General features: G+C 46.7%; 2 protein-coding genes and 1 non-coding gene across 4 annotated transcripts; 2 read left to right on the forward strand and 1 right to left on the reverse strand.

Annotated features, from left to right (window-relative positions):
* The first annotated feature begins 22,434 nt into the window (after window positions 1-22,434).
* On the forward strand, window positions 22,435-99,372 carry LOC146177109 (sulfotransferase ssu-1-like). Of its 2 annotated transcripts, none has more exons than XM_084583099.1 (5): window positions 22,435-22,710; window positions 89,129-89,313; window positions 89,905-90,057; window positions 92,632-93,010; window positions 98,763-99,372. In XM_084583099.1, exons 1-5 carry the CDS (start codon window positions 22,435-22,437, stop codon window positions 98,991-98,993), a joined length of 1,224 nt encoding a protein of 407 aa, XP_084439225.1. In that variant the 3' UTR covers window positions 98,994-99,372. The 2 variants fall into 2 exon arrangements, with proteins under 2 accessions (XP_084439225.1, XP_084439226.1); XM_084583100.1 differs by lacking the exon at window positions 22,435-22,710 and adding an exon at window positions 86,579-86,710.
* Window positions 22,580-53,024, forward strand: LOC146177110 (sulfotransferase ssu-1-like). The gene is made up of 5 exons (XM_084583098.1): window positions 22,580-22,710; window positions 45,158-45,342; window positions 45,569-45,721; window positions 49,267-49,654; window positions 52,747-53,024. Exons 2-5 carry the CDS (start codon window positions 45,170-45,172, stop codon window positions 52,975-52,977), a joined length of 945 nt encoding a protein of 314 aa, XP_084439224.1. The 5' UTR covers window positions 22,580-22,710; window positions 45,158-45,169; the 3' UTR covers window positions 52,978-53,024.
* TRNAL-CAA (transfer RNA leucine (anticodon CAA)) lies at window positions 70,379-70,499 on the reverse strand. Its single transcript has 2 exons — window positions 70,462-70,499; window positions 70,379-70,424 (listed from the first exon to the last, which is right to left on the reverse strand). It is a non-coding gene; the product is annotated as a tRNA-Leu (tRNA).
* Window positions 99,373-144,179: the final 44,807 nt, after the last annotated feature.

Raw genomic sequence — 144,179 nt, forward strand, 5'->3', positions numbered from 1 at the left:
TCGCAAACAACTCTTTTCTTTCTAGGAATAAACTTCTTTCGACCAATTTTGTGAATCCATTGACTCTTGCACAAGCCGTCACGCTTGCCTTGAGGTATCAGGAATACCGCTTAACCATATTCAGGCCGCTTGCTGCGGTTGTACGCGCAATAGCACGGCATAGAACTTGCACGCTGCAATAAAAGCACAGCGCGCAATATTCGCTCGCCGAGCCTAGGAGGAAAATGGCGCGAAAGGAAAAGGAAAACGCCGGACGCGCGGTCGTTTCCAAGGGCAACGGCAGGGAGACCAATCGTCGCTCAGGAAATCAGGCGGAGAACCGGCCTTCAGGGATGGATGGATTGAAAAACTTTATTTTCGTCAGAGAGCATGTACGGATGAATCCGTGTTAGATGGCCATCAACCCATGGCTGACGGCGACCTGGGTGGCCCACTCCACGGCCCTGGTCTGGACGACCGGGTCTGAGCTGGCCAACACGGCCTCCCACTGCTCAAGGGAAGGATCACGCATAATATCCGCCGGTGGCGGTGCTATGCTACAGCTCCATAATATGTGGTCATAGGTTGCCAATTCCTGACACCATTTGCACTCCGGCTGAATGTCCGGGTAGATTTTGCTCAACACGTATGGGTTGAGGAAACATCTAGTTTGCAGTCGTCGCCAGACGCATTCCTGCGCCTTCACCAATTGCTTGTCTGGGGGTGGGTAAATCCTCCGCTCTAGTTTGAAATGATTAGTAATGTCATGAAAGGATACCAGCCCATCTCTCGTGGACCTTCCCGGAACGTCCGGCTCACCTACTCGGCTGACGAAACCTCGAGCATTAATGTGAGCCGTCTCGTTCCCAGGATTCCCAGAGTGTGCTGGTACCCATACAATTTCCGCCTCCGTAGTCCCTCGCCCCGTAGCCCGATTCAGCAATCGCGCCGCTGTGACAGATATTCTGCCCCTCGCCAAATTTCGGATGGCTGTTTTGGAATCGCTTAAGATCAAGTCAGCATTACTACTAGTAATAGCTAGTGCTATCGCCGCTTCCTCTGCAGTTTCTGGGGAGCGGGTTTTGACTGATCCGGAGGCGATCAAGCGTCCCCGCCCGTCCACCACCGCAATTGCAAATGCGTCCTTGTCCTTATACTCGGCGACATCTACATAGACTGCCCCGTTGTACTTCCCGTACTTAACATGTAAAGCTTTGGCCCTTGCCTTCCTGCGGTCCTCGTGATGCATTGGATGCATGTTCTTGGGCAAAGGTTTTATGTACAAGCCCTTGTGCATTTCCCGCCTAATCTGAATTTTAGTGTCACCAGGTGGAGCGTCAACTCCAATGCCGATCCTTTCCAATATGTCCCTTCCTGATTTTGTTTTTGAAAGCCTACCAAGCTGCATCACCAAGTGCGCCTCCCGTAGTTCTTCTAGGGTATTGTGCACCCCTAATCCCAGCAGCCTTTCGGTAGAGGCATTGTGAGGCAACCCAAGGGCCGCTTTATACGCCTGCCTAATCATAGCCTCCACCTTGCCTTTTTCCGTCGCGTCCAACTTCAAATAAGGCGTCGCATACACTATTCTACTGAGCACAAACGCCTGCACCAGCTTACACAAGTCCTTTTCCTTAACACCTCTCTTACGATTGGCGATTACATGATTAGCCTCACGGTAGCATTGACCGTATTTTTAAGCCTTTTCAAGGACTCGCTATTCTTCCTGTTAGTCTGCAGATACATACCCAGGATCCTGATCGTTTGGACCTCAGCGACCGGTACGCCCTCCACTTTGACCTCTAAAGGCGGTGGCGGCACAAGTGCCTCGCATATATCCCTCTTGGTTTGTCCCTCAGCACAAAAAGCTCGGACTTGGGCTGAGAGCACGAGAGTCCTGCTTCCCCTGCTAGCTCCTCAACAATATCCACCGCACGCTGTAGAGTTTCTTCAAAATGTGCGTCACTGCCTCTTGTTACCCAAAGAGTAATGTCATCCGCATAAAGTGTATGTTTAAGTCCCGATATCCCTTGCAGCCTGGGTGGTATCTTGATCAAGGCGAGATTAAATAGGAACGGCGATAATACCGACCCTTGCGGTGTCCCCCTGCCCCCCAATGGGAAGGGATCCGATTTTATTTCTCCGACTATAATCTCCGCAGTCCTACCCTCCAGAAACGATCTGATGTACCGGAAGGTTCTACCCCCCGGTCTTATGTCCGATAGGTTCCTCAATATTGCCTCATGGGTAACATTGTCAAAGGCCTTAGTTAGGTCGAGCCCCAAGATAGCCTTGGTGCCCGTGCCGTACCCAGGATCAACCACGTCTTTTTTGAGCTGTATCATGACGTCTTGCGTTGATAAATTAGCCCTGAAACCAATCATTGTTTCAGGTATCAACTCCTTGTCCTCTACATAACCCTGAAGCCTGTTCAGGACCACATGCTCCATCAATTTGGCTAAACACGACGTTAGCGAGATGGGACGCAGATTCTCAATGCAGAGCTTCTTCCCTGCTTTAGGAATAAATGTAATCCTAGCATGCTTCCACTCTGGCGGAATCTCCCCGGCCACCCAAAATTTATTCATCAAATTCGTGAGTGCCCCTACTGACTTGAAATCCAGGTTCCTCAGCATCTTATTAGTAACCCCGTCCGGACCCGCTGCTGACGTGGTACGAAGCTGACCCATTGCAAACTCCACCTCCGCCACCGTAAAGTCTGCATCTAATTCAAGGTTTTCCTCTCCCGAGTAATCCGGCAAGCAACCGCCCGCCTCTGCGTTTATGTAACGTCTTCGGAGTTCATGTATAAACTCCCCAGTCGTGCCTTGATACCGATGCACTAACCTAGCCATTTGCCCCTTCTGCGCAGATTTGGTTGCCGTCGGGTCTAAAAGGTGCCTCAACAACTGCCATGCTTTTTTGCATCCGAATTGCCCATTCATCCGGTCACAAATCTGCCCCCACTGTTTGCACTGCAACTGCAATGCGTACGTTTCGATTTCTCGTTCTAACTTGGCCATCTTTCTACGGAGCACACCATTATGCCTTTGTTTCCTCCACCTCCGAAGGAGACTCGCATGTGCTTCCCACATGTGTAACAATCTGGAGTCAGCCGTAGAGCCCTCCTCCTCCACTGGAACCTCTTTTGTGGTACTCATCACGGCCTGCTTGAGTGTCTCAACCCAGGCTCCTAAGTCCTCAATTTTCCCGGTCACTGTGTCATTCCTGACTTCCCGAAATCGGTCCCAGTCCGTCACTCGAGTTCCTTTCACCTTGTCTTTGTGCTTAGCAGCACTAAATATCGTGGAAAGGATATAGTGATCACTTCCCAGTGGCTGTCCCGTGTTTACCCACTTTGCATCCCTGATAACATTCACAAATGTGAGATCTGGAGAGGTGTCTATGCTCACGCTGTTGCCTATCCTCGTATGATCTAGCGGGTTGTTCAAGATCGTCCATCGCAGGTCCTGGGCAACCTGCCAAAGTTTATTTCCCTTCGGGCTGGCTCGGATGTAGCCCCACTCCGGATGAGGCGCATTGAAATCCCCCACCACGATGAGTTGAGACCTAGCCGCTAGCCGTTGCGTCTTTATCAGGAGGTCTGGCAAGCCCACCCCCTTATCTTTTGGAGAAGAGTATACATTAAGAGCAAAGAGACTCTTATCGCCTTTTCTTTTGGGTAAAATCTCCAGTAGGACGTAGTCCTCCCTGCTGCTATCTATGGTATGCTGAATCACTGTGGTGTTACGATGGACTAGCATGGCCGTAAAGACGCTCGATACGCCCCCTCGATCAATCTCTGGTGGTGTAAATGTCTTAAATCCCGGTAATTTAACCGAGCCGCTAGCCTCCTGCAAAGCTATAATGTCCGGCTTAATAATAATAATAATAATAATAATTGGTTCACAGGAAGGGAAAGACGCAGTAACTGTCACACTTGCTCTGTGGACACCCGAACCGCGCCGTAAGGGAAGGGAGGAGGGTGGGAATGAAAGTGGGAAGAGAGAAAGAGGAGCCGTAGTGGAGGGCTACGCAGTAATTTCGACCACCTGGGGATCTTTAACGTGCGCTGACATCGCACATAATGTCCGGCTTACTATCTAGATTTTGTATGTGCAACTGCAGGTTCCCCCGCTTGCGACGGAAGCCCCTGCAGTTCCACTGCCAAACCTCAATTTGCTGGCGAGGGGCCATGGTGAGGCACTAGGTTCACTAACATCGGCTCCTGGCCGACTACGGGAGGCAGTCTAGCCTCTAGCATAGCATTTAGGTGTTTAAACATACCCATTACTTGGGTCTGGAAACCCTTTAAGTCATTGGTGAAGGCTTCAAGACGCTCCTCAATCTTGCCTAATCTGGCTTCGATCTTGTCGACCCGACCTTCCAACCTATCCTGTCTTTCTTCCAGTTTTCCTACTCTCTCCGCAAGGGTAAGCATGTCCCTCCTAAGGCTAGTGACTTTAACTACTGGCTGCGGCGTGTCCACCGCCGAAGTTTCTGCTATTCTCTTTGCATGAGCTCCCTCATCTGCTGGCGGCGGCCTTTTGACCGTCCCCCGATTCTCCACTTCCATAGCTGTACAGTTATCGTCCACGCTAGAAGCGTTCGCCTGCGCCGCTTTCTGTGGGGCCTGGGCCAGCGGCGTCTGTACCCTTTCTACTCTGCCGGTTTTAAGCGCGCGTTCCATCTCTGCCATCCTAGCTTCCATCTTTTTGATAGTTTCGGCTTGCTGCAACACCTGCCTTTGTAGCTCCCTCTCTCGAGCAGTCTCATTTTGGGAGCCCGCGTTTGGCCAGCTCACCTTTTTCCTTGTGGCACTTGGACTTCTTCCATGACCGGAACCTTGCCCTCCTCCTTTGCCAGGCTCGGGTCCGGGCAGTGACGGGAAGGAAGTTGACCGGTCCTTTCTCTTGCTATCGCCTCTCGCACTACTAGATGACCGCTTCCTGGGCCTCGAACGCCGCTCTTCCTTGCCAGTTTGGCTCTTGTCCTCGTTGCTGTGCTGCGAACGCCGCTCTTCCTTGCCAGTTTGGCTCTTGCCCTCGCTGCTGTGCTGCAGACCCGTCGGCTGCTGACGGGCTAGACGAAACTTGCAGTTGCGGCTTCCCGTGCTGTGCGCCCCATGGCATACGATGCAGTCCGGCGTGCAGGTCAGCGACTGTCCGTCCGGTGGTGCAGGATGTTCCTTCCCGCAACGGCGACACAGATTAGTCTTCGGACGATAGAAAACGTCCGCCCGATGTCCCACTCGTCTGCAGTTATAGCAGGTCTCGACTAACTCTCTATACGGGATCACAGCGTACAGACAGTTCCAATAAATAACTTGCCGGGGAACGCGCTTTCCGCCGAAAGTGATCTGAATTGCCTTTGACTTGCCCAAAGGTCTGGCATCCAAAATGTCCATGTCTTCGTTCTTCTTCAAGAATCCTGTGCGAACTTCCGCCAATGGGCATCCGTTGTACGCATTGTAGATTACTCCGCGCACAGAGTTCTCCGGCGCCGCCACGTACGCCGAAACCTCAAGGTCACGACCGCCCAGCTTGAGCGTCTTTACATTCGCATATGCCCCACTACGATTCATACACGGCGTGCTCACCGTCATCGTGTTGTTTGTCTCATTGACCCGCACCAGGTCTTCTTCCACTGCAGTCGCGTTCGTCAGCTCCGCTGCCGCTCTCAAGGCACATCCGAGCTCCCTCGGCGTCACTATACTCAAGTCCCAATTCTTGGGCCGGCACACAACCTTGAAATCCTTGGCTGGCATCTTCAGAAACGGTCCCCGTTTCTTCCACACCGGCGCTTTCCCCCGCTTGACTTGGGCTGCTCCGTGCGTCTGGCGCCCGTCGCTGCCCGCCTGTTTCTCGGTAGGCCTACTCGGTAGGCAAGGGGCGAGGAGGAGGCGAAGAGTTAGCGCGGCGGCGGCAAAGTAACATTCATATTATCAAGGGGTTTTAGAAGGCAAATGCAGATGGCGCCAGAGAGAGTACCGAGGGACTTTATACCGAGCCATGTGCTGGTACGGTGCAACACCAGGGACAGCAGAAGTGGACCACGCGCCCACAGGGCCCGCTGAAAGCTGCGGGCCAAGATTCTGCAATGGCGCGTAAGGCGGCATGGTTGCGCCTTTATGCCAGAATAGCAGCAGCCAGATGTGACTGCTGACTGGTCTCGCCACGACTGCTCCGGGTGGATACGCTGTACAGAATATAGGCAGCTCCGTCACAGCAGGCAGCAGCAAGACGATGTGCAGAGGCCAGTAAGCCGGGGTGGCTCCGGTACACCTGCATAACTGCCGCAATGCTCTCTGCATGCCTTTAATGTGTCACGAGAGGCGGCACTGGCGTCTGCACGGGCCTCGTGGCTCCGTACAAAACTTTCTAGCAAAACGTGTTATGCGGCTGTAAAACGCAAAGTTGAAGTAAACAAAGCCCTTTCTTGACTTGAACGTGCTGCTGAGTTCGTGCGAGGATACCAAAAGAAAAAAAAAACAAGTGGGCAGCAATGCGCTCCCACTTTGCAACACCACGTTCCTGGCGGTCGTTTCTTCTGACGTGATGCAGGCAGCTACGAAAGGCGGCTAGAAAGCAACCCGGAAAATGGTTACGCGCACATAGCCGCAAGGAGAGAGTAAACTTTAATTGTTTAACGGAATAGCGTCGGTGGTTTCCTCAGTCCAGGATACCATTGGCCTGGGCTGTCTCCCGGGCCCTGGTGAGCAGGCTGCGCTGATCAGAGAGACCGGTGTGGGCCAGCTCTGCCTCCCACTCCGCTTGGCTGAGCGCTCGAGCTTTATATTTCCTTAATTGCTCTTTGCAGTTCCATATCATTGCTCTTTGCTCCCCTATTCTAAAACTCCCTATTCATGGGGAGAGGCGCAGCGGAACGTGCATGTATGGCACTCTTCTTACTGGCCGGTAACGAGCACCCAAATAACCCTTAAGCCTTTTTTTTCACACTGCGATTTTGAGCAGTGCGAAAGGCCGCCTCGTTAACTTGTTCGCAGATGCGACAAAGAGCGCCCGAAGAAGCACTCATGATTTGACTCGGGCATTGTTCGCAGAGCGGGCAAGCCAGAAGCTCCCCTTTAATCCGGCGCCGGGCCTTCAGCATGGTGGCTGGTTGATCTTTCCCTTTCCATGTCGTTGCTCGTAGTGGTAGACACGGGTGGCGCGGGGCAATCACTGTGGAAAGGGTTTAGCCAGCAGCAGCAGCGAGGATGGGGAGGCAGTGTGCGGAAGACAAATGGGAAGAGTCTCCCGACAGGAGAGGGTTAGACACCCTCACCGGAGAAAGAGTTTCGCTGTGCTTTGTTTGTTGTAATTTGTATTACTAGTGAGGCCCTGGGCTAGAGGCTAAGGCCGACCCTCGGGGCTGTGCCCATCTAGCATTTTTCCTTATTGGACAGTTGATGTGTGGGGCTGGCCTCTGAAAATGACCGCCCCTATTTCTTTGTTTTGTGAAGGTGTAAAATGAGACGTGATCCAAGAGAGTTGAGTCCAGTCTGAGCTGGGGCTCCATGCGTAGGCATGTAACGTGGCTGTTCTGCTTAGGCTCTAACTATAGTTAGGTCAAATAGTAAAGCAGCACAGAGTGTTCTTTTTGTAAATTCATTTCAACTTCCAGTTTTTTTCTGTATATGTGGTATGCTGTAAATATATGCTCTACCATCATCACCTTCAAGTACGCTTCCTGGTATTCTCTACGGCGAACTACTTGACATGAAGGTTTTAAAAGAACCTTCCGAAAAGGAACGAACAACATAAATTCTACTAGGAGGATGCTCTATCAGCAGTAATATTTTTGCTGGTCAAAAACTGCTTGAGCGGGTGCATTGTCCGTGTGGGCCATGTGAGCGGGTGCATTGTCCTGGTGCAACAGCCATCCATCACTTCACAACTGTGACCTTTTTTTTTTCTCCTAATTTTTTCACGGAGTCTTTTTACTGTGCGGTTACGCCAGTACTTTGTAGGTCATACCTTGCTATATTCTGAGTATTTAAAGGATCTATGCTGAGCCTGCCTGTTCGGAAGAGGCGCTAGCCTAGAGCTTCCCTTCTATGTCGTTTTCATTGCCAGTCAGAACTTTTGAGTCACCCTCTGCACAAAAGCAACAGGACTCGGGCAAATTTGCATAGCAAAGTTTTGCGAGTTCTGCGAGGCAACCCACAAAATCGCGGGCTCGTTAGGACAATATATCAAGAAAGCGCCCCTTTATTATAGCATTCTTTAATAGGAACATACTTTATTGGCTAATTGGAGTAAAATGGGTTAGGCCTTCGACTTGCACTGAATATAGTACGGCTGACGATGATGGTGATTGTGGTGATGATGATAGTATACGCAGGCGGGACGCCATCCAACATCACAAAATTACTGGCCCGCGAGCACCCAGGGGAGCCGGCGATTCCATGAGCTACCATGCTTCGAACGGATGGGCGTCTGTGAAAGCTTTTCTACTAGTGTAAAGATTATACGCACGGCCAATTCCGCCTGGCCAACTGCCTGGTGCAGTAGCAGCGATGTGAAGCAAGCGGAAAGCGGGAGCGGGAACGAGCGATGGGGTGCAATTATGCTGCTCAAGCGATGTATCATCTTCTTGGCTGTTTGACTCAGTCAGAAGCAAGCCCCCGAATTAAGTTTCACGCCCGAGTTCTGAAAGCGCTGGCTTTATATACTGTGTGTTTGTTGCTTTCATTGTCGCAAATTTGCACCTTTCCAAGTATACAACACTTGTTCTCGGTTCAAATTTCGACTATATTCTCGAGGAGGTTTCTTTTGATATTAGTTAATGTGCCGATATTTGATGCCCGCGACTATTACTTCTTATTTACAAATGCAGATAGTTATTGTGCATGCTAAGTTGCTTATTGCAGATATGTGTTCTTCAATGCAGATATCATCCGCACTATATGCAACGAAAATCAAGCACCAAAGTAAGAGGGAGTGCTTCGCACTAACCAGTGCAGCCGAGCAGACGACGCTTACCCAAGCGGGAGTAATTGCGGGCATGCCCTTGCACCCTCTTGCCTTGTCATCTTCTATGTCTTCTGGCGCAGCAGCGCCGAGAAGTCAACGGTTGCGTGACATTGTTAAAGAATCGACAGAGTGTACGCAGTGTACGTGTACCTAGATACTGCTAAGTACACGTACACTTACGTTCACGTACACGGCATACTTCTGGCCTCGCCGGTGCATGAGCTCAGATTGCCATCGCAGCAGAGAAAGAGCCGAGGAAAGAATATACAAGGAAAATCGCCGCATGACGTCTACTATGTGCTCAGGTTTCACTCCCTCTGGTGTGAGCGCGCCGTTTCTAATAGCTCTTCAACCTTGCAGAAAGCAGCGGAACGCCCCTTCGTGGGCAAGTTTCACTGGAATATTCGGTTCAGACATCTTTGGCAACCCACTTGCTGGCTTATGCGTTGTCTTGTGGTAATTTTTTTCGCGTACTGCGCATTCTTTTCGTGACTTTCTTCGAAAGCCGTGGAATAACTTGTAACGATGTTTTTGGTTCGCACCCTTTTGCCTTTCACGCAACCCTCAGCATGATGGAAACGGGCTTTTATAATGAGTTTTTCCTCAACGCTGTTTTATTATGAGAGGGCAGTGCATATTAAAAACACCCTGAAAGCCCCGCAAAGACACTTCTCACGTATTATCACGAAGCGATGAATTCCCTAATGCGCTTAATTATAAAGTGTTTCCTGTAGTTTGATCATGTGCGATTTTGATTACACCAAAGGTACACATACCTAATCGAATATGATTGCGCAGATAGTAGTTTTTTAAACGCGAATCGAATACGAATGGTTTTAGCTAGCAACACAAATGAATATGAATTGAATAGTGAATAAAGCGAATCGACTGCGAGTTGCATACTTGCATGAGTTTTCAATTCGACGTGTGTCATGCGACTCAGAACAGCGAAGCGGTGCCAGCGGTGCTGCGGGGCGGAACTTTTAAAGGAGCCGCGAAGCGCTTCGTAATATGATGTCGGTTATGCTTCAGGTCAATTCTTTATGTCACAGGGATACTAGCTCAAAAAGAATTACAAGAATCGGTGCACAGGAACGGGAGTTATTCAATGCAGAAATTTAAAAATAGAAGCAAACAAAAAACTGCCCTCAACTCAAATTTTGCGGGGTTTCCCATTCCCATTTCGCTCTCCCATTGACGTCATTGGGTGCGACCAATCAAAAGAGGCAAACCGATGACGTCGCGGAAGTTATCACTGCATGGTTGCCTGTTTGCTTTAACTCGTTCCTGCCAAGGATGGCAGCGTCGTTTCTATGGTTACAAGGAACACGTGGGCGTAAGTTGACAGCGTCGCTCCCATGGTGATAAACAGGTGGTCAGCGACGCTTCACCATCCGATATCAGCACTGCTAGCACCTTAGGAGTGCATAAGAAGTCACCGTAAACGGACTTGCCAGACTAATCGGAACTGATCTGCGCGTTATTCCGTGCGGGGATACGCCGAAAGGGGACGAACAGCAGCCGACCAGCGTCGTCGCGTCCACCGCGCGGTGTTGACGACGATCGCCCAGCAACGCTGCCAGACCACCACCAAGCTGACGATGCGCACTGGTAAATATGAACCGCAGCACTTTTTTTTGCATCCTTTCTTGGGACTGAAACGAATTCTTGTAGAATGCAGTGGCTCGATTAGATCGTTTCCGCCAAGTCGTTCTCGGTACGCAGGCACGCCTCGCGAACTTCGAAAAACAACATACGTGTATATTGACGAAATGTGCCTTGTCCATATCGCGATTAAAAACGTGGTGATAGAGCCACTGTGGTAACATTACGTTCAATTTTAACCCCGGAAGCGCGCGCGAGCGGAGAAAACACCACACTGATGACTTGAAACTGTTGCTGCGTCCAGGTGTACGGAGCCTCTGTGCTGCCGAGATGTTGAGCCATGTGGTTCCACATTAAGGACGTTTGAACCTTTCCAACATGTGTGCATGCTGTAAAAGCACAGTATTTCACTGGATTCACTAGTGCAGCTTACTCATTTATTATCATTGCATATGTGTAGAAAGCACTATCAGTAATGTAATGACTAATCTATAGCAGAACTTATTAGAATGTACAACCTTTTCTTTTATATTTTTTTATTCCCTGAGGCGAGAAAACATTTAAAAAAAACACTCTACATAGGGTATTTTGTCTTAAGGTATGGAGGTGATTTGTGGTGGTACTCTTTTTGCAGTATGCTAGACATTTGAGTCAAACCAATGTGGACTGGAGCTTTGTAAATCCAGAGATTGCTCTTTCACAGATGTCTCTCTTCTTTTCATTCTAGAAAATGTTATGTGGCCTACCACCAGTTTGCAAGATGGATTTGGGGGAGAGACTGAACTGGAGAACAAAGAGTGATCCCTTCAAGTGCGGTGACCATGATTAGGAAGATGTTTCCATCGGAACGCTACACAGGGTTAAATTTCCCAACTGTGAGGGGTAAAAAAAAAAATAAACCATTTTCAGTTTTTTCAAGCTTCATTTGTTTATACAGTGCACAGATTGCAGCACGGATTACAGCATGTGGTTAAGCCGAAAAGCAATTAGTATGCCAGGCAAAGACAGAAAAGAGCAACACAGATATACAACTTTTGAAACACTTTTTTTCAGGGCTCTTCATTTTTGGTCTTATACTTTCCAGAACCATGAGGCCAAACTACAACACCATATTGCAACACCGGGAAGAACCAAGAAAAGCAAATGCTTCCCCTGTGGTCATGTTAATGGCCATTTTTTAAATTCTCCATAGCAAAACAGTGCACAGGGTGACGGAACAGAGTCATGAAGACACTAACACAGAACTCGCTAGCAACTGAATAAATATATTGCTTGCCGGCAAGAAATACTGCAGCTGCTCCACAGAGAGACGTGCACTAACTGGCCAGGCTACTTTCAGTGATGCATTTTGGAAAGGCTCTTGTGCCAATGGCACTTCGGATACACATATAGGTGTCTGTTCCAAGGCTCAGCCACAACCACGACCTACTGTATAATGGGCGACCTGCGCATCCCGCCACTCTCTACGGGAGCGCGCGGCCGAAGAAATACCACGTGACCGCTGAGTAGGGACCGAAACAGCCGGTAGATGCCGCCAAAGCTCACCCCCAGAGCAGCGTTTCACGCGCTCCTGCTGTGCCTGCAAGCGAGCGGCGCAGAGTTCCGCGGGATGATTTGTGGAACCATTATTTCTCATGAGCGATAGCTGCGGCAAGATAAAGGCAGTGAAATGAGAGTGGCAGTATTGGGAGTAAGAGCCCCGGAAACATCTTCGAAGCAGCCGTCGTCGTGCTTTCGACGGACGCGGTTGCGTTTCTTCAGTTGGTGTGCGTAGTAGCCCAGTTGGAGCAGACTGCCAGTCTCCCTCCCGTGCACGTTCGTTCCTCCGTATTTGATATCTGCGCAGGCAGGCTGTATCCAGCGGAATTAAATATTTGCCGAATATGCGTGCTCGGCGTTTCCCCCTCCCGTTTCAATGCGCGTAATAATTAAGCTTGTGAACACAAACTGTAGTGAAAATTAACGGCGGCACAACACAATAGACAAGAAAACGAAAGAAAAAAAAAACAACGAGAAAACAATTGTAGCAAAAGCAGAGTCAAAAAGGCGAAGCAAACGCAGTCAGAAGCCTAAAAAACCCCAAACCGACAACAAAAGACGAACATAGCAAAAGCAGAGTCAAACAAAGAGGCAAAAGCAGCCAGAAACCTAAACCAACCACCAACAATTAAAAGACGAGTCGCAAAAGCAGAGTCAAACAAAAAAGAAGCAAAAGCATGCAGACAAAAACTTATACCAACAACAACGAAAAACCAAAAAAAAAGACGATCGATCGTAGCAAGTCAAACAAAAAAAGCAAAAGCAGTCAGAAACCTAAACCAACAAGAACACTCGTAGCTCAAGCAGAGTCAAACAAATGAAGCAAAGCAGTCAGAAAACCTAAAAAAAAACAATCGTAGCAAAAGCAATGTAGTCAAAAAGGGAAGCAAAGCAGTCAGAAACCTGAACACAACAACAAAGACGATCGTAGCAAAACCAGAGTCAAACAAAAGATGCAAAATCAATCAAACCTAAACAATAACAAGACGCTCGTAGCAAAGGCAGAGTCAAACGAACGAAGAAATGAATTAACAGCACACCTAACCACATAACGTCACGTTATATACTGACCGACTTTTAAGCCCTGAATTTTTTAGCGACCTAGCTTCTGTTGTTTGGTTAGGTGTCGTTTGACTCTGCCTTTGCTACGAGCGTCTTTTGCTATTGTTGTTTTAGGTTTGACCGATTTTGCGTCTTTTGTTTGATTCTGCTTTTGCTAAGATCATGTTTTGTTGTTGGTTTAGATTTCTGACTGCTTTTGCTTCTTTTGTTTGACTTTGCTTTTGCTACGTTCGTCTTTTGTTGTTGGTTTAGGTTTTTGTAGGTTTCTGACTGCTTTTGCTTCTACATGTTTTCTCGGGTATTTTTTTTTTTTTTGTTTTTCGTTTTTTTAGGGTCTGGACTGGTTTGCTTCTCATGTCTTGCTTTGCTGTTGCTACGAATGGTCCACACTGATTTTTCTAAGAGTTGGCCTGCCTTCCGTTTCGATTTTTTTTTTTTCCGTTTCGATTAGTTTATCTGCTTGGGTTAGAAATATCTTGTCTGGTATTCTGATGTTGCCGCCTGGCTTCCTCGTGTTGGGTTCTCAGCGGTTATTTGACGATAAGTGTCATGCTTGAGCTGCACGTATAAATATGCCACTTTTCCATTCGCAAAATTGTTGGTCCTCCTGCTTAAAATGCAGGCTACACACCGTGCTCCTGTTGCTTGGAATCCAGGGCTGTTTCCCTGACACTGAAAAGCAAGTAGGGCCATAACAGAAATGTACTTTGCGGACATCACTGAAGGCAACGGAAACTCTACTTTTACAGCATCAGCTGATGATCGCAACCCTTTCCTTCTAAAATGATCTCGCTATCACAACGGACGCCGTCGCCCGGAATGCTCGAATAAGGCTATCTTATAAGCATGTTTAAAAGTTGGTGCAGCTTCATAGCTTAAGTTTGGCTTGCCGCGAGATGTTCCTGAGCCACTGATTTCGTACCTCTGTAAGGTCCCTGTCGATGTTCGCCCGCTCGACTTGCAGTGCGGCACGCAACAGTACACCATAGTGCGCGTAATGATGCCGCAAACGCGTAGGCATCCGCCGCCACCCACAGGCACAAGGCACGTCAAAACTGCCCCCGGTTAAGTTATTTAGTGCCTACTTAAAATAAACTCGCCGGAACCGAGCTTTGCGGCCGCTCCAGCCCGTATATCGACGGCCCACACGTGTTCAATCTTCGCGCTCCGTAGCCGGTCGACGCGTCTCGTCGTGGGGGTGAGTTACAGCGCCACTCTCAACAGTGACGTTTTAGAGAACTAAAAAAAACAGCACAAGCAAAAGCAAACCTCCGGCGCTGGGGAGGCGGCGCACGCGCAGGTCGCCCATTATACAGTAGGTCGTGGCCACAACAATACCTATATTCTGATAGTGAGGCAAAAGTTCTGGCATTGCATAACTTTGACCTGCAGCTATGTTGACGCATGGAGTATTGCAGCAAGGTATGAAGGCAGTAAGGTATGAAGCAGATCATGTTGAGCTTCCAATGTCGAGAGCATACCAAAAAAGAAAAAGAGGTTCATATTATTGATGTGCAAGATTCGACACCTACTCCTTGCTGCCAAGTATACTAACCCGGATAGCACTTTTGGAGCCACATAGATGATAGGCAGCACTAAATTCAAGCAATGGTCACTGCAAATGCAGCAAGGTGCCAGTAACCACTTCACTTGGATGTTGGATGAATGCAGGGGCAGGTCTACAGCAGTTCAGTTCAGTTCAGGCGTTCAGTCGTGTCCGACTCTTCGTGACCCTATGGACCATGTCACGCCACGCTTTCCGGTCTCTCACTATCTTCTTAACATCACATAGCTTCATCTGCAATGCCTCGAGAATGCCATCTAACCATCGCGTTCGCTGCCTACCCCTTCTCCGGCGACCCTCAACCTTTCCCAACATCAAATCTTTCTCCAGCGACTCCTCTCTTCTCATCAGATGACCAAAGTAGCTGAGCTTTAACTTTAGAATTTGACCCTCCAATGAGCAGTCAGGGTTTATGGTCGACAATATCGACTGATTTGATCTTCTGGCAGTCCAAGGAACTCTTAAGAGTCTTCGCCAGCACCACAATTCAAACGCGTCAATTCTTCGGCGGTCAGCCTTTTTCACAGTCCAACTCTCGCATCCATACATGACAACTGGAAAGACCATAGCACGGGTTATACGGATCTTGGTTGGCAGACTAATGTCTCTGCTCTTTACTAGGCGGTCAAGGCTAACCATTGCTCTCTTTCCCAGAAGCAGGCGTCTCCTAATTTCATGGCTGCAGTCTCCTTCCGAGGTAATCTTGGCGCCCAAGAACAGAAAATCTGTCACAGCTTCCACTTCTTGTCCATTGATGCTCCAGGACTTGATAGGGCAAGACGCCATGATCTTCGTCTTTTTAATGTTCAGTTTAAGCCCAAACTTCTCACTCTCTTCTTGTACGCGCATCAGAAGTCTCTTGAGATCCAATTCACTTTCTGCCATTAAAGTGGTATCATCCGCATATCTAAGGTTGTTGATGCGTTTTCCAGCGATCTTCACTCCAGCTGAAGACTCGTCCAGACCGGCCTTCCTCATGATGCACTCTGCATATAGGTTAAATAGGCAGGGCGACAGTATGCAGCCTTGCCTCACCCCTTTCTCAATCGGAAACCAATCAGTAAGACCATGCCCAGTTCTGACTGTGGCCTCTTGCCCTTCATAAAGGTTCCTGAGGAGACAGATGAGGTGAATTGGAACTCCCATCTCTTGGAGAGCTTGCGACAATCTGCTGTGATCTACGCAGTCAAACGCTTTCGCATAATCAATAAAGCAGAAGTAAATGGGTTTCTGGAACTCTCTTGCTTTTTCCATGATCCAGCGAAGGTTGGCAATTTTGTCTCTAGTTCCTACAGCAGAGGCTGAAGGATAATAAGAAGTGTGGCTTCTATCACTGTCAACAATGTCTAGAAGGTTTCACAAATAGGAATCTGTGTTCTTGTCACCCTGAGAGACGGATAGAAATTTAAATCAACATGTGCTCTGAGGAGATGGGCACCAGTTTCAAAGCTACAGTTAAAATTTTCTGTGGAAACAAAGAAACAACAGAAAGAGCTTGTGAACAGAGTTGTATCCTCACAGCTGCTACTTTAATGACGTCCAACCAAAGACTGGTGACATTATCAAAAGACACATGCGGAATTTCCTGGAGTATGTATAGCAGTGAGACTTATATCAGAAAAACAGTTTACGTGGCAGTTTTTCTCGGACATATATCTAGACAGAGATCTTCCTTTTAGCAAGCCAGTTTCAGAGAGGGCCACAATCTGGACCACAGGTTTTGTTCAAGAATATTTTCAGTTCAGGTTTGTCCCAGCGCTGCTGCACTGCATTACAACTGGCACATTTCGCTGGTTTTGAGTTCTGCAAAGTTCAACAAGGTCATATACAACACAACAAGCATTGCTTTCTAAGTGCTAAACATTAACTACAAGAAAAGCACAGCTGTAGGGAGTTGGTGAAGGTTCCAGGTAATATCGCTGGACATATGAACACAGGGCTTCGAACAAAATATAAAGGAAGGAAGGACAGATCTTTATTTCTGAGCTCCGTAATTTGCACATCATAATCCCTCACGTCGAAAAAAGATGCTGACTGGGACACACTGGACTACAGCAGATTGTTTGCATGCCACTTATGACGTCTTGCAGACGCCTGGTCCCTCAAGAACACGAACATTTTTGCTACAGCCGTTTGAACTTGTTTGCACTTAGGGGACAGTGGAGACTGTATCAAATGCAGTTGGTCAAAAACATGGACACACTTTGCAGATGCAGAAAAACATCCATCTTCAGCACACAGGTCATGCACATGGTCGACACGGCACGGTTAGATTTGGGACTGGCAACAAGGAACTTTCAATGGTGTAGTGGCAGCCAGTAGGAGCAGCTATCGAAACCAGCTGGATGATCACCACAGCTGGCATAAAGTCCATTTTGCAAGTTTTGAAGTCATGGATGAAACCACACAACATGCAGCAATGATTCTTGGTACAAAACTTTGTCTAAGACATTTTGCATCTAAGGCAATGGGAAAGCATTTCAGCAAGCTCGATGGCTGCATGCTCTTTGAACCCGCAGTCAAATTTTCTGTAGCATATGCTGTTATGGCAAATGTCAGGAAAACACAGTAGAAGAGTGCATAAACACTTTGTAGCAGTCAGTGAGCAAGGTCATTCTTCATGTATCATGTCATAACACCTGAGGAATGGCAACGAAATTTTAAGGTCGAGCGCTGCGTACAACCTCTCGAATTATAATATAATATTGGTCAACTGTCGATCGCATGGCAAGCTTGTCGTTTCTTTTTTTTTTTTCAGAGCATGGCTTGCCGGAGCTCCGACCGCATTATCGAAAAAAAAAAGCAGGGGGGGGGGGGTTCAAAACGCGTTTCATCTGCTTTGTTGCGTCAAAAGACCTTGTGGCAAGGGACAGGGGAACGCGCTTGCTAGGGATGTACTCCCCCCCCCCCCCTTTTTTTTTTCGATATATGGTCGGAGCTCCACCAAGCCATGCTCTGAAAAACAAACAAACAAAAAAAATCGACAAGCTTGCGCAAACTCTTAGACAAGCCACGCGATCGACAGTTGACCAATATTATATAATTCGAGAGGTTGTACGCAGCGCCCGACCTTAAAATTTCGTTGCCATTCCTCCTCATAGCACCGCTCGAGCTCTCAAGTGTGCTTACGCGCTCACGCGGCCCGATCTGTTGACAGTCGAGAGAACAGTGAGCGGCTGCCAAGGTCGTTACTCGTAACGATGACTAACAGCAGTTAAAACATTGAATCCTTGATCGTGTATGAACTTCGACAGACTCGCTGACCAAAAACGTGGTCATTGGCACAACTTTCACTGCTCAGTCCGTCACGATACTTCCGTCTTCGACTGTTTTTCGCAGAGCGCCTGGCATCGTTGGCACCGCGTTGCTGCGTAGCCGCCGTTGCTTGTAGCCTACGGATGCATAAGCTACCGATGAACACTCGAAGGCGTCTGGAGTGAAGTGCGCTGAGCACACACGCCGATTCGGCTCTTTCTCAATGCCCAGAGCTTCTAACCACATTCTTTTTCGTTCATTATGGGAAGGAAATCTGTGGTACGACACTCCTTCAATGCCTTCGCTGCTCGAGCAGCTGCGCAGAATTTCTTCATGACAGCACGAAATATAACCAGGCTTCACCAGCGAAAACCGATCGGTCTAGGCAGGACAGCCTACTTGGATACGAAGGACCACCTACAACAAACATAAACAAACCACGAGGAATAAACAAACGGCAAACCATGAGGCAAACACAGGGCAAACAGGAGCTACATGAGCAGCTATTTCTACTAGAGGGGCGCAAAATTCTTGGATTCGGGAAAATAGACAAGAGCCTCTAGCGGTATTTTTTGTAACATTTTATTTGAAGTGCTTTAATCTAAAATAAATATGTCGGTTTTGTAAGTATATTAGAAAACGCAAGAACATTACAGAGCGTATCATTAATCATGAGTTCATTTAGCCGTGAATTTATTGTTCGTCCAATCATAAAATCGGACCCAATGTCGTCATATCCGCTGCCAAAAAATGGCCGGTGTGTGCCGGCACCATCAGTGGTCCGAACTCGATTTCAAGAACAAATTAAAATATTAAATACTGGATAATACACAAAACAACCACCGTTAATAGTGTCATTATAACTCAATCTACGTAACCAAGAGGCAAAACAATGTGCTTAAAGATCGTTTCGGGGCTCCTTTAACTCTTAGAAGTGCGGGTTGGTGGGCTAGTTATTTCTGCATGCTGATGAAGCAGCGCAAGTTACGAGACACAAGGATCGAAACAATGAAAGACGCACACGGCCACGGATTATCAACTGAATTTTTATATCGAAGTACACGGAATATATAGAGAAGGAAAAAAGAGGGCGGTGAATCGATAAGAGGATTGCTCTGTAACTGGTATTCAGAGCATATCCACGGCAATGAGTAAAACTTGTTTGTGAATGGGTTGAAGTAGAAAGGCGATATTGGGGCTGGGGCTGAAGGGGGTGTAGAAGGCTGTCACGCAAACAGCAGATAAAAACTAATAAAGGGTGAAATTAAATGTGTCACAAAGAGGTTAAAATCTAAAAAAATCGGAAATATTCAGAGATGTAGACGGCCTTGAAGAAAAGGGTATTAAACCGGTCAAATGTATAAAAGCCGGCCAATAGAGTCGAATCGTCAGGAGTTAGACGATAAAACACAATTATAAGAGCACTATATGTTCACAGCGAGTATAATGCTCCCGCACGATGTTTGCTCACGCACAGAAATCCTCGTGTTTCATGTGCTTACTGAGTCACCAGTTCAGTGCCCTGGTCCTTCGAGAAGGAATACATAGGTCAGATGGGAATGTGCATAGTGCATAAATATCGCGCTGAAATAACATAATTTTGCACTCTGCAGTAAACTGCCCAAGCACAGGGAAAAATGTGAAGCAAAAGTTGCTCTCCAATATTCGATGAAAATGTGATGATCGGTAAAGGACGAGAACGTACGTCTAGGGAGTTACTTGAAGCCATCCAGATCCGTGTGTCAATGACTACTGCGTTAGTACACCGCCCAACGATCTATACGAGAAAGAATTGAAATCCCTAAGCGCAGTAAGCCGGTGTTCTCAGCGCCTTGTGAGCTCATCCGCCTATTTGCCCGAATCGGCCGAACTTCCATCAAGAAACACAATGCCTGCAACGTTAAACACAGAAATCCTTATGTGGACTGCCAAAATGGGTGTATCAGCTTCCTCTGTCATGCGGTAAGATATATGCAGGGCAGACTGGCCGCTGCATCAATATTCGCTTAGCTGAACATGAAGGGTCGATTGGGGAACCAGATCAACGTCACTTGCTAAAACGTTGCCTGGCAGACAAATGCAAGCCGTCGCTAAAAGAAACGATGGTCCTGCGCAAGTGCAGCGATAAAAAAGCTCGAGAAATTGTGGAAGCCTATTACATGAATTAAATGGGTGCAACTGTATCAGTGATACGCCAAACTTTAGGTTAGTGAAAAGCGTTTTCCCGGAGGTACCTTACCATGACTTGCCCCTGCTTCCCCCCTCCCCCTCTCTTCCCCCCTCTGCTTGGGATTATTGTCATTTTGTTTTGCGATATATGCTGTGATACCGTTTTGTGCCTGTGCTGGCAAACTTTAAGCGTGCCGCCCTTTCTAATAAACATCGGTTGAAGTTTGCGCTCGTCCCGTCCTGTCTCCTCTTCTCTCGTGATCGTCTTTCGTTTTCCGTACATACCTTCCCATCGTCATGAACCAACTCGCCCAACAACGTATTCTCCTAAGCGCAGTCGGACGTTCGTTATAACCGGCCATTTGGGTCAATTGTTTTACTGCTCCTACCTTTTTGTGTTTCATCCTCTCACTCCTGACGTTTCGGCTCTGTTGGCCCGCTTTCAATTGTATGAGCGGTTTTAATGTTTTTCGCTTAAAAGCTTTTCACACTTTGCAGCTTTAAGTTTTTCTTTTTTTTGTAGCTTTTAGCTTTCTTTGGGCACGTTTAACTTCGTGTCATTCCACACTCTCTATCCCTCGCTGTCGCCTTTCACTGCCACCACTTTGCTCACTCACGTGACCATACTCTGATTACCGGGACTGAGCATCCCTCTTATCGATGTACTGCCCCATTTTTCCTCTGTTACATATACTGTGCACACTAAATAAAGATACAGCTGATAGTCAGCGGCCGTGTGTCTTTTATTGTTTCTATCCTTGTGTATCATGTCTTGCGCTGTCCCATCAGCATTGAAATCATAATTTATGCGTATAATTATGGAAATTAACAATGCCCATTTAAAGAGTTAGGTGGCAGTAAGGGTCAGTATATTAGCTTTGTGCCTGGCTTGTGCTACGTATTGTGAAATAATATTTTGGCGCTGTTGAAAACAGAGAATGCACCATAACCTTGTACTTAGCAGATGTGGCCTTGATGTTTCATGGCACAGCAGCTGCTTACGCCATCTTGTACCTAATGTTTATATTACAGGAGTAGGAGCTATATGCTACGGTCTCATAATCATCATCAGCCTGATTATACCCACTGCAGGGCGAAGGCCTCTCCCATATTTCTCCACTTAACCCTGTTCTGTGCTAGCTGCATCCACTTGACCCCTGCGAACTTCTTAATCTCATCCGCCCACCTAACTTTCTGCCGCCCCCTGCTACGCTTTCCTTCCCTTGAAATCCAGTTTGTTACCCTAAGCGACCATCGGTTATCCTCTCTTCGCACTACATGTCCTGCCCATGTCCATTTCTTCTTAATTTCTACTAGAATGTCGGTAACATGAGTTATTTCTCTGACCCACTCTGCACGCTTTCTATCTCTTAATGTTACCCCTACCATTTTTCGTTCCATAGCCCTCTGGGCTGTCCTCAACTTAAGTAGAACTCTCTTGGTTAGCCTCCACGTTTCAGCCCCATAGGTGAGTACAGGCAGGATGCAGCTGTTGTATACTTTCCTCTTGTGCGATACCGGTAAGCTGCTAGTCTCAACGATATGCTAAACCAGTTGGAGCTCTGATGGATCGGATAATTTCGGGGGCCCTTGTGAGCATTAATAAGCACCAATCCAGGAATAGACCGCATCGCGTTGTCGGGCCTTCAGAGTATGTAGTTTTGGAGACTGTCTTCGATGAAATGAGCGGTCGTTCTTCCTTTATTCGTAAAGCATTCCCATTCTTGCTAATACATTCGAATAGTTAGAAAATTTGGTACATTCAATAATAAATTGATTCCGGGAACGGAATAGGATCATATTCCGCCCGTTATTCGATTCCTAAATATGTATGCAATAACGTTGTGATAGGACTAAATCAGGGGCTAAAATTTAACGTGGTGCCATAAAAAATATTATACTGCGTTCTCGAATGTCATTGTCTGTCATGAAAGACAAATTTTTCCATAACTTCAAAACTCACCTCTCTCAAAGCATACGTACCCTTTCTTCCATTTGGCCGTGTACTAAGGTGCTTGCATATCCTAAACTTAGCTACTTTCGAGTCGTAAGCGTATTTCTAACGAATTGATGGCTGTGAAGAAAACTACCAGGGGATGCTCTGCGAACAATCTGAATCTTCCCGCCTGCTGCAGCCTTGCGCCATCTCTCGGCGAGGTCTTGAGACAAACATAAATCTTTGAATAACTCGGCCTGGATCGATGCCAGGAGAGCAGTTCGTCCTTCCAGGAAAGACTTAGCGTTTTAGGCCCTTTCATTATATCCCCCGCGATTGTCCACGTGCTTATGCTCCAAGCAGGGTGCTCCAGGCGAGGAGGTGGTGCCTTGCAGTATCGCTGCTCGCTTTCCGGTTTCCGGCGAAGGGCGCGGCCACCGTCGGCAGGGCCCCTGGCTGCGCTTCACAGCCCGACCCGCGCACCGCTGAGACGTTCATTGCGCTACACGCGCCGCTCGCCGCCTCCGTGTCAAGGGCGAGCTCTTCGCTTCGGCGTCTTTGTGTTCTTCGATCGCAAAAGGACAGGCCGTAGGCATAGAGGGCGCCAGGACTCTGCGACGAAACAGGTAAGTCAGTCTGCTTTCTTGACAGCTGCGTCGTCTGCTCCCGGCACGCGTCAAGTCAAGGCATTTTATGAACTGGTTATGAGCTTCGAGACGAAAATGATGAGCGTTGTATCAGCTATCAACGCTGCTGCGCATTTGCGGAAGCAGTGACTACCGCTTCGTGGAATCACATTCCAGTGCCCGTGAATCCTAACGAATCATGCAGCGTTACATACTGATGTGTTCTGCAAATGGAGCCAAAAGCAGCATTACTTCGTTTCGTTAGGCATCGCAGCGTTATCCAGGGTGCTTCTGTAACGGCCGGAGCTTCCATGCCAGCCAAACACGCACGACAGCTGTCGTATTATATGGGCGATACCTATATTAAGATTTCAATGCTAACGAGGGCGCATAACCTCGGACGAAGATGATGAAATACTAGCCATCGGAAATACCAGTGCCCTCTTTACACACTACGTTACTGACCTGGTAATAATGAATGAATCTGATTTTCACCAATATTCTTTTTTCGTCGAGTAGTTCCAGAGGTCTCATATATGGTTACGCTGATGTTCAACACTAGCTGCCTAAAACGTAGTCATCATAAGTAATTACTAAAACGTGAATACTCGTGGCGAAATTTCACCAACCTCTTTTAACTGTATTTGTCCCTGACGAACTGCCGCACACATTTGTAGCATTCAGCATAGCGACCGCCTAAATTTGCATGCATTTAAATACTTAGTATCTATGAAGCATTGTTTATTTTGCCCCAATTAATCAATTAATTTTTTGGGGTTATATAGAGAGGTATACTTGACATCCTTACAAGAAACGGCAAAGCTAACGTTAACTTGGCATTTGAGTACCCGTTTTATTTGTTTATTTATTTACTACAACCTCGAAAGCCCCACTGAAGGGGTATTTCATGGATATTAACATATTACAAGGTATTACACGGGTATTAACATATTTGAAGAAAGCAGCATTCGCTGAGGCAGCAGACTAAAAAGAAAGAAAAACATGTTTCGGCGCCGCTACGGCTGTCTTCTTCACTATGAAACGATTCCTCTCTCTGGGAATGGGCCATGTGTTACTTGGTGAATAACAACAACAAATGAAATGAGTCGTTGCTTAAGAAGTGAAAAATTGCGCACAGAGCGCATGTATATCTTTGGATAACTGCTCCGCGTTCTATTTATCTCTTCCCTTGTCACTTGGATGCGTAATGATTTCCTGAGAAGGTGATTAGATATCAGTTTTTCTTTTTCAAGAATTCGCGCGGAAAGCAATTAGGTCACCCGTGTTTGACGGTGCTCTGCGGAGCGTTCGATGTCACCTTTTTGTTCTTTACGTCACGCTGGTGTTCTTTCACACATCGTCCTGGAATCGCCAGTCTCGCATATATTGCAAGCGCCGCATTCTTTGCAGCGAATTTTGTAGCAGTTTTCTTAAAATATACTCAATTTTCCTCGCCGGGAGGGTTTCCGTCGAATCCTCAAGTAGGCATTTATGACGTTTACATGCAGCCGCCTTGATGCTCGAATCACCTACGCAGGACCACCGCCCTTTTTGTTTCCTATACTCATATAACCCAAATTTCAATTTTCGCTGCAATGTTCCACCCGGAATGCATTAGGGCTTGACAACATATAACTGTATATAGATTCTAAATTAATTACATTCTCTTTTTTGTTTTTGCTGAGTTTATGTGTAAGTGTTGAAAGGCGCTTGCACCATTGGTAGAGAGGAAAGTTAACTCCAAGGACTAGTAATTCAATTTCAAGGCGGATATTGACAAAATAAAGAAGTGGTCAGATCAAGGCAGCTCTACTATGCCAAAGAAACTCCGAAACGCGCTTATAATGTAGTCGTCCACAAATAATCGTCGAAGGCAGACAACATAAGCGGAAAACGCGCCTGTGCACAACTTATCGAAAGCTCTTTTATAGAACCCTCGGAAAGCGTAAATGATTTTTTTTTTTTTGACACTGACTCATTTTGCGCGAACGTAGTTTGATAACTTGCCGATTGTAAACGTCTTTTCTCTGACAGTCGGCATCCCTATTGACGGAAGTTAGTCGCATATTTTCATGCCATCTTAAAAGCATTATATAGCCTGTTATTATGTCGCCTGATGCAGATGACATCGTGTGGCAAGTTGCCCAAGTAGCACGCCGTCAATGAACCGCCATCAGCCCAATGTTGGGGGAAACCGACCCCAATATTGGGAACAATAATGGTGTTTCACTGGGGTGCTACCCGTGCCAAAATTTATTCCAATCTACTAGACTGGCTTTCCTACAATGGCCACTAATGTCAGACTAGGTTATTTATTGGCATGCAGCCTCACTCAACGGCTACCCAATATCTTCCATCCAAATACCCACTGGCTCCTATATAACGTACATCCACTCTCACTGGCTATCTAATACTTACTACCAAGCTTACTCATTGGCTTTTATTAACTGCTATCCAGCTAGCCTCATCGGTTGTCCAACATCGCCCACCCTGTCCACTGGCTTTGCATAATTGGCATCCAGGCAATCCCATTATTGCTTAATGTTTTTTTTTGGTGACTATTTTTGATTTGATGGGTGTTACGGCGCACAGACAGCTAAGGCCATCATGCGCCAAACACAGGGTTGAGTTTGTTTTGTGCAGGTATTTTACATGCAGCTAATAATATATGTACAGGATCCTGAAAGTATACATGCATTCACACAAAAAAGCCAGAATTGTTCGTTTCATGGATATTTATTAAGTGCGCATGCGGTACATAGTGAAAAACAACTATAGGCAGAATTCTTTCAGACTTCCAGGACTTCACCTCTGGTTAGGTTCATTGACAAGGTGTCGGCAGATTCCAGGTTGTAGGAAGACACCGCATTAAAGGCAGCTTCAGGTGTCTGCCAAGCCAGCATCTCTAGCATGCGCCTTTTGCTGTCGGTTATAAGGACTGAAGCTTTCAGCAGCCCTTGCCCATGTATGCTCGAGGAGCCTGCATGTCACCATCTTCTTTTCGTACAAACATCTGCAAGCGAAAACAAAAAAGAGACAATATTATGGATAATTGTTTTTTTTTTTGTACAGCTTGGGCAAACCGCTCGTGAACAGTAAAATTTGCCACTGCTACAAAATTAGTTTGTCAAAGTCACAGTGCGGAAATCGAAATTCATGAAAAATGCATATTTTCTGTTTGGTGCAGTAGAGTTAAAGAAAAAGCTTTTGTTACACAAAAGCACATAAATAGCAGGTACGCACATTCTGTTAATCTTAATTATCAGGTGCCAATGACTGACAAGAGGATTAATTTCTACTTAATACGCCGCACTATATAAAAAATGGATATCTTACTGGTCGTCCAGCACAGGCTTGCATGAAGCATCAACCGAAGCAGAACAAGAGGAAATTGGCACGTAAAGGCCCGTCCTAGTAATCCTGAATCTTTCCTCCTGCAGGGAAGTGTAGCAACCTCAGAGGTAAATAAAACAACAAAAGCTCCCAAAAACCTACTCCATTACGAACATATATCTTAAAATAAAGGGTCAGTGGTACTCACATTGAGCTGCAGACTGTTCCGCGAGACAGGACGAGTCATGTCATCGTTCTACTGTTTATTCTCAGAGTGCGAGCGGAGCTGCAGCAGACAACCCGCGAGGCGCGCACCTGCGCTGCTAGAGAGAAGGAAGAGCGAAGAGAGATAGCGCCCAGGCGCCAGTCGTGAGAATGCGGCAGCGCTCTCCGCATGGTTTCATATGACACCGCAAGTTGGAATTCCGCCGGGGTTCAATGGACGCTGCTCAGGCGTGGGAACGAGAAAGGCGTACATTGCCAAGGCGAGGACTGGCGCCGCTGCGTCGCAAATAGCCGCCTGTCTAACACTGCTAGAAAGAACGTACCGTCTTTGCCAAAGGCAACCATGCAGCCCGATTTGCTCCTTAGTCCTGTAGTTAAGCTTTTTACAGATATGCCGAATTATTAATCACCTGCGCGGAAAAAAAGCCCATCACTCTTATCTGTGAAGACAATTTTTTGCCTTTTGAATTATATCAAGGGCTCCAAACACAGGTGAGAAGGAACCCTGCAACCTGGTTACTTTTGGCAAAGACGGTATGCTTTTTCTAAACTGTTAGAGCGAGCGAACGAACGTAATTTATACATTGAAATACCCTCGGTCTGGATGCGTTGTGTTTTGATATTCCTAAAAAGCATGAAGAATCTTCCCAGAATACTTCATAGGAACAAGCATTTAAACACGTGATGTTAAGTCGATTTTGCAGAAGTATTCGAAGGCAGGTCATGAGAGTTATACATGTGCTTATGCCGCTTTCCGACAAAAATAATTTCCTTGAAGAGCAGCATGACCAGGTAACAATAATTTTATGACAATTATTTCGGTGGTGAGCACGCATTCATGTTTTTTGTTTCTGTAAAACAAAAGAATTCATTGACACTTATTTCCAGTCTCCAATTGTGAGGTTGCTATGCTTCAAGCTTCTTCAATATTTTCTCTTTTAAGTGTTTACCTGAAAATGTCAAGTCCGAACTAGTTAACAGCTGCCACAGCATGTACACAACTTGTAGTAAAAAGTTGGGCAGCGTGCAATGCTATTCAGTTTTAATAGATTTCATTCCAGAACATCTGAGAAAGCTAGATTTTTTTCTCTGCCAGGCGAAGGTAGAGAACGTTTAGAAAATAATGCTTTTATTTTTTATGTGGGAGATCTACCTTTTGACTATGAGCTATGCTGCATCAACAGCCTAAAAGGTTTTTTTCATCACTCATCTCTTGCTGAAGCACTCAAAGCAGAGCACGCCGGCATATAGGAATCAAGTGCAAGTTTATGGCTGATGTTAATTATAACACAAAATATGCTGCAGCTAACCCGTGTTCTGTGCTTACAAGAATACCTACGGCGGAATACAGTCGGTGCTGGAGCCTTGTTGAGGAGTCAGCTAGCGTACATGACGAAACGGTGCAGCATTTGCCTTCAGTAGCACAATCTCTTCGACCTCTGTTTTCCAGAATTTGATATTTTCTTTCACCACGCAAATGAATTAATGCATAGATAAGGCATTTATGTGTCTATTTCCAGTTATGGATAGAAGTTTTCAGGATGCGAATGTAAAACCTCGTCGCAACAAATTAAGCCGGGCTGACATCCTATGTTATATATGGTTTTGAAGGTGCTACGTCTTACTGTCCTACTGCAGATTGCAGAAGTGTGCATGCTTGTACACTGAGCCGTATTAAAATTCTATACATAGGCAGTGACCGTTGTCAGCCTAAAAAAAAATATGCGTCTGTTTTGTTGCTATTTTATCGAGGAGCATGACGAAGTATTCTTAAAATTTTGACGTATGAGTGGCCTCACGCATCGCGCTGAAGACGTTAGAAGGAATGGTAGGGCCTGTAACTGCTGCGCGTTCCACCTCTGTACACTAAACTTCTTCACAGTTGAGAACAGCGCAATGGTCGGGAATTTCTAAGCGCTTAATAGACTGCATAAGCCACGCGTCCGACTTTACGGCAACATTGCACGAAGCATGCCCTGCTCTCTTCCGTAGTGCCATCCAATCATTCTTTACAGAAATTCAAACTGACGACCGTTTCCTTCAGCGTCTTGCAAGCTACTCCGAGCATGGTTGGCCGCGTTGGTGTCTTCAACGGCGCCAGTGAAGCGGGAGGGACGCTTTGGTGGGGCGACGAGCCGCTGGTCGACTGGCCGGGAGTGGCAGGGAGCAGCCGTGCCATTTCCCAAAAAGCACTGCGGCGCGTACGTACACACACACACACACACACACACACACACACACACACACACACACACACACACACACACACACACACACACACACACACACACACACACACACACACACACACACACACACACACACACACACACGCACACGCACACGCACACGCACGCACACACGCACACACACAAGCGCGCACAAATACACACACCCGCGAGTGGCCGCTCGGCCGGCGATCAGGGGAACAAAACAGCCGTCTCCTGACACGTCCCTCTGATCTGGTTTTTGTTCGTTTTTGTCCCCGACACATTCGTTTCGGGGCTTTCTAAATCATCATCATCATCATCATCAGCCTGATTATACCCACTGCAGGGCGAAGGCCTCTCCCATATTTCTCCACTTAACCCGGTTCTGTGCTAGCTGCATCCACTTGACCCTTGCGAACTTCTTAATCTCATCCTCCCACCTAACTTTCTGCCGCCCCCTGCTACGCTTTCCTTCCCTTGGAATCCAGTTTGTTACCCTCAGCGACCATCGGTTATCCTCTCTTCGCACTACATGTCCTGCCCATGTCCATTTCTTCTTCTTAATTTCCACTAGAATGTCGGTAACTTGAGTTATTTCTCTGACCCACTCCTGGTAGTTCCAGGTGAGCCGCTCACAGGCATGCCCGAGCTCTTCTATACCGGGCGTCTCCCCCTGATGACCATAAAGGGTGCCGTGACCTGATAGGTTTAGCAGTGTATGCTGACAATCTCGCGCCATACAGAACAGCCAGAAAGGAGTACCCAACACCACACAAATCCCTCAGTAAGTTAGAAGAGAACATCCTTAGGAGACTACAAACCAACACATACCCAACACCAGCTAAATTACACCTGTGGTACCCTACACTATACTCTCCGCAGTGCTCACACTGTGGAGAGGTAGCTAACCTCTACCATATGGTGTGGGCATGCCAATTTAATCCCTTAGTTGACCCCATTCCCAACCCCTCGGAGGAGCAGAGGGAGGCTATTCTGCTCAGCGATGATCCTGACCGTCAGCACTGGCTGGTGGGGAGGGCCAGTGCAGCAGCAGCAGCCAATGGACTACCGGACTAGGCGGCCCACCCACATGTTCTGAGAATACTGAATAAATAAAGATGTTTTCAATCAATCAATCTGACCCACTCTACACGCTTTCTATCTCTTAATGTTACCCCTACCATTTTTCGTTCCATAGCCCTCTGGGTTGTCCTCAACTTAAGTAGAACTCTCTTGGTTAGCCTCCACGTTTCAGCCCCATAGGTGAGTACAGGCAAGATGCAACTGTTGTATACTTTCCTCTTGAGCGATACCGGTAAGCTGCTAGTCATAATCTGCGAGTGCTTGCCAAATGCGCTCCATCCCATTCTTATTCTTCTTGTTATTTCCTTTTCATGGTCTGGGTCTGCGGTTACTACCTGTCCTAAGTAGACATATTCGCCCACTACTTCCAGTAATTCGCTACCTAATGTACACTGCTCTTCCTTCCCGAGGCTGTTTAACATTACCTTAGCCTTCTGCATACTGATTTTCAAGCCTACCTTTCTACGTTTTCTGTCTAGATCATCAATCATTATTTGCAGTTCATCCCCCGAGTTGCTTAGCAAGGCAATGTCATCAGCAAATCGCAGATTACTGAGGTATTCTCCATCTACCCTTATCCCTAACTGCTCCCATTCCAAGTCTCTGAATACTTCCTCTAAACAAGCTGTGAATAGTACTGGGGAGATTGTGTCTCCTTGCCTAACACCTTTATTTATGGGGCTTTCTAAATATTTTGGCTAAATAATCTCTGCCTTTATCTCATGGCATGGGTTTGTCAAGAATATGAAGCCTTGCGCCGGCAGCGAGTAAGCCACCGGAGCAATGGGGGAGGACCCTATACCAACCGTGCCCTTACCGCCTAAGCCATTTTTCTTGAATACATGTTCTCTACTACTGTTACTATATCGTTGACGATGTATAAAACATATTTGAAAGCCATCGCGAAGGACACGTTATTGCTCGGGACATTAAAAATATATCAGAATATACAGGTTGAGAATTGATCGTTAATATTTCAAGCCAATTCCGGCCAACACCTGTCATGTTATGTGCAATGTTTTTCCAGCCATCAAAACTCAGTGGACAATATCGACCACTATAACCCAATCATATTTATTGGCGTAAAGTCCCCAAAACTGGCGGGGCCACATCGAGTACTGTATGCATAAATGTATTCAATGTAGATAAGCCAACTATACTAACAGGATCATGTCAATAAATGCACACAATGATGCGTGCAATGTTGGCGAGCCATCGCAGCTGCCCATAAATATCGACCTCTATAACCTGTGCTGGGTACAATATTAGGAAACCATCTCAACTAATAGTAGATTATTGTCCATCGTATGGCAGTAAATATTTCGAGTTGACAGGCTATCAATGAGGGCAAGTGAATATTGATTACCCTATGTAGAGATGTATTGTCTTTTGGCAAGCCATTACACTTCGTAAGGCAACATCGACCACTGTAATTTAAGATATACAATGCTGGGAAGCCAAGGCGACTGGCGGGACCAATGTATGCCAAGATACATTCGATGCAGACAAGCAATCAATACTGTCATTGCAATATTCACCAATGTATGCCATGATAGGTGCAATGCTGGACAGTCGCCACAGCTCATTGGGGAATATTGCCCCCTAGAACCAACAAGTATACTTTCTTGGGAAGGCATTAAGAGCGGTGGGAGAACATTAACCAATATTTGCCAAGATATATTACCTGTCGACAAGCCATCTATATTGGCAGGACAATATTTATGATTGTATGCCATCGTCGATAATTTTATCTGCAGGTATACACTATCTAGGGAAGCTGTCATGATTGGCAGGGGGGTATTGACCAATGTATGCCAAGATATATTCGACGATAACCAGCCGCCAATACTGGCTGGACAATATTTACCAAAGAATGCGATGATATGTTCAATACAGGCCAGTGGCTACCGCTTGTTGGGCAATATCGGCCACTGGAATTGATGCTTACAATGTTGGCAAGCCACTGAGACTGGTAGGATGAAATTGACCAATGAATGCCAAGATATATTCAATGTCAACAAGCAATATATACTGGCAGGAAAATATTTACCAATTCATGCCACGATTCGCGAATTATGGGCATGATATTGCCAATGGCTGGGTAATATTGGCCATCCTATATTATTTTGTATACAATGTCGGCAAGCAATTTTATACGCATGGTCATCATTGCCCGTTGATAGCCCATGAATGCCATCATAGGGAACATGTAAATCAGTGGTCCAAGAGTTGTGAATGTTATCGCATGGCTGTACCATTATTGGTAGCGCATTGGCAACGCCGGGACACTGGTGGACCAGACGCCGCCAATCAATTTCAAATATCGGGCCGGTCGCATGTGTTACCTGGGTAGTAGGGGCACAGGTATGACTGCTTGCAGTTTCGTTTCGTATTATATTGGTGTAAGTCATAACCTGGAGCTGGAAGGAAACTTGCCAGGAAGAGACGATAGAAATGTGAATGGCGATTCTGTTTGTATGCTTGTTTTGAAATGCCTTTACGTGCCGAATATTACACTTAGTTTATAATATACAGGTTGTCATAGTGTTGTTTTTCTTGTGAATTTAAATATCCACCAGACCTCGTGTATATTGTTTTCATTGAAGCAAGTGACCAAATTAGCGAGAGTAGGCCTTGTCGCCTTATTCGAAATATGCTCAAGCATTATTACTTGCTCTAAACTAATGGGTATTTAGAAACTTCACAAACGCCGATTGGACTGGAAAGCCCATCAAGAGCCTAACCACACCCACTCTTTAACAAAATCTTTTCCCATTACCCTGTATTGTGCCAGCCGCGGTAGCTTTTCACAGCAGACTTTCTGATTTCATCCGCGCACTTCATAGTCCAACGCCCCTGCTATGCCGCTGTCATCTATCCGAATCCACTCCGTTACATTAAAGGGCCTGCACAAGAATGCTGAATTGGGCGAGTTGGTGCATTTGCATTTTAGGAAACGTAGCGCAAAGAAGACAAGGACAAAATGAGGGAACAGTTGTGAGTAAGCGCTCGTGTGTTTATCCCTCATTTTGTCCTTGTCTTCTTTGCGCTACGTTTCCTAAAAACATTAAAGGGCCACTACATACCCGGCCGTCGCATACATAACTTGCGATGACCATGTTTCCGGCATTTACTCCCGCATCGAGCTCTGCACTCATCCTGTATAAGAACGTAACACTTTCCATTTTTCTTTTCATATCTTATTGCGCTGTAAGCTGCTTACTTTCAAACCTTTATGTTTATGTTTGTTCCTGATAGGCCAGTACCGGTGAAATACTGCTGTTTTAAAATCTCCTTTAGATGTGGTTGCCCCGCTGTGGCGGTGCAATGTTTAAGATGCCTGACTGTGCCGGAGTACGTAGATTTGAACCCGACCGGCGAGAGCTGCGTTTAGATGGTAGCGAAACGGAGAAGCGTCCGTGTGCTGTGCTATGTTAGTTGTTGATGTTGTGGCTGTAGGAAGAAGGAAAAGAAAATACACGGGCCAGCTACTGGCTCTGTAGCTGAGTCACTTCCGCTGCCTCGTGCGGACAGAAGAGAAAATAGAGAAGAAAGAAAAAGAAGGAGAGAAAGACGCGCGCCGCAACAGCCGTCATCCACCACCTAAGCGGTGGAGGGTGCGATGACGGCCTACAACAGATAAAAATTTGGTGGCTGGCTAGCCCCCGCCGCAAGCGGCGTTGACCTACCGTCCCAGCCCCGTAGGGCCAGGAACAGCTGCCCTTCACCACCTCATGTTAAAGATCCCCAGGTGGTTTAAATTACTCAAATAGCCCTTCACTACGACTTTCTTTTCTCTGCTCCTCTTTCACTCCCGCCTTGCTCCCTTTCCTTACAGTGCGGTTCAGGTGTCCACAAGAGCAAGTGCGACAAATGCTGCGCCTTGCCTTTTCTGTAAACAAACTTTTTTTTTTTTTGCTTACCTGTGGATCCGCGGTGGCTATCTGTGCTAATTAGACGCATTCGTTACCACTTGCAATGCTTCCCAGCCTATCGCGAGTCTTGCTCGCTTCCCACTGTATTAAACATAACATCAGAATTCTTCGTATTACTTTCCCCTCAACTGTGTGCTTACCTACACACGTCCTCGCTCTGTGAGCCCCGCCGGGGGGGTGCAGTGGTAAGACGCCCGACTACTGTGCCGTAGTACCCGGGTTCGAACCCGACCTCGGCGGCTGCTTTTCGATGGAGGCGAAACGAAGAGGCGTCCGTGTGCTGTGCGATGTCAGCGCACGTTAAAGATCCCCAGGTGATCGAAATTACTCCGTAGCCCTCCACTAGCGCTCCTTTTTCTCTCTTTTCACTTTCACTCCCACCTTCCTCCTTTCCCTTACGGCGCGGTTGCGGTGTCCACAGAAAACAAGTGACTTCCTACAAATAAATCGTTTTTTTTTCTCGCTCTGTGATTCTATTCGTCCTTCCCAGTACTTTGCAGTGCAGTATGATAAACATTCGCAGGTTTCTTCATTGCTCACCATTATAATTCTTCGCATTCAAAATCACTGGAAGTCTTCTGTAAACGCGTAACGAATATTACTGGGAAGATCATGTTCCTTTTATTGACGGCGTTCCCCGTCGCCATTTTTCACTTTTAAACAGTCACAGTGCAACCATCGCGATTATTCTTCAGTACGTTTGCCTGTGTGTCTTCGATACCCTGACTACGCAATTTCTGCATGCCTGATGAGGCTTCAAATCAGTGTAATGCTTAATAACAATCTAGTAATATTCTGTGTGGGTGTGTCGGTTACATTTTGCTAAAACCTGACTTGTGGCGTGACTAAAATCGAATGTCGAGTGCATTCTTAAATCTGCCTCTTATTGCGGTTCGGTGAAGTGCGATGTTGATGGCAAGAGGGTTGGTTTGTTATTATTATAAGCGTAGAAGTCCCGGATCCCCAAGCTCTAATGGAATAAAATATCACCTTTTGCACAGATTCCAGTACTCCCGAGGTCATGATGCACAGCGTATGCGTATGTGGCAGGCGTTCTAACACAAACGCCTGCCGTGCTTCAAGATATGCAGTTACTTGATCTTCAGCAGCCGATTTGCCGTTCCACACTGGTAGCTTCTTCGTTCGCTTGCTGAATATTTCGGCTAACCTACAGGTCTGTATTTAATTATTCGGCTACTTTGACTAAAATCTATATCATTAATGACATTGCCCATGTTGTCTCTCTTGGGGTGCCCATTTGATTTTTGTCAGGTGCATGCTCCATTTCTTTTACAGCGGTTATGATACATGTGACACTTAAAATAATGAAGTGAGATTACGCACTCTGGGATGTAGAAAAGAAAGAGTAAACGATGAAATGCGCACACGTTATCACTGCTCGCACCGCTTAACGCAGGTAGAACAGGTGGGAGAGGAGGAGAAGCACAGCCAAGGATACGAGTGAGTAGGGAGAGTAGAGCACGAGCTAAGTGAGATAAAACGAAGAGATGCTCGCGAGGCCTAGTTTGATTGTGGAGGGCGCAGCGAGACAGCGCCGAAAGGGCGAGCACTGTGGGAGTTACAAATGAGGCGGCGAGGTGGGCCACTGGTAAAGGTTCATAGCGTATTGCCGAGTTTAACACATAACTATCACAGTGAAAATGCTGCAAATATTCGGCTCCGAATTGGCAAGGCTCTCAAGATGGTCGTCGTTAATATACGATTTTCATATTTGCGGTGGCAAGCACAGCTGCAATGTCTGCGAAAAATTTGCTGTGGTTTAGGTCAGGTTAAACCTGGTAGAGCAGCGAGAGCTAGATACCCCAGGCTACGCTTAGGTTTCGCTTTAAAGTAAGACGCGTGGTTTACGTAACGGCCTGAACATTATTGTTTGAGTAGAAATTAGTCCTAGTAATGACAGGCAAGTGTACGTCCGTGTTATACATGGCTCCGGCCGACTTTTATCTCTTATACGCCTTACTGGCCCCGACCGGCGGCAGCCACCTCATGTTTCTGCACGTAATCACATCGAAGCCACAGAACTGCTGTCGCGTTCGTTCTGGCCGAATTTCTCTGAGGCACCTATCCACCTGCCTAAGCAGGTCGGCGGACAGCATGCTGACTTCGTCTATGTTCTCACATCGCACGCCTCGAAAGAAAGTGCGAAACGTGTTCAAGTCCCAAGCCGACAAATCCCTTCTCGTCCGGCCCACTAGTCATAACGATCTTGAAGGCCGAATGCCTTGCAAATCGTGGCACACGCTATGTAGGGCGCACACCAGCAGTGTGCTCTGACGTCACTCCGCGCATGGGCACAACGAACGAGGCCGGCGGAGCGACGAGGCGCGCACACTAGCTGCGGGCTATAACGTCACTCCGCGCATGCGCACAGCTGACAGAGCTGCCAAGACTTATCACGCAGACATGCTTACCTCGCGAAGCGGCTGGCGTAGTGTTGCTTTCGCTACGAAAATGCAAAAAGCGTTCGGGCTTGAGGAAGGCCCCACAGGAGCGGACGAAGGAGCAGGCGGAGCGAATACATATAATAGTGCCTGGATTGCAATTTCAGCTTTTTCGCTCGCTGTTCGAGCAACGGCAGACTTAGCCCGAGCAAATATGCATAAAAATACTCTTAATTCGACCCTAAGGGGACCTTTCGTGTAACCAGTCTGAGAAAACAGACGCACTTTTTCTGCTGTGGCCGTTAGCCACACGCCACTATATTGCTCGTACCTCTCTGCGCTCAGTATTATCATCACCCGTTTCAACTGCTTTTTGGATGTTTCTAAAGGTGCCCCGCATAACAGACCCAGCTGCGACGTGTCATACTGCAAACGTATAGCCAATATCAAGTAAACTGCAGCACCGGCGCTGTCCAATATTGCTGTTGATCGGTCCTAGTATGCATGCAAAATCTATTTTTAGATAGATGCAAACCGCAAACGATGTATAGAAGGGGAGCTTAGAAACGCAATTCACAGGGCTACTCAATAAGAAGGCAATGGTCGAGAGTTTTCCGCCTTATCGATTTAACAGGAAGACCATTATGAATCTGCGTAACCATGCGTATTCATGCATGCTGCACTACCGACTATTCTTAAAAACTTCTATACTACGTCGTTCGTAAACACCCGTTGTGTCTCCAGACCAGTCCGCTACATTTTCCCTTCTGCTCTGCGCAGCTAAAAAAAAAAATCACAGCCATTACCAAAGGGCCGCCTGCAAGGTAAACATATAGCGAACCCTAATCTCGAGATAACTGATTGTGTACGCATTCATTTGTTATCAGTAAGAGAACACTGGAACTCTGTTCTTCTGGTTACAAAGAGATCCTGCAGTCACGGTTTACTGGTGGTATTTTAACGTACAGGTGACAAGCCCGGTAGTCACAAATGAATAAACTGGCGTCGCACTTTAATGAAGCTCTTTGTTGGGCTGACTTGCGCCCGCAAAATAGGTAAGCGAATCGACGGCGGCGATATCAGCAAGCGTACATACTCGTCGTTCATGGAACAAAGAATGCCCGTCGCATCCGTCAAAGCTGAATTCAAAGGGAGCGAAGAAACATCTAGACAAAACAGCAAACGGTAGTCAGCACAACTCAGAACATCGCGGAAACACACGCGAGCGGCCGGAATCTCCAAGACACACCTCGACGCATCCTGCGCGACAAATAATCTGACATTCGTGACAATAAGCATAAACAAACAAATAATACAGGACTGATCCGCATGCCAGAATCAGAGCGATAAGGCTGCATGCCGGCAGCTGTCGAAAAAAAAAATAACAAATACAGATTTGAATGGTTTGCGGCAGTATTAACTTTTCTATAACTGATTAGTAGTACTACCGCTGACACCACGTCACCTTATTTTCAAGGAAATTCCTTCAGAAAAGCATCTCGCCTGCATATTCGTGGAAATAGAATCGTTTTTTTTAAAGGAGAAAGGGATGGAACAAAAAAGAAAAAACAATGACGCCTAATTTTTGCCTTCTACAGTGCAAACAGAAAGGGAGAATTCGCGTCGAACCTGTGAGCTCCCAAAACAGTTACTAATTTCCGGAAAGACGGCTGTCGCAGATAAACCGTAAAGCGCAAAAACCTTTTTGGCTGGGAGATGTTGTTCTCGTGAGGTCAGCGGTGTTGTAAAACTACTATGGAGGGCCTATCACTGATAAGGCCTTCATACCACGGCTTGGAAGCTGTTCCGAAATAAATCCTCGTCTCGGTCTTCCTTTCATGCTTACTGTCCTTCAAACATGCCTTCGCCTTCTGTGGGGGTATATTAACTTGCTCGTGTGACACCGGACGAGCCTCGTATAGGGATTTGAACTGTTTGCATACCGACTCTGAGCACTAAGCGCTACCCGCAATCTCACAGAGACCAGAGCAAGGTGCAAGTAATGGCGCGACGAAACCTATAACCGTGTTTTATGTCTTGAATACGAAGGGGCCGACCACATACAGAGTCCATTTTGTGTGAAAAAAAAAAAAAAACGACGCTGTTTCACATCACGTGAGAATTCCAAGACATCAGTTCACTGCTTCCCGTCCAAAACAACGAGGCGGTATGGGGAGCAGTCCTGTTCGGCTCGACTGAATTGATACTCAGCGCAAGTTGGTGTCTCGGGAGGAGCAGGCAGCAAGCAGAACTGAGGGGCCTGGTATAGACAACCTTCAGTGACAAGGCGGCGCTACTGGGGAGCAATGTTCAGGGCCGCCTACGCCGGCGTCGAGTAAGTTGAGACGGCCGGCTCTGCCGGCTTGCGTTGTGCGGCAGGAAGCATGTTGGCAATCACTTTCTGCGGTTTTAAGGCAATCGAATGCCTCGAGGACTACTTCCGACCACCGACACGGGCGCATTTCACTTATTTCTCCGTCACAAAGCCGGTATCCATTTCTCTTATCATTTTTTTAGGGTTTCCCCGAAAAGTGGTAAGCTGGGCCCCATTCACGATTGCGCCAATCTTTCACGCATCATTACCTGCCTCTATGAGTAAATCGCGTGCTCAATGGGATAGAAAAAAGAAAACGCGAACGCGATAGGAACATAGCGGCCGCACGATACGCAGCGGCTGCTTCTGGAGCACCTCATTGCTAGCTCTCCTTGGCAGCTAGGTGGCGCAACATGGCGCAGCAAACTAAAGCCCCTTCAGCAAACTACGGTGCCTCGATGTAGCGAGGCACCCTACAGCAAACTCACTGCTAGGCGGCATTGCACCATGGCGCTGCGGTCGCCAGTGAACTCAGTGAACAGCACCGTCTTCCAGCGGCACCACTTAAGTGATCAGGTAGGCCGACTATACGAGCTGCTTTTTTCATGTCCATATTAAACAAAAAAAAAAAGGGGGGGGGGGGTTAGATTTATTTTATCCCTGAGGCTATACTGGTGGCTACGGCGGGCACCAGTTAAGAGGCAGAATGTTCCATTCGATCACTATTTAACTGAACACGTTAACTCATTGATTATTTTAGGAAGTATGTTGAATTGGAATAACTGGAGCTCAATATCCAAACAGTATAGTCAGTATAGTGCTCTTGAGGGCGCACGCAGGAGCGTGCAAACATACCCGACCGCGGAAAGAAATCGCACACAGAATAGATATCGTTTCCCTTTTTTTATTTACTATTTGCACGTTATATAGAGAATCATAAGAAGTGACCGAGTATTCACACACGGCCCCTTTACATGGTCAGAAGTTTACAGCAGTTTTCTCCGCTAACATTGCAGTCTTGCATGCCTGCTGTATCTATGCAAAAGAACCCAGTTTGCCGGCAAATCGTGGGGCACTGGTTGTGGCAGCATTTTCACAGTTTATATGAAATTAAATAATCTATACACATATTCATTCCGCGCATTTTATGCCAGTAAAACAATGCAGGAAAATACAGTTAATGTCTGTGTTCTAGTTACCTGGCGGTTCTTATCTGACACAAGTAATCACATGCTGCCATACTCATCGTGAAAGCGAAAAAAAAGCACGGATATAGTAAAAGGCACCCAGTCGAAAAAAAAAAAAAACTACACAAAATTTTTTGTTGTTACGACAGAATTTTTTTGCTGTTTTTGACAGAAAACTTGTTGTGACAACAAAACTTTTTATAGTAACATCAGAGCTTTCTGTAGTTACAACAGAAAAGTGCGACAGAACTACAGACAACAGAAAAGTACAACAGAACTACAGGAAAATCTGACGTTTACGGCAGAACTACAGAATATTCTGTCGTGTTTTTGACATGGTTCTGTAGATTTTTTCGACTGGGCAGGCACACAACACTCGTTTGTCTGTATTTTGCTGCTTTCCGTATGTTTTTGTGCGCTTTAACGATCAACGGGGCTAACCAACTCGCCGTAACGCAGCCACGTGCTATACGTAACAGAAATACACGATTAAATATTTACACTACCCTTTCCAGAAGAACCGGCGTCTTCGAAGCGCACGTACTCCTTTCCACAGCGCATGAAGGTTGCAAGTTCAACGACGCAAGCCACTGCGGCTATTGCCATCTGTAATCAGCCAGCACAATCAGTACAAGAGATGGGTCCATGGAACTGGAGATGCACGCAGACAAGTCTGTCGTATCACGAAGGGGCGGAGAGCCAGCAGGAATGGGATGATGCACAGCGTACAAAAGCAGCGAAAAACAATCGCGCCTGTGTTCTATAAGCCAACACGCAAATAATTCACAGAGCTAGGCTAGGCATTCGACCGACGCATATGTGTGTACAAGCGCGAGTCGGAACGACTACAACGGTTCGCGTAAGAGTGGAGCTATTTAACTATGGTGCAGTTATGCAGCGGAGCCGTCGGGGCGAGGGAAAATTTAAACGAGAGAGAGAAATCCTCCTCCTATCTTTTGCTCTTTCACTTTCACCCCTGTCTGTGAAAAGGTGCGGAGAATTAGACGGGATGAAAGTGGCACTGACTTTGGAAAGAAACTTTTTTTCCAAATCAAATACTTTAGAAAGAAGCAAAGAAAGCTGCTGACTTTTCAAAGCAATGAAATTTTTTTTCTTAGAAAGAGAAACTATAGACGAGCGTGTTGGACGGTCAACAAATGTCAGCCTCATAGTGGAATTTACAAGTTAACATAGCGTCATGCGAGCTCTTCAAACGTATATCGCTCTGCCTCCGCACTTTTAGGCCGGATTGCGAACGAAATGACTACTCGCACGCGGTGCTGATAAGGCGGTTATCAGCAAGCTGCAATCAAAGCGACATAGATGAATGGATCTTAAAATGCGTGCTGCAATTTTTTAAGAAGCTTCTATTTCTCGGACTAAAAACAGTTGTGGTACACTCGTTTGGAGCGGAGGGCCCGGAGTCGTGGCAGACGATTCGTTACGATATGGAGCACAGAATTGCTAATCAAGACCCAGCTTGTGTGAGGGATTACCATCTACTTTTGCCTGTCGAAATCGTAATGAGGGCGACATTCGGAGAGCCGTGGCGGCAGAACCAGTGGTCGCAGAGGGAAACCACTTCGTCGTGTTGAATAAAGTTAACGGAAAACTATGGGCAAGTTGATTTTTGTATTCATATGAAAACAGCTAGAAAAAGGCAGAGATGGATTCGTGTTGTTGTGCTTGTTCCGCCTTCGTCTTTATCGCGCTGTTTTATTATGGATAAGAAAGTGAAGTAACGCGTGCAAAGATTACGTCATCACAGGCACGACGATGGAGACGGAGGCGGGACTTTCCGATTCTATCCAAGCGAGAGACTAAACATTCTTCAGTCGAACAGCGAAATGGCGGTGCACTATTTTTTCACTCTGCTAGGCAGTGGCTGTGGAGAGCCGGTCCTAAAATTGGTTCGTGCGAAGGGAAAGGCGCCGCATTTGTCACACCTGGGTATTCATCACACAACTTGGCAGCATCTAAGTATACGTAGAGACTCCAGCCCGTGCAGAAATAAACGTTTTATTTCTCTGTCGCTTGAAGGTTGACTGTAAAGTAATTTGAATTTTGTTTCCCCAGGGAGCCACTAGCAGGGACATCTCTAACTTCGTCATCTAGGTGTCCTCCATGTCAGTCGTGACGCCTAAATAAAACATTGAGAGCACTGCAGAACCCGCATTGTAGTGTTGGTATTGTGGCTGTAGGAAGAAGGAAAAGAAAATGCACGGGCCTGTTACTGGCTCTGTAGCTGAGGCACTTCCTCTGTCTGATTTACCTGGGGATCTGTAACCTGCGATGTCAGCGCACGTTAAAGATCCCCAGGTGGTCGAAATTACTCCGTAGCCCTCCACTACGGCTCCTCTTTCTCTCTTTCCACTTTCACTCCCACCTTCCTCCCTTCCCTTACGGCGCGGTTGCGGTGTCCACAGAAATCAAGTGAGACAGTTACCTCGCCTTTCCCTTCCTATAAATAAATCAGTTTAAAAATCAGTTCCTCTGTCTGATTGATTGATTTATAGGAAGAGAAAGGCGAGGTAACTGTCTCACTTGTTTTCTGTGGACACCGCAACCGCGCCGTAAGGGAAGGGAGGAAGGTGGGAGTGAAAGTGGAAAGAGAGAAAGAGGAGCCGTAGTGGAGGGCTACAGAGTAATTTCGACCACCTGGGGATCTTTAACGTGCGCTGACATCGCACAGCACACGGACGCCTCTTCGTTTCGCCTCCATCGAAACGCAGCCGCCGAGGTCGGGTTCGAACCCGGGAACTCCGGCACAGTAGTCGGGCGTCTTACCACTGCACCACCCCGGCGGGGCTCCTCTGTCGCGTGCGGACAGAAGAGAGAAAGTAGAGAAGGAAGGAAAAAGAAGGGGAGAGAAAGACGCGCGCCGCAATAGCTGTCGTCCACCACCTAAGCGGTGGCGGGTGCAATGACGGCCTACAACAGATAAAAATTCGGTGGCTGGCTATTCCCCGCCGCAAGCGGCGTTATGCGAAAGCCTGAGCGTCGCTTCCGCTGCTGATACTCTGGACGCGTAATGTTTATATTCTTTACTTTTATTAATGCAACGCTTCACGTAACCAGGAACTGTGACCAGAAAACAACCTTCGCGTCTTTAAATTATCCAGAGATCCAAAGTAATGAAATCAGTCAATGATAATTATTCCTAATATATGTGATTTAGTCATAGTCGTAGTTGCCCATAGTCGTGGTTAGTCATAGTCATAGACACAGTCAGGGCTGCAGAGTATAGACGTCATAACAGCTCAATGTAGACGGCGCCGCTGCATGCCCAGACGCAGCCACAGAAAGAAATTTAACCATGAAGATGACACATGTGCAGCGTGTAATAAACACATGGAAGCAATTTAACATATTGTGCTCCAATGTAATGGTACACCTCCGGATGTCGATGCAGGCGCACTCACTCTCCCTTGGGGCCTTACGGGGTTCAGATACGCCAATTGTCGGATCTGCAGTGGCAAGTAAGCAAAAAGCGGTTAGAAGATTGGTGGCTGAGCGGGTCGAAATAAAAAAAAAGCAAATGAAATGATGAAATAGTTCACGGATGTATGCTATATTAAAATATTAGATAAAAAATCCGCGCATGGTGAAAGTAGCCCCTCCCCCCCGACTTTCTTTTCGGTTTCAAAGAGGATGCTTGAATCCGTAGTTCCATCCATCCATCCATCCATCCATCCACCATCCGTCCGTCCGTCCGTCCGTCCATCCATCCATCCATCCATCCATCCATCCATCCATCCATCCATCCATCCATCCATCCATCCATCCATCCATCCATCCATCCATCCATCCATCCATCCATCCATCCATCCATCCATCCATCCATCCATCCATCCATCCATCCATCCATCCATCCATCCATCCGTCCGTCCGTCCGTCCGTCCATCCATCCATCCATCCATCCATCCATCCATCCATCCATCCATCCATCCATCCATCCATCCATCCGTCCGTCCGTCCGTCCGTCCGTCCGTCCGTCCGTCCAACCAAACAACCAGCCACCCGTGTGACCAACCACATGTCTGAATATGCCATGCGTTGCCATAATAACAGTGGCGACGCCAGCGCGTCGCCGCCTCCCTCCGTCGGTGAGTTGTTTCCTGGAAGCCGACCAGAGCGGATGTGGAAGAGAAGTGTGGGCAAAGGCGCACGAGCAGACCAGCAGCAGGAGAGAAATGCTCTCGCACTTCTGCGCGCAGGAAGGCTTAAATGTCTCTGGAGGATTTAATTGTTTTTCGTTTCGTTTTTAATAAATAGTATATATTTGTTTTATTCTTCCTTTATTTCCCTCAGCACCCTCCAGCCTTTTTGCGCCAGACAAGATTTATGGTTACGTTCACAGAAGGTCAGCGAACAGTAGTGGATAGCGCGCGCTCCTGAGACGTGGAAGGGACGGTGCTTTGAGCCCTGGCATGAACCTGATTTTTTTTTCGTATTGCACTGATCTCAGGAAATTTCGTTTCTTTCTTTCGTTTCTTTCGTTTCGTGTTTCTTAGTCATATCGTGGTGGCGTATCGTGGTGACACGTCCTGTCCACATGTCCTGTAGAGGTTACACATAAGAACGACTTGCGCCTTGCTTCCAGCAGCCAGTGGTGAAATCATCCTGTAACGAAACGAGCAGAAACAGACATGTCGCATGCATACTTGTACATACGTGCAGTCCGAAAATGAAAATGAACTGTTACATGTAACGCTTCAGGTAAAGAGAAGTTGGCAGATCTGGATTAAATATGGAATCAGCTCTGCGTTGAAAAACAATTATCCCTCGGCTGAGAGGGAGCTTTTGTAATGGTCACCTTATGGAGTGACTTATGCATAGGCTCCGTAAAAATAAGTGAAGGCTGAAAGAGAATAAAAGGTTGCTTGTTTAATTACATTCAGTGGCTGTGCGTTTTCACTCCCGCTCCACCAGCGCTTTATCCCTTTAACTTCCGAATTATTTCAGTTAAGCGTTTCCCAGCTTATTAGGCATTACATCTTAAGCTGAGTTTTCTTATTACAGGTTGTTCGTTTCCTAGAGAATAACATTTGTTCTAAACATGGATTCTTGTGTTCACGAGTGTTCTACTAACAAGCCCTATTGATGGAAACGAAGAATTCAACGGGTGCGTTTGTCCTGTTCCACGCATTTATTTGGAAAGTGATTTATTTGGAACCACCTTTCGTGATCACAAGTTTCAGGAATTTGCCATAATTTGGAAATGTTACATTCGAACCCTCTTTGCAGACTCGAGTTTAGCGTATTACCTCAGTGTTTTGTTCAGAACGTTTACTAACTTTTATGTTCAACAACGTAACACCGGTTCGTTTTTACAAATATGCAGAAACAACGGTTCTGATTTGAATTGTCAAAGAAAGATTTTTTTTTTTACTTTCATCATATAAGTGAGGTGACTATAAGCAACAAGACTTAGGCTGGACGTGTCCGTAAGCAGGAAAGATGCCCGGCGGCCTTTTAATGTGACAGAAAGAATGTCAAGATAACGGAAGCGCAGTCGACGACGCGAAATCAGGGAGTGTACATTCAATTTCCAAAATTGCCGTAATATACTGGCTATTGATAATTCAGTACACTACTAAAGATTGATTGATTTTTCATCTGCAAAACGTCTGTTCAGTATTGGGCATAGGCGAATGATGTTGCATGTGATTACAGAACAATCTACACAACATGTGAAGATTTAATTACAAAACAATTGTTAAAGTGAAGCCCATTATTAATGTATTCTGCGCCACAGGTGAGAACTATCATGGCCCGGCCATTGACCCGCGAGATCGTGGGCTTGCAGTGGAGTCACTACTTCCCCGAAGACCGCGTCCATTCGGCGCTCGCCTACGAGGCGCGTCCAGACGACGTGTTTATTGTGAGCTACCCCAAGTGCGGCACTACTTGGTTGCAAAACCTCGTCTACAACATCTACAGGTGAGTATGCATTGTGGCAACACACTTCGGTAAATAAAAGGGGGCACTGCGCACAAAGATATACAGACAAGAAGGGAACACCACAAGCGTCCGTGTCTCTCTGTGCGGACCACCCTCTTTTATTTACCATAATTTAGTGATTAGCTCAACAATCCACATTAGAGTTACTAATGTACAACGCTGAAATGCTTTCTTCATGTGGGTTTTGTCTCCCCTACCTTTTCAGCGGCGGCGTGCCACCTCAGGATCGCGATCAGTTCTGGGACCGCATGCCGTTCCTCGAGATGCGCGGTGCAGAGCGCTCGATGCGGAGGACCAGGCCTGGCGCTATCAAGACGCACCTGCCTTTCTCCATGCAGCCGTACAACTCAGAGGCCAGGTATACGCGACAGTCTGGCACCTACGCTCATCAGGCTGCAAGAGCTCACGTGACTTGCCAAGAGTGCAAACAAAAGGAGACGTAACGCCGACGCAGAAGCACCTTTGATGCTCTTTTGTACACCAAGCCCGCTTTGGCGGCAATGGGCTTGCCTTCCATTGCGCTCTGAGAATAAGGCATCACTGTCAGCCGACGTCGTCGAAATAGTGAAAAGTAAAGACGAAGACAAAATATTGATTGATGACCTATACAGGAAAGTAGAAAGGTAGACTTAAAAATCAACATGCAGAAGGCTATCTGACGTAAACTGCAGTCTCGGGAAGGAACTGCAGTTTACGTCAGATAGCAAAGCACTGGAAGCAGTAGTCGAATATGCCTACTTAGGACAGGTAGTAAACGCAGATCCGGAACATGAAACGGAAATAAGAAGATTGGGATGGAGCGCATTTCTCAAACACTCGCAGATTACGACTAGCAGCTTACCGGTATCGCTCAAGAGGAAAGTGTACAACAGTTGCATCTTACCTGTACTCACCTTGGGGATGAAACGTGGAGGCTAACCAAGAGGGCTCTACTTAAGCTGAGGACAACGCGGAGGGCTGTGGAACTAAAAATGGTAGGGGTAACATTAAGAGATAGGAAGCGTGCAGAGTGGATCAGAGAATTAACTCAAGTTACTGACATTCTAGTGGAAATCAAGAAGAAGAAATGGACGTGGTCAGGACATATGCAGCGCAAAGAGAGGATAACCGATGGTCGCTGAGGGTAACAAACTGGATTCCAATGAAAGGAAAGCGTAGCAGGGGGTGGCAGGAAGTTAGGTGGGCGGATCAGGTTAAGAAGTTCGCAGGGGTAAATTGGAGGTAGCTAGCACAGAATCGGGTTAATTGGAGAAATATGGGAGAGGCCTTAGCCCTGCAGTGGGTATAGTCAGGCTGAGATGATGATGATGATGAAATACGAGGCGCATTGTAAAAAAGGAGGCATTGACAATGCATGGCAGGACGTGTGTGTGCACAGTTAGGGTCGCAGGCCTCTGAACGTGGGGTGCGGCCATCGAGTGGCTCACACCCCAATACACTAAAGCTATGTTTTTCCTGTAGGTCGTAAATACCTTCCCAGGCGCCTTTCAAATAAGTTCGTTTTAACCGAGCTTGCTAGACTGCAGCAACAGCGCAGTCTAGCAGTGGCGAAAAGTTATATAAATCGGACGCTGTTGTTGTTGTGGCGATAGGAAGAAGGAAAAGAAAACGCACGGCCCTGCTACTGAGCCACCTCCGCTTCCTCGTGCAGACAGAAGAGAAAATAGAGAAGAAAGAAAAGGAAGAGGGAAAGAAAGACGCGCGCCGCAACAACAGCCGTCGTCCACTACCGAAGCTGTGGCGGGTGCAATGACGGCCTACAACAGATAAAAATTCGGCGACAGGTTAGCCCCCGCCACAGTAAAGCAGCGGTGACCTACCAGTTCCAGCCCCGTTGGGCTAGGATCAGCCACCTTCTCCACCTGTTCTGTCGGACGCTGTTGAGTAGCCAAGCATGCAGTCGAAACTCGCGACAACGCAACATAATTTGCCTACACTAAACATTTAAAGGAGGTCTGGGCTTCAACGCGTCAAAATAAAACACTGCGGCGCGAATGCGATGCGACACGTACAAAGAGTTGCGAGTGGTAGAGGAAACATTTCTTTGAACGAGGCAGCAGCTCACGCAAAAACGTCTGACCCATTTCAGGAGGCACCGCTTCAGTCTTCGTCTTGGTAAGACTTCGCTCCTCCATTGATGTAGTACATGCTGGCCCGTGCCACTCGCCAACCGCGCAACCACCCACAGCAGCTGGGCTCCTGCCGGTATCCGACCACCAACCCTGGTCTGCCCTTCGCTTTCTCCGCCCTTATCAAGACTCTCTACACCGTTGAAGAGACGTCATGCGTCGCGATCAACTTTGCACGTGTGCAGTTACGCTCCCCCGCGCGCAGCAAGACTGAGGGAAAGAAGCGCGCGTAGTTTAAAAAGGCATATTTAAAGGGGAAAGGGAAGGAAGCGAATAGAGCGAGGGGCAGGTGAGACGCTAGCCGGTAAAAGAACGACGTCCGCTTGCATTCAGTATCATCTTTAGAGTACTGTACACAAAAAAGTGGGTTGCAGGTGCTACGCGAGAAAATGACAAAATATTTTTCATTCATTCGCAGTGCTGGTAACGGCGGACGTCTAAACTAGGTAACAGGCAATAATGGGGTTTTATGGCGCGAAAGCAACTATGGCTATATTGCGCAACAGGCAATAATGTTTGAAAAGCAAGCGGAATTTATTTTAAATATTCAGCCCTGTAGACGAACTAAATTCGCCTAATGAAAGCTGCGCATTGTTCAGAGCAAGTACTGTGGTGAGGGGTGTTCCGTAAGTGCCAATAGTTCGAGCGGTGTAAGACGTTGAAATACGCTGGCGAACGATTTTGGCTAGAAAGGCGCAAATAAAGGGACAGTTTATGAGATCTCCAAAGTTAAAAGGAATATACTAGGGCCCCCAAAATAAAACGGAGCACGGACCTGTGGAAAAAATGCTCTTCTTCGTCTAGGCTGCTAATGAGGCGAACACCAAGGGTGTGAAGCTGAACACTTGGGTGACCCTTACGAAAACAAGCTATATACACACGCATACGCTTGCAGGGCGCGCCGTGAAATAAAATTTTGTTCGTTCTTGTGCTCAGTCTTATTTTGCGGGCACTAGTACATAATTTTATTTATTTAATTTAAGGGCACGTTATACGATATACAAATTTGCATATTTCGCACGTATGGAGTGTACATGGATACGTGATCAATGCGCGACATCAGTCAGTGATTTTTGTCATGGAAGTGCATTCCTCCAGGTAGCACGCAATATTTATACCTCATGTCAAGGCCCTCATAAATGCCGCTTCCTACTCACAGCAGTGGTTGAGTCATTGAGTGCCTTGAACGAAGTGCTGAGGCAGGATATCCTAAGAATCCGAGACGCTAGTTCCACTTCGGGTGAAAATAAATTTAAAACAAAAATGCTCGTATTGTATTGTTCATTGGCAAGTATGTTTAATAACCCCGCGTGATCATTATATGGAGCCGTCCATTAGGGCTTCTCTCGTATCCAACATGCAGCTTTGTGCGTGCTTCAATTGTATGTGGCTTATTAAGCTGCATTTCGGGGCTCTTCCTGCCGGTTTAATGATAAGCCACTGGAAAGGGAAGACAGAATTAGGCATATATACGAGCGCTAGACCTCATAGTCTACATGTCTTGTTGCTCAGCCTCATTCTCAACTAATGAGAGGTCAGTAATCTAATCGGTATCTTTATTCTTTTGCTACCTTCTGTTCGTGGACTGCGCACGCTTGTCAGCTTTCTCGCCGTCCGCGCAGCCCGACTACTGTTTGCATGGCGGCGTGTTATAAGACCCAGTGAGCGGTGCTGGCATGTGTCTTATCATTGCTGTATTGTAAGAGAACTGGGAGCTATCTTCGTTTGCGACAGGCCCAAGTGACAAAGTGTGTAAGCAGGTTGTCTGCTGCAGGTACCTGTACATCACGCGGAACCCATTCGACTGCTGCGTCTCCTACTACTACCACACCAAGCACCTGCCCGGCTACTGCTTCAGCCACGGAACCTTCGATGAATTCTTCGAGCTGTTCGTGACGGGAGACTTGGAGTTCGGGGACTACTTCGACCACTTGCTGTCGTGGTATCCGCACCGGGCCGACCCCAACGTGTTGTTCCTCACCTACGAGGAGCTGAAGAGAGACACAGCGACCGCGGTGGCCAAGATCGCCACGTTCCTGGGCAGCGAGTACAAAGAGAGGCTAAGCCGGGAACCAGAGCTTATCGGCCGCATCCTGGAGGCGGCAGCCCTCCACAACATGAAGAAGATCTTCAACTCATGCGACTTCACTGCCAAAGACGAGGTATCATACCCAGTTCGGCGTAATTACCTATACTTTGATGCCCGGCTACTTGCCCGAGTACCCTGGTTTGATCCCGACCGCAGGCGGCTGTGTTTCGATGGAGGCGATACGGAGTGACGTCCGTGTGCTGTGCGTTGTCAGTTTATGTTTAAGGTCCCCAGGTGGTTGAAATTTCCGGAGTCCTCCACTACGGCCCTCTCATAGCCTGAGTCGCTTTGGGACGTGGAGCCCTGAAGACCAAACAAAACCTATAATGATAAGGCGAGAACAAGACAGATAGACAAATAGGAGCCGCCGTTTACTATATGAGCACATCAGTCAATTCGTTAATAATAATAACAATAGTATTAACAATACTAATCGGTATTAATCTTAAAAAAAGTCTTGAGAGCATAGTATAACATATGTAACGTAGTATTTTTGTTTCATCTGCTGCTGTAGCGAAGTTCGTTTGCCGTCAGTATCGGGCCACCACGTTCATGGGACGATCCATGCAAACATATGCTTTGGGTATACGTTTTCAAAATACTCTTGCATCCTAGTTATCTGCAGTGGGCTGTGAATAGCTTTGTATTGAAGAATTGCGGTTCATTTTCGCAAGGTGTAGTCGTTAGATGCATTCTGATATCTTAGAGCTCGCGGCTTCTGATATTTTAACGCGATTGCATTATAAGAACCCTTGAAATGCTATTTGGGGTAAAATTCTAACGCAAGTAATTCATAGAGCTGGTCTTTGTTAGTATTCAAATAAGATTTGAACGCTTCACACGGAGCCCATTATTTGCCAATAATTTGTATAAAGTGGTCTAGGCGACCGCTCATGGCGGATTGACGCGACACATCGCCGCGTACAAGCCTCCCCACTGACGTTGCTCGGCGCGCCCGCTCATCGGACGCTCCTAACTTGAGCGAGGGGCTTCAAGCGGGATGAGGTGTATTGGGGCGGCACCACGACTTGTTTTCTTCTTTTTTTCTTGCGCGCCGGTGTGAGCTGAGATGAGAGGGGAGAGGAGAAGCATCATTTTCTATCGTCCTAATGAACGGTGCTAATGAAGCTAGCTGAAAAATGTTTGCGTTGCAGATAGCATTTAAAAGATACCTACTCCTAGTGTGCGTTTTATAATTCTAGTAAACAGCTGTTCATGGGCCTTTTAGGCTCCTTTTTAGCAAAAAAATGCGGGCATGCCTTTGCCAGTTGGTAGTGGGTAGGAGATTTATCTGGGCGTTGATTGGGTGGTGAACTGTGGGACGTCAAAATACCAGATAACGCGGTCGTGTTGGCAAGAGCACTACGGGGGTTGAAATGGAAACGGGGTCGTTTGGATCCCGAGCGAAGCGCGGAACTCCTAGTCCACGTAGGCACGTTCGTACGTGTTTGCTACAGCGGAGCTTTGTATCGGATGGTATCCTACCAATTGCGGTAACTTTAGAATATATCCTGAACAATTTGTGCAAGATAATGGAGGCAGAAATTAAGGGATTAGTGATAAGAAAACAGCAAATTCAGTGCATGTTACCACTCGAAAATCCGAAAGGGGAGCCGCAGAAAGGGTCATTAGAGAGTTTTAGCGTACCATGATCCGCGATCCGTCATTTGTTACTGCGCGCGGTCTGTGCGAACGCGCTGATTGGTCTCGATGCTGGAGTTGTGTGTGCCAACTGCCAGCATGTGGCGCCATTTAGCGCAGTCGAGGGGATCTGGAATTTCAAAAACGCCTGCCCCGAGTCAAAAGCAATCGGGACCTCTCACTTACTTGCTTACTATCGAGGCATGTGCAGTTGAACACGAGGTGGCGGATCACGGTAACGGATCGCGCTACGTTAAAGCTCTCAATCCTGTCGCTGCATACGTTAAAGCTCTCAATCCTGCCCCGAGTCAAAAGCAATCGGGACCTCTCACTTACTTGCTTACTATCGAGGCATGTGCAGTTGAACACGAGGTGGCGGATCACGGTAACAGATCGCGCTACGTTAAAGCTCTCAATCCTGTCGCTGCATACGTTAAAGCTCTCAATCCTGCCCCGAGTCAAAATCAATCGGGACCTCTCACTTACTTGCTTACTATCGAGGCATGTGCAGTTGAACACGAGGTGGCGGATCACGGTAACGGATCGCGCTACGTTAAAGCTCTCAATCCTGTCGCTGCATACTTTTAAAGCCGTAGCTTAAGTGCCCTCAAGACTTGTGTTTTACAATTGCGCTATTACACTATGTCAATGACAAAGACTGTTCTAGCGATCACCTCGCAGTCACGGCTGTAAATTCGTCCTGAAACGGAGCCTGTTTACACCGGCGATATGGTTTTCCACACATTAGTCTAAATGACTGACGACTACGCTGGACTATCGCTGCCGCTGTAGATGCATAAGAGCCTTCGCCTTTGCTGTAGGTTGTGCGGACTTGGAATTTATAAATCGTTTGCTGCACTGTTCGCCTGTTGCTCAAGCAGTATGCCGTTAATTTTTATCTGGAAATAGCATGGGGGCCGGTGCAGTACCACTTAGCAATTACAGCTGCCAAGAAGGTGCCACCTATAATTAAATGATACTATTTAGCTAGGGGCTGGCCATTTTCATGGCTGGGTGTCGCACTAGAACAATTCCTAGATGCGACTATCGCAAGTGGATACTGGATAATTGCTTTATGGGGAACTTTTGCGAATATTTAAGCGAGATCTGTGTACACTCCTTCTTTGTACTCCATCGCCTTCTTTATTTTACTGTGCTATAGGCAAACATCTAAAAATTATCACTGTCATTTTCCCACCACATAAGAGCGTGATTCTAAGTTATTGGTTCTTTTCTAAAGCTGGTTTTCATCCCGCTGCAGTGGCTCAGTGGTTACGGCGCTCGATTGCAAAGCCCAAAGACGCGGGTTGAGCTCTGATCGCGGAGGCTACTTTTGAATGGAGACAGAAAGCGAGGCACCTGTGTACTGTGCGATGCTAGTGCAAGTTAAGCAGCTGCAGGTTGTCAAACTTTCCAGAGCCCACCACTTTAAAGACAAATTTAACATTTAAGACTTTAAATCCTACAAAACAAATTGAACCAATTACGCTGTTCTTTTTTTCTCTCCCTTTGCGCATCTCGCAGAAAAATGCGTCAAACGCCAGTGCTGTCGTGCGAGAAACGATGAAGGACCTGAGTATAGAAGAGTTGGTCCAGGCTCCGATGACCGGCGAGTTCGTGCGAAAGGGTACCGTGGGCGACTGGAAAGCACACATGTCCCCAGTCCAGGTGCAGAGACTCCTCGAGCGTGCAAGAGTGAAGACCGCCGGTAGTGACGTCATGGACTTGTGGAAGGACGTCGACATACCACGGTGATCAATTCAACTGCCAGCGTAATAACAATAAAGAATTTTTTTTCCTTATATATTGCCCAACGTTTCGTTCGTTTCTGCTGCGTGACATTTGCGCCTGGGGCGGCTTTTCAACTCACAAAATCAAAGTAGAAAACAATGACCGTAGCCTTCTCGCAAATCTGCAAGAACTAAGTTGTCACCTGAATGCCAGCACTTAACTAGCCAACTCCCACGTCATGTCGCTAATATCAAAGTTATCTTAGCCCGTATTGCAAGCAAACCAAAAGAACCACGCTTCATGCGCATGAACGCAATTCGAATTCTTTGGATATCCAATACGACCAAAATGCTTCTTCGATGTTGAAGTTTTTAACCATTTATCTTGACTCGAGACTATTGATTACTGTTTCACTGTTTTAGATTTAACACTCGTTCGATTTCTCATTACGAGCTGCACATTTATAAAACGTTTACTGTGGTGGGAATTTCACACACACACCCCCAAAAAGCTTACAGTATACACGAGGCTCCATACAGTCTCTCTCCTAGTAACGTTCCCCGCACAATTTTCATACTAACATTCTTGGGCTAAAACCGCCCTAAACGTGAAGCATTCGTGACAGAAATGCATTTTTGTATCACCTATGTTTATCGAAACAATACCGTTAGCCTGTTATGCACGAATTGAGAAGCATTCTAAGAGAGTGACCTCAAGTGCCCTGCGTTTGTCCTTCGCCTTGGACCCCAGGTTCGGACTTTGAGACCAGATATGCAGAAGCCTAGCCAAGTCATGTTTTACTACATTTATTCGCCCAGGGCGGCTGCGAAGATGTCGCAAACCAGGACCTGAAGGATATGCCGGTTTTGGTGCTTCACGAAGGGAACGCTTCCATCAAAATCACGAAAGCACCGGTCGAAATGTTACCGTGCTGAATGGCAACAAGAGAGAGCAGCTTCACGCTGGCTGCTTCGCATGTATACGCGAGTAAGCGACGGGCACGGCCTAAACCACGGTGGCCTAAACTAGGCAGAGAACCACTACCATCGGTAAAACAATAACAATAGCAATAAACAGTGGCCAGCTTTATAAAAAAATACTAGTCGCTAATAAACTTCAGTGGCTCGACAATTTCGACAGGATATACCACAAGCTGCCTCATATATCGAATAAGTTACGGGAGCTCCCCGCTCCACAGACTAAGCTCCAACACGGATCTCCGGAGCAGTGTCGGCCGGCGCGCGTCCTTCAGGGTTGGGGTGGGAAACCAATCGAGCGAATAAAGAGGCTGGCCCCATCACGTCCGGACCAGTGCGCCCTGGGAAAATACAGTCTCTCGGGAATCACTCTCGTGGCACTACGCTCTGGCAAAGTCAAACGTTTCGAGCCCGCCATCAGCTAGCCATTTTGTCTACGTCCACCGCTGTATATCGGTTCTCCAAACACGCAACGTCCTCGCAACTGTAAATCGGTGAGAGAACTTTTTTGCCACAGAGTGGCTTTTATATGAGTAAAACCTTCGCCCCTTTTTAAGCATTGGTTTTCAGTAGTATTTTATTTATGATATTTTCAGTGAAAAATTTGGTCGTACTAATTACGTTTACAATGCTGTCTTCCGTTTTTATAGCCTTAATTTATTCACCATATTTGTGAATTGAAGAGATTTCCTCCGTAATATAATGAGAAGCTCAATAAAACGTTATGTTGAGCCAGTTGGTTTATAGCGAAAATGGATTAAATTTAGCGCGAAGCAACATTTAGCGCTCTTTGGTGTGTATGTTCTGTCCTTATCCCTTCCCAGTTGTTTCGGGTTTATAGTTGTCCATTTTCGTAATGAGTCGCCTTTTATCGTGGTGTTATTGCTACAGCGTTTGTAGTGTTCGGATATTAGTGGCATTAGAACAGCGCGCAATAACATCTAGTTGTTTGCTACATGAGGCGCTCTCATGAATTTATCCTTCAGTCCCACATCGGCACACGTGCTTCGCGGACTGACCGGGCTAAGGTTTAACTGTCTTTGCGAACCTCACTAAAGGAAAGACGGGTAACAGTAAATAGAATCCCGTGCTTCTGTCCACCACAAACGTGAACTTGACGGGATGACATATGGTTTCCATAACAAGAAATGTCTCAAAAAACGGTGAAAGAAAAGGCACCTATACCTGCGCTCAGAGATTGGAAATATTTTTGAGCTTACAGCGCCAGCATGATATGAAGGGCACTACCCGACATCAGGAGAAAGCATACAAACTCCCCCCCCCCCCCCCCGTGCCGCTGATAAGTTTAAGAGGGAAGAAAAATATATGTCCTCAACGTTCATCTACCTTTTTCTGTTTATTTTCTCTTCTGTGCATTTAGGTGACGTTATGCTTATTGTCCTGCCACGTCTCTCATAAGATTCTCGCATTATCAGCTCAGAAATGTTTGTATAGTTAAGCGTCCGTGGCTGTTCTCTTCATTATCCCCAAAGTTTTTACCTATTTTTGTAAGTAATTACAGATATTTCGCAGCTTTATATACATAGACGGATACAACCAAATCTGTTTACTATTTCCAGTTGCGAAACACCATGTTGTGCGTGTGTACTAAGAAACAGCGGCCTGATTGGGCCACGATTGTGGCCTTAAGAATTGTCGCTAAGCCAGTGGCATGGCCGCTCAGGGGAAACGCACTAGGCGCCGCAATTTACCTGGGGCCCTGTTCTAGACAATTCGCCATTTTGTTCAAATTGTGACGTACTCGTCACGTGTGCAGTATGGCGGTGCCTGATAACATCATCATCATCACCCGGAATATACCCTCTGCAGGGCGAAGGCCTCTCCCAATTTACTACCACAGTCCTGCGCTAGCTGCATCCACTTAACCCCTGCGAACTTCTTTACCTCATCTTCTCCGGCCACCTAAATTTCAGTGTCCCTTGCTACGCTTTCCTTCCCTTCGAACCCACTTTGTTTCCCTAAGCGACCATCGGTTGCCCTCTCTACGCAATACAGGCCCTGCCCATGCCTATTTCTTATTGATTTCCACTAGAATGCCATTGACCTGAGTTATTTCTCTGACCCACTCTGCATGCTTCCTTCTCTTAACGTAACGTTACACTTACTATTCTTCGTTCCATACCTCTCTTCGTAGTCCTCAGCTTAAGTAGAACCTTTTATATTACCCTCCAAGCTTCAGCCCCATAGGTGAGTATAGGTAAGATGCAGCTGTTATTAATTTCCCTTTGAGCGATACCGGTAAGCTGGTAGTCGTAATCTGCGAATACGTTCCAAATGCGCCCCACTACCTACAAATATGAATGCGCATTTTGCAACGTATCAAACACCCTACAACACATGGTCTAGGGATGCAAGGGACCAAACGGTACTATAAGCACCATGGCCTTAACCGCAGAGCAGTGGGGGACTCAGCTGTCAAGCCCCAGCCTGGAGGATCAGCGTAGTCTGGTCAGCCTGACTCGGGAGATGGCTCGGGTCCATGGCTTCCTGGACTGAGGAGGCTGCCCACCTAGGGCTGAATATTTCACGCCTATTCCGAATAAATGTTTGTCTCTCTCTCTCCATCCAAATTGTATTCTCCTTGTTATTTCTCTTTCATGGTAAGGATCTACAATTACTACCTATATACGGATCTGCGGTTTATACTAATTATACATAATCGTCTACCACTTACAGTTTTTCGCTACCTATTGTAAACTGCTATTCCTTTCTAGGCTGCTCAACAATACCTTAGTCATCTGTATATTAATATTTAGTCCTACCTTTCAGCATTTTATGATTAGGCCATCAATCATACATTGCAATTCATCCCGTGAGTTGCATAGCAAGGCAATGTCATCAGCGAATCGCAGATTATGGAGGTATTCTCCATAAACCTTTATTCCTATCTGCTACCATTCCAAGTCCCTGGATATTTCCTCTAAGCAAGCTGTGAATAGTACTAGGAAGATCGTGTCTCCTTTCCAAACGCCTTTCCTTATAATGATTTTATTGGTTTCTCTATCCATAGCTATGTTTGCTGTGCAGACACTATAGATATATTCTAGTAATCTCACATATGGCTCATATACTCGATGAGTTCGAAATCCTTCCATGACTGCAGAGGTTTAGACTGAGGCAAATGCTTTTTCGCAGTCAATTAATAAGGGTTGGTTATGTTCGGACCATTTTTCTATCACCTGGTTGATAGTATGGCGGTGGTCGATAGTAGAGTATACTTTCAGAAAATCGGCTTGATCTTTGGTTGACTGAGGTTTAAGGTTGTCCTGATTCCATTATCGATTGCTTTAGTGAACGCCTTTTATGTAACGGAAAGAAAAAATTAGTCGATAAGGTTTCAAGTCTTTTGACTCACCTTTCTTGTGAATTTAGAAAATGTTTGCGTTCTTCATTGCTTACGCTATCATTGATGTCACCGGGCATTGTGTATACAGGGGGGTGAGTTTTTCTAGCGCACAATATAGTTACGCATTCTGAAGAAAAAGAAAAAGAATGGTAGAAAAAGGTGCTGTAGTCTGTTACCATGTATTGGCACCAAATATGAGAAAGGAAGATGCTCCAGGAACCGATCCACTGCGGTGAATTTTGCGACGTCAGTTAGTGTCTCGAGTTGTAGTGAAGGCGAGTGACACATGTTGCGGCGTTGCGGTCTCAGTTTATCATGAAACGCTTTAGGTCAGACATTCGGTAGCAGTTACGCGCGGAGACGCTGAATAAGTTTACGAGACGTGAGGAATTACACCTGTAGAGAAAAAAATGGCAAATTAGTATTCGGAGTAGCTTGATGTGGAATGACAGCGGAAAGTATCATTGCCCCTCATAAACGCCGGAAACCTTCCACACTCAATTATCAGGGACATTTGAATGTTGCAACTAAATCGTTTAATAACCTCGTCGTAAATAGGAGTCAACAAATTTGCAAAGTAGCTCCAGGACTGGTGAAGAGGCGCCCGCGCAGCCGGCATGGTCTATGTCCAGGGACAACGCTCGCAGTCTCATTTCATTTCATTTTTATTTTCTTAAAGACCCCCTTTTTGGGGGCATTACATAAGGGGTGAGGTTAACATAAGTGCTTAAACCATTTTCATGATGACACGTGCGATGTGACTTTGCCTAGTGAGGTGGATGGGCAGGTGATGGCTGCAATTTCGTGGGGAAGGTCGTTTCATTGCGGTTAGGAGGAAGAATGACTTTGAAAAAGTAGTTGTACGAGCACGTTGGCGTGAAACTTTAAACGGATGACCGTTGCGATGAGACGTGCGTGATGGAGGCGCGCAGATGTTGTTTCAGATCGGAAAAGTAAAATTTGTGATATAAGCACAGGCTAGAAATGTGACGGCGGACGGAGAGGCTTGGTAATTGTGATTGCTGTTTGAGAGATGAGACGCTGATATCGTATGAATAGGAGCGATGAATAAAACGGGCAGCTCTGTTTTGTACGGCTTCTAAAGATTCAATGAGATATGCCTGCGGGGGATTCCAAATTGCGAATCGGTACTCAGGTTTCGACCGGATTAATGATTTGTAGGCAAATAACTTTACATCTTGAGCAGCGTGGTGAAGGTGACGCTTAAGAAAGCCTAGTTTTTTATTCGCAGTTGAGATTAGATTTGTTACCAATACACTATAGCGCAGCAAAAGACGAGGACACAAGAGCGAGAGACGAACACCACGAGCGCTAACTTCCAACAAATTTTATTCTCCTGAAGCATCATATATACACGCCAGAAAAACATGAATCACATGTGCAAACAGTATCAATTCCTTAGAAAGACAAGCTCTTTATCTGAGAGGAGAATGGAAGGTGTGCTTACACACGCGCATCCTGAACTATTTATCTTTTCGGCTTCAATGATTTCGCGCGTTACTCTTTCTCTGCTTTTTCCTATTACAACACTTTTATCAAAGAAAGGCTTACAGGTTTTTGAGTTGCATTCGAGAATGTGGTCAACTAGCGATCCGCCTTGCCGGCCGTTTCTAACGTTGCGAGCGTGTTCCATTAGGCGCTCGTTCAGACATCTCCCCGTCTGGCCGATATAGTGTTTCCCGCATGACAAGGGAATTTTATATACAACACCTTCATCGCACGAGACGTACGGCTTCTGGTGCTTAATTGTGCATCCGCCTGCTTTTTTGGTGTTGGTTTCTTTCAGCTTGCACAACGTAGAAAGTTTCTTCGGCGCCGAGAACACTACGGTCGCATTCGCTCGTTGACCAATTCTTTTCAAATTGTGAGATATCTTGTGCAGATATGGTAAAACAACAAGGTTTTTCCGATCCAGAGGAACCGGATTTGGGTGGCATTGATTTTCTGGTTTCGTGTTCTTAAGAAGTTTTTCGGCAACAGAAACTTGAACATGGGCGGGATATCACATATGCTGGGCCTATCAGCCGCGTAGCGACAAGCCGATGCTGCCATATCACTCCGCTCATTCTAAACTTGTGAAAAGAGGTATTATCAATTTATGTTTTCAAAATGCTCTCCGGAAATCTTGTCCACACATGATGAGCGATAGTTTTCAAGAGCAGTCCAGGAGGCTGACTAATGCTGGATATCCCGCCCATGTTCAAGTTTCTGTTGCCGAAAAACTTCTTAAGAACACGAAACCAGAAAATCAATGCCACCCAAATCCGGTTCCTCTGGATCGGAAAAACCTTGTTGTTTTACCATATCTGCACAAGATATCTCACAATTTGAAAAGAATTGGTCAACGAGCGAATGCGACCGTAGTGTTCTCGGCGCCGAAGAAACTTTCTACGTTGTGCAAGCTGAAAGAAACCAACACCAAAAAAGCAGGCGGATGCACAATTAAGCACCAGAAGCCGTACGTCTCGTGCGATGAAGGTGTTGTATATAAAATTCCCTTGTCATGCGGGAAACACTATATCGGCCAGACGGGGAGATGTCTGAACGAGCGCCTAATGGAACACGCTCGCAACGTTAGAAACGGCCGGCAAGGCGGATCGCTAGTTGACCACATTCTCGAATGCAACTCAAAAACCTGTAAGCCTTTCTTTGATAAAAGTGTTGTAATAGGAAAAAGCAGAGAAAGAGTAACGCGCGAAATCATTGAAGCCGAAAAGATAAATAGTTCAGGATGCGCGTGTGTAAGCACACCTTCCATTCTCCTCTCAGATAAAGAGCTTGTCTTTCTAAGGAATTGATACTGTTTGCACATGTGATTCATGTTTTTCTGGCGTGTATATATGATGCTTCAGGAGAATAAAATTTGTTGGAAGTTAGCGCTCGTGGTGTTCGTCTCTCGCTCTTGTGTCCTCGTCTTTTGCTGCGCTATAGTGTATTGGAATCATTTACCAACAAGCCCAAAAAACCACGCTACTGAACTAGATTTGTTACATGCTCGCGCCATGACAGATCCATCCCTGCTGATAGTAATGCCTAGATGTGTATACGATGGAACAAGTTGGACCAGAAATTGTATATGTCGATAAATACGGGTTTCGACGGCGATGAAAAGACATGAGCTTGCATTTCGTCGGGTTAAGGGTCATCAACCAGATATTACACTAAGCTTGAATTCCGTTAAGGTTCTCCTGAAGGAATTCTTGGTCATTTGCATTAGTAACTGTGGAATAAATAACGCAATCGTCGGCGAATAGACGGACTCTACAGGATGGATTGTGTGGTAAATCATTAATGTAAACTAGGAATAAAAGGGGGCCAAGAACAGTTCCTTGTGGAACGACTGAAGTGACTGGTATACGGTTAGAGGAGCAGTTATTAACGATAACAGACTGTGAGCGATGTGTGAGGAATTCGTGTACCCATGAAATAACGTCTGGGTGTAAGTTAAGTCGGGAAAGCTTTATTAGTAGGCGTTTATGAGGAACTTTATCTAATGCTTTGGCGAAGTCTAAGAAGATGGCATCAGTCTGTATGTTAGCATCGAGATTAGAATGAAGATCATGAATGAATGTAGCAAGTTGCGTCTCGCATGAATGACCATTTCGAAATTATGTTGGGATGGAAAGGAAAAAATGTATGGAATCAAGGGGCTGCATTATTAGAGAGTATATTACGTGCTCCATGAGTTCACAAGGGATTCTAGTCTCAAAGAACAATTAGCGTTAACTACTGGCTATGCTGCCCAACGTTTTCGAACAGCCGCGTTATGACCAGCTACCGTCAGGTCTGCAAGAGTGCTTAAGATTCTAACATCTTGTGTCGCCTTGAATTGAGGAGAGCGCGGAAAGCAGCAGAAAGAGAGAGAGAGAGAGAATGTGTTTGTGTGTGTGTGTGTGTGTGTGTGTGTGTGAGTGAGTGAGTGAGTGAGTGAGTGAGTGAGTGAGTGAGTGAGCGCGTGTGCACACATGCGTATGTGTATGTGTGTAGAACGCACACTGGGGCCTCACCTCGGGCCCCGGTTAGTCGGTTAAGTTTTAATGCCCTGGTGCGCGAACGACTCCTGTGAAACACGAAACATGTCTGAAAGATGAGCGAGAGTGAGAGAGAGAAACACAGGAGAACCGAAAGCGGGAAGGGGAACTAGGAAAAAAGAAAGAGCGAAATATGATTTAGGAAATTGCGACAAGAAGCTAAAGGAGCGCCACGTGCGCGTATTCCTTACGGTCGAAACCGTAAAATGCAATGAATTAAAGGAAGATTATTTTCTCGCTTTAATTAAAAAGCAATCAATATAAAAGGCCATTACAGCATCATATTGTTACAGCGAATCGTCAAAATGTGTTCTGGAGTGCTGGATGACTTAATTTGTTCTGAAAAAAAAAGTAGGACAATGATGAGCCTCTATGTATAGCTGAGCAAAACGTTACATGAAACACATCCCATGTGGGAAGTAAACATGTGCCAACTACATGGCACCTACATCACTTTATTACAAAAATGCAGACAGTAATTTTGCTTGCTTTAATTGTGCATCATGGAAAGGCTCTTAATTTTATTCACATTGAAGTGAGTACATAGTGCAACCAAAACAAAACAGCTACTACACTGCATGGTTTTGGGGCGACATTTAACGCAGTCCTTGGTCATCTGTCATCACTTGCGCCGCGAAGTTCCGCGCACAGCCACCGTAGAATATGACTTCCCAGGTTGTCGCTCATTATACGTTCAGGCAGATAATTCGCAAGCATTGCGGTGTTCTCTGAACTGCCTCATCTCGCAGAGATTAACTGCTTGATTTAGCAGACTGCCATTGCTGCGCTCAGCGACACTGCGCGGATTGGGGGTTTTTCCATAAGAGCAAAGCGACTGCAACGGGAGGACAGCTATAGTGCCCTTGTACAGCAATACATTTGTGTCTTCATTGTTAATCCTCTAAAAGGCTGCAGCTGAAAACTAGCCTTATGACTTCGTTCCAGTGCCTCATGCAATTAAGACGAGGTTTCTCATGTTACTTTACCACCCAGGGTCAGTTAGTATCAATGAACGGTGAGCTAATAGGTGCCTGTAAGTCGCGTCCAATTCGCCACATTTTTTACACAATCGCCTTAATAGGTCGCAAACGTGGCATCCAACTTTTGTCATTTATAGCAATGCCGGCACATCCTTTACATCATGAAACGTCGTTTTGACATTACCGTATGAGTATAGCTTTGCCATCTTCGTCTAATTTGAGTCATTTCCTCCTTATTATCAGTTACCAGTTATGAGCGTCGACATCAAAGAACGCTGACTGTCGCGTTGTGCACGTAGCGCCCTATAAATCTGAAACCCACGCTGGAATAGCATATGGACCGAGGGCTATCGGTTCGGTTAATTAAATTGATACAAAGGTGCCTTCCGCACAACATGTAAGTAGATTGTCGACGTGGCTCTTTAAACGTTCTCTGTTTTTTATTGCGATAGCAATACTACGCCAGGTTTCGGCCCGTCGCGGAGTCCCGGGAAGGGCCACGTTTGACCTTGAACAGCCGTGAAGAAAACGAAGAAGACGAAGGGTAAGACGAAGAAGACGACGAACGTTCGGTCACCCGCAGGTAATGCTTTCGCTCCATATTCGGTTCAGCAGCACTGAACCCTTCTCATTTATATGTGGGCTGGTGGCTTACGCTCTCGCGTCCTACTCTTAAAGGATGTGCTTAAGTTTCCCCAATAGTGTAGCACCTTAAACTGATAGGGCATGATAGAGGAATAATATTGTAGGCAAAAGAAGCTTCCACACTTGCTATCGCAATTCAACTACGGTTAATCAGAGCTAAACTAAAAATACTTTTTTTCGTTTCCACGGTGCGGTGGCCGGAAGTGGAATACTCGCTCGGACATTCTGACACACATGATGCCTTGATTGACATACATCTTGTACACTATTATTTCCACGGAGGAAAAAAATCCGGTCAGAAGTGGGATACGAACCCACGCCCACGTGCGCGGACCAGAAGTGTCACTTAACCCGCTTTCAGGCAAGGTTGTACCACCTTGACTCTGGCGCCTTAGACCGCTCGGCCATTCTGACACATGTGATGCCTTGATTTGCATACATCTTGTACACTGTTATTTCCACGGAGGAAAAAAATCCGGTCAGAAGTGGGATACGAACCCACGCCCACGTACATGGACCAGAAGTGTCACTTAACCCGCTTTCAGGCAAGGTTGTACCACCTTGACTCTGGCGCCTTAGACCGCTCGGCCATTCTGACACATGTGATGCCTTGATTTGCATACATCTTGTACACTGTTATTTCCACGGAGGAAAAAAATCCGGTCAGAAGTGGGATACGAACCCACGCCCACGTACGTGGACCAGAAGTGTCACTTAACCCGCTTTCAGGCAAGGTTGTACCACCTTGACTCTGGCGCCTTAGACCGCTCGGCCATTCTGTCACATGTGATGCCTTGATTTGCATACATCTTGTACACTGTTATTTCCACGGAGGAAAAAAATCCGGTCAGAAGTGGGATACGAACCCACGCCCACGTACATGGACCAGAAGTGTCACTTAACCCGCTTTCAGGCAAGGTTGTACCACCTTGACTCTGGCGCCTTAGACCGCTCGGCCATTCTGACACATGTGATGCCTTGATTTGCATACATCTTGTACACTGTTATTTCCACGGAGGAAAAAAATCCGGTCAGAAGTGGGATACGAACCCACGCCCACGTACGTGGACCAGAAGTGTCACTTAACCCGCTTTCAGGCAAGGTTGTACCACCTTGACTCTGGCGCCTTAGACCGCTCGGCCATTCTGACACATGTGATGCCTTGATTTGCATACATCTTGTACACTGTTATTTCCACGGAGGAAAAAAATCCGGTCAGAAGTGGGATACGAACCCACGCCCACGTACGTGGACCAGAAGTGTCACTTAACCCGCTTTCAGGCAAGGTTGTACCACCTTGACTCTGGCGCCTTAGACCGCTCGGCCATTCTGACACATGTGATGCCTTGATTTGCATACATCTTGTACACTGTTATTTCCACGGAGGAAAAAAATCCGGTCAGAAGTGGGATACGAACCCACGCCCACGTACGTGGACCAGAAGTGTCACTTAACCCGCTTTCAGGCAAGGTTGTACCACCTTGACTCTGGCGCCTTAGACCGCTCGGCCATTCTGACACATGTGATTCCTTGATTTGCATACATCTTGTACACTGTTATTTCCACGGAGGAAAAAAATCCGGTCAGAAGTGGGATACGAACCCACGCCCACGTACGTGGACCAGAAGTGTCACTTAACCCGCTTTCAGGCAAGGTTGTACCACCTTGACTCTGGCGCCTTAGACCGCTCGGCCATTCTGACACATGTGATGCCTTGATTTGCATACATCTTGTACACTGTTATTTCCACGGAGGAAAAAAATCCGGTCAGAAGTGGGATACGAACCCACGCCCACGTACGTGGACCAGAAGACTCACCTAACCCGCTTCAGGCAAGGTTGTACTACCTTGAGTCTGGCGCCTTAGACCGCTCGGCCATTCTTTTTTTTCTTTATTGCCGTGAAACACAAACCAAAAATACACATGATAAAACACGTCAACTACACTTGAGCTAACGCGTACGCGGCTAAAATCTTTTCAAGTGCACCAACTCATCAAACAGAGAATGCCATTGTGGCGGATCCTGCTGCATCCTGAAAGTTTCGCGTATATACACAGCACTTTCAATAAAGTTTTCACGCGCAGATCGTGTATCTATATCTGGATGACGCACCTGCATTCGTGTTTTCCACAAACTATGGAGGCCAAGAAGCATAATTAAATCATAAGGTGCATCATCGTTATGCACTGGTAGGAATCTTATACCGTATGGAGTTAATGGAAGTTCCTTTTTAATTGTCCTTTGGAGGACGTCCCATAGAAAGACAGCATCCCAACACTGTAAGAAAACGTGTTCAATTGTTTCCGGTTTTTTGCACAACAGGCAATTTGTTGTCCATGGGACGAAGATACCTTTTTCATTCAGCCAGATTTTAACAGGGAGCGTATTGGAGTGAAGTTTGAAAAGGAACGTTTTAGCTGATGGCCTCACGGGCATCTTCTTAACTCTTTTCAAAACGTCCTGCCCTGGGCCTCCACAGTGTAATGCCCGGTAAAAAGGCACCGGCAGCATCACGTCAATGAGATCTTTATACAGTTTTTTTCTGGGAACATTGGAAAGATAATCAAAAGAAAACCGCACTTCTAGCAACTTGCACGAAAAAACAACCTCGCGCAGGTAGCCAGTCACAGTACCAGGCATGTTTTCACATGACGCAATCCATTCAGGGAGCAGCCTCTGCAATCGCACTTGCATCACAGTTCTTAGAAAGGTATCTTTTTGATCACGGAGGAACATAAACCGCGAGACCACCTGACGCAAGAACAGATGTGCAAGGCCAAGCCCGCCCCTTTCAACAGAAATAAACAAATTCGTCCGGGCGGTTTTTTCCCATGTGGATGCCCAAATAAAAACAGCAAACACGCGGTGCATTTTCTGAATTGAGGTTCGTGAGATACACAACACATTTATGAGGTACCACAGCCTCGAAATAAGAAAAACATTGCAAATAGAAGCGCGCGAAAACATTGACAGTTGCCTTCTTTGCCACGCATCCGCTTTTTCTTTCACTCTGGATGTTTCTTCCACCCAGTGCACGTTGGGATCTTGATAACATTCTAAAGGCACGCCTAGATATCGTGTTGGGAGAGCAGACCATCGCAGCTTACAGAAGAAATCAGGGCCGGCTTGCACGATAAAGTTGGAGCAAAGTCCAGACTTAAACGTTCCGGACTTAAACAAGCCGCACGTTTCGGTTCGGCTCGTGTTCACCAGAGTGACTTCCCTGAACGCCCTCAGCAACCACTTGGGGCATTTATCCTCGTAACACAATCGTAAGCCGCAAAAAGCAATGGCACGGATTTTACACAGTGCAATATTGACCGAATGTGTACATCTTACCGCCAGGACAGGGCCAGCGCATCCCTGTATCTTCCTAATTTCTCGACTTAGTTACCGAGCGTCCTTGTGTCTTAACTAAGACGGCCTAGAGTCGTAATCGCACAAGCGACTTATTCAAGTCAGGATTGAAGCCCAGTCTTGACTTCAGTCTTAAGCGGCCATGCTAGCGGCCTAATCCTTTAGACTCCAGTTAAGTCTGGACTTAGCTAAGACAGTCTTAAGATCGTTTCGTGCAAGCGGGCCCAGGTGTCACGTCCCAATCACCGTGCCAAAACCCAGAGCTTTTCTCCCAATTGATCTTGCATCCGGTTTGATCACAAAATGTTTGGACGACACCAGTGACTTCACAGATGCTCGTTCTAGTTGCACAAAAGACTGCAATGTCATCAGCGTATGCTAGCATTTTCACGTGTGCTGATTGCAGCTTGAACCCTAAAATGCGATCGCTATCAATGATAGCCAAGCAAAGTGGCTCTAAATACAGTGCAAAAAGCAGGGGTGAGAGCGGGCAGCCCTGCCTTACTTATGACCATACTGTGATGCTGTCAGTCAGTTCACCATTCACAATAATACGGGTCGTGCAGTTCGCATAAGCCATTTTAACACCCTCCACTATGACGTCACCAAGGTTAGAATGCTCCAAAATGGAAAAAAGAATTTGGTGAGAAACACGGTCAAAGGCTTTCGCCAAATCTAGTTGCATCATGGCTATCTGACCACAGAGTGCATCAACGCATTCTAATACGGTTCTTGCGACATGTATATTCGTGGCAATGGATCGACCCTTGATGCCGCAAGTTTGATGAGGCCCAACCAATGTTTTTATTACGCTTTGCAGTCTTTTTGCTAAAACCTTCATGTACACCTTATAGTCAACATTGGTGAGGCTTATCGGTCGATATGACCCCACCAACTGTCGTTTCTCCGGATCATCTGTCTTGGGTATTAGAACAATGTGCGATGTAGAGAAAGACAATGGAACAGTATTACGTTCATAAACTTCAGTGATTACACAGAGCATAAACTGAGCCGCATACTGCTGAAAAGTTTTAAAGAATGCGGCGCTTAGACCATCCGGCCCAGGGGCCTTCCCAGGTGTCAGGTCATCTATTGCAGATAGTATCTCCTGCAACGTTACCGGTGTTTCTAGGCGCGCTTTACTTTCGTCATCCAGTGCAGGCATCAGTCTTAGAAAATCTGTTCGAAAGCCGCCTACAGTCTCAAGCTTAGCGCTAAGCAGTTCTTCGAAGTGCTCTGTTACCGCACGCTGAATATCTTTAGCATCTTCAGTGATATGGCCGGCATATCTTATACTCCTTAATTCTTTCTGGCAGGCGTATCTTTTCTCGTCTGCTAGCGCTCGTTTTGTCGGTATTTCTCCAGCCCAAAGTTTTTCAGCCCTTGCACGTATAACAGCCGCTGTGTATCTTTCACTGTCGATTGTTTCCAACTCACTTTTTATCTCTCGTATTTTACTGGCGAAATGCCCTGGCACTGAACTTTCCATGCTCAAAAGAAACTGGAGTTGTTCATTCAGTTCTTTTTCTTTTTCTCTCACTTTATGCCGCACCTTACTGCTCTTTTCTATGGATTTCAATTCGATCCACTCTTTGAAGCTGTCCCATTCCGCTGCAAAACTTACTGGCCGCATAGCAAGACGATTTTCAAACTCGGTCTTAACTTCCATAAGGAACTCTTCATCAGCGAGAAGCTTGGCATTCAGTTTCCATAGGTGCCAGTTAAAGCGCGATATCTTTCCTTGACTACCAAACACTGCACTCACGAGACAACGATCACTGAAAGACACAGGCTTGACCTCATATTCAGTACATAGGGAAGCAAGATCAACCGAGGCATACACCCTGTCCTATCTAGCATGGCTATCTCGCTGAAAGTGCGTGAACTCTGGCTGGTTTCCAGTGGAGAACACACTGCCAACATCCTCAAGGCCATACTCATGCACAAGTGCATTCAACAGGTCGGAGCTTCTGTCTGTTCGAGGTTTACACTTTGCCGCTCGGTCCACAGCTGAGCACACACAGTTGTAGTCACCAAGTACAAGCAAGATTTTGTCAGTCTTCAGCCACAATTCAATAGACTCAAAAAACAATTCACGTTCGCATTCTGAATTGGGAGCATACACACACGCAACACGCCAGCATAAATTACAGTAGGTAAAATCAGTAACCAAAAGCCGACCTCTTGGACAGGCAAAAACGAACTCTACGCTTACTCCCAGCGTGTTACGTATCAATAAAAGGCATCCACCCGATACACCAACAGAATGGCATACACACACATAAGTTTGTTTGAAAAGAAGCCACCATACAGTCAGTGCTTTCTTGGCTCTCAATCTTTGACTCTTGCACAGCTGCTACATCTATATCATTATCCAAAAGGAGGCGACTGAGCTGGCATTGTCGCCTTCTCGCTCCCAGCCCTCTGATATGCAAAGTAGCTACGTGTAACGGCGAATTAAGCTTGAGAGTCATGTATTAGAACGGGACGCCCGTACCCGCATGGCGCCTACCTTCATCGTTGCGTGGCCTCCGCTTCTGACGAACAGTGGCGTATGTGTGCATGTAATGTGCTCCCAGCAGAACGTCGGGATGCATTCAAACGAAGTCCAAGCAACGTCTTTCATCTTTTTTTCTCACACACGCCCCGCTTGGTTGCAGAAGGTTCCTGACGCTGGTCGGTAGGCAGCCGACCCACAAATCGTTCAGGACACCACAAAAACTACGGAGGCGGTTTCCCCACCTGCCGCGTGTCGGCCGAGAAGTTGGGCTTCGGTCTCAAAGTTGATCTTCGAATGCCCGCAGTTTTTGGCGGCGGCTCATCACAAACACCGCCTGGCAGCTGAGTCTCCTCGAAGTTTTCCTCGTGTGAACGTTTCGCGGCAATTAAGGCCGCTTTCTCCGGCCCAACTTCCATGGCTTCAGTACAAGGAGGCTCAGTATTAAGATGCTCCTCAGCGTCAGAAAACTTCATTACGTCTTCTGACGCTTCCTTTGACGCGCTTTCATGGTCCTGGAATGGAACGTTCAATACATGCAGAGTTTCATTCTTTTCACTTGAAACCGTCACCTTATTCTTTGTTAAAACCGTCATGAAAGGCACGTCCTGTTTCGTTGACTGTCCTCTTATGTCAGCCGCCTCCTCCGCATCCACCTCATCCATTATTAACTCGGACGAGTCTTCGCTGGTCCCAGGTCCGGCAGTGCTTGCGTAGGTACGTGCACACTGGCTGTCTTCATGCCCGAACCGTCGATAGGTTCCGCAGCGAGGAATACGGCACTCTTTGAGGATGTGACCCGTACTCCGACAGCGTAGGCACAAGGGAGGTCTGCCTGGCACAACAACGAGCGCCAGCTCACCGCTAACGTTCAACTGATGTGGCAGGTCGTCCAGCTTCACGCCAGCTTTGAACTTCAGCGTTACGAGTCTAGTAGTGGAGCCCTTTTCTACCATACCTTTCACACGCCAGCGCTCCCGGGAAACGTCTGACACCTTTCCGTGCGGCGCAAATGCAGCACGAACATCTTCGTCTGGCACGTATTTTAGTAGCCAGTGAAGTTTGAGTCGCACGTCCTGGTTCGCCGGGTCAATCACCAAGCAGCGACCGTTTTTCACAGACAGCTCACCTACACTGACAGTCTTGTTGACGGCTTCAGTATCCTTGAAAGTGACGGCCCAGACGTGGCTCATCCGATACGCCCCCATTGCAATAAGATTGGGGATCAGCGAATGCTGTGCCAACTCGTCGCGGAAATCTTCCACCCGGTACGAGCGGGCCCTGGTATGGGCATGGAAAAAAAACGGTATTCAAAACAAACCGACCTGTTGGCAGTGCAGGCAAAACAACCTGGTAAGTATTTTCCTGTTCAGCAGTCCTGTTACCGCGGCCTGACATGGCCGCTGAAGCCGCTCCTGGGGAGGCCTGCATCCTGCGTGCTTTCACTGGCGTGGCCGGAAGCAGAAACCCGCTCGGCCATTCTGACACATGTGATGCCTTGATTTGCATACATCTTGTACACTGTTATTTCCACGGAGGAAAAAAGTCCTGTCAGAAGTGGGATTCGAACCCACGCCCACATGTGCGGACCAGAAGTCTCATTTAACCCTCTTTCGGGCAAGGTTATTCCACCTTGAGTCTGGCGCCTTAGACCGCTCGGCCATTCTGACACATGTGATGCCTTGATCTGCATACATCTTGTACAGTGTTATTTCCGTGGAGGAAAAAAATCGTGTAAGAAGTGGGATTCAAACCCAAGCCCACGTGTGTGGACCAGAAGTCTCACTTAAACCGACTTCAGGCAGGGTTGTACAACCTTGAGTCTGGCGCCTTAGACGGCTCGGCCATTCGGACACATGTGGTACCTTTATTTGCATACATCTTGTACAGTGTTATTTCCAGGGAGAAAAATAATCCTCTCAGAAGTGGAATTCGAGCCCACGCGCCCACGTGTGTGAACCAGAAGACTCGCTTCACTCGCTTTCGGGCAAGGTTGTTCCACTTTGAGTCTGGCGCCTAAGACCGCTCGGCCATTCTGACATTTTCTTTTCTTTATTTCCTGGTAACAATGATATTTACAGTGGGGCAAAGTTCAAGTATAATGCCACGAAGAGCTCTAGCCAAAGCAAGGGTTCACAAAGTTTCAAAAACGCTTTAGGTTAGCCAGCTCACTCAAAACTGGCATCCATTCAGGTTTCTCACTTCGGGTATTATAGATGGCGATCAGGTTGTTTATACTCTAGATTAAGTACTCCATCGCTGAGTGAGCATCTACGTCCGCGTGTCTCACAGCCATTCTCGTTTTCCATACACTTTGGAAGCCAAGCAACATAAATAAGTCATATGGCACACCCCCTTGGTTATGGACCGGCAGGAACCGTATACCGTAGGGTGTAATTGGCAAGTCCTGTCTTAAAGAGAATTAAAAAGATGCCAGCAGGGTCGTCAGCAAAAAGGTTTTTCTTCCTATTACACAGTGGTATTTTACCTGTTAAACCGCGGTTGAGGGAAAAAGGTGTATTTGTTCCGTGGTCGGTGGACTGCTTGATTTTCCATAAGCCAGAAACCATAGACCATATTTTTCTTGACTGCTGGGATGCAGTCTTTCTGTGGGATATCTTGCAGAGGACTTTATAAAATGACTCGGCCATTCTGACATATATGATGCCTTGATTTATATACACCTTGTAGACTGCTATATTTACGAAGAAAAGAATTTCCAACAGAAGTAGGATTCGAACCCACGCCCACGTGTCTGGACGAGAAGTCTCGTTTCATCAGCTTTCGGGTGAGGTTGTTCTACCTTGAGTTTGGCGCCTTTGACCGCCCGGCCATTCTGACACTATGATCGCGGATTTACGTACATCTTGTACATTGTTATTTGCACGGAGAAAAAATATACTGTCAGAACTGGGATTTGAACCCACGCCGACGTCTGTGGACCAGAAGTCTCATTTCACCCGTTTTCGGTAAAAGCTGTTGCATCTTGAGTTTGACTTAGGCCGCTCGGCCATTCTGATTTTTTTTCTTTAGTACCAGGTCACTTTTGAGCCAACATAACACGCTTACATATATTTAAAATATCTCAATCACGCTGCGATTGACGCCTGAGGTTAAAAACTACTCAACGCTCCTCCTGGTTCAGCATACTGAAACACACAGGTTGTTCATCTTGGAGATTTAACACAACACGAATATACACTACACTCAATAAAGTTTTCTTACCCAGAACGCACGTCAAGTCTGCGTGGTGGACAGCCCTACGATGTTTTCTCATTTAATGCAAGCTTAATAGCATAAACATATCACAAGGCTGGCCTAGTTCGCTTTCAACTGGAAGAAAACGGCTACCATGCGGCATGAAAGACAGGTCTTTTCTTATAGTTCGTTGCAAGATATCCGAATAAACAATTGCTTTCCAGCAATCTGTGAACCTGTGATATACAGATTCAGTTTTTCGACATATCAGACAAATGACCGTCCAGGGACATACATTTCTTTCTCCTTGAGCCATGGTTTCACAGGAAGCATGTCACTATGTAGTTTAACGATGGAACATTTACCTGAACATCGAACGGACATTCGCTTGGCACTTTTAAGAACATTGCTGCGCGCACAAGTAACGAATCTCCTGCGATAAAGCGGAAGCATAACGTCCCGAAGATCTTTGTGCAATTTTTTTTTGTCTACGTAACTCAGTTTTTCTAAAAACAACGGACTTCAAAGATGTTTAAAGCACCCGCAACATCATCTAAATAGCCCCGAACAGTTTTATTGTCATTGTTTTGCGTTGATTCGACAAAAAAGGCAACACATCACGCATCCTGACCTATAACATAGCACTTAAAAAGTTATCGCCCTGATCCCTCAAAGAAAATATTCTGAATACCACTTGTCTCTAGAAAAGATGCAGTAGTTCCAGACCTCCGCTCCTCATGGATAGAAACAAGTTTGTGCGACTGGTTCGCTCCCATTTTGACACCCAAATAAAGACCGCAAATACCTAGTGCAATTTCTGCGCACATACTCTCAACGTAAAGCACGTGAAGGACATACCACACTTTTACTACGAAGGACATATCGCAAACCGTCGCTCGTGCAAACTTCGACAGGTCTCTCCCGCCACACGTGACAGTTTTTTCACGCAATATTTCATTCTCTTCCTTCCAGTAGTTAGCCGGGTCTTCGTACTGGTCCATCGGCACTTCAAGGTATTTTATCGGAGAAATAGTCCATTACATGTTATGAAAAAAATGTGGCATTTCCTCCCAGCAACCATGCCAAAAACCACAGCACTTGGTCCAATTTATAAGATTACTGTAAACGTGCAGTACCTACTTGCAGTAATTCAACAGCCCGAGTGACAATCTCTTTATCATATGACAAAATTTTAATTTTACTAGACATTAAACAGAATCCCTGTATTCTTTAATCGCGTACCACCTTTAAGCAAAAGGGTTCCAGATAAATACCCAGCAGCACAGGTGACAAAGGACACCCCTGCCTCACATAATTGCTTACAGTTGATCAGTAACCTCTTTATTACAATAATGTTCGCGACACAGTCTTTGTAACACAGCTTAACACCCTCTACAATAACTGAGCTGAAACTGACATATTCTAGAACATTGAAAAGCACGCTGTGTACTACACGATTGAAAGCCTTTTTTAAAACCAGCTGCGTAATGGCTACATGCTCTTGCCTTTCGTCGCCACACTCCAAAATACTTCTCTTCACGTGAATGATGGTAGTAATATTACGGCCTTTAATTCAGCACATCTGGCGTGGACCAACAAGTGATATTATTACGGACCTAACTCCCCGGAAAACCCCTCGTGAAAATCTTAGACTACGTTAGTAAGACTAATTGTACTACAAAACGTACAGACCGAAGCTTTACAGGATCGTCGCTTTTAGGTACGAGCGCTATGTGGGCTCTGTGAAAAGAAGGTGGTGTAAGGCAACGCGAAGGTCGGACTTGGGGAATCAGGCTTTATTACAGACCTGAAGCCTTGGTCGCACACTGCAGCCAAACACACTCCGCGATGACGATGGGTATCTACAAGAGGGAGCAGGATGAAGATGAAGCAGCACGTTCAGCAGTGTGGAAGATGAAGCGCCACACAGTGCTCACACTATTTCGCCCGCGCAGTTCAAGCGGCCAACCTGGCCGCAATTAGTCCGCAGGATTGCGCCGAATAAAAGGTTTCATACGTGAAACGTGGACAACTTCAGTGCCACGGTAACGACAGTCCGGAGGAGGGTAAACAGGGGAGACGCGATAGTTGACCGGGGAGGTTTTTGCAACAACTGTGTAAGGACCAATGTAACGGTGCTGTAACTTGTCACAAAGGCCAGGAGTGCGTAATGGGGTCCAAAGTAACACCTCGTCGCCGGGACGGAACGAAACTTGGCGATGGGTTGCATCATAGCGGTACTTGCGGTCTTCCTGGCTAGCTTCCGTGTTGACGCGAGCAAGCCGGCGTGATTTGGCCACTCGGGAAAGGAACTGGTCAGGAAGAGAGGATGAGGAACTGGCATGTGTAGAAAGAAAAGAGGCGTCAAGAAAGGTAGCGGGAGAACGGCCGTAGACGAGGAAAAACGGGGTGTAACCTGTGGTCCGCTGTACAGCCGTATTGTAGGCGAACGTAACAAAAGGAAGTATTACGTCCCAGTTTCGGTGGTCCTGGTCGACATACATAGACAACATGTCAGAAAGCGTGCGGTGGAACCGCTCAGTCAACCCATTGGTCTGCGGGTGATAGCTGGAGGTCAATTTGTGATGTGTGGTTGAGGCCTCAATAACTTCGGCTACAATCTTCGACAGAAATGTCCGACCACGATCGCTGAGAAGCACTTGAGGGGCCCCATGGCGCAGTACGAGCGATTCCAAAAAGAAGGTCGCGACCTCATGTGCTGAGCCATTAGGCAGGGAAGCGGTCTCAGCGTAGCGTGTTAGGTGGTCGACGGCGGTGACGATCCAGCGATTACCTCGTGCGGACAATGGAAGTGGCCCGTATAAGTCTATGCCAACAACGGTAAAGGGAGTAGCAGGGCAAGGTAGCGGCTGTAGTAGGCCAGCAGGAGGAGAAGTGGGCCGTTTGCGGCGCTGACATGGCAGACAAGAGGCGACGTATTTTGCCACACTTGAGGCGAGGCCTGGCCAGAAGAAACGGGCTTTCACGCGGTGGTAAGTTTTATGAAAGCCTAAGTGACCGGCTGTAGCATCATCGTGGAAAGCCGCCAGGATACGGATGCGAAGCGCTTTCGGAATAACGGGGACCCAACGGGTGCCTTCGGAGCAATAAATATAACGGGAGAGCACGCCGTTGTCAAGTTTGAACTTTTGGAGTTGCCTGCGCATCCTAGCAGTAGGAGGGTGAGAAGCACCGGTGAGAAGGTCGATTAGGGAAATACAGTAGGGATCTGCTCGCTGGTTTGAAATAATGGCGTAGCGATCTGGAGCAGCGGCAAGAGTAGCACAGGTTAAGGTTGGGGCTCTGGACGACATTGGGACGTCGAGGGTGCACACAGGAAGGCTCGAGGAAGCACTAGGTGGTGAATCTGAGAGCGGGCAGCGGGAAAGAGCATCGGCATCTCGATGTTTGCGTCCCGATTTGAATACGACATCAAAGTGGTACTCCTGCAAACGCAGAATCCAACGGCCCAGGCGTCCAGTCAAATTTTTGAGGGTTGATAACCAGCACAGAGCGTGGTGATCGGTAACGATCGTGAAATGGCGGCCGTAAAGGTAGGGGCGGAATTTCTGAACTGCCCAAACGACGGCTAGGCACTCTTGCTCAGTGATGGTGTAGTTGCGTTCCGCTATTGTTAGAGTTCGACTGGCAAACGCAATTACCTTTTCCCGAGAAGCTGTATCACGTTGCAGAAGTACGGCGCCGATACCGAGGCTGCTGGCATCGGTGTGAAGAATGGTGGCAGCAGTGTCGTCGAAGTGAGCGAGAACAGGGTCCGAAGTGAGGGCATTCTTTAGGGTTTGGAAAGCTTTTTCGCATTCTTCGGACCAATTGAAAGTAGTACGGTCTGTAAGGAGGCGGTGGAGCGGTGCAGCAATGGTAGCGAAATTTGGAATGAAACGGCGAAAGTACGAAGACAGGCCAAGGAAACTGCGTAGTTCCTTAGTGCGCTGAGGGCGTGCAAAGTTCAAAACGGCAGCAAGCTTGTCAGGGTCGGGTCGAATGCCATCGCGGCTGACGAGGTGGCCCAGGATCTTGATTTCTTTCTTGGCGAAATTACACTTTTTTGTGTTCAGCTGGAGACCGGCGGATGCCAGGCACGTTAATACTTGATCAAGGCGGCATAAATGATCAGAAAAAGTCGCAGAGAAAATAACTATGTCGTCTAGGTAGCACAAGCATGTTTTCCACTTAAGTCCTCTAAGAACAGTGTCAATCATGCGCTCAAACGTAGCGGGGGCATTACAAAGTCCAAAAGGCATGACATTGAATTCGTAAAGCCCATCGGGAGTAGCGAATGCGGTTTTTTCTTTGTCGGCTTCGTGCATCGGTATCTGCCAGTAACCGGAACGCAAATCCAAAGTGGAGAAATATTCGGCGCCCTGAAGACAGTCGAGGGAGTCGTCAATTCGTGGCATAGGGTAAACATCTTTTCGAGTGACTTTGTTAAGTGTGCGGTAATCAACGCAAAAACGCACGGACCCATCCTTTTTTTTGACCAAGACGACCGGAGATGACCAGGGGCTAGCTGATGGCCGAATAATGTCTCGCCGAAGCATATCATTAACATTATCTTCTATGATTTTACGTTCTGATAAGGAAACACGGTAAGGGCGGCGGCTAACAATAGAAGTACCTTCTGTAATAATGCGGTGCTGTGCAGAAGACGTTCGGCCCAAGGTCGGAGAAGTGACATCAAAGGAGGCTTGGTGTTTTCGAAGTAATTCCTGCAAAGCTTGGCGGTGAGTCGCAGGAAGGTCAGGATTGATGGTGCCAAAGAGAACACAGAGAGAAGCATCGGAAGAAGCTGCTGGTGAGGAAGAGGGGGCGGTAAGGGTGGTGAGGGACACCGGGTGAATGTCCAGGACACATGGAAAACATGTCCCTTTAGTCAGCACAATGGGTTCTGGGGAAGTGTTCGAAGCAGCGACAAGCGCTGTGCCATGCTCAAACCGAACAAGACTTGGTGGTAGCGCGATTCCGCGGGTCAGATGGCGATCAGAAGGCACGATTAGCACATCTCCGTTATCAATGTCAGTAGAAGTAAGCGCGACAAGTTGTTCGCATCCAGGGGGCAACACTGAGTTAGTAGCGGCAAGCAGGCGATAACGGGGCTCGGGAGGTTCAGAAGACGGATCGCTCTCGTTCATGTAAATGACCCTGTCGCGACACGAAATGCTGGCTGATGCGGCAGACAGAAAATCCCAGCCTAAAATAATTGGGTGAGCGCACGGTGACATCACGGCAAATTGTACATGGTGGCGGACACCATCAACAAAAACTCGCACAGTACACTTTGCAGAAGGCCGAATTATTGCACCATTAGCTCCGCGGAGTTCAGGTCCATCATAAGGCGTTTTCACTTTTCGCAAGCGGGAGCACAAGTCAGTGTGTATCACAGAAACAGCGGCGCCCGTGTCAACCAAAGCCTCAACAGATAATCCTTCAATCCGCACTAAAATAATATTCCAGGGACGTTCCGGAGGATTTTTGGGATGGCCGAAGAGTGCAGTTTTCCCTCCTAAAACTGCAGTGGTCAGTTTTCCGACAGGCGGGGAATCGTCAGAGAAGCTTGACGGAGAGGCGAGGTGGAGCGGCGAAAAGGCGAAAGAGAACGGCGTCTTGAAGGCCTGTAACCAGCAGGCGGAGCGGGGCTTTCTGGCGGGGGTGATGAACGTCGGGGATAATCAGGGAATGAACGGTGGTTAGAGCCGGAAAAGCGAGGAGGGTAGTCTGCTTCAAATGATTCGTAGCCGCGGCGTTCATTCTGGAGCCTGCGACGACAGAAGCGGGAAATATGGCCTCGGTACCCGCAGTAATAACACACAGGGCGGGCTGGGCGCCAGTTGGGGTAGTATGTCGGCGCGGCGGCAGGTGGTGCCAATGCAGCGACATGAGCAGTGGTAGGCGCCGGTGGCGTAGGTGCTCCAACTGCGGGCGGCAAGGACGTGATCTGGGCGTACGTTGGCACCTGACAGATGGTAGGAGCGACCGATGTTGGCGGGGAATGGGTCATTGAGGCCAGCTCTTCTTTAACAAGGCTACGCAGGCCGGCACAAATTACCTTGAGCCGAGAGCTCTTCACGAATTAATTCGCGAATAAGCACACGGAGGTCAGCTTCGGCAGTGAAACCAAATGAAGTGGGATCAGGCTGCAGGCGTATTGACTGTAGTTCGTCAAGGCGTTGACAAGTCGATATGATGGCGTCAATTGTGGTTGGGTTCTGCACGGCCAGGGCGTTATAGGCGAGTGGACCAATACCTTTAAGGACGTGCCGAACCCGCTCGGCCTCTGGCATGGTGGCATTTATGCTCCGACAAAGTGCGAGAACGTCTTCGATATAAGAGGTATAGGTCTCATTGGACCGCTGAAGTCGGGCTTCTAGCTTCTTCTTGGCGGACTCCGTGCGAACAGTAGGAGCGCAGAAAATCTGGCGTAACTTTTGTTTAAAGGTAGCCCAATCCGGAATCGTCGACTCGTGATTTAGAAACCACGTTTTGGCCACATCCGTCAAATAAAAGGACACATTAATTAATTTAAGAGAACCGTCCCATCGGTTGAAAGCACTGACCCGGTCGTAGCTGTCGAGCCAGTCATCAGCGTCGTCGCCGCGGAGACCGGCGAACATCTGAGGGTCGCGCTGACGGCTACTGACAGTCCAAGTGGCAAGGGGAGCTGGAGTCGAGTTGGTAGCAGCCGGAATAGCGGAGTGGACCTCTTGTGTCATGACGATGGTGGTCGGGATCAAACGGCGACCAGAACGAAGCTCCAGGTGGATGCAGGTGACGAAGCAGCGGGGAAATCAAGGCGCACCTCCACCACGTGTAAGGCAACGCGAAGGTCGGACTTGGGGAATCAGGCTTTATTACAGACCTGAAGCCTTGGTCGCACACTGCAGCCAAACACACTCCGCGATGACGATGGGTATCTACAAGAGGGAGCAGGATGAAGATGAAGCAGCACGTTCAGCAGTGTGGAAGATGAAGCGCCACACAGTGCTCACAGTGGCATTATTTTTCATTTCGAATGCAAAATTTAACAATTTGTACATTGCTTCCGCTAGCTCCTGCTTAGTAACACTTATAAAAGACTGCTCCTAAGCCAATGGGTCCAGGCGTCTTTCCAGGGTGCATACCATCTGTGGCTATCTCGATTTCATCGAGAATTCTTGGTGCTCCCAGACGTTTTTTCACATAATCGTCTTCTAGGCATGAATTCAAGAAACTCGGTTACAAAACCTGCCTCTAGTTACTTTTCCCGGTCAAAAAGCATGCAGTAATAATCACGGAATGCTTGCTTTATAGTGGTATTAATTGTCACTACTGATTACATTCTTGTACTCGATTTCTTTTAGCTAATTGTTCCTTAAGGCATATTGTTTTTCATCACTAAAAGCGCGCTTTGTGGGCGTTTCGCCCATCCACAGCCGCTCTGAGTGTGCTCGCACCATGGTTCTTTTGTACCTTTCGTTATCGATAAACTCAAGCTCGCTTTTTATCTCTCGTATTTCCTTGGAAAAACTGCCGGCTCCTGTATTTTCGATGGCCAAGAAAAATACTAGTCTGCATAGTTATTTCCGTTTTCTTTTTTCACAATGATGCAACTCAGACGACCTTTCTATTGCCATCAATTTAATATCTTTCTTTAATTCTTCCCAAAATACCACAAATATTTTGTCTCTGAATCAAGTAATGTCTCAATTTTATCTTTTCTTTTCCAATGCACGTGCCATCACCCAGCTGATTAGCAATAATTTTCATAGCTGCCAATTTAAACCTGTCTTGTTTTCCTTATTTCCGAGTGTAAGCATTACTAGGCTGTGATCGCTAAACGACACGTATTTCAACGCATAGCATTGGAACAGCCAGAGCAAGGCCAATTGAACGTAAGCTCTATCTAATCTAGCTGGGCTATCTTGCTGAAAATGAGCATATGCTATGTCTCGTCCACTTGAAAATATATTCTCAATGTCCTCCAACTATCGGTTCTGGGCTATGGCGCTTAATAAATTGGCGATTTCATCGGGAATAGGTAACTTTTTATTCCTGTCTTCATGTAGGCATACGCAAATGAAATCGCCTAGCAGTATGACAGTTCGATTGCAATTCAAGAGACGATCTATCGTTTAAAGAAATCCTACGCTCTTTCTGGTTATTTGGGCCGTACACGCACAAAACACGCCCCCTTGAACCACAATAAGTTAAGTCCCAAGGAACAAAACGCCCCGCATTGCAGACAAATATAGCCTCTCCCATTATGCCCATACTTTTTCTAAGAAACAAAGTACACCCGCCAGAGGTACCGACAGAATGACACACGTAGGTGTATAGTAACGTGCTTTAAAAGGCTCACCCATGCGGTCCGCTTGCCGCTGAGTCTGTACCTTTTTGTCCTGAATAGCAATTATGTCCAGGTCATTGCGTTGAAAAAGCCGGCACACTTGATACTGACACCGTCTGGCTGCCATTCCCCGCACATTCAGCGTGCCTATTCGTAGGTGTAGTTTGTTATTTTCTGCCATTGTACCTAAGGAAATGAACCGCCTGCTTTAGCCACTTTACCTTTGCATGAAGCATCGGATAAGCGATATAGTTATTTCTGCAGTAATTGGCTCGTTGGCTCAGCTGCAGTGTAGAACAACACGCCATGTATACTACAAAACCCCCAACAATCCCCCACCTTTACCTCTGACAGATGTCACAGGAAGCTGGGACCTCGTTCTCACGGAGGCGCCGTGGGAGGCAGCCTCCGATCTGGCGGAATGTTAGGTCGGGGCCTGAAACTCACACGGCGAAAAGGCGCAGTCTTTGCAGGCAGCTCCTCTACTGTGGCTGCCACGTTACCTGCTGCGTTGTCGGAAACCCGCTCATGCGTACGCTTGGTAGTCGCAGCACTGATGCTCATGTGTGTCACTCCATTTCCTTCTTCGTTATTAATTTCTGCATATGAATCTGTACCTTCCTTGCGCACGTCTGCATTCCTCAAGCCATCACTGGCGGAGTGAGTTTATTCTTCTTGTGCTTGCAACATAGCGCCCAAGCTATCGGTATTGTCCTTGGTAAAAGGCTCAGCAAATGCGGGAGCTTTCACGGTTGGTTCATTGTTACCAGATCTGACAGCCTCCTCCAGATCTTCCTCATCCATCATGTGCTCTGCCATATCGTCGCCACTCACATGCCCGCTACATTTTTGTATGTCTTGGTACACTGGCCTTCCTCATGTCCGAACCGCCTACATACCGTATGTTGAGGCACGCGGCACTATCTTCGAATGGCCGCGTACGCTTACACCACAGGCAAAGCGGCGCCCTTCCTGGCACGACCACGAGGAATGTAATCCTAGCGACTCGCAGCTGGTGGGGCAGGCCCTCGATAGTGGTATCAGCTTTCAACAAAAGGGTGACTGTTCGCATCGAGGAACCCTTGTCCGCAATTCGTTGGACGCGCCAGTACTCCTTGAGCACATATGTCACATTAGCATATGGGGCAAGCGCAGCGTGCACATCCTCGTCTTGTACGTTACGCAAAAGCCAAGTTTGCTTTAACCGTACGTCGCGGTTCGTATGATGCGCCGCAAGGCACTTGCGTTCCTTAACGTTGATGTTGCTAAACGAGAGCATTTTCTTGGTTTCTTTGTGGCTGCTAAACGTCACCGCCCACAGATGATTCATCTAGAACGCCTCCAAAGCGAACTCTTCGGGGAGCAATTCCAGGTGAGCCTATGTGTCGCGATAATATTCTACACGAAAAGGCCTGGCTCTGATATCTCCATTAAGAACAACGGTGTTTAAAACACATGGTTCCGTGGACAGTTTAGTCAAAACAACTTAATACTATTGATTTTCCTGCACTGTAACCCGGCTTCCCCAACCTGGCTTGGCCGCTACCACCGCTCCAGAGGAGCTCATGTTCACACGTCCGTGCGCTGTGGTGGCCGTAAATGGAATCCAGACCGCTGGGCCATTGTGACACATGTAGAGCTTTGATGTCACATATATCTTGGGGACTGTATTTGTACGGAGAGAAAAAAGATTCTTTCAGAGGTGAGATTCGAACTCACGCTGACATGTGTGAACCAGACGTCTCGTTTCACCAGATGTCGGGCAAGATTGTTCCACCTTGAATCTAGCGCCTTAAACCGCTTCGACGTTTTCATCTTTTTTTATTGCTGTCGATTTTGACACTGGAAAAACACTTCATGTAATGATAAAACGTGTAGAAACGCTTTTACTTACATGACGACATTAAGTATATATTAATGCTGCTACTTAATGAGGTACTCTAATCCATGCTAGTTGGTAAGAGTCTACTTGATGCTCTGCCCTTGAACGGCCAGCTTTTGTAATGAAGTTCTCACGTACACATCGCACTTCAGTGTCTGCATTCTCGAAGTGCATCCTCGCGTCCTGCATACAGTGGAGGCCCAGGAACATAATAGCATCAAAAGTATTATAAGCTTAGTCCACATGTGAGAATTTTATGGCTTATTGATTGAAAGGAACTTCGTTGTTCAAAGCCTTGAGAAGGACTTTCCATCGCTGGGCTATTGTGAAGCATGCGCTGACTTGTTTTACAGCTATGTCGTTTACTTTCGGCGGGAGGAGAAAATCAACCACCGCTCTGGCAGCAGCAGTGGCTGCGGGGCCATTCTCCTGCGCTGCAGTTACAGGCCGCACGCTTGCAGCGAGGGTGGATCAAGTGGAAACGCACTTCACCCTCACTCTCGCGCGAGTGATTGCCATGCTCGATACATTTCTAGTGCAGCGTATGACGGCTTTGCTGGTGACCGTCGCTAAGAAGAATAGCACGCAGCAAAGCCCGTCGCTTTATGTATCGTACGACGAAATAAATACACGCATTAAGGTCGGCCCGAAAGCGACAGCGTGATGATCTCGCGCAGTTCAGAGGAGCGATATAGAACGAAATTACGTTCTTCATTACTTCTCACCGAAAATGCGCTGGTCAGATTTTCTCGGTATGGCAAACTGACAACCTTTGTTACGTTCCACCACCGTCTTGTGATTGCCGATGCGGCTGTGGTCACCGCCCCCTGAGGCCATCTCTGGCGAGCTTGGTCAGATGCGTCCCCATTGACTCATGTAGTGGTGTGTGCGTGTGTGCATGCGTGCTCAAATACTTGTAAAAGTGTGGCACACCAGGGATAAAGGGCCGCCCCCGGCTATCCCGAGGAGGTTTGTCGGCGCCGTCGTAGCTGGATCGGCGAGGTCTGCATGCAGAAAATCAGTAGTCGACCATTGCGCTCTTTTGAAACTCTTCTGGTAATTAGCAGATAAATGAAAGGGAAAATGAGGGTGCTCGTCATAATACATGAAGGAAAGAAGCGAACAGTCGTCGAGGCCACGGAAAGCATTGGGAAATTTACTTTGTCTTTTTTTATTTTACTTCGGTAATCACATAAATTACTGATGTAACCTGTTTAGGGGAAATATAATTAAATAGAAAGTAGAAGGAAAAACAACGTACCGATAATGGGAACCGAACCCACGACCTCCGAATATCGCGTCCGGTGCTCTTCCAACTGATCTACATCGGCCGCTGTCCCACCTGCTACTTTCTTGGGTATTAATGTTGCCTGTATACGAACCTTGAAATTGTTCACCAGCGCCACCCTCAACCATAGCAGTGGACGTGGAACGTCCTGTGTTACCACTAGCGTCACGTATAGAACGCGTATAGAGCATCATCTTCTGTACAATGTATCTGGATGCGTATCTTTGTTGTTTTTTTTAATGCGTGGATTTCCTGGGTTACACATAGCGTCTTTGTCACTTTCTTCAGTTGTTTTATGGCGGCTAAGGAGTCTGTATAGATGTGGGCTTCTGTTATGGAATCTATTTTATTTATGGCCTCCATAGCATCGCGGATTGCATGTAGTTCCATCACAAGCGGATCCAGGTATTCTGAAGTATATTCTTTATGTACCTTCAGTTCACTGTGTGTTGGAGTAGTAGCTGCTGTTCTACCGCGATTCTCTATAATTGATGCGTCCGTATATGCAATGCAGGTACAGCGAGGGCGAAAGCTGCGCTAGAACCTCGGAGGTGGTGGGTTGGGTTTCCACCATCGACATGTTTTTTTTTTTTTTTTACTTTTTCCTTCTACTGCTAGGGTCCGTGTTAGCACCTCTGCTATTTATTATTGCACTGATCCCATTGGCGTGGAAATTAGCTGAAATATCAGAAGTGCGGTTCATGATATACGCAGATGATGTCACGATTTGGTCTGTTCATAAACAACTTGAGAGACAGAATTGGTATCATCAAGAGGCTTTAAATACCATTGATGAGTACGTCCAATATGCAGGTCTGAAATTGTCACCTCAAAAGTCCAGTTACATTCATGTTGCAAGCAAGAATGGAAGAAACCAATTGGCAACCAAAGAGTCACGTACTCTAAAGAGTGGAAAATTGGAAAAGGTGGACGAGTTTAGAGTTCTTGGCCTTGAAATTCACAAATCCGGCAAAGGAACTCAATGACTTCATAAGGTGAAAAAAGTAGCTGCGACTTCCTTAAACTTGATAAAACGCATTTCGTCTAGGGGAGGAGGAGCTCGAGCGGACATGGCAAGACGTCTTGTACAATCGGTGTTACAGCCGAGGATACTATACCAGGCCCAATTCCAAAGACTCACGAGGAGGCAGTGGGCGAAATTGGAAACAATAAATAGAAACGCAAGGCGCACTATCACGGCCTTACCAAAACTTACCTCTATCCCTATTCTCCAAGCGTTTGCAGAGATAAATACGTTGAAAGAATTATTTGAACAACGAAAGGCAACAAGGGATATGAAGCGAAAGTACGTTATGCCCATAGCATCCTAGTACAACGAAGTGGCAGTTCAAACACCACCAATGGCTGACGCCCCTCCGTGGGAATTCACGACTATTACGACAAACAAGACCACTCGGCTTCGTCGCAAAGAAAAGCTGGCATCTCGACCTCTGGTTGATGCACTTCCATGTACCTGCATTGCATATACGGACGCATCAATTATAGAGAATCGCGGTAGAACAGCAGCTACTAGACCAACACACAGTGAACTGAAGGTACATAAAGAATATGCTTCAGAATACCCGGACCTGCTTGTGATGGAACTGCATGCAATCCGCGAATATTTCCTCAAATCCAGCGTCAGCTGTCTCCTTGAAAGCGCCTGCGACGGTTCAAGCATTCCTCTTTCGACATGAGGCCGCGCGACCCCTAGTAACGCTTGCACACTTTATCGTCATTTGACATGTTACGTGTACACTCAAACAGCACTGAAGTACTAGAAAAATAAACAGTGTCATCACGGTACAGAGCCTACCGAATCGCATTCATTTTACGGTAAAGCATTCTTCAGTATGTTTGCCATTCAGTATCTGTTCTTCATTTTAATAACTAGCAAACTGGCTGAATCCTCCCCCCCCCCCTCCCGGGTCTTACCTACATTCCAATTTTTAGGATAGTGCAAATATCTACTGAAATCTTTAAGTCAGTAACTTGCAAGATATTTCTAGCTATTGGTGATTGCTTATTGGTACGAACAAAAAGGTTGATTCCATCGTCTCTTAAGGAATGATTTATCAATTATATAGTATAACACAAAGCGCTTTCTTACTATGGCCCATCACACGCGGTAGATATATTCCCCCACAAAACTGTAGAAACTCTAGTTCTTGAAATTGTGTCATACCAGTCCAGCGAGAGGCATCGACTATCTTGAGCTGATAATTTGTTCTGGTGTTCAGCTTTTTATTTAAGTAACAAAAACCTTTAGCAGCGTAGTACTGTTTTTCACGAAGGAACTGTGTGTGAGTGTTACTGAACACATTAGGTTTATCGGACTGTAGCAGAAATATTGTACAAAATGCCTTTAACGTGTACGAATATTCATACCATGTAGAATATTTGGAGGGAATATTAGAAATAAGAGCTGTTTTCTCTAATCCGTATCCTTATAGCTCCCGTATCTTATACAAATACATATAAGGGATATTAATTAGTAGGCACAATTTTGTACAATGTGTCGTCAAGCTTTGACTGTTGTTGCTTCTTCCCTTTTAAAATAAAAACATTTATTCACAAAGCAAACTTTCTGCGAGGTAGATCTGCGCTTAAAAAAAAGAATTAAAATCAATCCAAATATAAAGATGTTCTATGTGTAAAACTTGTGATATGCTGAATAAATATTCAATGTTTAATCACATTCATTTGTAGATTTCTTGCTAGTCAAACCAAATGATTCAAGAACAGTACGACGTGCAAGCGCGGGAGTCTGCTTCTTCGTTATCATGAATGTCTGTTTTAAAGTATTTATCTTCTCTGACAACAATACTGCTGCAACTCTTCGCACAAATCCTTAGCGTTGAGTTAGTTAAATATTGGATAGATACAAGAAACAAACTATGTAACATTGCATGATTTTACGTAAAATCCTTTATAACAAAATGTATTTAGATGGACTGCTGTCTGGGGACTGGTCTATTTCCGCAAGTTGCTTCACGATCCAACCGCTAAGGTGCGCCGTAGTGATAAGACACACTTGCCAGAATGCGGCTGAAGGGTACTCGCAAGATAAGAAAGCAGCCCTGCCTCCCTTTTCCGCTTGATGCCCTACATACGAGACTTCGCCTTCGGCCAAGCCACACCGATGACCTCGTGTGACGCAGGACCAGCCACCGTAAGAGGACTGTGCTTTCTACTAATTGCCTACAGCAATGAACCCTTATTGGTGGGATATAAGTACGGTGGAATATAAGATCTCCATAAGGAGTAGGGGACTATGAAATTAGTTAAGTGCTCGGTGTCCGGACCTACATTTTACGCGAATGTTTATTGATCTGAAGAGAAAAGTTTTATTGCCAGAAATAGAAGCATGATTTAGGCTTTTAATGAATAACTGCTCTGCACAATTTACTACATTCGTTGAGGAGATGAAGTTTACATTTTTTGTTGCTGTTCTTGCGATCAGTGACAATGCTTAGCGTTAGTATGTACGAGGTTGAATTCTAGGCTGTATTGTGACGGCGTGCACGAGCCGTCACAGTGTCCAAAAATCCACGATTTAGCGATGTTAGGCCCTTGAAAAGTCTAATTTCATTATTCTTCACTCTGACCTGCTCTGTGTAACCGCTTCGTTCTCGTACCTTGAAAATATTTAATGCGCTTGATTCAAGGTAGAAGGAAACACTTTGCAGACTTTTTGCAAAATAAATGACAGCAGAAGATTACTCTCACAAGCTAGCTTCGGTATACTTGAGCGATCTCTGATTCCCATGCCGAAAAATCAATATTTCTCATGCCAGACGATGTTTTGGAGTAGAGTGTATCGACAGCATATCTGGAATAGGAACGAATAGGTCTGTTCGATAAGCTGTCTGTCAGTACAAATATCAAATTGTTAAGCAAACATAAATTGCGTGCGCGTAGCATGCGAAATAAGTATTTTATTTTGCTCTACGAATTATCTCGTATCAAGAAGCCTGAAGATCTAAAATGTCATTTGGAGGAAACTTTAGCTGGTCGGTGCTTGCTGATAACACTCCAATACGGCCATGCGTAACCTCGGTAACTGAGATTACAACCCATAGATGTCACCACGAAGACTAAACTTGTTTGCTTATGAAGTCATTGTGCTTTCAACGCTGATTAATTACAGCCTAATCTGGAGTCGCGCACTCGGCAGGGAATATTAAAATGCGAGGGGACACAAAATAATGCTCTTTATTTTATTGCGTATCTTTCACTCATATACTACAACCCAGTGAGTGAAAATCCTAAGAGCCAGAGATGACCAGCACCATGATGCAGAAAACGCGTTGTGACGAGTTTCAACTGACTTTTACATGCATTGGGTGGTGATTATAATTTGAATCTGGGGAGAAATAACTAGAGAAACCCTCTACTGCTACAACAAAGCAGTAAAAATGTATTTTGTATTAGAGCCGAATTTTGCAGATTCAATTTTTGTCCGAGCCCTAGATGAATAATGCATTACTAGAATATACCTCGGCGAGTTTTGATCCAAATGCTTTTGAAAACGTTTTCTTGAAAATGTTTGTTACAAGTTCGTATCATGTTTCAAATTCGTCCCACATATTTATTTTTAAGTCATTCCAATGAACTGTTCTTTGCCAATCTCTGCTGCCTCGGGCAATATATTGTTAAAAACACCCCCGGTAAATATTTTAACGTGATCGAAGCTGACCTTATGCGGTGATGTGTCTTATATTTGATATTTTCTCAGCTAAATTGCTTTTGTAAATTGCTTTTGAGTTGCTTGAGAAAAAAAGAAATGTGAGCTCATGTTTTTATGTATATACTGCGCTTTTTACCCTCAACGCTTTTTATTTTTATAATTGTCAGTACAATTTTTGCACTAGTACATATGTGAGAGTTTTTGTTGTTTCAAAGCGGTAAATCATGTCTAGGCGTACGATGGGAGTTTGTTTATTAATAATTAATATATCATGGGTGGAATTCCGATGACAAAAAGAATAAATATCTAAATATGCTAATAGCTGTGAAGGCTGTATTTGAAGGCATATTATTTATTTCAATTTGACTTTGAATTGAATTTGCTAGTCTCAAGCTCCGTCTTTTTTATTTCTTCAGAGGACCAATAAAACAGAGAAATGGGGCCACTAGGAGGAGCCCGTACTCCACAGTGAGCGTAACTTTTTTGATACCGAGTAAAAAGAGCTAAAAAGCCATGTCCAAAATACGACAAATTATATTGTTGTGCATCTGTCGTAACATCACTCTTTTTGTAGTTCTGTAGTACTTTCTTTAATTTCAGTAGTTTTTTAAGTTGTACTTTTTGGTATTCTATATTTCTGTAGCCCTCTTTTGTTGCGAGTAAAGCTAGGTAAAATTCTGATAACACTAACATATTATCTGTTGTCACGAGGGTACCTGGTCAAAGCAAGCACAGAAAACCTGCCGGGACAAGCTAAACAATTTTTCTATTTATTTTTTTTTGTTATTACTTATGGGTAAAGATAATTGGAATACAAGCATTACCTAAAGACTGAATTAAACACCCATCCATGCTTGAAGCACCTAAGGCCGTATCTTATCGCTTTCGTGTTCCACACAGGTGCGCAACGCCATGGCCCGGCCGCTGACCCGGAAGATAGCAGGCTTGAACTGGAGTCACTACTTCCCCGAGGAATGCGTTCGCTCGGCGCTTGCCTACGAGGCGCGTCCGGACGACGTGTTCATCGTCACCTACCCCAAGTGCGGCACTACCTGGGTTCAGTACCTCGTCTACAACATATACAGGCGAGTATGCGTAGCGCCATTGCAGGAAACGGGGAACACTAAGTCACCGACTAAAACATTACATAATTGAACTAAGCTTTACTCAAGAGCTTAAAGCGAAATCGTTTCCTTTTCCTTACCTTCTACCTCCTCTCTCTGTCTTATCTGTCTACATCTTCTCTTGTACCTCTATCTTGTGTGTGTGTGTGTGTGTGTGTGTGTGTGTGTGTGTGTGTGTGTGTGTGTGTGTGTGTGTGTGTGTGTGTGTGTGTTTGTGTGTGTGTTTGTTTGTGTGTGCGTGTTTGTGTGTGTGTGTGCGTGCGGTGCGTGCGTGCGTGTGCGTGTGTGTGCGTATGTACGTGTTATAATTTAATTTACTCTTTTCTATAGCGCGGTCGTCGGCAAAATAGACATCTCGAGACTCCCCTTCTCTACATGCGAGAATTAAGACATACAACTCGAAGGGAGAAATTATGTCAACGTTAGAAGCTATTGCGACGTCTCGCGGACACATCTCGCGGAATCGCGCGTACAAATCTCACGAACGCGAGATTTCACTATGAGGCTTTCGCTTTAAAAAAGTTTAAATTATCTCTCATTTTGTCCGTGCAGCGGTGGTGTGCCTCCGAGGGACTACGAGCAGTTTGCAGACAACACGCCTTTCCTGGAGATGCTTGGTTCAGCTCGCTGCATCGAGAGAACCAGGCCCGGCGCCATCAAGACGCACCTGCCTTTTACCATGCAGCCATACCATCCGCAGGCCAGGTATGCTACCTCCACCTGCAAGATTAAGTTTGGCCGTGTATGCTAGTGTTTTTAAAAAGACCAGAAAAAATCAGTGCTGCCGTTTTACTATGAGGTTATTTTTATGAAACTTCCGTCTATGTGGTCTTTGCAAGACCCCACCCTGTTTTATACCCCTATACACGGGTAGCTGGTCCACTGCTCCCCGTATTCATGTCGAGATACCTGACATGGATGGGAGGCAATGGGCTAGAGCCATCGCAGATCTTTGATTGGGGTAGCTCGCTATCCGCACTGCGAGATTAATGCCGATCACCTTCAGGAACGCGAAGCGTTTGGACGAAGGGGCTCATTCAGTTCGTTAAATTTATAATGTTACTCCGGAGAGCGTAAACAGTTTGAATTTTACCACCCTTTTGACAGAGTATAAATTTACGCCCGTAGTTGCTTTCTAGTTCTGCTTTGTCGCGTCACCATTCCGCTCAAGTATAGAGAAAAACTGAATGTCACTCCACAACGTCTTTGCATAAGGCAAGAGAGAGCGCACATCTGCACAGTTTAAAGGAGGGGACATATATTTAAGGCATTATATTGTGTTTTTGTGCTAGCAGCCTAGCTGCATTTCATACTCGGCATGAAAACGTAGTGTTCGAATATTAGGAGCTTCGTGTACCCTATAATCTTCATGTCAGTTTGTGGTCGTGAAGCTTTTTACTGATCGCGGGTTACGGTAACTGGATTCCTTGGCTGCCTAGTTAATGCCGCGTTGTAGTTCATAGCCTGATGTAGTTCCTTTGGCGGAACATGTAAGGCTTGGTGAGTGTATTCATGAACCGCGTCCTTTAGTGACACAATCTGAGGTGGCGGCAAAATGACCGGAGCTATTGAAGTACTTTCAGAACATTATCGGCTATGCTGCTGTAGGTTTTGCTTTTGAATCCGTCTTTCCAGGGTAATCTTAAATATTTTTTGTTCTGTGATGAACTCAGTAAGTCTTGGGCGAGTTTGAGGTGTGAGAAGCAAAACGAAATTTCTTGGCCCCGTCCATAATAAATATCACTTTTATCTGGATATATGGGGAGAAGAAAAAGTTTTGTTTCATAGAACTAAAGAGTGACCATCTCGCTTTCACTTTCGATGTCCGCATGAGGCAGCACTTTGGCTTGTCCATATTGAACGGTGCCATTATTACCTTGTGTGTTTTCATTCCCAGCTTGCAGGAAAGCCTTGATTTCCTGGCATCAGCCTTTAGCGGCACCTATTAAAATCTTCCTTCACCGTCCTATCGGCTAAATACTACCGAACACTCAAACTGGTACAACCAATCCTCAGCTTCTTCTAGCGCTAGTTCACTGAACACTAGAGGGCGAAGGGATTGAGCTAGGAAACTTGTGGGGATGACAGAGCAGCGCTGTTATACTGGTTATATCTCCGCTGCATTTCACTTAAGGGGCCGCATTCAGTCGTGAAAGAAGACAGGAAGGGTTGTGTGAAAATTTGGCATTGTGTATCGGACGATCTTGCGGTCGCGAGCAAGCAACTCGGCTACTCGACAATGGCGTTGGTAAAAGGTATGCTAGGGAGTTGACAATAAACAGAGTACCCACAGCTCTCAACCTAATGGTGACATGAGTTTGATGAAAGTGCGGAAAACACCTACAACAAATTCCAACATCAGTGATTGCGAGTGGTTAAGATCTGGATGAAGAAAGCTATTCATTCCTAACGTCACAAAGTGACGACACCATGACTGGTGCTTCGGGCACGACCGAACAATCCATGCAAAACATCATAGGAATATTTACAAGGAATAGAGTGGAAAAGTACAGGTAAGCTTTGGCGAGTGTAAACCAAAAGTGTCCTGGGATAGCGCCTTCATGTGAAGAACTGGTATTTTGTAGGCCGCATTATTAGTGATGATCATCACTAATATATAAATCATGTATTGCGCATCCCTCGAGGGATGCGCAATACATGATATATGTTAATCAGCAAAGCATCTAAAGCTGACGCTTCAAAATTGAAGAAAACATTTAGCTTCAAAGACGTATTGCAATTGTGGATGTGGAGGCAGCAATCGTTCAAGACGAGTGCATAAAACAAATTCTTGCGCCCGAACGAAACGCGTCACCGAAAATTGCCAGTATACTCCAAAGGTAATAATACCGGCTACTGTTGCGTTGCGCGCTTCATGACGAATATATCAGTTCCGGCGCTAGTTTGCAGATTCAGACATATACAGAGCGCACACAGACACCAGACCGCTGTTGAAATTTGGAAAGGATATCATCATAAATAGTATCCAACAGTGTACTTTCGGTAAATTGCGTGACAAAGGCTCTTTCCGGGGAACTTAGAGAGCACTTAAATGGAGGATAAACACAAGTGGCGTGCACTTGGTGTGTCTATCCTCTCGCTTTATCTTGCTCGTGTACATACGTTACATTATTGCACACCATTTCTCGGCAGCCTCCGAGGTTTTTGACACTCTGGACAGTGTGCGTTACTGCTAGAGCAGGCAAACGATGTGAACGGCTCTTACTTCTGCAATGCTTTGCTGTAACCTGGAATGGTCTCGCTGCTTGTCTGATTTAGGTACCTGTACATCACGCGCAACCCGTTCGACTGCTGCGTCTCCTACTACTACCATACCAAGCACATGCCCGCCTATTGCTTCGGCAACGGCACCTTCGATGACTTCTTTGAGCTGTTCGTGGAGGGTGAGCTGGAGTTCGGGGACTACTTCGACCACTTGCTGTCGTGGTATCCGCATCGCGCGGACCCCAACGTGTTATTCCTCACCTACGAGGAGATTAAGAGGGACACAGCGGCCGCGGTCACCAAGATCGCTGCTTTCCTGGGCGAGGAGTACAAAGAGAGGCTGAGCCGAGAACCGGAACTGGTCGACCGTATTCTGGAGGTGGCGGCGCTGCACAACATGAAGAAGATCTTTGACTTCACCGCCAAAGATGAGGTCTTTTACGCATATCTTGCGGGTATACAAGTCTGGTACGATACGGGGCCTAACCTCCCAAAGCGACAATGGTGTACTAGCGTAATAAAGCTAACAGTAAAATGAGAGAGAGGTAAAAACCACATCTTTCTTTTTTTGCTTGTGAAATTCGCGTTATCATAGAGTTAATGTACTGACTGTAGAGGAAAATCTGCCAATTCAGCCAGTGCATTTGATTGGTGAACGCATGGTTTCAGCCATCACCAAACTGTTTGATGCTTTCCATGTGATTTATACTTGTTAAATGTGGCCGATGAAAAAGGTTGGAACCTCGTAACGTATGTCTCTGGAGATGGAGAAGTGTAGTTAACAGGCGGCTGCTGTAGAGTAGTTGCTGTAAACGACGGCAAAGTTGTCACGTCTGGTGCATTTAAGATGGCAGTTGGCGCCGCCTAAATACTGTAACCTCATATAGCCGTCAAGCTCCTTCTGTGTTATCTTAAGACCAGCTAGCACCGCGACTGTTTAGCGCTCCGCGTGCATTTCATCCATCGAGCACACACACGCATCACCTCATTTCTCGATCGCCTGAAAGGCGTCGGAATTTCGCTTTGGTAAAAGGAACCCAAACGCAATACAGCAAAATAAAACTCTGCCAAGTTTCACATCAGGGGCCCTGCTGGCTTATTAACTATGGAACTGAAGAGCGCTCTTCAGTTCTGTAGAAAATCATGAACCAACTAGGCCCAACCAATGTTTTATTGGCTTATTAAGGATGGCTAACCCTGCATACAGCAAAAGTGAAAGAGTGCTCGCGTGTGTGCTTGCTGTTCACTTTATTTGAGCTGTGTTCTTAAGACTTTTGAGAATGCTGCCAGCCGAGCAGCGTGCTCTGGTCTCACTGAGACGGTGGTAAACCCGTGGCACTGGCTCCATCTGTTCTCGCAAGGAAATCAGTGAATAGAAATGCTGACTTCGCTTCATGTCTTTCGTCGAAGGGAGATTTTTTTTTTTTTTTTTCACATTCTTGCAGCCGATGGTACACGCGTCGGTCTCGTTGTTGAATGTGAAACCTGTCCCGAAAATTTGCAAATTCAAGTGCAATGCGGTGCGTTTACTCAGATATCCTTGAAGTGCTATGCCGGATCTTTTTTAAGCTTTGCTTCGCATACAACGCATGAACGTTCCGTCCCGATGCATGAGAGCGCAAGCGCCTCTTTGTTACGAAGGGCTTCTCATTTTAAAGGCATTCACCTTGCAAATGCAAGCTGAAGCGTTACTCGAAAACTGAAATTTCAAACCGAACCTCAATAAAGCGTCTGCTAGCTAAAATGGTTCATAATAGTCCGGCATCAACTTCTTATGCCCCGAACATTGTCTGAAATGTGTTTTGAAAGTTGAAGAAATGCTAAATATTTTGTAAAGCTACGTTATCAACCGCAGTTTTTAAAGCTCCAGTCCAAATCTTGCTCATTTCATAGCATAGGTATAAAAACCTATGCTGGCCACGGTGATGAGTTTGATGTTGGCGACACGCTTGTGGGAATTTCTTTTCAGTCTCAGCTTTACCCCCCCCCCCCCTTTCCTGTGCGTTAACGCGCTGTGCTTATATGCTCTTTTCCGATGGACTATTCTGCACTCCAGTGACAGATAGGCTCATTTCACTGAAAAGCAGAATATTTATTTTAATAAAAAAGATTACAAGGGTTCAACGCTGCTGAACCAAATATTGAGCGAAAGCATTAGCTGTGGGTGACCGAGCGTTGTTCTTCTTCTTTTCTTCTTCCTCGGTCCACATATAAAGCTCCGTTTTAACCAAGCCTTATGAACGTGCCTTAATGGCCTATGGGGTGACGTGAATGCCAGGGTCCTAGCAGGCTGATTCTGACATAACCGTCCCACGTGAAACGAGAAACCAAAGTTGGCAGCTCCTGCTGACCGCTTGAGTTAGAAGCCCAGTTCTCACCCTAGTGTCAAGTGGGGTGTGAAGTCACAGCATCAAGTGGGTAAGACGTGGCTACCGCCGCGCTACGCTGAAGGCTCGAGACCTAGAGTAGTAGTGCTTTCGCAGTAAAAGATTAGGAAACCAAAGCCCGGTACAGACACTATTAGCCGTGTTTGTAAGGAATCGCAGTCGATATATCAGTGTGTTGGTGTGCTCGCGGCGTATGTATGAACCCAAAGTCGGACACAGACGTATATATATCAAGCATATTCAAAGAAAAGGGCAGTTTGGTCATAAGAAAATGTATATTCTTGAGCAAGTATTTTTCACCGCAGTTTATTTTCTACCATTCACTTCTAAGCAATTCTGGCAACGCTGCAGTATGCTCCTTATTCCCTCTACATATAAGTCCGGTGCGTAGGTATTGACAGGGTTGACAACGGAGGGCTGAAGTTCCTCATCTCTTCAGGTCGATCTCCATATACGCAGTGCTTCACGAGGCCTAAATATTCCCTAGGAGCTAGGTCGGAAATGCAGGACGGGTAAATAAATATTTTAGGCACGCTTACGATACTCTCTAATTTATGCGCAACTATTTAAATGTTTCGGTGCTATATTGAAGCAAAAATAAAAAGAACTCTGTTTTTCACGGCCCACATAATTACCCTGTATGCGAAAAATATTGAAATTACCTAAGTTTTAAGAAAATAAACTCCATTATTTATTTCTTACGTCTGTTCTTTGTTGAAGTCTAGGCGAACTCGAAACCTCAGCGTCTGATATGATCATTGCATCCCACCCTTCCAAGCACGTCCCCATTCTTCATGACGCTAGGGTGAGCGCGCAGTGGGAAATGCTCTTCATTTTACGCCTTCCGTGATGCGTAAATTATTACTTTCTGAGAGCCCTAATGATGACGCCTGTTGCTATACCTTGTATTAAGCTAGAACTGATTACCCGGCGGTTTCGGTGAAGTCACGAGAACACGTGACATGGCCAAGATGGAAGGAGTTGCCAACTCGGGCAGCTCCTTTAGTTAGAGGGGTAAGTAGGAATCGAACCCCGAACATTTCGATCCCGATTCAGACATACTAGGTACTCCTAATCTATGTAGGCACGTTCATGGAGCTTGGTTAAATCGCTTTTTTATCTGTGTTTCTCGTGATAATATGGACCGCATACATAATATGCTCTCTCAAATGAGGTAAGCCAGTTCAAATTAAGCGAAGCCTTCGAAAGTCAAGGTAAGCAATGTAAGCTAACCGAGCTAGCGTGCGATTCGTGATTAGCCCCTATGCTTAGCCGCCCGCTCATTTTATTACAGCGAAGATGCGTTTTCCCATTGGCTGAATTAAAAGTCGTCACCGTTGACGTAGTCCTTGTCGGGGTACTCGTCGGTGCAGCCTGACTTCTGCCAGCCTTGGCGCGCAGTAACAAAGAGAGTGCCATTTAAAATGAGAGCAGCTGCAAATCAAACGCCATCTGCCACGTCTAGAAGGTGGCAAAGTTGACAGGTAGAAATGCCCTCTCTACATTCACAGGAGAGGGAAGAACGAGAAGGGGTGAGAGACAACGGGTGGCTGTGAAAATATGTGAGGATTGCTAAGGAATGCGCAACCTGAATGTGGCTGCTACACGAATGGAGATTTCAGAGCGTGGCTATTATGGAAGAAGACTGCGTCGAGGGCTGGAGCAACAACAAGCCTAATAGTGACTACCACGAAAGCAGAAGTTTATGGCGAAGGCGCAGAGCTGCACTTCATTCTCAAAGCAACTCAGGCTTTGAGAGACGCCGTAGTGGGAGACTCCGGAAATTTCGACCACCTGGGGTTTTTTAACGTGCACTGAAATCGCACAGCAGACGGGCGCCTTGCTCTTCGCCTCCATCGAAAAAAGGCCGCCGAGGCCGGGATTCGATCCCGCGTCTTTGGGAACAGTAGTCGAGCGTCGTATACCACTGCGTCACCCCGGCGGGTTGTGTGTGTGTTTGTGTGTGCTGCGTCAGATCAGGATGTGCGTAAAAATACAGATGCATATTAATGGAGTATTAGTTTGGCCTATAACAAAGCTTCAGGTCCTAACTGGATAAACATATGCAGAGGAGCCGCAGACGGAAACCATAAGCACGGTTGCTTCGTACCCGTCAAGTCGGAGGTGAAGTGTCCCCAAATTTTGTTTTTTGGCTTGAGTCGTGTTTGCGTAAAATAGAAACGCGCCCACGCGCTACTCGAGGCGAGTTCGACAAGGCACTGCAGAAGTGTAGGCAGGTCTCGTGCCGGTGCCTCCTTTTTCACAATCACGTTTAGAAGTTGATGGAATGCCAGTTTATAAGTTGTTATGTGGAAAAAGATAAAGTAGCCTATAACCGCACATCTATAAAGACATATTGGTTTCACCGCGCTAACACATTGAACGACAGAAAAGACAAACACCACGAAGCGCGAACTAACAACTGGTTTTAATGGATGAAACGGAAGTCATTTTATACACAAAACGTGGTCGTCATCAAACAAACATAAGCAACGAGGAAACATGAGGAAACAATCATCGCAGGTAACAAAGGCATACAGCTAGACACACTCATCGCGATAAACTAAGCAAATCAACTTCTTTCGCAGACAATGACAGTGATACGTTGCTGATACACATATCGGCGCCAAGGCTGGCAATATGAATAACCAACTAGGCCCAATTCTCGCCATTTTAGCAGTATAAAGACATGTCTTTCCGAAATTATTTGTTGGTTGTCTGGCTTGTGGGGTTTGACGTCCCAACGCGACTAAGGCTATGAGAGACGCCGTAGTGGAGGACTCCGGAAATTTCGACCACCTGGGGTTCTTTACCGTGCACTGGCATCGCACAGCACACGGGCGCCTTGCTTTTCGCCTCCACCGGAAAGCGGCCGCCGAGACCGGGATTCGATCCCGCGTCCTTGAGAACAGTAGTCGAGCGCCGTAACCAGTGCGCCACCCCGGAGGAATTCAGCTTATCACAAAACTAAAATACTTGGAAATCTGCGCTCAGATTTTACACTGCCGCATATCATATTCGTCAGCCATTTTTTGCCAGTAGAGAATTGCGCTGACCATATTACTACTGCTCATTTACTGTTTCTGCAAGCGTTTCTAAAATAGCGGTTCTTCAGTGTAATCTATAACCTGTGCACTAGCATTTTATCTCTGAAACCAATAATGTAAAGGGTCAAATAATTAGCGTTTGCTGATTCATTGGGGTTAACAAGCATTCTTGATGTTAGACTCACGACAGCGCACCGAGTTATGGAAGTGAAAATGATAGGTGCAACATAAAAGGCGGGAAGAAAGCAGAGTGAACGTGTGTAAAAACGTGTCGATTACAGTTAGTTGAGAGATTGAAGGTAATTTATTGAAAACAAAAATGGAGAGGTAATAACGTATAAAATCAATAAAGACCATGGGCAGGGTGCTGCATGCGATAAAGACAGGATGAGGTCGTTTAGGAGAAAGGACTGAAGTCTAACACAGGGGAAGCGTTGCAGGCAGAAGATCTGGTTTGGTTGGCAAATGATCGAGGGACATTCCGAGTTTAAAGTGTTGCAGCCACGAAGAGTCACAAGCATACAACTGACAGGTGGTAGTTGACAGGTAACAAAATTGGACAGATTGGTCAAAGGTTTCTCTAATGAAAATCGCCACAAGACAGTAAATGATTTCAAAAGGAGCGATGTCTCTCTCATTTATTTACAAAGGCGAAGACATAGTCATTTAATCCCCTGTATAAAATATGCTCACGTATATATGACTCACGAATCTCACTGATTGTTTCTAATTTTTTTCTCGATTCCTGCAGAACAATGCGGCGGTCGCCGAAGCTCCCGTGCCCACAGAAGCCAAGGACCCGAGCGTGGAAGAGCTGGTGGACGCGCCGATGACCGGCGAGTTTGTGCGCAAGGGAACAGTGGGTGACTGGAAGGCACACATGTCTCCCGCGCAGGTGCAGAGACTCCTGGAACGCATAAGAGTGAAGACGGCCGGTAGCGATGTTATGCACCTGTGGAAGGACATCGATATACCCCGGTGATGAGAAAAATATTCAGAAAAGTAATAGGTAATAAAATCTTTACATGTTACGCAGTATTCAGCAAATATATATTACTCATGTTCCGTTTTTTGACCCATTCCGCCTTCTGGCTCTTTTGGCTGTCTGGTAAATTACCTGCGGCGTTCAAAGCATCTGTGCGAAGCTACCGAGTGCCTGTCTGATTTCCGGCAGGGCTCACCACTGACTGCATTACGTAGCCAAAAAAAAGCGCCTGTGTTGATTTTATTCCTAAATCATGCCCTTCCAAAGCTGTGAATTGTAAACCTATGGAAGAGGTCTAGTTTGCGACCGGGAGTCACTCTTACGGCGCATGTGCTCCAAATGTATGCTGTTCAATAAAGATGTTGAGCATCTCCAAGCTCTGTGCCAGTCTGCCAATGCTAAGCTTCCAAGAAAACCATGTCACACCACGGCTATTATTTGTAGAAGGCCTTTATGGTTTCTTCAACAAACTTCGTGAGTGACGCCGCTCAGAAAACATATTCTGAAATTTACAATATTTCAACATTCTTTGGAGCATATGTATTGAAAAACATGAAATTTGCACAGACGCTAGGGCTGATTGTACACCTATAGTCGCTCGAATTCACTCCCAGTAGGTAATGGATAGAAGGGCCCCTATTATTTCAAAAATTTTGCACCGGCATTTCCAGGAAGAGAATATACAAAATAAAGATAATCACAGCTGATTTGTAGCTCAAAAGTTTCCTCTTCATTGATGTTTGATAGGCACATGCATGCTTAAAACTAACGAAAGGGCAGCGCCGTAACAAGATGTGACACCTTTCTAATGTTAGGTGTTTCACGGAATCCACTCTCATAACACCGACACATACCACAGGAGCACGCCACAAGCAGCACTCAGAATCGGTACGTACTCAACGAAAGACGATTAGCGGTCATAGCGTCAGCACCATGTTCTGTACTACAGCCACGGCCGAATCAGCTTGTCTATGATGCGATTTCCTGCAATGAGCACTAATGTTTCATTGTAATTTCTATTAGAGTGATACTCAAGCTAGCTGGGCTCGAAAAGCGGCCCTCGAGGCCGGGATTCGATCCCGCGTCCTTGGGAACAGTAGTCGAGCGCCGTAACCACTGCGCCACCCTGGCGGGGCCAGTCACATTGGAGAGGTGATCTAGACAGGGCGTCGGCATCTGAATGCTTACGGCCAGACCGGTATGTAAGCTGAATGTCGAACTCTTGTAAGCGAAGCGTCCTACGAGCAAGACGGTTGGATGAGTCTTTAATGGCGGACAACCAGCAGCTGAGGCCATGATGATCCATGGCAGCAGAGAAGGGACGACCGTATAGGTAAGGACGGAACTTCTCGATAGCCCATATGATCGCCAAGGACCTCTTTTCTGTTACAGAAAAAAATTTTCGGCCTTTGCTAAAGTTCGGCTTACATAAGCAACGACATCCTAGTTGAATCAAGGATTTCGTTGGGCAGCGCGGAGACCCACACCGCTGGCATCGGTGTGGAGCTCGGTAGGCGCCCCAGGTTTAAAATGGGGGAGAATAGGAGGCGACACGAGGCGGTGAAGCGTCGAAAAGGCTTCATCACAGTCGGACGTCTAAGAAGAAAAAATAGTGTCACCGGCAAGAAGTTCAGTCAGCGACGAGATGATTGAAGTGAAATTGCGGACGAAGCGACGAAAATACGAATACAGCCGGATAAAACTAGGCAGCTCATTGAGTGAAGTTCGGCGTGGAAACTCTGCGATTGCATGGCGATTCGCAGGATCTGGAGAATCAAAGCGGAGAAAGGAAACGAAAGTATCATAGTGGAGGGCTGCAAAATATTTTAACCTGGGGATCTTTAACCAGCCTTGTCAACGCACAGCACATAGACACCTGACGCCTCCCTGCTTCGCTTCCCCCGCCGCCAGCAGTCCGATTCGAACCTGGTTTCTCAGGTTCAATAGTTGAGTATCTAAACCACTTAATTAGCGTGGCGGGCTAACTGCGGCATCTCTTCCTCCTTTAACGCGATAGTGTGAGGGGTCGTGTCACAGAAAAGCCAATGTAGGCACTGTGGTTGTAACGCCAAAATCAGAAGAAAGTTAAGAATAAAAGCTTTGCGGAAACAAACGGAGTTGAACACGGTTCCTTCGCAGTGCGAAGCGAGCACGGTATTACTCTATCACGGAACTTTCTTTTTATTTATTGCCAGGTTTTGACAGTTATCAAAATACACTCCAGAAAAAAGCCAATTCCGCCGAATGCCACGAGCATGGCTTTGTTACATTAAATTCTTTAAGCTCAACCAAGAGCTTCACTCTTGATAACCAGTCTGGGGCACATGTTTGAGATTTCAATGTGTCAATAAACTTGCGAGTACTTTCCCGAAAATACACGTGCGCAGGCCACGCATCCATATCACAATGATACCCAGCAATTGGGGAGTGCCATATACAATTGAGGCCCGCGAGTATATTTAAATCAAAAAGACAACCATCTTCATTATTTCCAGGTAAAAACCTAATTTCATACGAAGTGAGCGGTAACTCCTTTTTAATTGCCCTTTCTATCACGTGCAGGAAATAAACCCATCCCTAACTGTACAAAAATACAGTATTGTTTCGGTGAATTTAGAGATGAGGTAGCAAAAAGTCATGGTAGCAAAAAAAAATTTTTCCTTGGAAACAGTTTATATACAATCATCCAGTGTGCAGTTTGCAAAAGAACATTTTTGTTCACGGTGGAACCTGCATCATCATAAGCTTCTTCATGACATTACTGCGTGGGCCTTAACAGTATAAGGCCCTGCACATGGGCTCCGGAGACAATGTCGCATAAGTTTCAGTACAATGTTGGTCGCTTAAACTTTTTTAGGTAATCTATTTAAAACCTGGCATTCAGATACCTGGCACGGAAACCAATTCTATAAAGAAACCGTAAATGCCTCCTGTCATGTACACCGTTCCGATACCAAAATCAGGCAAGGCACGCCCAAGCCTGACTTGGTGCACGGTACCCAACGAATGATTTTTAACCTTACGGAGAAACATGGGCCATCTTCAGCTATCGCACCGTCCGTCAATGTGGTCGCCGCCATCTTTCACGGACTGATGCTGATGCTGATGCTGATGCGGCCATTCCCCTTTATATCGGGGGATCACAAAGTTCTGGATCAGGCCAGGAGAAACGGGTAGAAAAAATTGAGGAGTGAGAGAAAATTCTATGCTAAATGTTCAGTCAAATAGTCCGAAGAAGTAAGAAAGAGAGAGAAAGAAGAAATTTAACAGGCTTCTCTGTTGCGCTACCAGTCCTCGAGGCGGCGCTTTGTCGTCTCCACTGCCCTCATGATTACCCTAGTCTCTTCGGGTGGTGATGTGATGGCGATGGCGATACGGCAGCAGCAGCACCCTTTGGGCGGCTGCGATTGCGATGATGATAGTGCTCATTTTCATCCATTTTCGCCGCATATGTCGAGTTTTCAAGTCATTGTCTTTTTAAATTTTTACCTTTTCTTAAATATTCAGTCAAATTTTTGTGGTAAACACCTATCGGGCGGCGATAAAGCTATCGTTGTATCTGATGTACCGCCGATAATCGATCGCTATATCTGGTTTATTTTTACATGGGGGAATGGAAAAAATGATAAATCTCAAGAATTAAATCGTTATAAGCGATATATCGCTATATCTGGTATCGTTATAAGTGGACTGCACGTTTTTCTTGCCAGAGTGTAAAAGTTTCTTCTCGGGGAAGCCGAAATTAGCTTTCCTGAGGTAGACTGAGGAAAAACGTTCTACTTCAAAACGCATTTCAGTAGTAACTGAAATTTCATTGAAGATTTTTAGAAAGATTTAAAACATTTTTTAACCTCTACAATTTTTTCTTACTAATTTTCTTCACGTCTCGTTATCCTGTAAATTCAAATTTGTTATTCCCATCTAACTAATCTAATCTTCCCGGACTTTTTTTTTAATTTTCGCGTTGAGCATATTTTAGTATTTTTCGAATGGGTATTCTGCTCTCATAATTAAAATTTAGTTACCTTTTTTATCGCTAGTATAATTTGCAGCAAAAACAGTTCGACAGAAACCTACAAAGGACAGCCATTTTTCTCCTGGTAACAAAAGAGTTGTTATTAAAATTGAGTTCAGTTGTGAATTTCGTTAACTTCGATTCACCAGAAAGACTTTTGATCTGAATTCTTGCTGCTCAGAGCAAAATATTGTTGGATTCCAGGTGGTGGTGGATTCCAGGTGTGTGAAGAGAAAATATGTTCAAACATTTTTCGGCAGGCTTATGTCAGTGAGATGGAGCGATAATTTTCGTGCGCGATTTTGTTGGCAGTTTCGAGTTTCGGTAATACCTTTGCTCTTCCAATCAGTGAAGAGCTCGGCTGGTGATATCGACAGCTTAAAGGCTTATTGAAACAAAATATTACTCAACTCACAATGCCTGTAAATTTTTTTGGTACGTCATGAAGGCCGTCGTCATCAAGTTCTAGGCTTGTAGGAAAAACGCGTAGCAGATATGTAGGAGTTTTGAGAGCTCTATAGCAGACGACGCGTGCCTCTGGTGGCGTGTCGCACAATTAGACTGCTTGCCAGGTATGACGCAGAACTCGGCGTGGAGGGCTGACTAGCAGACGGCAATCATGCGCCAATCGCAATCGATGAGAAAAGGCGGCAAGTGAAAGGAATGGAGTTTGGACTCTACGGGTGTCGATGTTTTGTCTGTTAGATAGTATGCTAAGTGCAACAACCATGCCAAGCTGTGTTGCAACAGTCGGATGCCCAAACACACTTTCTGTACCCAGAATGAGGCAGATCAGTTCCTGAAGTGCAGCACGCTGCGAAAGCAGTGCGTGTTTGCAATTACAGGTGATAAATGGAAGCCAACGAAGTGCATCACACTTTGTTTGGTTCATATCAATAATGAGGACTTCATGCACGACTCGAACCTGGCCGCATGTCTGCCGTTTGCACTGCTTAAGAAGCTTTTGAAGGCTGATGCAACGCCGCCCCGTTGCCTGTAGCTCCAGATATTGAATCTGGAACGTACATTTCGATGAGCTAAGCTAGATGAGTGAGCATGGCTGTTGATGAACGGAACGAAGAGCCTTGCACGCCGCTCTCACCCGCATGTTTATCGTCCAATGCATCGCCTTTGCCAGCACTACTCTTAGCCACAGAGATAATACAGGCATGAACCAGCTAGGCCTCTGCACCCCGTAACGATTCCGTATGACATGAACCCGATGATTTAGCTTCACGAAAAGCCACTTTTGTTCGAAAGTTCCATTTCCTTGTACAGTGTAGTTAACCGAGACATACCCATATCACTGATGCAAATCCATTTCCAGTACTTCCATCAAGACAATTCCGATAATTCCGCATATCAGCCCACATCAGTCGGAATCCCTCCATGTCAATTCCCAATACCGAGTCCACTCGACATGCTCCGTCTCATCCCTGTTCTTCGGACGGTTTCATTACGCATTTTACATTACAAAATGCGGTGCTTAGGCTACCCGAATTTCAGCATCACAAAAAAAAAAAACAACTATAAACTTGTATCTCACGCAATGAATCATGGCAATTTTTCGTACTCACAACTACACGCATTTAGGGCTAGCCAATAGGCAGTGACACAGACCTTTACGTTCCCCTCATCGAGCTGTAGCTTCAATGCCAACAAGTCTCGGATGCCGCTGCTTAAAAGAGAGATGCTTTGAACCACTATGCCAGAGGTCTGAACGTAGTTTCCAAGAAACAGCATACCAAGCGCACAGACGGTAAGGAGAAACGCGCCGTATGCTGTATTGCATCCCACGCTGTCGGAAGGGCTGCGATCCAAAAAAGTGCTGACCATGAAGATGACGACGCGAGACTGTGCGAAGCGAATCCGCAGGGATGCGGACCTGTTCTGGAGCCATAGGGTGAGCAAAAGGAAAGCTCCGAGGAATGTGAGGATCAATGCGAACTAAACGGCGAATGTTCAAGAATCGGCGAAGGAGATGCGGATGGCACTTGTACGCCGACTGAAGATGCACAGCTGCTTTGGTTCCATCTGGGCTCCAAGAAAGAACGTCGATGCAAACTTACTAGCGCAGGGTGAGCCCTCGGCTAATGTAAGCGTGTTTGTTAACGATCAGCAAAGGGGGAAAGTATGTGAACAACTGAGATACTGGTACCTTCTCTATGCAGTAGCAGCTGTGAAGCATGCTAAAGAGATATCATTTCCGTCGGCGGTCACGACGGCTGACAGAGGCATGGTTCCACTGTTTGGAGCTGCCGTTCTGATGATTCGGAAGGAATGACCAACCGAATGCGATGATTGGCCGCGGATCTTAAAATACCTCGGGCATCAGCTTTGTGGTTCCAGTACCACGGTGTGAGCAATAGTTTCTCCGTGGGCTTGAACTCTACCACCATATTCTTTCTTGGAAACGCGAAGTCTCCAAATTGCTCATAAACCGCCCCTGCGGTGCCTTTGACAATCTTAGCTGGAGCGGGTAACAATTGAATGAAGGAATACAGTTATGACCACATGTGCGGCGGGTAGACGAGGATTTGAACATCAGTAGAAAAATTGGATGCTACAAGAGCTATCAGTATCTGTCTAACAGTGCACTTGAAAGGGAGCTCAGGGCGCTCAGGTACACGAGTAATTGGCGCATACTATGGCCTTCGAAGAAGGGCGGAAAGGTCTTTTCTGCTGATATTTAAAATATATGTCTAGGTTTTTTTATATTAGCGAATGCATGCCGGAGCCCCGTGCAATGTGAAAGAATATAGTTTAAAAAAAAAACGGCCGGTGAAACTGTTTATCCCTTAGAATACAAATTGGAGCCAAGAGAAGGCGCTGTACCTGGATGTCTTGGTCTTATCGATGTGACAGGGCAGAATACACCATCACTCGTAGAGGAATCGTTCTACCAATTGTAGTTATCTGAATAAAGGAAGCACAGCGCGTAACAGTCTCATTAAAATAACTGCACCAAGTCATGAAAAAAGATCTAATGTTTCTGACAACTGCACTCTGGGTTCTAGCTACAAGGCTTCAAGTTAGACTCAAACATTATAAGAACTATGCATGTGCACTTTGAACACTTCGAGCAAACGTCTAAAAGACAAGGCGGTGCATCTCTTTTCTGGCTGCCTAACGCAGAACGTCGTGGCAGAGTCCAACAATCAGACTCATTCGATATTTAGCCGCGAAACATAACTGTTTTCGCTTTTATAATGCTCTGCTGCTGCGCAGTCACAAACGAATTCATAGTGTATGTCCTCGAGCGCATGAAAAGTAAGCTTAAAGTACTTCTGCATTTCTTTAACATTTACCCGCGCAGGTTTTTGTGTGGAGCATACAGGCGCACATACAATTGTATAGTAAATAGAAATTACGGTTTTTGTTGTCGAATTTAATCGAAGCACTTTCGATTCTGCAATACGAGCGTTACTATCAACGACGAGCCAGCGCCGCTTAAAGACCTGGCAAGGCCGCAAACGAATCTGTAAAGAGCTTTGGGTAAAAGCCTAGTTAAGCTATTTAGAACGAAGAAGGCATCCAAGCTGCGTGACGTGTACGCCACACTCACTCCATCAACCGCCTGCGTCATGGCAGACAACTATCAATAGCAAGACTTGACTAGTGCTTTTGGTTTATGTTTTTGCAAACATACGTATGGTATAGAATGACCAAGCTCAGTAAACGGGGGAGAAGTGGCAATACGGAACACACATTAGGTAGACCATTCGTACAAGCAAACTGCATGTCAGAAAATAACTGGCGGGTGCTTAACACTACTCAAACATAGTCATAACTAACGAACGTTATTTTATACTTAGCTTTGAAAAGCTGTTTCGATCTGGACGCTCTTGCACTCGTGGAGAGCCTCGCGTTTTGCCGCCTATCTGCCTTCTCAGTGACATCACATGGCACAAGGACGTTTTTGCGTTTTGCGTTTCCATGGAGATAAAACGCGAAGGCTTCAGTCAATCAATCTTTTATTTTCGACAGCAGGGGCACGCTCAAAACGCCAAAAGACGGCTTGGCGAGGAATGTACCCCCTAATAAAGCGTAGCGTTTACAACTGTGGGAATATTTTAAAAGCCAAAATAGAATGCATTGCAATATTTTGGCAATATCAACATAAACACAGCAAATACACCATCTAACATTTATAAAATGCAAATGTAAATAAAAAATTCTAGACGGCACTTTGTACCTCAAAAGTGCATGAGGCGAAAGCCATTATAGCGCGGTGGATTGTAGCCGTCCACTACGGCTCCTCTGTTCTTTACCTCCCATCTTCCTTTTTTCACTTAAGTGCGTGCGACGTAGGTGGCCACTGAGTACTGTGGAATATACTGCGCATTTCCCGTACATAGTCATACATTGTATGCATTGTTCGTCTTAGGGGCTGTGCGCAACTTGGTCTTGGACTGCCTTCAAGTTATTTGTCGCAGCCAAGTGAAACTGGGTTTTGCATGGAATAGTATCCAAAGCTTTCTTTCTAACATACTGGCGGTTAATCTCGTCTCTGAGAGTAGATTCAGGCACGAAATAAATTTCAGTAAAGGATACAAAAGGTACCAAAAGCAGCGCGCGCTTCCTCGAACGGCTTTCGCAGCGGGGTTTCTAGCCACTTAGGGGAGGGCTTCTGGGCGGTGGTTGCTCCTAGCGGTACGGGGCTGAGACTGGCGGGCTCGCCTGCCACTGGCGGTTGTACCTGTGGTAGGCCGTCATTGCACCCGCCACCGTTTCGGTGATGATGATGATGATGGCCTCTGTCAAAATGGCACATACCCACGGCGGGGGTTTGGCCAGGGGTGGACGACGGCTGTTGCGATGCGCGTCTTTCTCCCTCCTTTATTATGATAGCAATACTGCGCCAGGTTTCGACCCATCGCATCGTCCCGGGAAGGGCCAAGTTCGACCTTGAACAGCCGCGAAGAAGACGAAGAAGAAAAATAACGCGAAGAACGCTCAGTCATTGGCAGCTGATGCTTTCGCTCCACATTCGGTTCAGCAGTATTGAACTCTTCACAATTATATGTGGGCTGGTAGCTTACGCTCTCGCGTCCTACTCTTAAAGGTTGAGCTTGAAGTGTCCCCATCCCAATAATTTAGCACCTTACACTGATAGGGCGTGATAGGGGAATAATTTAGCAGGCAAAAGAAGCTTCCGCCCTTGCTATCGCTATTTAACTATAGGGTTAAACAGAGTTAAACCACAACCAATTTTTTCTTTCTTTCTTTCTTCTCTATTTTCTACTCTTTCCGCAGCGGCATGGCTCAGCTACAGAGCCAGTAGGAGGACCGTGCATTTTCATTTCCTTCTTCCTTCAGTCGCAATACCTTTTCCCACTTATCACTGCACTGTGAGGTAGATATCACAACGCCCTGCACCGAAGGGGTCCCTTACTGCTGCCACGTGACCCTACGTGACCGCTTGGCCGAGCTGAAGTTGGGGAAGGTAGTGGAGTGTCCTCTGCTTCTCGCTGTGAGCAAATGGATGAGGGAACCGATGCTCAAGTTCAGTTTTTTTTATAAACGACTGCAGCTAACCTTCCTCGAACGAGTACTCCAAGCAACGGTGGTCCGATGAACATTTCAGTTATGAAAAACTTTATTAGGGAGCCGGCAAGCGACGGGTTAAAGCGTCGTGACGCTGGCCAAGCGTCTACCCGGGGTTAAGCCCTACTCTGCACTACCTCATTTGGCCCGTTCGTGGTGGATTGTGAGGCTTGTGCTTTTCGAGCGCACCCCGGGCCTGCTGGACGGCCCATAGTTGCATGTCCTTGTCTGTATTCTGCACAGCACTTTGAAGTTCCGGCGGGTATGTCCTGGATGCAGCTTCGGTAGGGAACCTAGCACAGTCCCACATGATGTGCCATTGGTCCGCCGGACCCACTTGACATACACTGCACATATCACTCGTGTAGATGTCTGGGTGGAGGACGTGTAGCATTGCCAGGGCTAGGAGTGACGCGGTTTGCATTTGCCTTAGGATAACCGCCTCCTCCCGACTAAGTGCCGGGTGAGGCGGCGGCATTGTCCGTCGAGCTAGGCGGTAAAATTTTGTCACTTCCTCGTAACTGGTCATTCGGTCTTTTGTTTCGAACCACCATTCGGAACGGTCCTTCTCGGGGGCGCGGAAGGTAAGCGCTCGCGCCGCCGAATGGGCCGTCTCGTTGTGATTCGGTGAGGATGCACAATCTGCCGCGTGCGCCTGGAACCACTTGATGCGGATAGTGTTGCCGCGGTCTTGAAGCTGGAGCTTACTGATGATGGCGGCCGCCCGCGCGCACACTCGCCTCTTGGCAAAGTTGCGCACAGCGTTTCTCGAGTCGCTGAGCACGGTGCGACACTCGGCCTCCGAGATCGCCAGAGCAATGGCAACCTCCTCGGCGTCTGTGGCGTCCGTGCACCGCACGCTCGCTGCCGTTGTTTTGATGCCGGTAGCCGCCGCAACGGCCACTGCCACGAATCCTTCTCGCTTGTATTCCGCAGCGTCCACGAACCGGGCGTGCGGGTCCTGGGCGTGTTGCTCGACGAGGGCTTTGGCACGCGCCTGCCGCCGTTTTTGGTTGTACTCGGGGTGCATGTTTTTCGGGATGGGGTCCACGTGGATGTGGGCCCACGCCTCATCGCTGATCTCGCACGATTGCCGACTGGGAGCTCGGGGATTGTAATCAAGGGGCGTCAGTATACTGCGGCCTGTCTTAGTGGTAGAGAGGCGCTCCATTTGCGCCGTGAGCTGCGCCTCGGCTATTTCTTCTAAGGTGTTATGGACGCCGAGCTGCAGGAGCCGAGCCGTACTCGTGGTCCCCATTAATCCCAGCACCGTCTTGTAAACCCGTCTGATCAGCGTGTTTATCTTTGTCCGGTCAGTGGCCTGCCAGTTGAGGTAGGCCGCAACGTAGGCGATCCTTTTTTCCTGCGTGCACTTGCCAGTGGACACAATAAGAATATTTTGGGCAGGTAGATACCACCGCTACAAAGATCGCGAAGAACCTTGCATATGCATTCGGCGCTGCTTGTGAGACCGCTGTTTAAATTTTTACGCAGACAGTATACAGCTCATTCGACACTGTCGTGCCCACTTTTGAGAAAAACGTGTAAAATTTATGCAAGTGGTTTCGTATTAAAATTGTCAAACAATAGTTCTTTGTGCAGTGTTCGAGATGTCGTAACATTTTGCCGTCACATTGCATTCTAGTTTGCTATATACGGATTCGAACCGGCATATTTACACATTTAGATCATATTAAGCGCTTTTAAAATGAAGAAGTTAGATAAATGACGCTTAGATTATTGGTCTCTCCTCAGCTGAACTTCACCGTCACCTGAATTTTTTGCTTCTTGAAAAAAAAATTGAAAACCTGTTTTGGAGAAAGCACCAGCTTTGATTTCAATATGCGACACCATTTACCGCCATCATCGCTCCAAAGATAACGCGCTGCATTCAAACGTTGTCGCATCGCATTAACGTGATGCGCTACGAAACGCGATGTGATGCGACAGTTGTCGAATTCATGTAAACATGGCTGCACGAAGGCGGAATCGATCTGGGGCGACGATTGTAGGAAAGGTCGAAATCTAGCTGCTTTAAATGCAGTCCTTCATTTCGCATATCTTATGTGAGCGTGCGCCTTTTTCTTAACGTGTGTGCTTCTGTGAGGGCCTTGCCCTCCATTTCAATGCCGAAGCGGCGGCATAATAATAAGAAAAAGGGAAGCCATCCGCTATATTGGTCAGCAGAACACAAATCACTGGAATATATTCGGCGACTCGAGACCTGCACTATAGACTATAAAAACGTGCGTGAAACCAAGTATATATGAGCAGTCAAGCAAATTGTTATTCTGCTTGCTGAGGCCTTCTAGCGTGGCCACGTCGTCAAGTTTCAATGGATCCCTGGCCATTGTGGTATTGCAGGAAACGAAAGTGCTGATGCAGAAGCCAACCTGGCTCATGAAGACCATGCCTTCCATACACTCTCTTTCTCAAGAAGTGATGCCGCCGTCTTAATAGCTCGTTCAATAAAATCTGCTATGCATCTACACTGAGACAATGCAAGCCATAAGCAGGACCGCATCTCTCGGGCAGATGCAGGCTGGCGACTTCACGTACCATCTAAATTATGCGACGTCAGTAAACTCTGCTTCAGCGGTTACGTCTTGGAGCTGGGTACACCAAAGTCTACTTCTACAAGGTCGGAGTTGAAGCAACCCAAATTGCATGAAGTGCAACATTCCAGCGTCAATTTTTCATATTATTTGTGAGTGCCCTACCTATAGAGACGCGAAGAGGGCCTTGGAAAATACTCTCAAGCAATTTGACAGCTGCCCTCTCTCTGAGAAAAAAACTCTAGATGCCAGGCCGAAACAAACGGATAAGTGGTGCATGATGAACGCCCTGTTCGATTTTTTAAGTGAAACGGGCCTAGATTCTCGCCTGTGACATTTGCGTGTGCGGTGAAGTGAGCGAGTATCACACCTTCATAAGCGCTTGTGCTAAAACTTGTCTCAGCGCACTTTGAGCTTTTTCTGCTGAAGTGCCTCGTGTGCGTGCTTCTGCGCATGGGCCGGCATGTGCCTTCAGTGACAAGTGGTGCGTGTCCAAGACATATGTGGTACGTTGCGCTTACAAGTGAGCATAGTCGCCTCAAGCGCGCAAGTAGCACACGTGTATGTGGTACTTTGAGGTTTTCTGGTTAAGTGCATCGTGTGCGTGTTCCTGCGCTTGTGCTGGCATGTGTGAATGCAGAGTTCTTTGTAATTGTGGCGGTGTTTGTTCAGTGACAAGTGGTGTGTGTCCAAGACGAGGGTCATTAGGTGTGTTCATGGTCTCCTCAACAACTCGGACCACAAGTGAAACCTCACTCTACTATGACATCATCACCCTTCATTGAGACCCTAGCTCTCTTTTACTTCATATCCCCCCCTTCCCCAGTATGTAGTAGCAGGCCAGGGTCTCTTTACCGCCGGCTGACTTCTCCACCTTTCGTCTCCTTAAATTACTCTATCTCTTTCTATATCTCTCATTCCGAATTGGCGGGGGCCACTTTTGTTTCGTAAGCTGGTTGTGTGCTCGTTCGACTTCCATGCCGGATGTCAATAGACAAAGAGCGAACCTGCGAACCCTTCGCCAAATCTTTAAAAACAAGTCACTGCACACCCACGTGCCTCTGTCTGTGTTTTGAGCTTGCTTCTGTATTTTTGTATGTTTGAGGTACGTTAAAGCAGTGGCTGCCAACGAGGCTGAGAGTTACAATGACTGTGACAGTGTAGGAGAGGGCGTGATGCGTGTGTGGTGCACGAGCGTGTGAATTTGCGAGTCTTTACTATCGTGTTGGCATGTAATAGAGCTGTTTACCTTTTAACATGGAGGTTGCTCATTTCAACGTTTGCGCTTATATCCTCTAACATCTAAACATTTGGACGCCGTTACTTGTAGATTCTTTGGTTCTTGGGTTTGCGTTTGCCTTAATCGCAGTGGTGAATGTCTGCGTCTCCTCTTTTAAGGCGAAATCTTTTTAGGCTATTGAAGGTGCGTGTGTCCGCAAAAAGTGTCACACAACCTGTGAAACAAATGACGCAGGGTTCTACTTTAAATAAAAACAGTAATAATCCTAAGGAAATCAAGCTCCTACCCCTCCAATCACCTCCCGAGCGCTTTAACTGACTGAGCCAAGCCAGGCACGTGAGAAACACATCTTGGTTCTCCTTTTCTAGCGTCATGTCATCGCGGTTGTCATCGAGATCGCAACCGCTGACGTCATGGTGCTTCATAGCAGCAAGGTGACATAGTGCAGAGAGAGCGATGGCACGATTGGAAAAAGAGCCTAGAAAGTTCGTGCGTGTCGCCTCCGCTTCTTTCAGCTCGTATCAAAATCTCACGTGGTTATGAAAATGCCGCAAGATAGGAGCAACGCCGTACTTCCATCCCCCCCTTGAATGAGCACTATAACGAACGCACGCTAAGAGATGCCACGCGGCAGGAGTGGCAGTGTACCGTCCAATCTCATACTCTCCAGAGAAAGTGTGAGTTATACTGCGGTTTTTGTTTTCTGCAAAATCAATTATAATTCTAGATAGCCCGGTAACGAACGAGCGCCAAAGGATTTCGAAGTTTCCACTTTTGCGACTCGAGCCCAGGCCTTCCTAGCAATACCTCTGCAAGGGGCGCGGATATCCTGTGTGCAGCAACAGCGCTCAGACTTTCGCATTTATCCAGTGCAGATTCTGCAGTACTCTATAAATTTTTCTTAAACCTTTCAAGGCATTTTTCACGCGCTTGTTTTTTCGATTTTCTTCCTTTAGTTTGTGTCGTCATTCACTAGGCTGAGCCTCAGCGTGCATCCACGTACCAGTTTATTCACAAGCACTGCACTTTGCCGTTTTTCTGTGGTACGGCCCGTCGTCACCCCCCCCCCCCCCTTTAAACACCCAGATTCCTGTTCCTTTTGAGCGTTTTCCTCTCATAGCTGGCGATTAGTTCTGGATTCCACTCCGATCTGCCGTATTACTTTGCCGTATTACATATCTGTATTACGATCTGCCGTATTACATATTGTTACGAGTGGAAATCAAGCACCGATGGGTAACACCACTCTGAAATCGATGGGCACCGCTTAGCCGCACAACACAACACTGTGCATCGTCTTCGTCCATACGCCCAGACACTTCTTTCTTCACTTGCTGAATGCCAGCATGGTACACCACAGCATGGGTTCAAAGGTTCGATTTCGTATCAGTCGTCGGTGACTCGGCGCAAGATGCGGTAGGAGCCTGTGTAGCGTGGTGGAAGTTTTTCGCACAAGCCAGCCCGGCGTGGTGAAAGCCATAGCAGAACGAGAGAGCCTGGCGCATAGTGCACATCGCGATGGCGACTGTTATAACGGGATTGATGGGAGCCTTGGAAGGCAAAGAGCCTGTCGCGAGCAATGTGGCGAGCATCTTTAGCGCGGGATATGGCATCACGATCGTAAGTACTAGTGGCGGCGTCAGTAGTGGGTAGCGATGTATCAAAGAGGAGTAATGGGTGTCGGCCAAAGAACAGATAAAAGAGAGAGTAGCCAGCGGTATCTTAACGAGAAGAGTTATAGGCAAATGTTACAAATGGTAGATTAATGTCCGAAATCCGATGGTCGCCAGACACATACATGGATAACATATCTGTGAGGGTACGGTTGAGGCATTCTGTCAGGCCATTGGTCTGAGGATGATAGGCAGTGATAAATTTGTGGCGGACGGTGCACACACGAAGTAGCTCGTCAACCACTCTGGAGAGGAACCAATGACCACGATTCGTGAGTAATTCACGAGGGGCACCGTGTTGTAGTATCACGTCGTGGAGGAGGAAATCAGCGACGTATGTAGCGCAGCTAGTCGGGATCGCATGGGTAATGGCGTAACGCGTAGCATAGTCGGTCTCTACGGCGATACATTTGTTGCCCGAATCAGAGACCAGGAAGGGTCCAAGAAAATCAACACCAGCACGGAAAAAGGGTCATTCGGGATGGATATTGGCTGCAGGTATCCTGATCGCGGTACGGATGGTTTTTTCCGACGCTGGCACAGCTCACATGCGGCCACATAATGCTGAACTGAGCGATAGAGACCCGGCCAGTAAAAACGTCGGCGAACGCTGTCATACGTGCGGGACAAGCCAAGATGTCCAGCGGTGGGAGCATCATGAAATCGTTCCAGGATGGAAAAGCGCAGATGTTTCTGAACGACGAGCAAAAGCTCAGCGCCATCAGATTGGATATTGCGGCGGTATAGTGCGTCCCCTTGGAGTACGAACATAGCGAGGGAAGGATGAGACTGGCTGGTAGTCAGACGGTCGATGATAGACCGGAGCGCGGAGTCCAAGCACTGTTCGTCGGCTATGTGGGGAAAGGCCGATAAAGACAGAACGCATGCGTCAATGTCACAGGCCGTAGAGTTGGGAGGATCGACATGGTGGCGGGACAAGCAGTCTGCATCTTGGTAAAGCCGACCAGACTTATAGACCACGGAAAAGGTGTATTCTTGCAACTTTAATGCCCAGCGTCCCAAACGTCCAGTATGGTCTTTGAGTGAAGATAGCCAGCACAAGGCATCACGACAGTTGGGGCGGCGGCCGTAGAGGAGGTGGTGTCTGTGGACATGGTGACGGTACCGACGTGGCGTCCACTGCGGAGATCCAGCCTGTTGTACGGGATCGATGATTCCACCTCCACCAAAGATGTTACGAGTGGAAATCACGCACCGATAGGTAACAGCCCTCTGAAATCGATGGGCACCACTTAGCGGCACAAGTCAACACAGAGCGTCGTCTTTGTCTACACGCCCAGACACTTCTTTCTTCACTTGCTGAACGCCAGCATGGTGCACCACATAACAATATAATAACAGGCCTGTTTCGCATCTAGGAAAGCTGCTGGCGCTGCACGGATTTCTGTTTTCCAACCACGCGTGCATCTGAACGTTTCACAGGAGAGACGCTTTGCTTTGCTCAGTTTTAGAACTTAGTTTTCTCCGCGTAGCCGGCATCATCCTGATCACTACACGCTTGCCTTCCTGTCTTCACAGTGCAAGGAGGGGGCGGAAGGAACAATGAGCCAGAGAGAGTATTGTACGGTCGAGGAATGAGCAAAAAATGGTGGTCTAATCTGTGCTAAGCCTAGGTGACTCCATTGCTGTAATGAAAGCTGGCTGATCCATGTTGCGTTGGTATAATGCGCAGATTGTGAGAAAACAGTTTTAATCATGCGTGTGCTCCTATAATGTCGCATAGGTGAGCGAGTACCAACGGTGCACAGAATATTTTGTAGCCTTCTTGATATGTCTCTCTTGGTCACAGATATCTTAAGCTACCAAAGACATCCACTAGACGTAACTTGATGCTAGTCTAGAAGGTATTATGGGTAAGATGTTTTAAAATTGGCTTTTGAAGAATTTTTACTTCTTCAGCTACACAAGACAGTTAAAAGCCGGCTTACGCAAGATCTTTTTTTTTTTACTTCTGCTTCAGAAGTCTACCAGACGTCCGCACACAGCGTTTCAGGGTCACATAAATGCTTCCGTAGAGCACTCTGGCCACACCTGAATAGGTCGGCACTGTTCTGCATGCTGTAAATATAGATTGTCCAAAATTCTAGAAATTTTTCAGTTCACAATGCTGAAGCCAAGGTGCGTGCGCTCGAGCGCTTTTGAATTAGGGATGCAGTCTCGGCTGTTTCCAGCATGCAAGACCAGTATGGCACGAAGCTATAGAGATATACAATAGGCATCTGTACAGAACGTACCGAAGCCACTGACACCTTCCTTTTGCATCGTTTGGTGCCACACATGTTCGGCCTCGCTGGGCGCAGTCCAATCCGCTTGAATAATCCGAACTCCGAGTGTTCTCCATGGCCAAGTCAGTTAGTGATGTAGCCGTATGGGATAAAAGCCAGAAGAATTACAGCAACACAGATCACACAGAGGAACGATTTGCTGATCTGATGCTAACTTGAAACACCGGCCATGCACGCTCCGCAATTGTGAACTTGAGCACGCTAACGGGCGCAAGTTGAAACACAAGGCGATATAGGAACGGTGCGCAAAAATTCGGCGGGGATTTAATTTGCATTGTTCATAAAAAATTTACAGTCATGCATTACATCGCCACAGCAATAATTGCTCCGTAGCTAAGCAGTAATTAAGTAATTTTACAGTTTCATTTATTCAGCGAGCACAATTTATTTCTCTCAGTTCATGAAGTGCATGCAGTAAGACATTACTATGTGATGTGCTGGTGCTATGTTTGCTTTGCTTCCTCAGTTTCTTTGTGACAGAAATGTGTTTAAGAAATTAGGCTTCGGTTGAATTAAAACAGAAGCAGGTCCAAAGCAAAGCTTTCAGGGGGACCGCCCATAAAATACACAAAATATATCAATTTCATTTGCTTTGTTGCTTCGGTACCAATAGACTCTTCCTCTCCAGAACTGGGAAAAGTGAGTGTACTGAATGTTAACTGTCCTTTAACACATATATAAAATCATATGTTGCTGAGGGTGGAAAGAAGGTGTAAGACCGCGGTGGTCCACGTGCATATGTTTCGGCGCGCACGCCGGAATCAGCGGCAAAGATGAAAATGTCTACAAGTCTCCTGACGCAAGCCCAGCCGATTGCGCAATCCCGGCCACCGCGCTGTGCCTCCTCTCCCCCGTCGACATGGGCGAGAAGGCACTGGCCCACGCATGCATCCCACCGCGCGGAACCTGTCCTCACTTGGTGTACTTTGCAAGGCCGAGCGTACAGCGCATGGCTTCCAAGGAATTCCATGCTTCTGTAAAAGCAGGAGAAGAGAAGCATAGTTTTGATAGCGCTGCACTGTTTGTCCTCCTTCTACGCAAACTTTCGACGGCGGTTATTTGTGAGCGCACCTTCGTCTCGCTGTGTGTGCGAACTACACATCGCGAGCCAAATCGACGACCACCTCAAAGAGGCGCAGAAGAATTGAAGAGGAATACAATGAACAGAATTTTACTGGAGCAGCCAAAGGAATCAATTTGGCATCCGCGGCACTCTGCCAGCCCAGTTCATTATCGCTGCGTTCAAGGAACTAGGGACCCCAGAAGATGACGGTCAGGGACAGCAACTATTTGAAGTGCCCCGCAGCGAGAAGCGATGCGGAGAAAACACACCCGTTGTCAAGGTGGCCGGGATTTTTTGCGTCCGCTGGTTTGCATGGCTCAGGCAATAGGCGTGTTAGGTGCGTGTAGTCGACGTGTAGTGCGTAAGCCGACATGACCAGTGGAAGGTCATTGTTTTCTGGTTGGACTGCTGTGTCCGTAAGCGTACCCGTAGTTGCACTGAGACGGAATAATTATACGTAGAAAAGACGAGAAGTAATTACAAAGCGAAGCTTCCAGAGCCTGATGCGAAATTAGAGACTGGAACGCGAGGAGGGCGGGAAAGCGAAAGAAAAATAAAACCCAAGAAAGGTGGAGCTCAAAGCCGAGATAGAAATCGGGAAGATCGAGGCAGAATTGACAAAAGATGAACTCGCCACTCAAAAAGTGTGAGATGAAGCAGAAGCCTGAATGTGCATGGTGAGGTTGGAATATTATAAATAAAAGAAGTTCCTCATTTAATCTAAATCGGGACAGCCAATAAACCAGATGAAACTAATTCGAACGCGAAAGAGCGGCCCGAACAGTGCTTTCAAGAAGCGTGTCAGACTACTGCGTCAGACACTGCCGCTTTGACTGAGCCGGTAGAGGGGACCTTCACCGGATCAAGTCAGTTGGCGTGCGTTAAATGGCGCCGGTCGCAATTTCAAAAGACACAGAAAGCACAGCGCTAGCTCTACAAGCGGTAGTGTTCGCGTGCATTTAGTTTGCCGAGGTCGCCAAAAACGAATCCGATTTTCCCCCATGCACGCAGTAGGCAGCAAGCGAATCGGCACCCACAGGAAAAGCGATCGTAGAGCCCGTAGCTACAGTGCTGAGTAAAGTTGAATCTGACGCGTTGTCGGTGTAGAAGGCACCAAGCGCACCAACTGCATTAGGCGCGATCGAAAATGGCGAGATGGGAGTCATTAGCTACTTAATGACGGCAATCACACTCATTCAGATCGCTGAGAGAAATGACGCGTTCACTGCGGCGAAAACAACTGCGGAAGACCTAGCGGTAGAAGTGCCCGCGTGCGCTCAGATTACAGAGGGCGTCAGCGTCGTTCCGTCCGGTGCCCCAGAAGGCACGCGGCAGCAAAAGGTCGACCTCAAACTTGCCGTAGATGAGGCTATCGTAGAGCCTGTAGCTGCGGCGTGTGAACAAATTGATTCTGACGCGCAAATGCCACGAATGCGGGTGGAACAGTGACTCAAAGCGCGATCGCAAATAGCGACCAAAAAGTGCCATCGCTGGCGGTGTATTGACAGCAACCGAGCACGGTAAGACCGCCCAGATGAAACGCCAGATGTTGATTGCAGTAAATGCTTTTGACTGGAAAGATATTTCAGTCACGATCACCAACTGCGATCACAGAGCAGCAATTGACGCTGAGTCATCTACTATATGCGAACAGGAACCCGAGGCATTCCGCTAGGCGACGAGCCTCAGATTCGACGACGAGCATTCAACTCGTTGCATGCGTGCAAACCTACACGAGCTGCCCGATACGACACACCTGCTTAGCTTTAGCGATTGCCGAGATGATAGAACCTCGCCACTTGAGCCTGAGCAGCGATGCACCTGCGGACGTGCGCGGCCTCGCTCGCCTGAGAATGGACGTGTCTGTACTTGTTTACGACGACTGACAAGCGAAGTGCGCCAAGGACACCACCCGGACAAGACCATTGGGAAGTGCAGTGCGTGCAGAACTTCAGGAACTGAGACCTGCTTCGAATGTCCCGAATGCCATAAAAATATTTGAATAAGGATTACGCATCTAGACTGCGTGTTACCGGACGAACAGCGTTTGGTTTGGCAGAGCAACTCTTAACGCGGGGCGAGGAACACCGCGATGGTCCTCTTTCAAATGTTTTGGCGCGCACGCCGTCAAAAGGGATGCATTTGGAAATGTCCAGAAGTGTCCAGAAGCAAGCCCAGCCGATTGCGTAAACCCGGCCACCGCACTGCGCTCTCTCTCCCCCGTCGACGTAGGCGAGAAGGCATGCTGGCCCATGCATGCATCCCACCGCGCGAACCCGGTCCTCCTGACTTCGTGTGCTTGAGAAGGCCAAGCGTGCAGCACATGGCTTCGAGAGAAGTCCATGCTTCTCTAGCAAGTCGGAGGAGAGGAGCATAGCTTTGAGAGCGCTGCGCTGTTTCACTTCCTTCTCCGCATCTCGAACTTTCCACGGCGGTTATCTGAGAACGCGCCGGGGGTGACCACCGGTTCTCAACGAAGCTAGGGTAGCGGTAGCAGGCAGGCACCGAGACGAAGTCTGGAAAGGAGCGATATGAGCTCGTGATTCAGTTAACGTGCCTGCATACGGAGCAGTATGCAGCGTGAGTCAGTCGCTTTTGTCAAGTGTAGTCGCCTCTCGGTCGTTTGTAATTAGTTCTCTGTACTTCGTGTTTTTGTTATATAAAGTTAGGTTTCGTCTTGTTACAACTTCAACGTCCTTCGCCTCACTGTATGTGTGAACTACTCGTCGCCCGCCAAACTGACGAGCATCGCGAAGAGGTGCAGAGAATTGAAGAGAAACACAACGAACCTGATTTTACTGAAGGCATACACAGTTTTAGGACGGCTTCAGTGTAAGCCCTCCTGCCAACCTCAAAAGCACAGCTATGACTGAACAGAAACTATTGATGGGATATGAATTTTTAAGGGGAAATGCCTTCTTTTAACTTATTGCCCCCTTTCCACACAGTGCTGCAGTGTCTATGTCTGGTGCTCTCCGTTTTGTCCGAGCTCTCATCTGAACAGAACAGTAATCTTATCCAGCGTAGAAAGTGACTGTCAACAGCAAAAAAGAATGCTTAAATTAGTAAAATCATTATTCCCTTCAGGTGTGTTTGTTGGTGAAGACAACAAGCAAATAGTTTAGCCTTCCAGGTCTTTGAAAAGTTCCTAATGTACATATAATATACTCAACACTATTTTGTGCTGTTAGTGCATGTCTTGGTTGAATAGATTTCTATTTTGTACTAATTACTCTCAACCGTACGTGACGTCTTTTGAGGTTAAATTCTTATCCCCATAGTGTGCCTGTTTTTTGTAGTCAGTGGTTCATATTATTACAGTTGACAAGTGATCACTAAGCCATTTTAAACACCTTGCAGATTGCCACCACATCCAAGGCTGCGAGCATCTATCCTTCTCCTGCCTGCTGCAAACAGAACTGAGTGACGAGGGTCACATGGCTGTCATCCCACCAGGCTGCCGGAGCCACTGGCTGAATACACAGGTGAGGTTTGACTGTGCCAAAACATTGTGGAGTTGCCTACAGTGGGACTTCTTCCTTCTTTTTGAGGGGTCATATATTTAAATGTTTTTTTTTAATTTTGACAGGTGTGACATGCAAAGTTTTAAACACCAATGCAACTTAGTTTGGCCGACATGACAACAGAGTGGTTGTTGTTTGCTTTGTGACCAAAACAGAGTCCATACCTAAAGGCTCTGCGCAGTCGTCATGAACAGTGCCGCAACAGCAAGCAGCTCAGATCAGGACGCCTTCTGTGCTCACTTTCAACGCATTATTGCAGCAGAAAAATTCCTCAAAGATAGGCCTCCAACTGTTGACAGAGAGGAGCCTCTCTAACAAGTGTAGCATAAAAAGTTCCCCCTCTCATTGCAGTAGGTGACAAAGAAGAGGCATGACAGCTAGTGTTCAGTACCAACAAAGAAAAAAGCTGTCTAGCCTAGTGAATTATGGGCAAAAGCTGCAGTGGGACTAGTGTTCAGAAAGATTTGATTGGCAGGAAAGCCTGCTTTGAGGGATATTTGCCTCTCCATTCTTAACCTGTAACTGACTGCAGTGGATGTGGTAGAACGATAACCCTGGAAGTTTTTTGTTACTTTTCTCTCTGCTTTCTAGTGTTTGTGCAGAATAACAGATGTACAACCCTTGCCAGCTCTCTTTTTTACAACGCTTTCAGCCAGAATGTGTGACAGCGGTATTCAATCCTTGTTTTTTTTTAATGCCTTGTATTAATACATAAAACAGGCTATTGTACGCAACTCAGACACTCACATAACAGAGGACACCACGAGCGCTTACTGCAGCTGTTTACTGAGCGAAAGCAGTTGAAATGCGAAGCCTTCTCGGCTGACGCGCCTGAGTACAAGGCAACATGAAAACAGCCCCAATTTTATCAATGCAGCTTTGAAAGAAATTTTTGTTCAGCCTCATAAGATAAACCAATTTGTCACTGACACAGCTCAAACCTGCTTTTTATATGAAGGGCTTCTAGGGTTTCACGGGCCGCCTGTTGTCTGCCTCTACCCACAATGTGCACATCTTTGAACCGTGATGTACAATTGGGGCAGCCAATACAGTGTAAGAAAATCCGCTCCCCCTCATTGGTGTCAGTGTCTTTTGAATTTTCCCTAAGTCTGTCATTCACGCAGAGTGCTGCCTGTCCAATATAGGATTTTCCACGGGATAATGGAACTTCATAGACGGTGTTGGTGGCGCACTTTACGAAACGCTGGCTATTCATCTTCTGGCCTACCTGTTGCATTCGCAGCTTATATGTGAAAGCTTAGCTGAGCAAGCTTGCAGGGGGCAGATCATAACACCTACACATTAAACCGGTATGCACTTTCTTCAAGCCGTGAGTGACTGTGGATGCAAGGAACGAGAACAGGCCTCTCGTTCTCCGCCAGTTCATTCCTATTTGAACCTGAGGGGCGTCCAATTCTAGTTGTAACAAGGTCCCCTCTTTCAAAGCGCCATTGCGCCCAACCCGGCCTAGCAGTAAAGCTAAGAATGATGTCATGCGAAGCCCCACCACAGGGTCCCTCTGTGCGTGTATCGCTTTGTTCTGCGATGCACCTGCGTTGGACATAAGGTTGCTTCGCAAACCGTTGCGGTGTTATAGCTAGAAGTGGACGACACAGTACGCGTGACTTCCGAAGTGACGACTCCAAACAGTGTGTTGCGATTCCCCTTTTCGCAACTTTTTCATCGCATCCCTCTTATTTGAGTCCTCGTTCCGGAATTTGTGCATACATGAAATGCAAGCCAGTTTTAATAGCGAATTGGACAGGCTTGTCGAAGTCGGCATCACTGATTCTTATTCCCAGTGGCAGAAACACTCCTGAAGAAGATGAAGACTGGTGGAAGCAAGAGTAAGCTGGCGGTAAAAGAGAGGCTTGTCGTGGTTCCTTACAACCACAAAATCACCCACGGCTCCAAGAAGGTGGCAACCTGGCCTAATGTACCCATGATATTCTCTGCCACCCAAACCCAAAAAATTGCTCAGGTAAGGCGACGCATAACTGCGAAAGCCAGCCGGTTGACTACCAGAAGTAAGGTGTTTCACTAAGTTCACTGCCAACGTCCTCTCTGGAATTTTATTTTCCGGCGGAAAATCTTATATTGTACAGATAGGATGCTGAGTGAATAACAGACTTAGAGAGCAAGGAATATTGAAAACAATAATGGTGAACGATTTCATTTCATTTCATTTATTTTACCCTCAAGGCCCGAGGGCATTTAAGAGGGGAGTGGTAGAATACAATATAGCGTGTTGCACAATTAGAGGCGCGATGTAGAATGCTTCTCCCAGCTAAACCGTGGAATCCTCGAAGTTAAAATTTTGCACAGGAAGGGCATATTGTCGCTAGTATTTTTTAATACCAAATTTGTTTGGGGTACTTGCCTGATTCGATCAAAAGAAGTCAGATGTTCTCATCTTATGCGGCGGCGACGACGCCAGACGAGCCGCTGACCGAGTGATGGTACTGGTGGCGCTACCTCATGCTGCTTACAACAACTCAAACATTCTGCCAGAAACGTCCGCCCCCTCTTTCCTGCTACAGAGTTGTTCTAGCAGCATGAGGTGGCGCCACCAGTACTATCGCGGGGGCAGCGGCTCGTCTGGCGTCGTTGCCGCCGCATAAGATGAGAACATCTGACTTCTTTTGATCGAATCAGGCAAGTACCCCAAACAAATTTGGTATTAAAAAATACTAGCGACAATGTGCCCTTCCTGTGCAAAATTTTAACTTCGAGGATTCCACGGTTTAGCTGGGAGAAGCATTCTACATCGCGCCTCTAATTGTGCAACGCGCTGTAGATATATATACAGTGCAGTAGATATACAGTTATGTACAGGGTGTTACAATTCTAATCATACAATATTAGCTAACGCGGAACAAAAACGCTGATGATCAATGATGGAAGCAGTAGTTCCGGGAAGGTGGTTCCAGTCCTTTGCTGTTCTCGGGAGGAAAGACTCGGTTGCCATGTTTAGTTTAAAAAAAAAGGAATACCGATTTTATGTGAATGATCAACTCGTGACGAAACATATCGCTAAGCAGACTGGGGTTATGAAACATTATTTTATGACGTAAACAAAGACGAGCGTACTTTCGACGGCTAGCAAGAGATGTTAACTGTAATGTACTCTTCATAAATGTTGCTGGCGGTGCGGTTATAGTTCCGAAGGATGAAACTTGCCGAATTATTCTGAATTAGTTCCAGGGTGCTGATTAGGCTTTCAGTAAAGGGATCCCAAATGGATGCAGCATATTCCAACTTACTGCGAACTAGACATTTGTAGAGCAGAAGTTTAAGTGAGATGGGAGCAGAAAAAAAGCTACGACGAAGGTAGCCGAGAGCGCGGTTGGCATTGTTAATTACGGAAGTGATGTGAAAAGACCAAGTTAGATCCCTTGTTATGTGAACGCATAAATAGCGGTATGAAGGCACTTGTTCAAGTTCGATATTATTAAGATGATAAGAAGTGGGCTGGGTCGAAATGTGCGACACACGTAGTACTTTACATTTGGTTATATTTAGTTGCATTGCCCACGTGCACCAGTTGTACAGCACAGCTACACGATGTGAAGATTCTGGGTAGAAGCAAACAGACGGCTCTTGAAAGTCTGGAAGTCTTTTATATCAAAATAGCAGGTTCGAGCTGTGTCAGCGTAGCTTCGTTTTTTTTTTACTTTTTTATTTTCATGAAAAATAAAAGAGGTGTTGGTGCCGCATAGCGGCTCCGGCTACTATTTTTCATCAATTTGGAAGAAGCACCTGGTCTGAAGATATACATACTTACATACACTAATAGATAAAAGTATACAAGTACAAACAGTGCACATCATATAAACAAAGTACAAACGTCAGGAGAAGTAACAATATTCGGCGATATAAACTCTTTAAATATGCGTAGATGTTTGTAAATGTGTAACTCAAAGAATGGCATGTACTATCCTATACATAACAGACATGAATAAACGAAGTGAATAAAAAAGCTATTGAAACACGCACTAAAAATAAAACGAAAAGTCAAAATAATCTTGCAGACGCAAACACAGAATCCGCAAATAACAATGACATTAATACATTCACTCACACAAAAAAAGGAGCCCCTAATATCAGTAATTCCTAAGGGTGCCACTCTCCCTCAAGAATGTTACAAATGCCACCAGTGCTCGCTTCTGCAGTGCACGCGTCGGTCACGGGCCTAATAGATTTCGCAGACTTCAAGGTCATTTGTCAAGAGTGTTCAAGTCTCTCTGCAATCACGACCTAAAGTTATCATGCACACGGCAGTCCAATAACAGGTAAGCCACATGCATCCTCAATTTTATGGCCACAAACACCCCCGTGAGCTGTGTGCGCAGCCAGTTCTATGAAGTAAGTGCTTCGTGTAAGCCGTTCCCAAACGCAAGCGCTGAAGGATCGTTTCTAAACTTGTGCTGATAGAAATCGGCATATTGACTACCAGAAAAGGTCGATAAAATGGAAATCTCAATTTTTATGGTTTGGTTCAAACCACATCCTTTCGTTAATTTCATTACACATGGGCTTCAAAGCGCAGTGCAATGCGCTTCTCAAGAACGAAAGGTCAGAAGTGAGGGCATTAGAGTATGCTTGCCTAGACGCAGCATCCGCCTCAGTGTTTCCAGAAATAAGACATTGTCCGGGTATCCATTGGAAACCTATAATATGATTCTTTTTGGTAGCCTTGCAAATCCTTTAAGAACTTTCTATTCAATTACGTTTAGCCTGAACTTAACAGCCAAATGAATAGCGTAAATCTCAGCAGTCGTTTACTCTGTCGTCTGTGCTAGTTTACATGACCGTCGCTCTTTCATGTATGGAATCACAAATGCAGACGTTGGTGAATTTTGAAGACTTGAGCAGTCAGTATACACATGAATATAACCGGGATAATGTATGTGTATCTGTCAAAGTGCTGACTGCTGAGCCACAAATATCGTCATGCCATGCTTTCGAATTATTCCTTCACAGACAGGTATACTGTAGGGATAACTAAAAGCCATGGGGGGATATTCTGTTTCCTGTCCAAAAATTCATAACATGGAAGAAGCTAGCGGTGTTGTTGAAATACTCGATGTATACGACTTCCATCTTTTTCATGATGCGCGGAATCTAATGGATGCCCGTGTTGGGCTATCAGACAGAAGATATTCCTAGGTCTCTGTTGTCCACAACATTTCAAAAGAAGGCTGCTTTACCTCACACAGTTGAAAAAAAGGGCTTAATACGCTGCCTTATGGCACTCCCTGCATGAGGGTGTGTTCCGTACTTCTTCCTTCTCTCATCTGTATGAATATTTTTCTGCCATCCAAAAAGTTGGAAATCCAACGTAGTGGTCTACGCTGAAAGGCTCCTGTTTCTTCACATCACCACTGAAGCCTGGCGTCAATCACCTTCTCCATTATTTTGTAGAAGCAGCTCGTTAGGCTCACGAGAAATGACACGTGTAATCTTCCATGACTAGGGAACAAGCTCATTAACCCACACGTTATTAAATATCCCCAAAAGTACGGCGGTGTCCTTGGGCCTAAGTGTTTGAAGTATTCCATAAGAAAAGGCATCAGGCCTAGCAGCACGACGCAAGAGCACTTTTCACATCATCGATTGTGAATAAAGAATCCAAATAGGTATGATGAGCATTGAAGCATACATTAATTTTTTGCTGCGCATATGTAGTTGAGTTTTTAGATTCCTCACAGTCTAATGGAATGCCAGGACGAGAAAAAAAAACAGTATCTAAACAAGACGCTATGCTCTTTCCCATTTGCCCAATCTGGATTTTCCTACCGCGTTAGACCTTTTTAAGGGGATGTGGCACGCAGCTTTGGACGTAGTCGACAAATTGCTGTAATGTATGAGGGAAAGTTGCTTCTTTTTAAAGGGCAACTCAGGCAGTTTTTTCGTCATTTTAGGCTTCTCGTTGCATTACTTTCCTCAGTGTGTCCTGACCGAACGCGAAACTGTTTTCATGGCCAGAGATGACATTCCAGACGACGAAGGGGAGGGAGTGCGGCGTACACGTGTCTCTTCAGGGCTTCAGTTGAGGCACTTTCTCCGTCCTAAGTGCCATTACCACGCTTTTACGACGGGAACAAGGCTCTTCATAGATTTTGTTTGCTCTATTCTTAAGCGGTTTTGCTGCAATGGCTAACGCCCGTGCACGGAATCGATTGTGTGTCGACAAAAGGCTTAATTTTCGTTTGGCACGAGGCCTGCTACGCCTCTTTGCTCCACACGGAAACCGCCAGCGTGCGAAGAGAGAGGCGAAAAAAAAAACGCATTACGCGCAAAGACGTTTTTCTAAGCATACTTTTTACGAACTCGGCGGCATAACGTTTTTCTTTGTCTCTGCGTACAGTGTCAAAGCACTAGATAACAAAAACGCTCATTCTTCACAGAAAAAAAAAATGAAATCAATGAGATTCTTGGGCACCCGCTTGACATCATCCGTTAGACAGCCAGAAAAGAGACACAGCGCTTTTTCCTCGATAATTTTGCTCCAAGTGTTCCAAGACCCGAAGGAAGTGAAAAACCACAGTTGTGACGTTTAGGTTATCTTCCGCTGTCTGCTGTTGGACGAAGACTGCAATCACCAAGGATTATATCTTTAGTTAATAGCTCGTGCCAAGTATTGTTAATGAACTTATATGCGCTACGTTACGCTTCGTTCAGTCAGATGACTACGCCGTGAAAGAACAACGAATTCGTCTACAAGTTATAGTGTCTACTGTCACATCGAGAATATCATTATATCGGGGTGTTATTGCCATTCCTATTTATATTTTCCACGTAAAGAGCAGTTTCTTCGGTCGTTTTTGCACAAATAATATTTCCATTGCTTTTTGCTTCTGGCATGCATTCGTGAGTACATCAACACCTCAACATATTTTTCCCCGAAAAGTTTGTTCTCGATATTCGTTGAAGGCCATATTATGCGCTATATGATCTTGTATCTGAGCGCGCTGAGCACCCTGTCAAATGGACTGTTAGACCAAGAGATGCTGATAGCTCTTGCAGCATCCAATTCTTCTACAGCTGTGCGCATCCTCGTCTACCCGCCACAGATGTGGTCACAATTGTATTCCTTCATCAAGTTGTTGCCCGTTCCAGCAAAGCTTTTGAAAGGCACTGCTGCGGAGATTTATAAAGAATTCGGAAACTTCACGTTTCCAAAAAAGAACGTGGCGGTAGAGTTTGAGTCAACGCAGAAACTATTGTTCGCACCGTGGTATTGGAACCACACAGTTGACGCCCAAAGAATTCTTTTAAGATCCGCGGTCAACCCTCGCGTTCGGTTGTTCATTCCTTCCGAATCGTCAGAATGGGCACTTCAAACAGTGGAACCATACCTTTGTCAGGTAGCCATCGTGACCGCCGAGGGATTCGACGTTCCTGTAAATCCCTTCAACCGTTGCCACTCCAGAGAGACGGTGCCAGCATCTCAGTTGTTCACTAATGAAAGATATATTACAGCTGTCGAGGGAACGACTAAGGAAGTGATTTTTGCTGTGCCTAAACATATTTATAACAGCACATTGAATTATGCCGTGCAGGGTGAAGCAAGACACGTGGAGCCCGATATGCGCCCTCAAGTGTTTGCACTCGTTGATGCCTACAGAGCAAGAAACTTTACGTTGAGCTTTATCACTGGATACGCTCCTCCGTTGCTGATTATCAACAAGCATGCAGACATCATGCCGATGGCATACCCTTCGCTATTAAAGTTTGCCTCGACGTTCTTTCTCGGAGCCCAGACGGAACCGGGGCAACTGTGCATCTTCAGCCGGCGCGCAAGTTCCGTTCGCGTGTCCGTCGATAATTCTTGGACGTTCACCATTGGGCTCATATTGATCCTCACATTCCTCGGAGCTTTCCTTTTGCTCACCCTATGGCTCCATAATAGATCCGCGTCCGTGCGAACTCACTTCCCAAAGTCGCGCGTTATCCTCTTCATGGTAAGCACTTTTCTTGGCCGCAGCCCCCCCGAGAGCGTGGGATGCGATTCCGCGTACGATGCGTTTGTACTTGCCATCTGGGCGCTCGGTATGCTGTTTCTGGGAAACTACGTTCAGACCTCTGTCATAGCGGTTCAAAGCGTCCCTGTCTTTAGCACTGGCGTCCGAGACCTGTCAGCATTGAAACTCCAGCTCGATAAGGGGAAAGTGAAGGTCTGTGTCACAGTCTATTGGCTAGCCCTAAATGCCTCTAGGTGTGAGTACGAAGAATGCTCTCCTGGAAACAACCTGGTCATTCAGTTACTGGCTAAGGTCCCAGCGAAAATCTACCCTTGGATACAATTTCCTTCTGGATGCTACGAAACGTCTCGGAACGGAAGTCACGTGTCGCTTTCGCTTTGCACCGAGGACGAAGTAGCTGCCGCCGGAATATGGAACCTTGTCCCAGGAGACAACTCCGGCCTACTTCCTCAGATGACGCTGATCCTCGCCACAAATCCGGAAAGGTGAGGGCCAACTTCAACTAAGACGTATGCAGTAGATTGGGGGGCGGTTGCCCTTTAGAAACGAAATTTACAAATATTTTCTGTAGGCTCAGTAATTGTGTATTTCTCTGTGAAACGAGTGAAAGGGGAGTCCGTTTTTATCAAATGCAAATTGAAAAGTTCTGCTTCAATGGCTGCGATCGGATCGTTGCCGAAAGCGCACTTAGGAAGTATGAAAACTGGAAAGCGCTTTGTAGGTCGTAGGCGTTCTACACGTCCGACTCGCGCAGCCCGTGGTACTTTTTCCCTACTGGACATCGGCGCAAATGAAACCGTAGAATATAATTACTATCGATTTATAGGAATGACAAGGATGCAACTAAGCACAGCGCCTTCCCTTGCTGTCTAAGGGACGAAGCAGTCTTACGTGTCAAACCGTTTTGAATGTTTCGAGTCCCATACAGCCTTATGTTTGCACATGCGAGATTTCTGGTGACTTCTGACAGAATTCGAGAAAGCAACTTGTTCTACTGTTACATGTCGTCATTATCCATCGTATCGATTTATAGCAGGTTATCCCCTGGTGTATTACGATCAAGGTGTCAAGCCTGAAACAAACCTTAACTAGCGTGTTTCATCAGAGTGAGAACCGATCGGAAATAATATTCCTGACTGGTACCATCCAGAAGGCGCGTTCCTAACCAGTTTGAGAAACAGCAACAACCACGCAATAGATCGATTTCACAAAGCACACAGAGCATGCCCGCCCTTACAGGGAACGTAAGGCCAAGATGTCAGCTTAGCTGTAATTCTTTGCGGCAGCCAACGTTTGCACTTTGATTACAAGATAGTCACTTGCAAGTCAAGAATTCTGAGGCGAATACGCATGAAAGGAGGCCCTACAGCCAATGATTAGTTCTCGACGCTGCTATGTCGTTAGGACGTACACCAGCCTTTGTCCAGGTCTCCCTAAGATGAACTGGTTTCCTTTGGTTTTCAACTGAGGACTGAACCGTACATCGCAAAACTCAGTGGCCTGTTCCACATACTGACGTGATATGGGGCAGTTATGTGTTTCAACTGCTGTTAGGTTCCTATCAGTTGATGCCATTCGATGGAGGGTTTCCCTTGAGGAGCCTTCACCGCTGAATTCTTGACTTGTAACTGAGTATATACCTTTTGCAGTAGCTTTTCTAGCTGCGTTTAACGCGTTCGTCTAAACAAACCAAATCATTCAAACCAGCTGCAGTTCTCAGCGGTAAGGATACGTTGCGACACGCGGAGCGACAGCAGCAGCGATGCCGTGTCACTTGCCACTTCCATCCCTGCGTCTGAAATTGTACAGCAGGCAAACATTTGCCTACGATTTCGTTACTTCTTGATGCGAAGTTTGAGCGCGGCTCGTCATCTGTTTCACCTTTTCGATAGAGGCAAATATTTAGAGCAACACACGTAAGTACTATTACGGACTATTTCATTTTTCACACATATTTCTTCCAGAAACACTCCACTAACAGTCCTTGACTGTCGTGAAGGAAGCTTAGTGATGAGAGTAATGAAGAGAGTATTTAAATTATCATAAGGTTGCGGGAGGCAGCACGTGGGCCCATAGAAACGTTGGGCGGCGAAGAGACTAATGCCACAAGCTGCAGACGAGAAGAAATAACTTTCGCAAATATCAAACTGACTTGAAAACGCTGTAGCCAAAGTTACCAAATGTCACATTGAATTTCTAGCAATATATGTTTTAAAAGAAAATGAGGGTGGGCTAGATCCGGGCCAGGCCTTCCTCGAAAGCCAAGGGACGATCCGCTAGAGATGTGGACTATCAAACTAGCTGTATATATGCAAACTTCATCAAAATATGATGCTTTTCTCTGTAGTGTACGCATTCTCGGCTACTGCACATATTACCCTGCAGTTCGGTGTGGACGCTCGCATTATTCATGGATTATTATCTTAGCAGCGTGTACCACGTGTGGTCAAGTACCACTTGAGCTCTGAAGCGTGCCTTTCATATAGGTTCACAGGAATGGAAAGTGCAGTATCTGTCACACTTGCTTCTGTGGACACTTGAATCATGCAGTAAGGGAAGGAAGCAAGGTGGGAGTTAAAGTGGAGCTGATTACAATGATAAGGCGCAGTATCTGTCACAATTGTTTTTGTGGACACCGAAAGCGCGCCGTAAGGGAAGGTGGGAGTGATAGTGGAGCTGGTTACGAGGGACAAACTGATTGATTTATAGGAAGCGAAAGGCGCGGTAACTGTCCCAATTTTTTTCCTGTGGACACCTCAACCGCGCCGTAAGGGAAGGGAGGAAGGTGGGAGTGAAAGTGGAAAGAGAGAAAGGGGAGCCGTAGTGGAGGGCTACTAAGTAATTTCGACCACCTGGGGATCTTTAACAGGCGCTGACATCGCACAGCACATGGGCACCTCTTCGTTTCGCCTCCACCAAAATGCAGACGCCGAGGTCGGGTTCGAACCCGGGTAATCCGGCACAGTAGTCGGGCGTCTTACTACTGCACCACCCTGGTGGGGCGGTTACGAGGGACAACGCCGACGTCGCGAAACCCAGGAACGGGGGAAGGGTGGCTGGTCCTGGCCCTGATGGGGCTGGGACAGGTAGGTCACCGCCGCTTGCGGCGGGGGCTAGCCTGCCACCAAATTTTTATCTGTTGTAGGCTGTCATTGCACCCGCCACTGCTTCGGTGGTGGACGACGGCTGTTGCGGCACGAGTCTTTCTCTCCCTCTTCTTTTTCTTTCTTCTCTATTTTCTCTTCTGTCCGCACGAGGCACCGGAAGTAACCCGACCTCGGCGGCTGCGTTTCGATGGAGGCGTTTCCTTGTTTCTAGCCATTTGAATTTCCTGACAATTTTCTCGATGTTGACCTATATTTTTCAACCATGATCATTGACTTAAGAGAAGCATCGTTTCTGCGTTTTTTAAACGGATGCAGGTCATTCGATAAAAATTTAAGAGCACTGCAGAGTCTGCATTGGAATAATGCGAAAGCACGGATGGTGCTGTTGGTTGCTTGCGGTTGCTACTAGTTGCTTAATTCACTTCTTGTTTACCCATTTTATTCTTTGGTGCTTACAAATTGCGCGCCAATCCCTTCCTATGCCCCTTTTCGGCTCTAATTACGGTTACGTGACGTCACATCATCTACGTCACATTCACTTCTTGTTTACCCATTTTAGTCTTTGCTACTTTCAATTAGCACGCGAATCCCTTCCTATGCCTTTTCTCGGTTCTACTTCCGGTTGCGAGGCGTCACATCCTTGATGTCTTCACTACCAGCAGCCCTTTCTCTCTTTCCGCCTTCACTCTCACCTTCCTCCCTTCCCTTACGTGCGGTTCAGGTGTCCACAGAACTAGTGTGACAGATACCGCGCCTTTCCTTTTATGTCAACCAGTTATTTTAATTAATTATCTAATTAATTTATTGACCCAATTATTTTCGGAGACAAAATTACGTCACCCTCTATCGATTGACACCACTCCTTAACCTCTACCACTTCTCAATTACAACCACTGCGGACACGATTTTGCGGACATGTTCTGTGGACGTGGTGTGCGGACACGTTTTGCGGACAGAACTCTGTAACATAGCGAAATAATGCTTTCGCATTAATAATTGGTTCACATGAAAGGAAAGGCGCAGTATCTGTCACACTTGTTTCTGCGGAAACCTGAACCACGCCTTAAGGGAAGGGAGGGTCGAGAAGGCGTTGGAAAGATGCGCCGTAGTGGATGGCCACGGAGTAATTTCGGCCACCTGGCTATCTTTCTTTAACGTGAACTGGCATCTCAAAGCCCATGACCGCCTCTCTGTTTCGCTTCCATTGAAACGCAGCCGCCGGCGGTCGGGATCAAACCCTGCAATTACGGCAGAGCATTCTATCCCAAAACTATACGAGAGCAATGCAGAGCCTGCACTGGAAAATGCGAAAGCCTGAACTATGACCTGAGCAATAGTGCTGCACACGGTACATCGTGCGCCCCATATAAAGTTTTTGCTAGCAAGACATGCAAAGTTTTTGCTAGCAAGGTCACGGCTCGTGCTACAAAGTGAGAACCGTTTCCTTGCAAGTCAAGTGGACTGGCGGAGTGGTCCATGGCGTTCTCATAGTCATGTCGCATTCTCATGTAACTTGACTGTTACATGACCTTGTCACGAAATACTCTCACTCTCTTAGCTGGAGACAGGTGGGAAGCCATCGTCGTCGCGGCCTTTACGTTGCCATGGAGACGGTAGGAACGCTAGGCAAGGAGCATAAGGATATGTTTCTGAAGTGCCCGGTCTGGTGTAGTTAGCGCGCATCATTGCAGAAGTTGTCACACTATGTCAAAGTTTTGATGAAATGCGCAAACAAAGGGCCATAACTCACGCAAAAACAATGCACACACCGAGTCGCTTGCTGACCTGACAGATGCAGGTAAACTTTCTAGAGCTTCATTCGGGAAGAAGTTGCTCGACAGCTCTCTTATGTCTTGCCATGAAAAGCCTTCATCACGCCTAGCTCCCGGTTCGCGCCAGATTATTCAAGAGCAGGTAGCTGAATTTTTCCTCCAGCCCCTCAATCCATGCCTGTCGCAGCCCTGTTGACATATGCGGCTTTTGCTGCCCGACCACCACCTACATATGCTCCTCCACAACCTGCCTACGCTCAGCCGCCTTCTGGTCTTGCTCGAGCACGTGCGCAGTTTATTTGACCGGGTACAAGATCACGCAGTTCCTGGCGCACGACTGATAAACGGCCAATTTGTTACGCTTGCGGGCTGGCTGGACATATTGACATATTGTCACGCACTTCCCACGGTCCTTGTTGAAGGAAGATGAGGTTTGGCGGAATAGGCAGAAGATGACGAGGAAGCTGAGACTGTCCGCTGTGGTGAGCTACCAATCTACAGCGCATTGAACATCTGTGTAAATAAACCTCGTAACAAGTGTGGTGGAGGTGCGGGGTACAGATCACCACGGAACCTCTCCTACTTCGCCGAAGCAGAAGGATTGCTGGGCTACCCCCTCCACGGACGGAGATGGATCAAGCAGATGGTTCAATGCAGCCCATGCCAGCAGCTCAACCGACCACCGGACAGCCTTATCGGGAACCCCGGCACTTCTATGGCAAGCCCGGGGAAGACGTGGATGACTGGCTCACCCACTACAATCGGGTGAGCAAATACAACCGCTGGGATGCGAATACCAAGTTAGCGAATGCGGTATTTTTCCTTGCAGAAACTGCGCTAAGATGGTTTGACAATCATGAAGTATCCCTTACCACCTGGGATCGCTTCATAGAAGATATGAGAGCGGGATTTGGCGATACCGATGCTCGAAAAAAAAGGGCCGAACAGACTCTGGCTCAGCGAGCGCAAGTACCGGGGGAGACCTGTACAACCTATATAGAAGAAGTCCTCAAGCTATGCAGAATAGTTGATGCTCGGATGATTGAGGAAGACAGAGTGGGTCACCTCCTCAAAGGAATCGCGCAAGACGTGTACAACTTTCTTATCTGCAAGGACGATTTGAATACCACCGCTGATGTAACGCGACACTGCCGCACGTTTGAATGTTTGAAGCGACGCCGCATCATTCCGAAGTTTGGTCGGTTGCCTAATGTAACAAATGTCGCCAGTGTGAATGTGTCGGAAACGACAAGTATGGAAGATACAGTTCGACAAATCGTCCGCGAGGAGCTTCGGAGGCATCAAGATATTGGGGGCCACGTCAGACCCTACTATAGCACCTCTTCGCCAGACAATAGCTCATCGTCTACCTGTTATGCTCCCTCTGTTACGTCTCCTTCGGACACCCGATGCTCTGCTGCTCATCGCCCGAACATCCAGCCTCTCACCATCAACGCCTACAACAGCGAGCACTCTCGTCCTCCTCGACGACTACACCCAGAACATGAAGCGTTTAATCCAAGCGAATATGAGCCTTGTTCATCGAATGAACGTGAGCCGCCAATGTGTTACGCCTGTGGAATGATCGGCCACATTTCGCGTTTTTGCCGCAACCGCCGTCCGTACCAGCAGAATCGCCGACAGTGGGTAAACTCCCGTACAAGGTTTCCTGCTGATAATGAACACCTGGCCGGAGTGAGTACAGAGCAACAGCTATAGCCGACAAGAACGCAGAATGGCGCTGAACCGAAACGAATCACCGGCCTCTGACCGTAGCCTGACACCACCACCTCGGCGCCTACGACACTCACCTTCTCCCCGACGACGGTCGCCACACCCGGGAAACTAGGGAGTGCGACCGATGGAGGTGAGGTCGCAAATGATTCTAGCTTACCCATGCCTCTGCCCGTTGAAGTGTTTTTGGACGGTGTACGTGCTATAGCATTGTTGGACACAGGCGCAACCATTTCTATTATAAGTCTCGCTTTTAAAAACTGCCTTGGTAGAAAAATTATGTTTGCTTGGGATAGTACGACAACATTGTGTGGTGTTGGCGGTGAACCGCTTAAACCGCTCGGAGTCTGTTCCGTGAATCTTGTTATCGCCGGCTACACATTCTGAACTGAATTCGCTGTACTTGCTCGATCAACACATTACGCAATTCTTGGACTCGATTTCCTAGAACAATGTGGGGCCACTCTCGACTTTCGCAACGGATACCTTTCTGTGAGCACACGAATTGAATCTGCTTTACGTGAAAATTCGCGGACCAATCCTAGCACGCTTTCGGTTTCGGACGACATAGTCATTCCTGCAATGTCAGCAGAGTTTATAAAGTTGTTAGTTCAAGCTGGTACCAGTGATGCTTTCGACGCTGTGGTTGAACCACTCACCCTCAACTGCGCGAAGAAAAGTATTCTGATTCCCCGCTGCGTCATCTCAGTCATGAATGGCCATTCTTCTTTGTGGACGACTAACTGCTCTAACGAACCTGTTGTATTACCACGTGGTCTAAAACTCGCCAAATTTGACGAAGACAGTTTTAAATCAGTGACCGTGCTCAGCACAGACAATTATCAGCCTACGGCATGCTCAGAAGTAGATGAGACAAAATGTCTTGCCATGATTAACAAATCCCTGCCAACAAGTGGCCGTCACAGTTTAGTGGAAATCTGGCGAAACATACTGCGACTTTCGATTTCTCTCGGGACTCGCCACCACGGATTCCCGTTTTCCGTACTCAGCACCGAATCAATACTGGGACTACTGATCCAATCCGTCAGAAGCCTTATCGTGTATCCCCATCAGAGCGCCAAACAATCGAAGAACAAATTCGTGATATGCTGCATAAGGGCATCATTCAGGAATCGTCTAGTTCGTGGGCTGCCTCTGTGATTCTAGTCAAAAAGAAAGATGGCACATGGCGATTTTGTGTGGATTATCGACGGCTGAATACTGTTACCAAGAAGGACGTGTATCCCCAGCCACGTATTGGTGACGCCATTGACTGCTTACATTTCACCTCCTATTTCTCCTCAGTGGACCTGCGATCAGGCTATTGGCAGATCCCCATGCACCAGGAAGATAAATAAAAGACGGCATTCATCACCCCAGTCGGGCTGTATGAATTAATTGTGATGTCGTTTGGATTATGTAACGCTCCAGCCACGTTCGAAAGATTCATGGATACAGTTTTGCGCGGATTGAAGTGGCACATTTGTATGTGTTATTTGGACGATGTAGTGATATTCGGGCTACTTTTCATGAACACAATAGTCGATTAGAGATTGTTTTGGAGTGTATTGAGAAAGCTGGTCTGGTACTCAATTCCAAGAAATGTCGTTTTCGAGAACGCCAGACTGTGGTACTTGGACATCTCATAGACAAGGATGGAATCAGGCCTGATCCGAAAAAGATCGAAGCTGTCACTTGTTTTAAACCGCCGAAATCGTTAAAACAGCTCAGGAGCTTTTTTGGGCTTTGCTTCTATTTTCGACGTTTTGTTCCGAAGTATGCTAACCTAGCATATCCCATTACTTGTCTTCTGCAAAAAGATGCGCCTTTCAGGTGGACTGCCAATTGTGACTCCGCCTTTCGTCAGTTAAAATTTATTTTGACATCAGGACCACTACTACGCCACTTCTGTCCATCAGCTCCAACAGAACTTCACATTGACGCCAGCGCAGTGTGCTCATACAGCGCCACAATGGCGATGAACATGTCGTTGCATATGCAAGCCGTTCTTTGAGCAAGGCTGAGCGTAATTACACGGTAACTGAACAGGAATGCTTAGCTATTGTATTCGGTGTACAACGGTTTAGGTCATATCTTTATGGATGTGCATTTAAAATTGTGACGGACCATCATTTCTTATGTTGGCTTGTAAACCTTCGTGACCCCTGTGGACGCCTTGCGCGGTGGGCTTTGCGCCTTCAAGAATTCAATTTTACTGTGTCTTTTAAGAGTGGTCGTAAGCACGGTGATGCTGACTGCTTGTCACGACTGCCACTTGAAACTACTGATTGCGATAATGAGGTCTTGGATGAATATATAGCTGCTATCTCTACAAGTTTCCCAGATATTGGTGAATTCAAGATTGCGCAGCGGAACGACAACGAGTTGGCGCCGCTTTTTGATGCAGCAAGTTCCCGGAACCCTAAGATCTCATTTTGCATTCGTGACGGTGTACTATACAGGAAGAACTACTCGTCAGTAGGTGCGCGGCTTCTTCTGGTAGTTCCTACATGTCTTAGGTGTCAGGTTCTTCGGGTAATGCACGGCGATGCTACAGCTGGACACCTGGGTTTCGCGAGGACATTGCATAGGACTAAGGAACGTTTCTATTGGTTAAAGATGCGTCAAACTACGCAACGTTATGTGGCCAGCTGCCTCCAGTGTAGCGTTTCAAGCTCCCAACCTGCTCACCGCCGGGTCATCTTCAGCCTATAACGCCACCACGAACCCCATTCGAACAGGCGGGAATTGACCTCCTAGGACCGTTTCCCCGTTCCTCTAACGGAAACCGCTGGGTCATAGTGTGCGTAGACTACCTTACGCGGTACTGTGAAACTGCTGCTATACCATCAGCCACTGCTTCTGATGTCTCGGCGTTCCTCCTACGGTCCATCATTCTTCGACATGGCCCTCCTCGTGTGTTAATAAGCGATCGTGGCCGACAGTTTACGGCAGAAGTTGTAGAAGAACTTCTTCGCCTCTGCTCATCCTATTTTCGCCATTCAACTCCTTACCACCCACAAACAAACGGTCTTACTGAACGCACCAACCGGACGCTTATCAATATGCTTGCAATGTATGTCGACTCCCGCCCCAAAAACTGGGATGAAGTCCTTCCGTTTATAACATACCCATTTAACACTGCTAAGCACGAAACGACAGGCTACAGCTCGTTTTTCTTCTTTATGCACGACCTCTACGAAGCACTTTGGACACGTTTCTGCCTTTCTCACTCCCTGCTGAAACTTCACTAGCACATACTCTCTCTCTGGCTGAAGAAGCTCGTCGACTCGCTAGACTTCGTACTCTAGCCTCCCAGGAATGCTACAAGCAACGCTCCCACAAGCGTCATCAAGATGTTAACTATGCCCCTGGTGACTTGGTGTGGCTTCGGACGCCGTTGCGTAAGCGCGGCCTGTCCCAGAAACTGTTACACCACTATACTGGACCTTTCGTGTTACTAGAACACCTCAGCGCAGTAAACGTTGTAGTCTCTCGCCTGACCACCCAAGGGCGTCGTTCTCGGAAGACTCAAGTAATCCACGTGGCCCGCATGAAGCCCTTCTATCAACGTGACGAACCTTGACTCGCCTGGCGGACATTGCCTGCGAAGGGGGCAGTGTCACGCACTTCCCGCGGCCCTTATTGAAGGAAAATGAGGTTTGGCGGAACAGGCAGAAGAGGACGAGGAAGCTGAGACTCCGCTCTGGTGTGCTACCAATCTACAGCGCATCGAACGTCTGTGTAAATAAACCTCGTAACAATATTTTTCGTTATTGCTAAAACCGTCCCCCAGTGTCAGCACCACCTACTCACGGTTCTGGATACTAGTCTTCGACGCCTCAGTATTCCGCGCCTACTGAACCTCCAGCAAGCCGTCATTACTCCCCAGACCTCTCAGACATGCCCGACTACCGACCGCCCTTCACCGTCGCCGCGACGCGCCGCTCTATCTCTCCAATGCTATGTCGACAGAATGAACACTTCACAGGAGGAAAACTAGAGGCCCCAGTTCCTGAGGCGAGAACTGCGGCCCCGTCGAACTTCCCAAGTCCTCATCTGTCGCCAGTCAAACTTATTGAAGTTTTTGTTGAGGGATTGCTGTCATGGCTATAATTGACACTGGTGCTGCGATGTCGGTAATGGACGCGAAACTATGTAGCTCTTTAAAGAAAGTGAAGACGCCAATTGCAGGACTTTCGTTGCGAACGGCCAGCGCTAAGCATATCAAGCTTTTAGCAGCGTGCATCGCTCGAGTAGTGATCCAGAATTGCCTTTATACAATTTCAGTTCATCGTGCTGCCAAGTTGCTCACGCACTAATTTTAGGCTGGGATTTCCTGTCGCGTCACGTTGCTATTATTAATTGTACTCGCGCTAAAGGGGGTTCTCGACTATGCCCGATGCCTTACTAGACGCTGATCAATCAAATTCCTGTGCTAAAGCCCTCATCGCAAAAGATATCGACCTTCCTCCCTGCTCTTCAGTGCTTGTTCGTGTCGCTTGTGACCCCATTCTCTCCGCACCAGCCCATACTTTCTTGCGCCGCAAGTGCGTTCCATTGCCCTACGCTGTGCTCGCTATTTCCGCTCGCCTTTCCATGTTATGGGTCTCTAACCCATTCAACTCCCCTACTGCTTTTCGCCATGGTGAATGCCTCGGCAGTAGCTAGCCAATCGCATCTCTTCTGATCTCTGAGGAACCTCACGACGCGCCGCACTGTGCCGTGACTGCGCTCAGCCCCCCTTCACCTGCGCCCGCTCCCCCCTTTACAGACTTGTTCCTCCGTTCCATCGACGCAGATCTTCCTCCAGCGGAGCGCATTCAGCTTTTGAACCTACTACATCCCTTTCGCTCCTCCTTCGACTCTAATCAAAGTTCTTTGGATCAAACTTCTACAGTCGCTCATCAGATCGACACCGACACCCACTCACCACTGCGACAGCGCCCCTATCGTGTGTCTGCAACAGAACGTCAGGCTATTGAAGAGCAGGTCGACCTAATGATTAAGAATGGCGTGATTCAGTCCTCACGCAGCCCTTGGGCGTCACCTGTTGTCCTCGCAAAAATGAAAGATGGTTATATCCGCTTCTGTGTCGATTATCGCCTCCTTAATAAGATTACTCGCAAGGAAGTCTACTCTCTCCCGCGCATCGACGACGCTCTCGATTGTTTTCAAAGCGCCGTGCTTTTTTCTTTCCTAGATTTACGTTCCGGGTACTGGCAAGTACCCTTAAAAGCGGCTGATCGCCCCAAAACTGCCCTTGTAACTACCGAGGGCTTGTACGAATTTACAATTATGACGTTTGGCCTTTATAATGCTTCGGCAACTTTTGAGCGGATGACGGACACCATTTTGCGTGGCCTAAAGTCTTGACAGAACTTCTTTCCGGTTGTTCCGACCTTTCGTCGTGGTCGCCAACGTGCGACGATGGCTTCAATACTTTACGCCGCATCCTGACGGCCTCGCCTGTCCTGTGTCACTTCGACCCCACAGCGCCTACCGAGGTCCACAAGGACGCCAGTGATGTTGGTCTCGGCGCTGTTCTCGCTCAGCGCAAATCAGACTATACTGAATACGAGGTAGCCTATGCTAGCCGTACACTCTCGAAGGCTGAATCCAATTTCTTTGTTACTGAAAAATAGTGTTTAGCGATTATTTGGGCTCTTACTAAATTCCGCCCTTACCTCTATGGCCGCCCTTTTGAGGTAGTGATGGACCACCATGCGCTTTGCTGGCTTTCCTCATTGGAAGACCCGTCCGGCAGACTGGCCAGATGGGCTCTTCGTCTTCACGAACATGATGTCCGCGTTGTTTACCGCTCCTGCCGCAGGCATCACGACGCCGATGCACTTTCCCGCTGCCCTCTTACAGCTGAGGTCGAGAGCTTTTCCTCTTCCGACGATTCCCCGCCACCGCTTCACACAATGGCATGCCGTCAGCGCAGCGCAAGACGCTTGCATAAATTCTTTCCTCGATTTTATCTCCAATCCTACGGCTGCTTCTCTATCGTGCGCTCTCCGCCGCCATGCTTCCCACATAGTCATTCGTGATAACCTCTTATACCACCGCAACTACTGCGCAGATGGCTGCAAAGTGGTTGCTAGTTATTCCCCGGCAACTGCGTTCGCCAATTTGTGACTATTTCCACGCTCCGAGTATACTCCTGCGTCTCAAGCCGCCCAGCATGCGGAAGACTGTTGACAAATTGCCCGCGCATTCACGGCTAACACTCAGTACCGCCATAAATCCAACCATGACAAGCAACACTCGACAACGGACTTCTTGTCTGTGGATACTGTGGATACCTTCCAATGCTCCTGGATTGTCTTCGAAATTTCTTGCTAAATACCACGGCCCATACAGGGTTCTAGAGCGCACTCCTCCGGTTAATTATGTGGTGGAACCTCTTACGCCGTCTCATGATATACGCCGGCGCAAAAGCGAGATTGTTCAAGTCCAGCGCCTGAACTCCTATTTCGACACTGCCGTCTTGCTCACTTCGTGATCCCCAGGATGGCTCCTGTTCGTCCCGCGGGCAATTGTGAAGAGGAAGCAGTGCATGGAGAACCTTCCAGTTAGTGGCATCGATATCGGTGAGCGTGTTGGACCTGACTGTGTTCGCCGCTGATCTGCCCAGTGCCCAGTCCGAGTATCTCAATAAGCCCCCATCTTACATTATATATATATATATATATATATATATATATATATATATATATATATATATATATATATATATATATATATATATATATATATTTGATGGTCTTTCACATATTGTTGCTTCCTAGTCTTGCATGGTAGTGAACATGTGTGGAATACTATAGGTACAAGATAAGAGATCAGCTATTAACCGAATAAGAAATACGGGTTACGTAAAAAGAATTAGCAAAGGAAACTGCAAGATGGGAGCCATTAGTGTGGTCGCTTTTTTACCCTTACATACGGAGCTAAACTGTCTGACAGTTTTTCCGGGGAGAAATAAATTTCCATACAAAAGAATTTTGCTGAAGTCGTCCACGCATCGGTTGACTCGAAGCCGATGGGTGTGGTGCCGGCACAGCCTTATAACAAAAACTGGGAAAGGATTCAGTGTTATTGGATGGTTGTGCGCAAAATATATTTAATAAGCAGTCTCTATACACATATAAACACATACATCTATTAAAACGCGTCTTGAATTTCTAATCTCGATCAGCATATTGAGAAACCGAAATCAGGAAGAGTTGCGCTCAAATTTACCGAGCAAGTATTGCCGAGCATCGTAATCATCGACCATTTTTTTAATTTCGCTTTTGCAGGCATCACCACCGATGGCTCCTGAACGTAATCGCCCAAGCTGGTTTGATAACTCCCCACAGACGCCACCTGTATCATCGAAAGGCAAACAACGTCCAAGAAGGAGAAACAGAGAGCATTCAGCTGTTTTTGGGCGCGTATTTTGCAGGCTGTGCTGCGTCGTTCGTAGCGCTTGCATGCGAGCTTACAATCGCGCGCTTTCGACGCAACAAGCACCAGACGTGGGCATCACCTCGAGGCATTCGAAATTTGGATTAGGTTAACAACCATGTGTATTTGCATCAAGGTAAGCTGCCGGTGCTAATGAATAGGGCAATATTTCTAGACTATACGGTGTTATATTTGGGAACAGAATTTCGAAGTACGCATTTTAGGAGGTTTAGCAGATTGTTGCCGTTCCTGAGACACAAATCGGTGTATTGTTTGTAGTATTAGTGGTAGTAGTAAACCAGTAGTTGTATTAGTAGGAGGTAGTAGTGGTACTAGTAGTAATGTAAGAGGGGGTATTGAAAAGTAAGCGGAATTCACACAGGAGATGAGGGGAAAAAATCCGTGGACAGCAAAGTTGAGCTCACAGAACAATAGCAATGCCACAGAGGAGAAGGTTCATTATGTTGTTCTTTGCCACCTTTACAACAGTCGTGGTAGTTGATGTAATCAGATATGCCACAGAGGAGAAGGTTTATAATGTTGTTCTTTAGCACCTTTACAACAGTCGAGATAGTTGGTGTAATCAGAGAGTGGTTTGCCACGGTAACCTTCCAGATGGTTGTCTGCGTGAGAGAATTAGGAGAAGGTGGTTCGCCGACCAGAAAGGTATGGCAAAAGCTAAGAATTCACTCAGATACCCACTGTAGTAGTGGGGTGCACATGATGTCCTATTTTTGTGTTTCTCTGTGTGTGTGCGTGTGTGTTTGTTCGAGAGGACAAATAAAATGAGAGGCATATCCCCTCAATTCGCAATCAGTTTTTGTTTTATTACACTGATGATATCCAAAAACAACTGCTCTTTCTCCACATACTCCCAACCCTCACCGCCCATTACCTTTCCGCAGATTGAGGCGTCCTCCTATTTTAAATTCCTAACAAAACCACGTGCCAAGGCACATAGATGCGCATTGTGTAGATATATAGACGCAGCTAGATGACTCCAATTTTACACGATATATTATTGGGCTCGCTGGGTCAAAAAAGCTATTGACGTAACCCAGAATAAAAATGCGCACGTAAAATATTGAGAACATGATTTCATATCTGAATTTCGACGAAACCATACTTTGTGCAGCGTTCAGGGTGGGGGAAGAAGGGGGGGGGGGGGGGACATCCTTTCGCATCCCTCTGCTAGTCAAGTTGGCGC

Source organism: Amblyomma maculatum, chromosome 10 (assembly GCF_055883805.1).
Source record: "Amblyomma maculatum isolate TAMU_Amacu chromosome 10, ASM5588380v1, whole genome shotgun sequence".
In the NCBI taxonomy this organism is placed as follows: Eukaryota; Metazoa; Arthropoda; class Arachnida; order Ixodida; family Ixodidae; genus Amblyomma; species Amblyomma maculatum.

Coding starts and splice junctions, on each gene's coding strand:
- LOC146177110 (XM_084583098.1), top strand. CDS start 45,170: ATGGCCCGGCCATTGACCCGCGAGATCGTGGGCTTGCAGTGGAGTCAC. Junction 45,722..49,266: donor CCGTACAACTCAGAGGCCAG/GTATACGCGACA, acceptor TGTCTGCTGCAG/GTACCTGTACATCACGCGGA. Junction 49,655..52,746: donor ACTTCACTGCCAAAGACGAG/GTATCATACCCA, acceptor CGCATCTCGCAG/AAAAATGCGTCAAACGCCAG.
- LOC146177109 (XM_084583099.1), top strand. CDS start 22,435: ATGCTCCAAGCAGGGTGCTCCAGGCGAGGAGGTGGTGCCTTGCAGTAT. Junction 22,711..89,128: donor AGGACTCTGCGACGAAACAG/GTAAGTCAGTCT, acceptor TGTTCCACACAG/GTGCGCAACGCCATGGCCCG. Junction 93,011..98,762: donor ACTTCACCGCCAAAGATGAG/GTCTTTTACGCA, acceptor CGATTCCTGCAG/AACAATGCGGCGGTCGCCGA.